The 144,179-nt window shown below is 33.3% G+C and overlaps 6 protein-coding genes across 6 annotated transcripts in view; 1 reads left to right on the top strand and 5 right to left on the bottom strand.

The window, feature by feature from the left end:
* The window catches only part of LOC132253154 (disease resistance protein RPV1-like), a 4,172-nt gene extending 4,070 nt beyond the window's left edge, over positions 1-102 (bottom strand). The window contains exon 1 of the mRNA XM_059734562.1: positions 1-102. This exon is cut by the window's left edge and continues 489 nt beyond it. The gene's annotated coding sequence lies outside the window, so the exon portion shown is untranslated.
* An 11,589-nt stretch (positions 103-11,691) lies between these two features.
* On the bottom strand, positions 11,692-14,631 carry LOC100855386 (laccase-15). Its single transcript, XM_003634516.4, has 6 exons — positions 14,481-14,631; positions 14,093-14,244; positions 13,589-13,833; positions 13,368-13,496; positions 12,103-13,053; positions 11,692-11,963 (listed from the first exon to the last, which is right to left on the bottom strand). The coding sequence occupies exons 1-6, from the start codon at positions 14,580-14,582 to the stop codon at positions 11,833-11,835; spliced, it is 1,710 nt and encodes a 569-aa protein (XP_003634564.1). The 5' UTR covers positions 14,583-14,631; the 3' UTR covers positions 11,692-11,832.
* Positions 14,632-24,149: 9,518 nt separating this feature from the next.
* Positions 24,150-116,711, top strand: LOC104882714 (uncharacterized). Its single transcript, XM_059734869.1, has 3 exons — positions 24,150-24,164; positions 114,296-114,868; positions 115,041-116,711. The coding sequence occupies exons 2-3, from the start codon at positions 114,359-114,361 to the stop codon at positions 116,313-116,315; spliced, it is 1,785 nt and encodes a 594-aa protein (XP_059590852.1). The 5' UTR covers positions 24,150-24,164; positions 114,296-114,358; the 3' UTR covers positions 116,316-116,711.
* Positions 44,324-48,501, bottom strand: LOC132253275 (disease resistance protein RPV1-like). Its single transcript, XM_059735044.1, has 3 exons — positions 47,911-48,501; positions 46,141-46,334; positions 44,324-44,409 (listed from the first exon to the last, which is right to left on the bottom strand). Exons 1-3 carry the CDS (start codon positions 48,396-48,398, stop codon positions 44,324-44,326), a joined length of 768 nt encoding a protein of 255 aa, XP_059591027.1. The 5' UTR covers positions 48,399-48,501.
* LOC100249312 (disease resistance protein RPV1-like) lies at positions 63,106-70,618 on the bottom strand. The gene is made up of 5 exons (XM_059735045.1): positions 69,651-70,618; positions 68,867-69,428; positions 65,943-67,073; positions 65,499-65,810; positions 63,106-65,407 (listed from the first exon to the last, which is right to left on the bottom strand). The coding sequence occupies exons 1-5, from the start codon at positions 70,160-70,162 to the stop codon at positions 63,398-63,400; spliced, it is 4,527 nt and encodes a 1,508-aa protein (XP_059591028.1). The 5' UTR covers positions 70,163-70,618; the 3' UTR covers positions 63,106-63,397.
* LOC100251044 (disease resistance protein RUN1) lies at positions 91,655-98,566 on the bottom strand. The gene is made up of 6 exons (XM_019216360.2): positions 98,064-98,566; positions 97,484-97,697; positions 97,129-97,403; positions 94,267-95,371; positions 93,805-94,116; positions 91,655-93,711 (listed from the first exon to the last, which is right to left on the bottom strand). The coding sequence occupies exons 1-6, from the start codon at positions 98,564-98,566 to the stop codon at positions 91,732-91,734; spliced, it is 4,389 nt and encodes a 1,462-aa protein (XP_019071905.1). The 3' UTR covers positions 91,655-91,731.
* Positions 116,712-144,179: the final 27,468 nt, after the last annotated feature.

The following is a 144,179-nucleotide window of genomic DNA, read 5'->3' on the forward strand; positions in this document are numbered from 1 at the left end:
CCCACGAGGTTCTTTTCAACATGTAAGAGCTCCCGGTTTAAACTCTTGCAAATAGTGGAAGTAATCTCCTCGATAACAAGCTACAGAGAGAAATGTGATAACAAGCTGCAAATAGTTGTAAGGCCTGAGACCTTTGGTGAGTCAACAGATACAAACACGAAACTTATCGTCTTGAAAGAGTATTGCCCTGCCATCATTGCTCGCTTCCAGAGAACCAATTTGGAGAAATGGTTCAGAAAATGTATGTTTTTTTCTATTTTAAATAAAAAAAGATGAATTTACATTCAGTTTGTAACACTTTTTGCACGTAGGATATGGAGATCCTGAATTTGGAAGTCTCTTAATTAATTTTCGCAATCAAGAGGACATATAAGATGTTTATTACAACTTTAAAAAAGATTTCCGATTCATCATCAGGTGTAAAAAATAACGAATACTTGGAAATAAATAAAAAATGATATTTACCCATCCTGTAAATACCATCCATTAATCCTAAATTCTCCTAAAAAATAAATGAAATAAATTTGCAAAAGTGCTAAGGAACAAAATTTGAAACTACCATTGATCAAATGTGGTGATTAAATGTATTTACATCAAATATCAAGGATTCGATCGAGTAAAATTAGCCCTAAAATAAGTGTTTAAGTTAGATGCTTAAAAAGAAAACAAAAAGAATGACTCAGAACCTCACCAAAAACTTGTTGCCATTTCATGAAAATTGAATTTTATTCTCTTCAAAATACATTATCCACCCATGATCTAGTTTTCTTATAGTTTATTTGCAAATTATAATTTAAAACCAATTTTTAAACAAATTCAGTTCTCTTGGGTTTTATTTTCTCGAACTTGTTTTAAAAAACACTTTTTCGGGCATTTCTTTTTAAAAAATAAGAGTATTCTATAAATTATTTTTTAAAGAAAAAATAAAACAAAATTGACAATTTTAATTGTTTGTAAAAACAAATTTTTATTTTAAATTTATAAAAATTGTAAATTCAATTCATATGAGATTAATTTAATTTACATTATTATAGATTTAATCTTGGTAGGTTAGAATGGAAGACGAAATTTCGTGCCATTGACCTAAGAAGCATTCAAGTGTTTTCTGCTAATATTTAAAGACTCATATATTGACTGGTTTCCTTATTATAATTTAATATCATTTTAGGTGATCAATGACAGGTCAATCACTCATTTGTCTTTTTTATATTTTTATAAGAATGTATTGTTATCCACTTCAAATATTTACCTATATTTCAATCAACATGGCCCATTATATTTTGTACCTTTTGCTTCATGAGCAAGCATGAAAACCTTGGAAAATCTTATTTATAGTGTTGATATTAAATTAAACTCCATGTGGCATCCTTTGCTTGTCAATCTGTTCTACTATAAAAATGACAAAAATTACAAGTATTTAGCTTCCATTTAATGAAATTAGAAAGCACTTGATTGTGGGTCATTTTGGTTTCTAAGCTTTCAATTGAAACTTCAAATTGAAGCAAAAGGCAGTTGAGTTTATTTCCAGAAGTAGAACTACAGTTGAGAAATTATGGAAATGAATCCACAATTTTTTTTTAAAAAATAATTCAGTTCTATTGGGTTTTATTTTTTCAAACTTATTTTTAAGTTAAAAAAAAATAAGTTTTTGGCATTTTTTTTAAATAAGAGTATTTGATAAATTATTTTGTAAAGAAAAAAACAAAACAAAAATCTCATTTTGATAATTTTAATTGTTTGTAAAAACAATTTTTTATTTTAATTTTTGTGAAATTTATAAATTCAATTTATATGACATTAATTTAATTTACATTATTATTGATTCAATCTTGGTAGGTGAATGGAGGACGAAATTTCATTCCATTGACCTAAAGAACACAAGTCTTTTCTCCCAATATTTAAAGATTCGTCGAACATGTAGATAACAATGAGGGCTGCACTAGAATGATGTCAAGCAATTTCTTAAATGGAAATTGACTGATTTTCTGAAAGGAGACACCCTAAAGTCCAAAAGCTAAAATAAAGTTGCCTTTATGCTGCCCTAAAAATTCAATACGTATGACTAGCTCTTTCCACCACAACGACTATATGTGTTTACCATAAATTAATTTGTGGTTAAAAAAGTATTCCCTGGTAAAAGAATTTTTCTCATTAAAAATTATTATGGTTAAAAAAATATTTTATGGTAAAAGAGTCTTTTTCATGAAAATTAATTGTGGGTATCCATGTTGTAAGTTGATGAACAATTATCGTTAGTGGTTTGCTTTAGTATCGAAAAGTTTTCTAACTATACCTTCTTTTTACAATCAATAAAATGAGGATATATGTAAAGGTATCACAATTAAAAAAAATATATATTAAACAAGTCACCAATTAGTTAAAGTAAATTTTAAAGAGTTATAATCTTATACATCATGTATTTAAGAATTTATTTTCCAAATGGGATAAATAAAATTTAATTTACTTAATAACCAAGTTAAAATTATAAATTGTAATATTGAAAAGTTAAATAGAGAAGGCTTGAGAATCAAAAGGGGAATGACAAAGTTAGAAGATTTTTTTGGTGATAAAGACATTAGCAAATTGAAGATCTAATTGTAAAGATAAAAAAAAAAAAAAAAAAGTTGATTGATTTTTTTATGATACTAAAATATATGTAAGGAATATTTGAAAAAAAAAAAACCAAAATTAAATTATATTATATTTAAAAATATTTGGAAAAAAAATGTTCTAACTCATAGATTATGATTTAAAATATTTTTTTTTTACAACATATTTGGTAAAGATTTATATTGTTTGTAATATATTATATATATAGAAAAAAAAATTTTGAAAAAAAAAATCATTTATAAGATGATTATCAAGGAATTATATTAAGTAATTATTTAAATTTTCCCTTTTTAAAGCATTAATAAAAATTTAGTAAAAAAATAATTGTAATTTATAACTCTATTGTTATTATATTGTTAGTTTTAAATTTATAGTTAATAGAGAATGATATTTCAATTTTTGTATGCAAATGATTTGGTTAAATATTGATAGCATTTTTTTTAACTAGTAGATTGATATAATATTAAATAAATTTCAAAATAAACAAAAAAACATAAATTTGAGGAGGGTACAAAAGCTATGATGAGAATACGACAAATATGAGAAGGATACGAAAAAAAAGTGAAAATGATATATAAAATAATTAGTTTCTTCCTATTTATTGCTCACTAGCCTATTGGCATTTTGCATCACTCATGATGTAAATTTTGGCATAAATACAGAAGAAATGAGATGATATGAAAAAAGGACATTGGAGGTGGGCTCAGTGGAACCCTATTGAAATTCAATATGAAACTTGTTTGACTCCTATCTAACCCAACAAAATTAAGCATAATTTAAGCCCAATTTAGGTTTGAAAAACTAAAGAGCAAGTTGAGCTCAGCTTGAGCACCTCTAATTAATTAGTTAATATGGCTTGCAACACAGATTCATATCCGGTTAGCTATCAATCAAAAATGAATCCTAGGAATAAAATTTTTTCTGCAAGAGATTTATATTTTTCTTGATCTCTCCATCCCTCGATCATTTCCCTTTTCTTTTTTCTTTTGAAAGCAGTATAGGGATAGAGATAGCAGTTCCATGTTTGATTAATTCCTGTCAAGAGACGATGATGCAGATGAGGTTGAATCACCTGTTCATTTATGTGAGGAAGAGCCTGAACTTGATTATGAGATACCACTGAAAGGAATGGTGTTTATGTCAGAGATGGAGGCTAAAAAATTTTGCCACCACTATGCTGAGAATATCGGTTTTAAAATGAGAAAAGGTAAGATACAAAGGCTATCAAATGCAAAACATTGAAAGACGATTTTTTAATTTCTTTGTTCATGCTAAGGTTTTCGGGCCAAGAACCAATCCAATCAGACAAAAAGCAAGTATCAGAGAAAAGAAACAAGAACAGGTTGCAATGCCCATGTCCAAGTTACACTTGAAAATGGACAATGGATGATCACAGAACTTCATCTTGAGCATAATCATGACCTTGAAAGCCGTAATCAAAGGTCAAATAAGAACTTCCTCGGCGCTTGGGTGTTTTTTCTTGGAATATTCGCTCTAGACATCTATTTGAACCAGTCGAAGCTTAAGTAATCGACTTCAAAAGGGCAAAAGAAGAGGTAAAACTACCCATCAATTCCCATGCACATCTAATACAAGATATTTAGTTTTTTGACTACTTGGAATTAATGAACGTATCATTTTCCCTTCAGCCCACCTTTCGGTTTTTGTTGTTGAATTCAAAAGACACTTATAAATTCTTTCTTTTTTACTCTCTTTTTTCTAGTGCCTTAGGGTCCATCCAGGGTCATACTTCCTCCATTCCTGATGAAGCTGAATACGTAGATCAAACCATCCGGGATCCTAACAACACTGCAAGAGTGGTTCATGTAGGAAGAGTGTAAATAATTTTTATTTTTATTTTAATTTTGGGAAGAGTCCTATTGGGAATTATTATATTTTATTTTAATCTATTAGTCTTATATTTTTGGGAAGAGCCCTATTGGGATTGTGCCAGACTCCCCTTCCACTTATAAGTAGAATCCCCTTGTACTTTGAGTCATGTTCTGATTACAAGTAGAGTCCCATTAGGATTGTGTTAGTGACCTATAAAAGCAGGTCACCCCTCATTCTCTATATACAAATAACAATTTTTCAGAGAGTTTTTAAAAGAGTTTTTCTTCACACATCTATCTGGAGGAATTTTTTCAAAACTCGAGTAGTACACATCTCGCTTACAAAGTGCACCCAAGGCGAGATCTGGCTATTGAATCCTGGAGGTAGACCACTGGTACCCTAGTGCACCGAGTTCTTCTTCGAGGAGGGTAGAACTATTTCAAGGATAGTGTTTGTCATGCCTCGACCGATAAGTTTTTCTTCTCATTAATTATGGTCTTTGTTTGTGTCTTTTGGACTAGTCATTTGTTTCATACCCTTAAAATCCAACAATTTTGAAGTACATCCAAATGGAAGCTTCTTTAGTTCACACCCGTCCTAACACCTCTAAAATTGATCCCTTTAATGAGATGTTCTTTAAGAGATGGTAGGAAAGGGTTTTCTTTGCAATTGATGTAGTGAACTTGAGACACATTTTGATTGACCTAAAACCAAAAGATGGTTCTCATTTGTTACCAACTTGGGAAACTGGAAATAAACAAGTTAGACATGTTATTTTGAGTACCCTTTCTAATGAAATTTTTTATATTTATTGTCAATTTAAAGTTGCAAAAGAAATTTGGGATACAATGAATAAAAATATATTTTTTTGGAAGATGCAGGAACTAAAAAATATGGCATAGGGAATTTTAGAAATTTCCAAATGACCGAGGATAGAGATGTATCATCTCAAATCCATGACTACCACTTGTTGATTAATGACTTAGCTATTGAAGACATTAGATTACCTGAACCTTTTATGGTTGGTTATTTAGTAGAGACTTTTCAAAAGTCTTGGAAAGACTACAAAAATGATATGATACATAAAAGGAAATAAATGTCCCTAGAGGACGTCATAATCCATATTAGGATTGAGGAACAAAACAGAAATAGGGACAATGTTGAGAAAGCTAAGGAATTGTCTTCTAAGGCTAATGTAGTAGAAGAAAAATCCAAACCCAAAAACAATAGGTCCAGAAAGCAAAGCTCTAGGAACAAGCCCAATGCATCAAACAAAGTCCAAAACCCAACTATTAAAAAAAAGAAAAAAAAAAACAGAAGTAAGGATCTTGTTTGACTCTGATAAAATAGTTTTAACAAAAAATGATGCATTTGTGGGAAATGACTATTACAATCAGGGTTTATTTATGTTGAATGTTTATGATATTATCAATAATAATGCATCTTCTTCTTCTACTTACATAGTTGATTCTTGTGATATTTGGCATGGTAGACTAGGACATGTGAACTTTTCATATATGAAGAAAATGGTTGAATTGAGTTTAATCCCTAAATTGTCCCTAGAAAACCATGGAAAATGTGAATCTTGTGTAGAATCTAAAACAACAAAGAAATCTTGCAAATCAGTTGAAAGAGAATCAAATCTACTAAGTTTAATACACAATGACTTAGGAAACCTAAAAAAATACAATGACTAGAGGTGGTAAACGATTTTACATAACTTTCATAGATGACTACTCAAGGTATACAAGGGTATATCTTTTGAGAAACAAAGATGAAGCAAGAGATGTTTTCATCAAGTACATAAATGAAGTGGAAAATCAACTAAGTAAGAAAATTAAAAGGCTTAGAACTGATAGGGGAGGAGAGTATGAGTCCAACCCCTTTAATTCTTTTTATGAAGATCATAGGATCATTCACGAAACTACTCCTCCTTATTCCCCTAAGTCTAATGGAGTAGCAGAAAGGAAAAATAGGACCTTAAAAGAAATGATGAATACATTGTTGGTAAGTTCAGGAGTACCCTTGAACTTGTGGAGGGAAGCTATCCTATCCGCATGTCATATTCAAAATAGAAAACCTTACAAGAAAATTGGTAAAACTACTTATGAGTTGTGGAAGGATTATGCACTTAATATAACATACCTAAAAGTGTGGGGGTGTTTAGCTAAAGTTCTTCTCCCTCAACCTAAAAAAAACGAAAACTAGGTCTTAAAACCTTTGATGCAATGTTAATTCAAAATTTGGTGATACACCAAATGGATGTCAAGACTGCATTCTTGAGTGAAGATTTGGAAAAGGAAATTTATATAGAACAACTTGAGGGTTGTGTAATTCCAAGGAAGAAGAAAAAGGTATGTAAGTTGGTTAAATCACTATATGGGTTACAACAAGCTCCCAAACAGTGGCACAACAAATTTGATCATGTGTTAATAAATAATGGATATTCCATTAATGATGTCGATAAGTGTATCTACAACAAGTATGAGGATAACACATGTGTAGTCATTTGTCTTTATGTTGATGACATGTTGATCTTTAGAACTAGCCTAGAGGTTGTGTAGGAGACCAAGAAATTCCTAGGTTCTAAGTTTGATATGAAAGACCTAGGAAAGGCAAAGGCGATTCTAGGAATTAAAATAACTAGAACACCTAATGGGCTTAAACTTTCTTAAGAGTAGTATGTGGAAAAGATCCTATGGAAGTGTGAACATTTTGATTGTAAACCAATGTCAACTCCTTATGATCCCAACTCACAGCTGAAGAAAAATAGAGAACATAGTGTTGCCCAAATAGAGTATGCTCAAATCATAGGTAACCTAATGTACTTAATGAACTATACCAAACCTGATATTGCTTATGCAGTAGGTAGATTGAGTTGGTACACCCAAAGTCCTAATCAGGACCATTGGACTATTGTTCGTAGAGTCCTTAAGTATTTGAGAGGCACCATTAACTATGGTTTGTGCTTTAGTGGATTTCCAAGTGTCCTTGAAGGATTCAGTGATGCAAATTGGATCTCAAATTCAGATGAGATGAAATCCACTAAGGAATATGTTTTCATCCTTAGTGGAAGTGCAGTTTCTTGGAAGTATGCCAAGCAAACTTGCATTACTCGGTCTACTATGGAGGTTGATTTATTACCTTAGAAAAACCAAGTTCTGAGCTTGAGTGTCTTAGAAACCTCTTAGCAGATATCCATTTTATGGATGAGACCAACCCCATCTGTGTCTATGCATTGTGATAGCCAAATTGCAATTGTTAAGGCTAAGAGTAAAATATTTAATGGGATGAACAGGCATATACGCCTAAGGCACAATATTGTGCGATAGCTGCTTGAAACAGGGGTTATATCCCTAGAATTTGTGTGGTCAGAGCTGAATTTGGTTGATCATTTGACCAAACCACTAAATAAAATACTAGTGGAAGAAACATCGAGGGGGATGGGGCTTATGCCTATTACATAAGTTAAGAGTGGTGGTAACCCAACCTATTAGACAAATCCTAATAAGGTAAGATAAAAGGCTCACAGAAGGACATCTTGCTCCTTGTTGAAAATCCCATTCAATTGCAAACTTACCACATCAAGAATGCTCCCTCTACTATAATTTTCTCATACCCAATCCACAACACTATTATTATAGTTGTTTTGCATGCCCTTTTTTTTTTTTGGCTTTCTAAGTTAATTTTTATTTGGTTATAGCAATAGATTCATTGGTGTGTTAAATTCTCTTATGGGCCGGGTAATTCCTCAAACATGTTGTCCTTATTGTTGCTATTAAGTATTGCAATATGAAATGATAAATTAAAATTCTTATATTTAAAATCACATGGAAGCACAAGAATTAAAAAATGCAAACATAAGAGAAACACTCAAATCCAATTCCAAAGAGTAGCATCAAAATTTCCATATCTACAAAATTCAAGTGTTTAGATTTCCAAAAATGAAAAAATAAATAAATAAATAAATAAAATAGGGTTCATTGAGAGAAGACCTACATCTATAAAACATCAAGGTGTGAGGTTAAGAGAGAGAAATTCAATCCATACTTGATACGGAGACATGGATTCAAACACATTGACTAGATTTGAAAAATGCAATTCATACATGGGAACTTGTATACCAAAAAAATGTTGGTTTTTAGAGGCACTGGAAGGTGGTTGAAGTAATGGTGGTGACTGTTGAAAGGGTCGATGGTGGTGGGAAGCCATTGTACACCACTGGTGAAGAGGAAGTTAGCTGAATTGGAGACTCGGTGAAGAAGATAATGTGAGCTTGGTAAAATTTCCTCCAACTTTTCCTTCTCTCTCTCCTATTTTCCTAACTAATTTTTAAGGAAAGTAGTAGGGAAAATATTACAAAATTTTCTTTAGTATTTTCCTCTTTTTTTTCCATCATATTTTTCATGTCACTCAAACTAAGGAAAATAATATTCCACAACATTTTTTTTCCTTTCCCTTACATTTTTTGAAAACTAAAAACAACCTTTATAAATAAAAATTAAGAATTACAGCAAGACTGTATATTCTTCCTCTTTATTCCTACATTTCTATTTCACATCATATTTTTACTCCCTTCTTCAATCAGCATTCCTCCCTTTATATAGAGTTATCTTCACACCAATTCATAAGATAAGAAAGATGAATGAACCTTGGGCTAAGGTTGGACAACTGGTGGCAGCTAGTCAAGGCTAGAAGTCAACTTTTGATTGATTTTTTGGGCATGTGCAGCAATGTGTCGACCCCTCTTTAGCATGAAAATGGCTAGAACATGTTAAGCTCTCTTATTAGATGATGTGTCAACCATGGGGCAATCATAGGGTGGGGAATATATGGTAATTATGCAAAAATAAAAAAATAAAATAAAATGGTATCCAATTATATAGAAAGACATCTTCCAACATTTGATATAAATATGTAAAAATTAAGAGAAAATATTTATAAAAAAACATATTAAATCTAAAAATAGGGACTTAATAATAAAATAAAGTAAAAATGTAAAACTAAAACCAAATATTAAATATGAATATAGTTTAAGCATTAAAAATATCATTATTTATGTTTAATCATTGGGTTTGCTAGAAGAGTTTATATATATATATATATATATATATATATATATATATATATATATATATTAGTTTTTTTCTTTTTTTAATCCTATCTCTACGGTTGATATTAACTGAAGTGAACTTGTTATCAATAGATTCAATTTAGTCATGTTGGTTGATATCAATAGGTTATTTTTAACTAAATAGAAAAAAATAAAATATTTTTTTCTTTTTCTATTGAACCAAAAAAACAAACATCATCTAGAATTTTAGGTAATAAAAATGCTTTGACTAGAAACAAATTTCATATGGACCACTGTCAAATACCATACACGGGAGAAATCTGGATCCTCACTCTTTGATTCTAATGATGTTACCTAAAACAAAATTATATTTCATGTCCTCTATTATGAGTGGACAACCATTCCTTCTATTAGATTTTAGATAAAGAACGAATATTGAAGATTGGAGATATAAGAAATTAGGAGAGAAATTAGGAGATCCTAATTTTAAATATGTAACAAAGTTCTATAATCACTTCAATCCACATTTTAAAAATTATATTTCTTTCTAATATAGGAGCAAACTTTTTCTTTCTTTCTTATAAATTTCATTTGAGAATGATTTAAAAATAAATAAATAAAGGCCCTTCTAAATATAAAAAAAAACACTTTCTTAAAAAAATTAATTAGGTGGATGGTAAGGTCAAATTCGGGATAGCTTCATATTTTTTGCTTTAACGGAAAATAAAAATAAAAATTAAAGTAATAATTTTTAAGGGGTAATATTGATGTTGTAAAAGTTTTATTAAACATGAAAGAACTCCTTATGTAAACAAAAATAGAATTATAAAATTCTTATAAGAAATAACATTTTTATGACTTCAACATGAAACATTTTTTAAAAGTTATAAGTTGAAAAAAAATAAAATTAAATAGGTGTAAAAAATTTTATTCAATTTTATTTTATTTATTTTTAACTCTTAAAAGTCAGTCCAAATAAAATTTAAATTTATTTGAAAATCACTTTTAAAAATCCAAAAAGACACTTAAAAATTTCTTAATTTTTTTTAAAATTTACGTTTAAATACTATGTGATTCTTTTTAAAATCATTTATAAATGGATAAAAACATTACAAATAAAAAACATTTCAATCACAATTAATTTATTTTTTAATTCATGAAATTTTATTTATTGTTATTTATTTTTTGGGATTTAATTCTTTACAATTATTTTTGAGTGTTTATAAAGTATAATTAGGCCATGCCCAAATTTATTCCTTTAACTCTATCTATTAGGTATAGGTAGCGTAAAATTTTGGCCTCTCTCCACCTATCTTCGCTTCTGACATTGTCATGCACTGCTTCATCAACTTTAGGTCATGCCCAAATTTATTCCTTTAACTCTATCTATTAGGTATAGGTAGTGTGAAATTTTGGCCTCTCTCCACCTTTCTTCGCTTCTAACATTGTCATGGACTGCTTCGTCAACTCTAGCCACAGCTACTAATGATGGAAGAAAATGAGACAAGGTCAATGAATAATTTATTAATTTATTTCTTAATTCAATAGCATTGAAATGTCAACTGGACTTTACAACTTTCCTGCCTGCCAACTTAATTTATTGACTTATTGGAGAGTTAGGTCAGTTGCAACAACTTAGTTAATTGGTAAGTGGCTTTTCTCTATACCATAAATTCAAATGATCAAGTCCTATGTTTTAATTTACAAAAATCAGTGATTTGTTTTATTATTTTAAATTTAAAGAAGCAGGAAAGGGTTTACTTTAATGTAAAATAAAAAAAAGTAAAAAATAAAAATGGGAGTTGAAAAGTAATCAAATCACTAAAAAACAGATTTGGAGTTCTTTTGGTGTGGGGTTAAACTCAATTTGTGGTCGGTGATTTTTTTTTTTCCTTTTCCTTTATCTTGGTGTAGATTTTGTGATATTGTTACTAAAATAGAAGGTAAAAATATAAATTATATACAAATTATTTTAACTATTGTGGACATGGCATTGGGAGGCTTCTTGGCATTGTACTCAGCTATTTAATGAGCTGTTCATATTGAAATTAATTAAGGTTGAAACAGGAACACAACATCAAATTCTATTTTCCATAATCAAAGACTTCCGTGGAAAATTCCACCATATCATATCTCAAAGATTATTCAAATTCCATTATCTTTATAGACTTTTAACAATCCAAGAAATTGACGTTAATAATACTAGACAATATCTACGACTTTACATTATTCTTCTTATGAGCAGAAAATAAATCATGAAAGCTGAATAACACGAATATTCAATGAAATCTTTGACATGTTATTTCTTTGCAGCTTCAACATGGCGGCATGTCAGATGGAGGAGGTAGCATTTGAGCTTCTGGGTGTTTACCATTTTTCACTATGAACGCTGTTTCCATGCCCCAACTCAGATGGCGTTCTATATGGCAGTGCATGAACCACACTCCTGCAATAGAGAAAATACACAACATTACACCTAACTTAATTTTAATATTAAGAAAAATTATTTCCTTGATCTGCAAGTTGGCAGTTTCAAGGGTTTTTTTTTCTTTTTCTAATAAAGGACATGAGTGCTTGCAACATACCAGGGTTGGATGCCTCGAATCTGATTGTAGCCCAACCATTCCTAGGAACATAGATGGTATTCTGATGGGGAGGATCCACCAGATTGTAGCGCAAAGGATCCCTATTTTCATCGAAATTCCCAAATCCCCATCCAACAACATAGAAACTCTGTCCATGGAGATGCATGGGGTGGGTTGTCCCTCCAACCAAGTTTGTCCCTTGAAAAACAATCTCCACTGTGGAGTTATACTCGAGCACCCTTACTTCTGTTCCGGTGCTTGGCAATTGATAGACTAATGGAAGATAATCATATGTAAAATTGAACACTAGTGGTGGAAAGCTAGGAAATTTATCTCCATATACACCAGTGATGTTATAATAGTAAGCTTCTAGTATGTCAATTGTAGGGGTATGGAAGCTTATGTTGTTTATACTTGAGACGGTTCGCGTCCCATTGGCCCCTAAACATGAATCATTGACGCATGGGTACGAGTTTAAAGAAACGGTGTAAAACAGGTTAGTGCTCGTGCTCAATGGGACATTGCAAGGATGTTCCGCATCTACTAAGCTTCGGAGGTTGGCCATGACCTGAAGCGTTGCATTTGTGTCATTGTATGCAGGTAAATGAGGCAAGAAGGGAGGTGAAGATGGAGTGTAGTTTCCCTTGTATTGTACAATAGCTGTGGTGGTTGTGTTATCATAAATATTAAGACCTGTTGGGGCTTCGGAATAAGTTATAGCCGCCATGTAATAGTGATCCGAACGTTGGTTAGCTTCTAGTAAGACATCGAAGGTTTGGCCAGGAAATATTGTGATATAATCTTGTGTCAATGGTTTCGTGTAGCTACCATCTGTTCCAACCACTATCATTTTATGCTTGGCAATGGAGAAGAAGAGAGGCTCGTGCAAGGCAGCATTGATTATGCGAAGTAGATAGGTCTTTCCATGATCCACCGTTAGCTTGAATGTGTCTGCAATTAGAAAGGGAAAGTTGTATACTTATGACTAGCCAAAAGAAAAAGGAAAAGTTTCCATGAGGATCCACCAATTATGAAGTGATTGATTGATCAGGGGTGTAAATTTGGCTCCATAGTTCAAAATTATATTATAAATAGCCTTTTCTCATGTGTTAAATCATGGCTCTACCATCCTCATAGCTATAGTCCTCTTTCTTAGCATTAAGCTTTAAATATGTTAATGTTAATAAGAAAAAGTAATATGGTCAACATACAAGAAAATGAAATAGTGTACAATTTTAAAATGGGAAGTTAAACTTAATTTGTACTTGATTTTGAGCATGGAAGTAGATCACCAGGTTGTCCATTTATCAATAAAGAATTAGAGGCATTGCCATCAGCTCCGACTGCAAGCACTTCATCTCGAACCGCATTCACATCACTCTTCCACCATTGTCCTGCATTTCAACAACTCCAATAATTTTAGATTTTGTTTTACGGGTTAATTCATAATATGTAAATTAACATTTAAAAGTAACAACACTTATACCTAATATGATGAGAGATTCCGCGTTAGGTTTGTGAAAAGGATACTTGGTTCCATTCTTGGGATAGATGATTATAGCTCCATGAACGGTGGCTCGGGTCCAATCACTGTGAGCATGCCACCATAAAGTGCCTTCCTCAGAGGAAAGGATGATCTTCTGACTAAACTTTGACCCTGGCTGAATTGGGCATTGTGTGATATACTCAGGACCATCTGTCCATGGATATCTAGGCATGTTCACCCCATGCCTACAAAACAATAACTATACGTTAAAACTAGTACTTATTTTCGAACTAACAAAAGATGGAATGCAACAACATATTATCATAGTAACAAGCAACATCAACTGTATTTCAATGGAACTGAACCAAATAACCCTAAAGTATTGTTTTAAATTTGACTTTGTTTGCAAAGCAATATATTGCAACCCCATCTTAAAAATAAAAGAATGTATGCCATGTAGGCATGTTGCCACCGCTCTTTCTCTAAGACATGTTCAAGACCTACCAGTGAATGGTGATGTTTTCTTTTCCCCTGTTATAAACGTCGACAATGATTGTCTCTCCTTTCATAGCATGTATAGTTGGTCCCGGAAATTGTCCATTTACTGTTAAGATGTCCTTGGTGCTACAAAGTCTTGTATATGAAGCTTCCCTCACCTGCAACCAATTAAAAGTTAACCATGCAACCTCATCCCAAAAGAAATATTACATGCATGAATAGTTGCATGGATCCATTTATGCAAGTGTATAACCAATTAGAAATTGATACCATGCATGAACGACTCAACGACACCAGGGTAAGGGATCCTACCATAGAAAATGAGAGTCATATTGCTCCCTAAATATTATGATCAAAAGGTGTCATTAAGGCCAAAATCATATAAAATATTTACCACAAAAGTATGCCGACGGGTTGAAGCTTGGCAATGGATGTCACCACCAAAAAGTTGAAACACTAAAATTTGCAAGAGGAAAACCTTCATGATCAGCCACATCTTCTTTGGAATAGAAGCGTCTTCTCTTGTCCTAAACAGAACTCCTTCAATTTTCTTACTCCTTTTGATGTGTTTCTTTCATATATATGATTCATTATATAGTATGATAATTCTCTCGGGATTCAATACTTCCTCTCCACGTTTCAATATAATAGGAAGTGATTTGAATGTGTGCTGGCTTTTAATGTTCTTTGACCACTTCAATGAGCAGTTTACGTACACGTTATTTTATAATAAATTTCTTACAGGTTAGGTACAGATTATTTCAAGAAATGTTAATTAAGACATGAAAACTTTGACTTCGCATATAGTTATATAGTACCCTTATCAAGATTGGTCATGAAAGTCAACTACTTTTAAGAGTTATTTTAAAATTATTTTTTAAGAATTATTTTCGTAAACATTATTTAGAAAATCCTTATTATTAGTCTCACTTGTTTTCATGTTACTTAATACAATTAATAGTGCAGAACCGATGTTATTGTTTTCGTATGAATGGGACAAAGTTTTTTCCCAATTTTTTTGAAACTTGAGAATTGAGATTATAAAAGACATGATGATAAACTAATTTGGTATTTCATAATTTTCCATAAAAAACACAAAAATATAATTTTTAAAAAGTTGAAAATAGAATACGAGCAACTCCTTGTATGTTGTGAATCACTTTAAACATCTATTGGGACTCATACTATCTTTTCTCTCAACAAAAAATAATTTAATAATAATAAAAATAAAATAATTATAGATTTTAAAAAATATTTTTCAAAATAAATTCAATCTATAATTTATTTGTTCGTATGATATGTATATCTTGATTATAATTTTTACAAGTCTATCTTCTAGAATATTTATAAAAATATTTTCAACAACTTTCATTATTTTATAAGAAAATCTAATGTTATAATAATATATAAAAAGACAAACGAAATTGAATAATTAATATTTAATTTAGAAAATTGATCGAAATCTAATAACAAGTCAAAAACAAATTAACTGATTTTTAAGGTTCCCACCAAACCAACCAATTGTGAGTCATCATGGATGGAGAGTCTCACTCTTATAACAATACTTAAATAGCATGTTACTATGAGGCCCTTTCTGTGATTCATAGTTAGGCAGGCCACCTCAGTTTTTACAAAGGAAGTTTGGAATTTAATATTTGTTCAATATAGTAAAATAATTTAATAAATAAAGTATTTAACAATTATTTTATTCTGCTTAATGGCTTTAAATTCTGAACTCTGCATTATTACAAAGTGTTTTGTGTAATTAATTTGATAAATTGACATATTATATAATAAGTCTACGTGGCACTCATTTGTGATTATTATAAACCAATTTTAGAGGAATAAGCCAATTTAGGAGGAATTTGAGGTCCAAATCATATTATTAAATTGATATGATTTTTTATGGTTCATTTAAAAGTATTTGAATTTTGCAGTAGTCTTTTTGTCTTCTTTTAATAACACAAAAAGGGGAAAACATTAATGGTCAATTATCCAACTACTCCAAATAGATTGCTTGAGAGGAAAAAGGATTCCGTAAAGGATAAGGGAGAATTGTGATTTGAGGTGAGGTGAACCTCAACATTCATCAAAGATGCGTAGATCACTTTTTATTGATTTTAAAGATATAAAATAGTGATGGACTAAAATATCTATTAATCTTTTACATAAACTTTTTTAGGCTTTATTGCACTATTGTTCACACAATCGGAATAATTCTATTTTAACAATTTGGATTTTTTATTATTTTTCAAAACTATTTTTTTTATAAATAATTGAAAATCAATATTATTTTCTATTTTAAATTATAAATAGAGAAAAATTATGTTAAAAAAATATTTTAAAAAATACTTTCTAAAAAAAATATGATAATACGATTTTTATTTTTTATATTTTATTTTTGAAAAAATGTTTAAGTAAAAATTGAAAACTATTTTTAAAAATAAAAATTGAAAACCTTGTTTAGTGCTTTTTTTTTATATGAAAATAATAAAAAGAATTGAATTTCATCATTGATTATCCATTTTATTTTTTCCATTATATATATATATATATAGATTAATTGTGCATATTTTAATCTTTTAATATAAATTACTTTCTAATTTAAATAAATAAAATGAAATAAGTAAATAAATTTGGGGTTATTTATATTTTCTAACATATTTTATATTAATATTTTTTAAGATTAAATAAAAAAATTTATTCTTTTTTCTTTATTTCCAAAAATAAAAGGAAATAAATAAATAAATTTGGTTTAAATAATAGTTTTTAAGTAATTTCTTTGTCTTATTTTTAATTACATTTTGCAATGAAAATAAAATAAAATAAAATAATATGTTATTTATTTTAATTATTTTAAATGTCAAACCATTGGGAACATAGTTTACATACTCATGTGGACATAATTAATGCATATGTATGGAATTTATACCATTGTACAAGGCTATTACACTAATTGTACAAGGAAAATACACTAATTGTACTAGAGGTGTACAAGACTGTACATTTTGAACAACTTTCTTTTTTCTTGTCATCTAAGGATTGTACACTCTCCTACCACAAATTCTTTCATTTCATGTACTTTATTGAATTCGCATATGACAATTCAAGTCTATGAAGGATCACCTCCATTTCAATCTTGTGTCATTTATTTCTATTAAATGGGGTGAGACAGGACAAAATCATATTCGAACCTGTCTTGAAGTTGGTATGAGGGCAAGATGGGTTTCTAAAAAAATCAGCCTCATTGTCATTCTTAGGTATGCATCTATACCAATGAAAACTTTTACATCTATTAAAAAATTTCAAAAATTCAATGTCCTCGATGTTAATTGACTTCACCAAACTACCCATACTTGTAAATCCATTTGCTTATGTTAGCAATGAGTTGTAAATTATCCTATGAGCTTGCATGGTGTTTTGTGTTCTTCTTAGTTGCTTCTTGCCTTACTTCTCATCATATTGGCTCCTTTGTAGGACAAACTTGCAATAATTCGATTCCTTCCATATAAACATTGTTTATTTTGGCCTAGATGAAACAAATACCCTTTATATATAAATATTGTGTGTTTTGGTCTAATGAACTTGTGAGATTGTTCAATGTAGATATTGTTTATAATAGTCCAATGAGTCAGGCTTGCAAGGTCAAATACCTCTTGAGAGGTCGAATAGACAAAGGCAATTCATTCTAGTAGATATTGTCTACAATGATCTAATGAATATGAGGGATGGACTTGCAACATCAAATACCTCTTGTGGGACTGAATAAACAAAAGCTCGGGTCAGAATCAAATACCACACTAGTCCAATAAATCTTTATATCTTTAAAATGGGTAGTTCTTTGATACCCGACCATTATTTATTTTGGGGTACCTACCCACATTTGACCCCACTAATAAAATGACATGTATAAAGTGTATGAGATTAAAAAAAAAAAAAAAATACTTGTCAAATAGGTAAACATGACCCATTGATAAAAAAAATAGTTATCAAATAGGTAAACATAACCCATTGATGAGAAATAATCACATGCATCTCATATGTATGTAAATATTACAATTTTCTTTTTATAATTTAAGATTAAATATCAAATACAATTTGTTATTTGATGAAATACGTAACCGTTATCTAAAATAACAAAATCTTATCAACTACCCTTGTATTCTCATTATTTAAATATACAAAAAGAGATAATAATTTAATATGAAAATTAAATTGATTCAACTACTATATTGGAAAATATGTGAAAATATGCAGGATGTGTTTTGGTAAATCACATTTGAAGATAAATTTTGAAATTTCTTGAGGAAGGAAAACAAAAAATTTGAATTTCTTGAAGAAGATATTGTAGGAAGGATTTCAAATGATTAAAAGTGTTAAAGGTAATATTTGATACTTTTTTATTTAAATATAAATTTTGTAAGTAGAAATGTCATGTTAAATAGCATTTGAATATGTAATGATTTATAAGATTTGGATTTTATAATTTTTTTATGAGTTTATTATTAACAAGATTGAGATGATTTAGCCATCATTTGTTATCAAATTGTTTTCAATATTTTTATATCATTTTTTTTTTTGTGTTCATAGATTAAAATTTATATGTTTTGAAGAAGGTAAACAAAAATTTTTATTTCTTGAAGAAGATATTATATAAAGGATTTTAAGCAATTACAAGTGTTAACAGTTAATATTTGATATATTTTTTTTAAATTTAAATATCAATTTTGTAGGTAGAAATGTCATGTTAAAATAGCGTTTGAATATGTAATAATTCATAAGATATAGATTTTTGGAATTTTTTTTGTATGTTATTGATCAAATTGTGATAATTTAGTCATTTGTTATCAATTTGTTTTTTTATTTTTAAATTCAATATTTTTCAATTATCTTGTTTTATTTTTTGTATATAGGGATTATAAAGTATTATTCATGACTTTTTAAAATTTTAAATCATATATTTACTATAAACAAAAATGTGAGAAAATACGTGAAAGAATGCAAAAAAAAAAAAAAAAAAAAGCAAAAAAAAAAAGACATGAAATATGTGAAAAATGGTATAAATAATGTGAGATAAGGTACAAAGAATGTGGAAAAAAAATGTAAGAATAATATGAGAAAATGGTATGAACAATGTGAAAAATGATACAAATAATATGAGACATGGTACGAATATTGTGAGAGGGGATACAAATAATGTGAGGGAGGGTACAGATGATATGAGAAAGAGTACAAACAATAAGAGAAAATGTATGAACAATGTGAGAAATGGTACAAAAAATGTAAGACATGGTACGAACAATGTGAGATATAGTATGAAGAATGTGAGTACGGGTACTAAGAATGTGAGAAATGGTATGAAAAATGTGGAAAAAAAATGTACAAGCAATGCGAGAAATGGTATGAACAATGTAAGACATATGGTACAAACAATGTAAGAGAGAGGGTACGAAAAATGTGAAACAGGATACGAACAACATAAAGAATTGTACGAACAATATGAGAAATGATACAAAGAATATGAGGAATGATACAAACAATATGAGACATAGTAAGAAAAATGTGAGAAAATGTACGAAAAATGTGACACATGGAACAAAGAATATGAGATAGGGTACAAATTGTAAGGAAACCCAGATCGTTTTATTCCCTATCTTGGAATCAAGTCAGGTGCATGCAAATTAAAAGGAAATCAATTGATTGATTTTCTTAAAGGAGGCACCATAAAAGTCCAAAAGTTAAAATAGTGTTTACGCTTCTCAAACAATTCAATATGTATGACTAGCTCTTTCCACTACTATGACCATATGTTTTTACTATAAATTAATTTATGTTTAAAAAGTGTTTTGTGGTTAAAAAAAAAAATTGTAGTAAAAGAGTCTTCTTCATTAAAAATTATTTATGAGGCATCATTGCTATAAGTTATTCAGTAATTATTATTAGGGTTTTGCTTTGAAAAATATCATTTATAAGATGATTGCCGAGGAATTATATTAAGTGGGTGTTTGGCTTTAAAGTAACTTAATAACTTAATTTAAGTTATTAAGTAAATTAAGCATGTTTGACAAAATAACTTAATGACATGACTTAAAATAAAAAACAACTTTAAGTAATAAGTAAAAACAATTAACTTATTCTTAAGTCCACATCTTCATTTTGTCTTTTTACTCTTATTTGTCCTACTTACTTCCATGATCTCTTTTGCTACTCCATGATCTTCATTGTTATTCAACCTCCTTTACTCTTGTTATAATTTATGAGAATAAATATGTCAATTTGATCATTTGGAATAAATTTTTAGCTAATTTTATTAAACAACCTTAATATTTAAAGTAAGAATTACGTAATAAGTTTTAATCAATAATTTAACTTAAAGTCAACTTAAATAATTAAATAACATGTGTTAAGTTTTACCAAACACCCCACTCTCTAAGTAATAAGTATCACTTAAGTGGTGTTTGGTAAACTTAATACTTATTACTTAATAACTTAAATTGACTTTAAGTTAAATTATACTTAAGTTGTTGACTTAAAACTTATTACTTAAGTAATAAGATTGTTTAATGAAATTAACTTAAAATTTATTCTAAATCATCAAATTAACATATTTATCTTCATAAATTATAATTAGGGCAAAGAAGGTCGAGTGACAATAGAGGTCGTGGAGTAACAAAAAAGAGCGTAAAGGTAATTAAGACAAATGAGGGTAAAAAGGTAAAATGAATATGTAAACTTGAATTTAAATGTTTTTACTTATTACTTAAAGTTGGTTTTTACTTTAAGTCATATCATTAAGGTGTTTTACCAAACATCCTTAATTTATATAATGACTTAATTAAGTTATTAAATTACTTTTAAGTTATTAAGTTGGTTTACCAAACACCTACTAAAAGTATGTAAAAGAATATTTTTGAAATACATTCGTTAAAGTGTTCATTGATAAATTAGAATATAGAATATACTATTAATTTAAAATAGGGTAATTAATTTCTTTAATTGTAATTATATTCTTAGTTTTTAATTTATAGTTTAATTTTTATATGCAAAGGGCTGGGTTAAACACTGATAGTATTTTTTTTATTTGCAAATTATTATAATGTTAAAATAAATTTAAAATAAAATATAAAATATAAAATTTGATGATGGTATAAAAAATTGTGATGAAAGTACAAAGAATGTGAAAATAGTATGAGAAATGTGAAGACAATATGAAGAATGTGAGGAACGGATGAAAAATATAAGGAGTGCAAAAATAATATGAAAAATGTATAAAAAAATGTGATAAGAGAATGAAATATGTGAGGAATGTATGAAAAATGTAGGAGTTGTATAAAATAATGTGAGGAGGGTATGAAGAATGTGTGAAATATACAAAAAAAAATGTATGGATGGTACAAAAAATGTGAAAGGGGTATGAAAGAATATGATAAAAGTACGAAAAATGTAAGAAATATGACAAAAACATGAGAATGGTACAAAAAATATGAGAAGGTACAAAAAAAAATGAAAATAACATGGAAAATGTGAGGAGGGTATGAAAAAGCAAAGAGATTTATGTTTTTTTTTTCTTAAATGCGAATTTGGAGTTATATTTTTATTTAATTCAAAATTTTAAAAATTCTTATATTTGTTCTTATCTTTTAAAAAACATTTTAATATGAAGGAGGAATTGGTCAAAGGTAAGCTTGAAAATGGCATGTACAAATTCCATGTCTGTAAATCAACCAATTCTCATTCAAATTGTCACTCTCATGAGCCTTTTAATCATCTTTGTTTTTTTTAAAGTAAGATTATTTTTAAAGTAATAATCCACCCACACATGTGATGCGTTCGGTTTGTTTTTTTTAAAGTAAGATTATTTTTAAAGGTTATATTTAAAAAATATTCTTTAAATAAAAAATAAAACAAAAAAACTCATTTAAATATTTTTATTTTTAAAAATAATTTTTTTATTTTGATTTTATATAAAAATTATAAATTAATTTAATTTACATTATTGTTACGTGGGAATGGAGATGAGGAACGAAATTTTTTGTCATTGACTAAGAAACATTCAAGTCCTTCCTAACATAGGAAGACTTATGGTATTTAAATAACAGTGAGGGCAGCACCACCATGATGCCAAGAAATTTCTTGACTGATTTTTTAAAGGATGTCATCGAAGAAGTCCAAAATTTAAAATAAAGCAGTCTTTAAACTACCCAAACAATTCTATTCGTGGGACTTGCTCTTTCCACTACAACAAATACATGTTTTTATCATAAATTATTAATTTAGGTGGTTAAAAGAAAGTATTTTATGACATGTTATTGCTATCACTACACTTACTATCAAGAACGTCGAACCAAATTTCATCACTAGTAATTTGTACACAAATCTTGATATGAAGGGTTAAGAGGCTTGAACAAGCAAATCTTCAGTCATCTTTTACTGCAATTCAAACGAAGGTTATCTTTCAACAAAATTATAAAGAAGGATCAATGCAATTTGATAATTATTTTAACACATACTTCAAATATGTCTTTATCCTAATGGTTAGAAAATCATTTCCTTGAATTTATTTGAATATAAAATAAAGTCATAAAAATTTCTTTGACACGAAAGCGGTTTATGATTGAAAAAAGATTCATGATGTCTTAATCGTTATTAAGACGTAAATGTAAATTATTTAAATTACGACCAAGTCTAAAACCCACCCACTTTCACTTATTGTCTTTTTATTTGTTCTTGACCTATGAAGTCTACTTGTGTGAATGCTTCCATGTTCAAAAATGCATGCCATGCATGCCACTTACTATGGGGCATGCAATGGTGGGCAAGATTGTTAATAAGTAACGATGAGACCATAAAGGCACCACGGAGCATGGAGATTGAGCGACAAGACTACTATTCTCAATGTTTTCATTATCGGATAGAAAATTGAACTAGAAAAATTTATGATTCATAGTTCACTCGTCGAATCGTGGTTGAACCGATGATGTTATAAATATATAATTTATATTTTATTAAAATAAAAATGATTAAAATATTTATAATTAAAAATGAATAATATTTGCAATATTAGTTATTCATTTTTATATAAATGTATTAATATTTTAAATTTATTAAACAAAATATATACAATATTTAAATATGAAAATGGAAAAAAATCGTATTTAAATATGAAAACATATTGAAATCGAAAAAAAAATTCGAATTATGTAATTATATATATATATATATATATATATATATATATTGAAATAGCCTATGTAGTTGTTCCTATTAGGTTTTTACACAAGCAAAGCCATAGCATAGTGGAGAGATTATCAGCTCCCTTGTTGCAACAACAAAGCTAATTTGTTCTTTAAAGCCCTTCACATTGATCCCACATCGGAAATGAGAGGAAAAATGAAGAGTTTTATAAACTTCTTTCCATCTAACGCAAAGTAAATGGTTGTTGGGCCAAGGGGTCAGTGTAAGCCATAATGGTCCATTTTGCAATAATAGGAGTGGGCATGGACTATTGGGTTGTGAGGGGGAAATTTGGCCCATTTTGCCAATAAATAAATAAATAAAAAACGTGTAAAAGGTGGTGATCTTGATTCGGTTCTTGAAGAATGAACTGAAAGTAATTTCTATAATATTTTTTTCTCTTTTTTTGAACCAAACATAACTTAATACTCTCTTTGAGAAAGGCAGCTTGATCAAACTGCTCCTGGTCACTTTCATATATATATATATATATACACATATATATGAACTGTTGAATGCCAAAAAGACCCTCTAGCCTCTAATCATGGCGAGAAGTAATCCTCCAAAGCCTTGTAAGTCAACTGGATCAAAACTTTTGGTATTTCTTTCTGAAAACTCTTACTACTCTTTGACCAAGGGCGGTTGGAAAGCTAGCGGCTATGCTCATCCCATCGAGTACAATGGAACCCATGAAAGGGATTCAAGGCCTCGCGCTAAGTTTGATCAGGATATCACATTCAACTCTACTAGCATATATAGTTCCAGCAGTAGTAGGCTGGATGTTTCAGGAGTTGTGTATTCCTGTTGGCATGGCTCCCAAGCCGGTGGTGGGTTCGTGGACCAAGTAAGCTGAATGCATTTTACGAATTTCGTTCAGTTTGTTTGCAAGATAGCTTCAATCAAGGAGATGGCTCGTGAAGAAGAAATTCCAAGGCTCTCATCCACATAGCTTTTAAAAACTTCACTAACACCATCGCACTAAACAATGTTTTTGTAATACACAGTTTTTGTAACTTCAATTACCAAACTAATTAAAAAAAAAATTAACGAATTGAAGGGTGCAAGGTGTAGAAATGTTTCATGAAAAGTATAAGAGAGGCAATAAAGTAAATACTCGGCAACTAAAATCTTTTCGCCATTGTGTTTTCATATCTAATATCTTGGAAATTGATAACCATTTTGTCTTCTCACTATTAATTAACTTCTTCTCTATTCGCAAAATTGTGATTCATAGAAAAAAGCAATCACATGGCACAAATCCTGTCTTCCCTCTATTAATTAACTTTTCACTAGTGCTCTAACTCAACTACTCACTTGTGGTTTGACTCAACTACTTAGCATAACCCATAGTACCATGTAAGATATGACACTATCAAAAAGCAAAAAGTAACTATTATTTGGATACTACATTTAAAAGTATGACATGATGTAACAATAAATAGTTGTCATTATTATTTGTAATATGATTCTAGATACCTTTTGCCTATCCTATTCATATATTATAGTAACATCATTTGCATTATGCATGACTTGGATTCATTAAGAGTTGCACCAAAGATCCCAAGTTATAGGTTCTTTGCAAGTTGGTAATTAGTTCACAATTGATTTATGTATTTATATAATCCATTTAAATTGTAGTGCACTATCTATTAATTAGAGGGGTGCCTTATTTTTATCATTAGGATGAGGGTTTTATGGTGAGTGCACTAGTATGTATGATTACATATTAGATAAGACCTATGGTGTGTTATGACATTGGCTATCAAATAGTCGTAACCTCACTAAGTTGCTTTGTTATATAAGCTCTCAGCCATAAGAGATATTGAGTTAGTGCTAAGATTTTTAGTGGCTTTGACCTATAGATGAAATTCTAAGATAGTCATATATTCCCTATATATTGGGTCATTGTTCATTAAGGCAAGTGACAACAAGTATTCTCAAGATAGGTACCATGATATCTCATGGGTTTGAGATAACATGTCCCCTTGTGTGGTCATAAGGAGATGTGATCAAGGAAATCTATAGTCATAATAATTCTTTACACATACTCTTGGAGAGCTATAGTATGTCAATTGATCATATAGTAGGAAGATCTAAAACTCAAGGATGGTAGAGGTAATCTTGAGAAGTTGATAGCATTTATCTTGTTAGATTATTGACACCAATTCATGGGGAGCTTGCATATAGTGGATAATAGGTGATGTGCCTAAGTTTAATATCTCGTTTTAATATTATAGGATACTATATTTCAGTTCTCTCTATAGTGGGATGTTGAATTAACTTTTAAATTAATTAGTCCTAATGGGCTTCAATTAATTAATTAGCTCAATCCACAAATTCAAAAAGATTATTCATAAAATCTAGTGCAACCTTGCCTTTTTATCAAAACACCTTTATGCATACTTATGAACTACAAAATAAAATCCCTCAAATAAAATGTGCCACATGAGCCAAGACCTCTAGCAGGGACCGACCATTGGGACACAAAAAAATTATTAGCTCCTTTTAAATCTAATTCTAAAGTTGACTTAATACTCCACTAAAGAGAGTCAACTAAACTCTAGTATCTTATGAAATGACAACGAAACAAAGCTCAAGTTCATAACCTACCATTCATTATATGCAAATTCTCTAAGAACTAGTGTCTATAATCTAAATAGGTAGTGTAATCACCCCATAAAGATTACCTCTTTAATTATTGAGTTACAAATCCTCCTCTTATGTGATCAATTGGTATACTCTAGCTCATAAAGAGCATGTGTCAAATTCCACTTCAATAATTACTATAATCATAGATTTTATGATCACATGTCATTTGGATCACCCAAGGGACACACTGTCTCAATCTTATGAGATATTACCATGCGTCTATTAGAATACTTGTTGCCACCAACTTCCATCAACAATAACCTAATCCATAGGGAATATATGACCACTTTAGGATCTCACCCATAGGTCAAAGCTTCTTATTGATTTTAGCATCGATTTAATATTCCATGCAACATAGTAGTTTGGTGAATCATGACAACCCAATAGCTTTACATCATGATTAACCATAAGCCTTGTATAATGTGTAACTATACACATTAATGTACTCACCATAGGAACCTCATCCTGATGACTAAGACAAGCCACCCTTAAATTAAGAGGTAGTCCACCACAATCTTTATTGAATTGCTCAAATCCAATAACCAATTGTGAACAACTTATCATCTTGTAAGGTACCACAGTCTTGTGTTTTATTTTATTAATAATAAATTATATTACTTGTTTTTTATTGTTCACCATTATTTTTTTCCTTTTTTATCATAATTTTTTTCCTTAATTGATTGATTATTAAGTTCAATCAAGGTACATATGTGACCTTCACTACTACAAAAGATTTAAACCAACTCAACAATTAGTTGGTATCAAAGTTTAAGAAGATATAAAACTTGAGGAATCACATCAGTGACTTTACAACTTAGATGAGGAATCACATTGGTGACTTTACAACTCAAATTTGGTGAAAATTTCCGTCTATTAGATCGAGCTTTGACCATTATTGCCTTTTATGGAATTCAATATCACACCTTGTAGGTTTATTCTAAGAGCCATCGTTTGGGTGACCCATCCTTGGGCTTAAGAGCGGCATTGTTGCACCCTAACATGATGCTCCCTTGACTCAAACACATAACCCTTGGCTTTGATACTAATGAGGGTAGGTTGAATCTTTTATGACATTCAACATCACGCCTTATAAGTTTGTTCTAAGAGCCATAATTTGGAAGACCATTCCTAGGCTTAAGAGTGCATTGTTGCACCTCATCATTATTAAAGGATTATCACTAAAGTTTAGCATGAGGAAAGCTAGATTTTTTTGCCACTCGACCTACTTGCACTTAGTATTTATACTCGCATATATATATATTATATTTGAGTATACATATATATTTATGAATAAAATTAAATATTAAAATATCTATGCACAAAATTAAATATTAAAATAAAATAGTAACCTTTAATAGATCAATGTACAAAATTAAATATTAATATAAAACTTCACTAAATATATTAATTGTAAATTATTTTTCATTAGTATAATAGTCTATTTAGATTGAGTTGAAAATTTTGTTCCATTTATCCCGATATGAGATTTTATAAGACAATAAATCATTGTTAAGTGTGCACTTATATTGTGTATAAGATCTTAAGAAAGAAATAAAAGGTTTAGAAAAAAGGAATGATTTTACTAAAAATCAACTTATTGCCATTCATAAAGTTGATTAGAATGAAATTCTACTTCTAGCAATTATCAAAGATGACCAAAAACAATAAAAGTAAGGTGATGTTTGATTTTTTTACTTAATTCTAAATAGAACCTTAATGCTTAATAGTATAAATATTAGGTTGTTTGTTTTTATAGTATTTTATTTCTATTAAGTATTAAAAAGTAAAGAAAAACCAATATGTTATTTTTTTTCTATTAAGAAAAAGCTACATATTTTGGCTTTTTTAATTTAGTAAAAGTTTATAATAAGTCATGAAAAATTAGAAAAATAAACAATCTAAATTCTGAAAACAAATTGCTTTAAGAAAAAAGCCAAAAAAAACAAACACCACCTAAGTGTCTTACTTAATCACACATACAATTCCAAATATAAAATCATCATTTTCATATATAACCACAAAAATCTCCATTTCCCGACAACTAAATGGAAATCTATAGGGTTTTTTTTTCTTTTTGGAACAAATCAAACAAGGGGTTTCTTTTTCATGTTTCAAGGATAAATATAAAGTTTGAAATACTTTATTTTAAATCAAACAGAAGGATAGATGACATTTTAAAAGTATCAAATTTTAAATCTCATAAAGAAACTTTTGTCTTCCATCGTGAGTCCTATCTACAAGACTTCAATTCTTAATACCTTTTATATGCAACTCATATTTTGAAAAAGTAATGCTATATGATTTATACAAAAAGCTCCTTGAAATCGGATCTCTGATGAGAGAAAACATCATATTGGTCTCTTACATTTCAATTAGTCACATACCCAACATTCATTTTTCCAAGAGAACATATTTGGAGGAATGGTTAAGAAAATCTATTATTTTCTCTATTTTAATTGATGAAAATGCATTGGATCATTTCAATACTTGATATAATTATCTAACAATGCTAGGTTGCTTTACCAATAGGATGTAAAGGTCTTAAATTTGTAAATTAAATGGTCACTTAATTGGAAAGAACCAATTCAAATTCGTAATTGCCACATGACGTGATTGATCAAAATGAGACATAAGATTTTGACTCTTTACGATAAGATGCATCTACCGATTATAACTTTTAATATATTTCTATTTTATCAATATGTATAATAAAAAAATCGAGGATACTTGTAGGAGATTATATGCAATAAGCTATATTTACCCTTTATGTACATGCCATCCAGAAAGATAGCCCACTTCCGTCAAAGTTGCCCTTCACCTCTGTTTCTTGTTGTCAAAACCTTTTCGTTCATGATTGGCTATCCATTCTCCGCAACTTCCCATTTGATTTCGCACATGGGAAGGATTGACATGATGGAAAACTAGGAAAACAATATTTTCCATTTCTTTCCTACACTTCATGATCTTTCTCCAGTTCATCCAAAAACCAGTTGGAATGAACGTAGTTGTCTCAGAGAATTACAAGAACCAACCTTGACTTCTCGATAGCATGCAAAAGACCTGGTAGCTTCTCCCCTTAGATCATCGATTTTAAAAGTACGAATCCTTTTTCGATGCAAAACTGCATAAAGGTGATCTATGAAATTGTGTTTGACATCTTCATCGTAAAAGCTCAAGAAAACTTCATATTCCCATGGACCAATAGAAGAAGAAGAAGAAGAAGAATAAGATGTCTTTCGACCATCCATCCAAACGAGGTTCTTCTCAACATGTAGGAGTTCCCGATTTAAACTCTTCCAAATAGTGGAAGTAATCTCCTCAATAGGATGTGCCTCAGGCCTCTAAGTGGTAAAACATGAGACATGTTCGAGTCAATGGTTTCAAACTGTAGCAAACATGAAGAACACTAGATTATGCTTTTGGCTTTATTTAGAAAACCAAAATTATGGGTAAATAGAATGTGTTGAAGGGAAATGGTCAATGTGATATTGTAGACCCTCTATTTTGTCCTCTTAGCATATGTGGCACTAGGTGTCTTCCCATATTTCTCTCTTGACTTGTTATCATCCCTTGGTGGCCCGTTGACACTTATATAGTTTCATTTTCTGAGCCACCTTCAGGGACCCTCTGTTGAGTGACTCCTTTGAACCCACATTGTGACCTTGGTCATCCTTTGTCCTTAGGTTAGATCCCACTTAGGTTCACTTAGACCCACTCTGGTTCACATAGGCCCGTTTAGGTTCACCTAGGCACCTTCTAGCTTACACAAACTCACCATAGGTCACTTAGGCACTTTTCGGCTTGCCTAGGACTATTTAGGTACACCTTAACTCATTTTAGGCACACCATGCCCGCCTAGGCCTATTTGGACACATTTAGGCTCACTTAGACACGCTTGACCCACTTGGGCCTACTTAGTTTTACTTGGCCCACCTAGGTCACCTTTTAGGCATGTTTTGCATGGCTTGAATGGCTTCCATGACTCGCATGACTTGTTTTGCATGGATTGCATGACTTGTTTTTGGTATGGTTGCCTCACTAATTTTTTTTAATTATTATTATCATTATTATTAATTTCTATAATACTTTTTTTTCTTACTCATGTAGTCAATTTAATAATTTGATGAAATTCTCCCATTTGATCTAATAATGTGGTAAATATTTTTTTTTAAATTTAAAAATTTCATAAAATATTTTTATTTAATCCAATAGTTTTGTAAAATTCTTTGATTTAATGTAATAATTTTTTAAATTGCTCCTTTTTAGTCTAAATAATTTCATAAAATTCTTTTCTTTAATTAGAATAATTTTAGAAAAAAATACTTTTTTTAATTTAATAATGTTATATATATATATATATATATATATGTGTGTATTTATTTATTTATTTATTCAAATTAATACTTTTGAAAAATGATTTTATTTATTTAATAGTTTTGTAACACATTTTGATTTAATTCAATGATTTTGTAAAATGTTTTTATTTAATTTAACAATTTCATATATTGCTTTTCTTTAATTTAATATTCTTAAAGAATGATGTTATTTAGTATGATAATTTTGTGTACTATACATGGATGTGAAATTTTTTTTTTTACCAACTGTGTTTAATTATCTTGAGGGGAAGGAAGATTCAGGAGTTTTAGGTGAAGTGGGAGCAGCAACCCACATTGGGAAAGAAACAGGATTTTTTTTTAAGAATTAAAGAGTTTTGGTGGGGAAGTGGAGAAGGACCATCGGGAAGAAGAAACTGGTAGATTACGAGAGCAGAGAGAGGGGGGATATAAGAGGAGACATTGAGAAGCTTGAGAGGAGGGTTTTAATTTTAAGAAGAGTAGGGGAAAAACCAGGAAAAAAAAAGAGAATTCTAAAAAAGAGAAATTCCGATTTTTGGTAGAAAGAAAAGAAACATAAGAAGATTTTGGCTGAATATGGAGATGTAGTAGAAGAGCTAGAAGCCCGACAAAACCTGCTAAAGAAGAGTGTCTACAGAGGAAGAAAATGGAAAGGAAAAAGAAGGGAGAGGACGTTTGAAGGAGAAAGGAGGGCTGGTCATTTTACCAGCTATAAGAGGGGAGCACACTCAGGTATGACTGTGACGGATTCACTATTATTCTTCATCATCATTTAATTCTTCCTTTTCTCTTACCATCTATGGGCATTTTTGCTATGGTCTGAATGTGGATATCTTGCATGTTTGATTTTTGTTGATCTTTAGGACGACATGGTTTTCTTGTCCTATCTACTATTCTTTTTGATTTTGTTAGAAAACAACCTTTGTTTCATTTTTGCTGTGAAACATCTGAGAAATGGTTTAGAAAATATATGATTTTTCTATTTTAACTTTTATGGGCCATGAACCTAGGTGATCTGTTAATAACTAGAATGAGGCCTTGAATTTAATAATGAATAAGACTTTGATTTTTCAGGACAAGACAAATGCGAATATAGCTTTCCATAGATTTTTATTTTATCATCATGTATAAAAAACAAAGAAAACTTGCAAAAGATTGTATGAAACAAGCTATATTTACCCATTCTGTACATGCCATTCAGAAAGATTGGCCACTTCCGTCAATGCTGCCCCCCACCTCTCTACCTTCCTCCTTCCCTCCTCATGGTCTTTATGACTGGAAAATGCTTCTCCATAACTTTCCATCTGTTTTCGCACATATGATGGTTCCACGTGGTAGAAAATTAGAAAAACTAATTTTCCATTTTGGTTCTTGCACTCAATGATCTTCGCCAATCCATCCAAACACCACCTGAACTGGGCATAGTGTTCCGAGAGAATTACAAGGTTGCACCTTGACTCCTCAATAGGTGTCAATGTGCAAGTTGTGAGCTCAATCACTCCTACTACTCAAACCTCATTATATAGCAACCATGCATTGCAATGACCAAAATAGATTGCTCACTTTCTTTTACAATTGTAAATTTTTTTCTTAAATTTGAAAGGAAGTGGTAAACCATAAACTCCAATGCCTTCCTAATGCTATGCACTTAATAAGGTTTACTAAAACCATTGCTCATTCCATCACAAGATGTATTAATATCTCCATGGATTTTGTTGAAGGTCTACCACCTTTCAAAGGGAAACAAACTATAATGGTTGTTATATATTATCTCATAGACTAAGATGACTTTTGTCCCTTATCACATCCTTATACAACCTCTACAATAGCTTAACTTTCATGGAAAACATTTTCAAGTTGCACTTATTATTTATACTTGTATATGTTATATTTAAGTAAATATCCATGCACAAAATTAAATATTAAAATAAAAATTTGGTAAATAAATTAATTTTAATTATAATTTTTTTATTACTACATTAGTCTATTTAGACTAAATTGGCTACTTTGTTTTATTTATCCTAGTTTAATACTATACATACTTTCCTACAACTTACATTGCTTGTGAAGACTCAAAGTTGTAAAAAAATGAACTAGGAAAAATACAGGTAAGTATTGTGAGCTATGAAAAGGTTAATGAGCTTTAGGAAGGCATAAAGTTGGGATTAGGAAATTGAAAATTGAGTGTTTAATTTAATTGAAAAATAGGATTCTAAAGTTGAGCGCTTAAGCACCCTAATCAATCACTCAAGTAGTCCTTAATAGTGCACAAGCGTCAACAAGGGTCGCTTAAAAGGCGCTCGAGCATTCAAGCCCTAAATTGCCTAGTTTGGACAATTTGTGAAGTTTACAATTTTTATCATTTTACAAATTTGTTTTTGGGAAAATCATGATTTCGAAATCTTGTCCTAAGTTCACTAGGTTTAGGTTTCACCTAATATATATATATATATATATATATATATAATCATTACTCTTTGCATTTAACTCAAAACTCTCAAACTGATTTGCCAATGTTCAAGGCTTTGTGATAAAGTATTGCTTCCTTCTTAAGGCGTTGAGGAGTCCACTAAGATGCATAAAAGTTTTACATCATCAACATGGGTTAGGTGTAGTAATGGAGCGTAAGTTTGAAGGAGTAGCAACTACTAGATAAATTTATGTACTTAATTGTTCATAACTAATGAATATTTTACCATTGGAATCTCCTACCCCATGATATTTTACTTAGATAAAGTGTCTGGGAGACTTTGTGGGAGGTTTTTCATATATATTGCATATTTCCTTATGTGATTGGAATTATTGAAATAACCAATAATTATTAATCTAATTAAAAAATTCATTAAAAAAATTGGTAATTTGTGGGCTAAATTCTAAGAACTACCTATGCAACCCTCCACCACCGTACATTAGGTAGTTTCATGGTATGAGATATTAAACTTTCATTTTCAAATTTGATTTAATTGATTTTTAAAATTATAAAACCATCATGATATTTTTTCTAATAAGACTTTTTATATCTTTTGTTGTAAATAAAATAAGGAAAACATGATCATCACTTATAATTTTTTTAATAAAATTTGTAATTAAATACAAAAAAATATATGGTTGTAAATAAAATTTTAAATATTTTTAAACAAAAATTAATTATACATATATTCATTGATGAAAATATTGATAATTACAGATATATCGGTATTTCAATTTTGCGGATATATCGGATATATCAAAGATATATCGACAGATATTTTGAAAAAAAATTTAGGTAGTCTAAAGTTGATCAAAACTTATGAAAATATTGAGAAAAACTCTTATATAATAAACAATAATAGACATTTTAAAGTTGTTTTATAAAAAAAAAAAATCTATGTATATGATATAATTAATCATATTTGACAATAATGTCGTATGCGTCCATAAAAAAATTTGAACTTTATAAATTTATTAAATTACATCAAATGTTATTTGACAATAATATTATGATATTTGATTATAATATATCTCACTTTAAAATTATAATTCATTTAATTTCAATTGTATTAAATGATATAAAATAAATGATGATATATGTATAAATTTTTTTATTATTTATATTTTTATATTTAATTAATATATAAATGATATAAAAAATAGTTAAGAAAATTATAATGATAGGTTTTATATTTTTAGTGATTAATTAAATGAAATTTTAAAATAAAATAATTAGAATTAATTTGTTTATGAAAATAATTTTTTATAGTTTTCCTATATATTTGTCTGGTGCATAGTATTTAAGAAATGAGTGGTCAGCCTAGTGGTCATCCAAGGAAAGGTGAGACCTAGTGCTTGCTTGCATAGTTGCACATTTTTGAAGCTTTGACCCCATGTTGACCAGATCGAAAAATCGGCAAAATTATCGATAAATCAGTCAAAATATGATTTTTTTTTTGGCAAAAAATCATCGAAACACATCGAAAATTGCTGAAAAATCGCTTCACCGAATTTTCGTTTGCTTGTTTCATGTCATCGATTGCCGATACACGAAATTTTGGCAAAATCTTCCAAAATTTTCATCTATGCATATATTACGGTTTTTATATCGTCGAATAGATCCAAATTAGATGAATGATCCTTTTAATACTAAAGGCATCTTCAAGTTCTGCAAGTTATTGTTATGTATTACAAATGTTATCATAAATAAATTATTTTTCTTCAATAAAATAATTTCAACAATTACATTATTGATTATTTTATTATTCCTTAAGGTTTTTCCTAATATTTTTTAAAGTTTTGATCATTTTTTATCTCACCAATATTTTTTTACTGAATTTTTGTTTAATAATTTTGATATTTATGAAAATTCAAAGATTAATATTTTTTACAATTATGATATTTTAATCTCTACAAGGCAAAATTCAAATAAGGAAATCAATGCAACATTGGAGTCAATGAATTAATATTTTTCCCTTAGCTTGAACAATCTTACATAATTATTAGAGCACTGGGTATCCCCTTAAAGCGATTATGTCTTTCTTCCTCCAATTTCTATTTTTGAGGTCTTAACATGTGAATCAACTTCCAAGTAAGAAGCTTAAGCTCAAAGTGATTCCAAAGCAATCCAATGTGACATCAAGCTATGGAAGATCAAGTTTGGGTCAAGTAGAGATCACAAGAAAGGAGGAACTGAGAGATTGATATTAGAACTCGCTTTTGGTTAGACAGTTCACTTGTATATTGATAATTGATTTAGTAGAGTTTGGTAGCTGGGAATGCTCCAATGGCTTTTCACCTTGAGATCGACAAGGTTTTCCACATAAATGATTTGTGTCTAATTGTGTGATTGCTTTTTAGCTTATCATCTATAACATAATCATAACATATAATGTGAAATTGAATTCGATTTTTAACTTTAAGTTAGAATTGGATTAATTGGTTTAGTTCAATCTCTTATTGATTGATTGAAGTGCTTCTTTACCTTAATAGAAGGATTTTTTGGAAAGTTTTTGGTAATAGCAAGGATAGGGCATTACCCAAGAAAAATGTCGATGCATTGAAAAAGTGAAAATTTTAAAGGTGAAATGATAATGTCTATGCTCAATGTAAAATTTCTAGGTCATAAAATTTGATAATTAAATCCTAAAGCTAAAATTAATGAGTAGAGAGTACATGATTCAAAATCCAATACGAAAATTCATGGTTTGCCAACTTAACCATCTTTATTGGAGTTGGAAAGACTAATATTAGCTAATCAAGATGTTCAACTAAGTATATCAGCCGAAGTTCATCCAAAATTGAAGACGAAATTAGAAAAAGAAAAAGAAATGAAGATAGCAAAATGCTTTGAGACAAAAGAAAGAAAAGAAAACAAACCAAAGAGGTAGTAAGGAAGAAGTTGACATATAGAGTTTGAGAAGAGAAATATGAAATGCACTACAAAGAATTCAAAGAGAACAATTCTGAATGCTTCCACTATGGTAAGAAAATGTTGACTACCAAAGGAAAAAATATACTAAAATTAACTTGGTTATATGTATATGCTAATCACTAAGACTATGTTTGGTTCCTGGAAAGTACAAAGGAAAGAAAAAGAAGTGTCAAGGAAAACAAGTGAACAAACCTACAAAAAAGTAATCAAACTTGGAGAATTAGAATGCTATGTAGCATTTAGTTATCGAAACAATCAACAATGACAAAGAAAAATAAAGACCAAAAAAGGACAAAATTCAAACCTCTACAAATCATTGAAGAGTAAAATGTGCATGGCTACAACCAATAAAGTAGAATTAGTTCCTCAAATTAAATAAGTAGACAATAAGTTTAATAAATTCCAATGCTCTAGAAGCCAAAAGAACTACAAAGCTTCATAAACATTGTACAAACAACTCATCCAGCCACATGTTTTTGCAGCTGGAAAAATTAGTGGTTCTAGAAACATTGCTATTTTTAAAATCTCTGTATCTTCACTCTTAAAGCTGAACATCTTACTGATGTTAAGACCATCCAAGCAGATAACATTTCACCCAATTCTATAAACAATGAATTGAGTAAACCATTCCAGCACTTGTCACAGCAGTGAAACTAACTGGGTGCATAAAGAACAACTGACAATTATATACAATAATTCATAAGAATGCAAAATTCCAAGCTGGTGGCACCGCTACATTAATTTAGAAAGGAATTGCTCCGCAGGAACCAACTAGGTTCATCACCCAACACCAACTTTGCTTCATTTTCTTACTCAAACAACTCATATCCGCCACAAAATGCTAGATAGAACTCAAACTGTTAGAAACTTACATAAGTTTAACAACATATTCCAGTATAATCAAAGGTCAGATTCAAACAAAAATGTTTGCCAAAAATATTGAAGAAAAGAAGAAAGACTCCTTCAAGAATTTCAGTTGCTTCAATCAAAATAAATCAATAAGAGAAAAGATGAAGACTAACCAGAGGTTGATAAAGATATAATATAGAGACATGATTCGAGGAGTTCGCCAAGAATCATTGACAACAAAAATCATCATTGATTTCTAGCATGCATGACCAAATCAACAGAGGAGAGATTTTTATTGGAAGAAAGCGCCTGGATGATGGTAGCCATTCTTGAGGGTGTTTGCGCTTGAGCTTGAGCGTGGGACTGTTAGAGGGCCCCTGACAGCTACCACTAGAACTAGAGTCCATTCCACTTCCATGGAGTCCATCTCTGTCACTGCTTCTCTCGACTACATTACATCCCCTACTCTTAAGTTGTTTTCTATTTTGTGGATGGATTCCTTCAAGATCTCCTGCATATATAACACATACCCCACACTTCTTCACCACATTGGATGCACTTGAGTTGAATCTGTGGGCTGCTTCAAAAGAAATCTCAATGTAATTCCAGTAATTGGGGTCATTGAATTGAAACAACCTCAACTGGGAACATGGTTGATAACCCAGCCAGACGTGTTCTGACCGAATAATGTCTCCTTTCCAATGGAAATCATGACCAAAGTCCTTCAAGTCTCCATACTAAAAAACATCAGAATTCAATCGACATATTATTCTCTCAGGGAGATGTTCAAGAATAGAGCAGAGAGCAAATCCTAAGAAGTCATCATTGTACCAATCTGTAGGCAGCTCTATTTTTATAAGCGATCCCACATTCTAATGCTAGATCTGTAGGGACCCCTCCCCCTGATGACACATGGTGCACCTCGCTGTCCGGAGCGACTCCATCCGAACTCCCCAAAGAGGGACACGTGGCGCGCTCTCCTATCCGGACTTCCTCAGGGAGAAGCACACGGCACTCGCAAACATCACATCCGGACGATAGCATATTCTATCCGAATATGTTGTCCGGATCGTTGACTAAAGTAAGCAAGTCTTACTACGTCATTCCGACAGCCTGCCACAGCCCACGTTCCGCCACCTATAGAGCGAAAGGACAGAAATGATGGTAAGTCACCTCCCACGATCTCTGACAACTGCGTTGCCTCCCACGATCTCTGACAGCTGCCAATAGGGTGATGATGGCCCTGGCACCACTTAGAGGCATCATGACGAGCCAAAAAGTCTCCCTACCATTAAAGAGGGAGGCAGAGCTTCTGATACTATATATAAGGACCTTCACACAAGGAGGAAGGTAGGCTTGCTATACCTAAAAAAAGGCCAACTGCTTAATCTCTTGAACCATGGCTGACAAAACCATCGGAGGGTGTGTCCGGACACCCTGTTCGGACATCTTTTGTCACAACTGAACCAGAACTCAATCTTGGTTGAAAGCGTGCGTCCACTTGGCAACTACGTGGATCATCGGGACACAAGGCCTTAACAAGATCCACTCGGGAATTCCACTGCCAGGAAAAACAATACTAAATGCAATATTTTCCAGTAATTTCTGCATCACAACAGGTGTGGTAGTTACAGAGGAAACAAAAGCAGAGAAAGACGCATCATTATGTGGAAATCTTTGTAATGCATTTCTCTTTTGATCACTGGATTGGTCCTCAACTGGTTTGGAACAATTATAAAATAGGAACTGTAACCCCTGCAATGTGCATACACTAGATGAGCTTGGAAAAAGGGCAGTGCATCTACGTCTCGGATACTTGGTGGATGCTCTGGAATTATTATGAGACTCTGGCAATGCCCCAGTCTGAGGTCTTTTAGATTTGTAAGTTCACTGATGCCAGCAGGTATACTTAGAAAATTGTTTCTGCTTAGATCTAATTTCTTCAATGAGATTAAGGTGCAAATATCATTGGGGATTGCTCCTTCTATTAGTTTGAGGTCGTTTAGATCTAAATTTGTAAAGGACCTGAAACTAAAAAAACTAGAAGGCAAGCGCAAGTTGACCCCATTTGAACTGTTTCTATGCAATAACCAGAATGAAAAGAGTGACCCCAAAGAGGTAGGTTGTTAAGCCACGACGATCTGAGAGGGGGCGTAAACCGAATCCCAAATATTTGGGGACGTGAGTTGCATGCAGGACTGGGTCATAGCTCAACGTGCAGAAGTGGAATGAAGTGTTGCGAGTTTTACGTCATTTATCTTCCGTTAATTATGCTCTGTGATTTGCATTCTGTCTTACATTTGTTAAGTTCTATTTGTTAGTTACAGTTTCCCTTGTATTTCGGTTTGTAGTGCTTGGATTTGCTTATTTAAGCAGTCAACGTTTTCATTAATGAATCATCAAGTATTTGCATTCAAAAGTGTGGTACGTTCTCACCCAAAGAGGACAAATGTCTTAGTGTTTATATTCTCTATGTTGGGACCTATCATTCGTATTAGAGCCAGGTTACTAATGGGTACTAACAAAGAACGTATTGAGCACTTGGAATCTGGACTCAGTATAGTTCATGAAGGACTTCAGCAAATGGAGGAAGCTAGCAATTGATTTTCGAGTATATTGATCGCAAACCAGGAGAATCCTAACCACGACAACCATCACCAAGCAGGCAACAATGGGGGTCGGCAGATCATTTATTCCAAAATGGCAAGGATGGAATTCCCATGATTTTCAGGAGATGATCCAACCGAATGGTTCAACCATGTGGAACAATTCTTTGAATACTAGGGCACAACAGAACACCAAAAGGTTCCCATGGCTGCTTATCACCTTGAAAGGGAGGCCAACCAGTGGTGGCAGTGGCTTCGTAAGACGTTACCGGAAGAATGACATGTGATTTTATGGGAAAAATTCCAAGTTGAATTATGGGCTCGCTTCGGACCATCAGGCTGTGAAGACTTTGATGAAGCTCTCTCAAGAATCAAGCAACTGGGGACGTTGAGAGACTATCAACGTGAATTCGAGAAGCTCGGCAACAGAGTACGTGGATGGACGCAGAAGGCGTAGGTGAGAACGTTCATGGGCGGCTTAAAGGCTGAGATTTCTGATGGGATTCAGATGTTTAAACCGAACTCCCTCAAGGAGACAATCAATTTAACACGAATGAGAAACGAGCAGCTTGCACGACAGTGGCAGTTCATACGACCACCACCTATGAGAGCTCCTCTAGCTCTTCCACAACCCACCTGTGTAGCTCCTGCTACTCCGGTTGCTCTAGTCAAACATTTATCCTGGGAGGAGATGCAGAGGAAACGGGCGTAAGGCCTTTTCTTTAACTACAATGAACGATTTACGGTTGGGCATCGATGCCAAAAACCGCAGCTATTACTTTTGGAGGGCTGCGCAGGCACCGGTAATATGGTATGTGAGGATGTCACTGATCAACAAACAGGAGAAATTGATCAAGGAGACGTTACGGGAGAGGTGCAAGAACCAAAACTAGAGCCTGAAATCACCTTACACGCGTTGACTGGATGGACTGGCCTAAGAACGATGCATATGACAGCAACTATGGGCTCTCACGACGTGATGGTGTTGATCGACAGTGGATCCACACACAACTTCATTAGTGCTCGTTTGGCAAACACGTTGCATCTACCAGTAGTACCAATGAAACTGTTCATTGTTCGAGTTGCTAACGATGGACGGCTAAAATGTCAAGGGCGGTTTGATAAGGTATCAGTGAATTTACAAGGCACTAAGTTTGAACTCACCTTTTTCTCTTTGCCCCTATCAGGTCTTGATTTAGTACTGGGCATCCAATGGTTGGAAATGTTGGGTTCCGTGGTTTGTAATTGGAAGCAACTAACTATGGACTTCATCTGGAATAACCAAGCCCAACGGTTGCAAGGACTGGACGAGCTGTCCATTTAGGAGGCTACGTTAAAGGAACTTTCAAAAGATTACCAACAAGGCCAGACGTTATTTGCAGTATGTTTCCCTTCGACTACAGATGATGGCTTATAGGGTGCAGTTCATGGTATTAATCATCCAAGCATGCAACAGGTAATACAGGAGTACACAGACTTGTTTCAAGACCCCTCATCCGTACCACCTGCGCGCGATAGACCACTGCATTACACTAAAAGAGGGCATTGAACCCATTAATGTACGCCCTTACAGATATGCTCACTTCTAAAAAGAAGAAATTGAGAAGTAGGTGCAGAAGATGCTGGATTTCGGACATATTCGTCCTAGCACTGGTCCGTTTTCATCACCGATACTACTTATAAAAAAAAGGATGGTAGCTGGCGATTTTGCACAAACTACCGTGCACTTAATAACGTCACCATCAAAGATCGTTTCCCCATCCCAACAATGGATGACATCCTGGATGAATTACACGGCGTTGCATATTTTACTATGTTCGATTTAAGAGTCGGATACCACCAAGTAAGGGTAAATCCTCCTGATATTCCTAATATTGCTTTTTCGTACTCATAATGGTCATTATGAATACCTCATAATGCCTTTTGGCCTCTGTAATGCACCCTCCACATTTCAAGCCATCATGAATTCAATATTTCGAACTCATCTTCGAAAGTTCATTTTGGTCTTTTTTGATGATATTCTCATATATAGTTCCACTTGGGAGAAGCATGTGACACATGTTGCACAAACTCTAGAAATTTTGAGATAGCATAATTTTTTTGCTAAGGCGAGAAAGTGTGTTTTCGACCAGCAAGAATTAGAGTATTTGGGGCATATCATCACTCCGCAAGGAGTGAAAGTTGATGATAAAAAAATTGCAACAATGCTCGCATGGCCCCGACCTGCTAATATTTCTGAATTACGTGGGTTTTTAGGCTTGATAGGTTACTACCGAAAGTTCGTTCAAAATTACGGCATTATCGCTCGACCCCTCACCAACCTACTCAAGAAGGGGAAGTTCGATTGGCATGAAGAGGCCGAAACAACTTTCTCTGCTCTTAAGCGAGCAATGACCACCACTCCCATTTTGGCTATGCATAACTTCAATGACTCTTTCACCATTGAGACCGATGCCTCTGGAGATGGGATTGGCGTAGTTCTAACTCAACAAGGCAAGCCCATTGCCTATATGAGTCCTGCACTTGGAATTACAAAAAAATCATGGTCAACCTACGCCAAGGAGATGCTTGCAATTGTAGAAGCCATACCCATGTGGCGACCTTATTTATTTAGGAGGAAATTCTTCGTTCAAACCGACCAGCGCAGCTTAAAGTATTTTCTGGATCAATGTGTAGCGACGCCGGAGCAGCAAAAGTGGCTAGCCAAATTAATGGGCTACGACTACGAAATTATTTATCGTCCAAACAGCGAGAACTCAGTAGCAGATGCCCTTTCACACCAGCCAAATAGTCCAGTACTACATCATCTGCACACAACTGCTGTTACCTTGTGGGACGAGATTAAAGTTATTTATGAAGGGGATTCTTATATTCAGTCCGTAGAACAGGTGGCAAAGGCTTAAACCGAAAGTCTATATTCTCAGTGCTAAGGACTTTGGTTATTTAAGGGAAGGGTGGTTATTCCTTCATGCGTGACGCTGTGGACTAAGCTATTGCATGAGGCACACAACACCAAAATTGGTGGACTCTCAAGCGTCTTACGGACCTTCAAACAGCTAGCTCAGAAATTTTATTGGCCTAAAATGCACCAATTCGTCCAGGCGTACATCAAACACTGTGAGGCATGCCAAAAAATGAAATCTGAGACACTTTACCCTGCTGGATTACTACACCCGTTACCCATACCCTCCCAAGTTTGGGATGATATTACTCTCGACTTCGTTGAAGGATTGCCAACCTCCCACGACAAGGATACAATCTTAGTAGTTGTTGACAGGTTAAGTAAATTTGTACATTTCTTAACTTTGTCCCATCCATTTACTACTAAGAGTGTGGCTGAAAAATTTATGGAAGGGGTTATCAAGTTGCATGGCCTTCCGAAATCAATCATTAGTGACCGGGATCCAATTTTTATTAGTCGATTTTGGCAGGAATTCTTTCAAATGTCAGGTTCTCAATTGAAACTCAGCTTCACCTATCATCCACAAACCGATGGTCAAACGGAAGTGGTCAATCAATGTGTCGAAAAATATCTTCACTGCTTTGTTCATCAATGGTCGCACAAGTGGAGCACTTATATTCCATGGGCTGAGCTATGGTATAATAAGACATTCCATGCGTCTACGGGCATGACTCCATTTCAGGCATTGTATGGTTGTTTACCTCATCTCTTTCACAATTACCGTAGTGGTGATTCTTCGCTACATGAAGTAGACCAAAGTCTCGTAGCCAGAGATGAGTTGTTGCGTTAACTTAAAGCAAATTTGGAATCTTCCATTAATCGTATGAAGCAGACAATGGATAAAAGCAGGAAGGATGTGACTTTCGACGTGGGTGAAATGGTGTTTCTCAAGTTGCACCCTTATCGACAGCAATTGATTTTCAAACGTGCCCACCAAAAGCTTGTTGGTCACTTTTACGAGCCCTACCCAATCATACAAAAAATCAGCATGGTTGCTTACAAGCTTCAGCTGTCGGAAGGAGCGCGAATTCATCCTATCTTCCATGTCTCACTACTCAAAAAAATTGTGGGCGATCTGGTGGGTATTCTACGGAACTGCCACCAGTGAACGATGAAGGCATAATCTTACTAGAACCTGAATAGATTTTGGATACTCATTGGGTCAAACGAGGAAACAAGTTTGAAGAAGAGAGTTTGGTTCAGTGGAAGCGTCTACCAGTGGAAGAGGCTACGTGGGAAACAACTCAGTCGTTGATTGAGCAATTTCCGCATATGGACCTTGGGGACAAGGTTTCGCTTGATGGGGGAGGGATTGTTAAGCCACGACAATCTGAGAGGGGGCATAAACCAAATCCTAAATATTTGGGGACGTGAGTTGCATGCAAGACTGGGTCATAGCTCAACGTGCAGAAATGAAATGAAGTGTTGCGAGTTTTATGTCATTTATCTTCCATTAATTATGCTATGTTATTTGAATTCTATTTTACATTTGTTAAGTTCTATTTGTTAGTTACAGTTTCCCTTGTATTTTGGTTTGTAGTGCTTGTTTTTGCTTATTTAAGTAGTCAACGTTTTCATTAATGAATCATCAAGTATTTGCATCCAAAAGTGTGGTACGTTCTCACCCGAAGAGGACAAATGTCTTAGTGTTTATATTCTCTGTGTTGGGACCTATCATAGGTGCTAATATTTTACATCCAGGATAGATCAATACTTGGAGGTCTCTCAAGAGAACAATTGAGTCAGGTGGTTGTGTTATAGTAGTTCCATCTGCATGGAGTTGTGATAGACGTTGCAGGCTCCCAAGGGTCCTCGGTAAATTGTTCAATTGTGAACAACCAGAGACAATGAGTGTTTCAAGAGATGTCAATTTACACATGCCTTTTGGAAGACTCACAAGGTTTTGGCATTTCCTCAGATTCAATAAAATGAGGCCTTTTAGACGGTCAATTGATGAGGGTAGCCCTTCTATAGATATTCCATCTAAAAGAAGCTCTTTCAAGTTTTCCATACCCACCATTACTTTTGGAAAATTCTCTAGTTTTGAACAGCCAAAAAGAAACAGATATTCAAGGGATTTCAACCTACATATACTCGTGGGAAGACTTAAGATTTTTGCACCTTTTCAGATCCAATAAAACAAGTCTAGTGAGATGCCCAATTGAGGAAGGAAGTTCCTCAATAACAGTTGAAGACAGTTGAAGCCAAATGAAGCTGCAATAAATGGTCCATGTTACCTCGAATATCTGGAAACTTCTTAAGCCCTGAGCAGCCAGAGAAATTAAGAATTTCAAGCGCTTTCATGTCCATGATGCTAGGAAAACTACTAAGCTTTTTGCAGTTTTTCAAATTCAATAAAATAAGCTTGCTCAGCTTTCCAATAGACGGGTGAAGCATAAGCAAACTTGAACAACCATCAAGAATTAGTTTCTCTAGATTGGGTGCATGAATTGAGATGTCTAGAATTTCAATGAGGTGTTGAGAGCAACTCAGTCTAATAGTATTTAACTTTTCAAGAAGCTGTAATAGAAAAATAATAATAATAATAACAATTACTTCAATGTATAAGCTTTCATGGACTTTGGAGATTAACTAAAGAAGAAACATGAAAAAATAATCATACTGTGTCATTTTCCCAAAGTTGTGTTAAGTTGCTATAACGCATATCAAGTTCTACAAGGTCCTCCATAAAAAAAATTGATGGCAAAGATTCCAAAGGATATCCTTGCCAATAGAGATATCTTAGCTCTGAAGAAGGGAATTCAAAGTCTTTGGACAACTTTACTTTATTATCCTCCCTCATAGAAGAAGATTCATGATCCAAATAGATTTTGAGCAACCTAAGATTCTTTATCATCTCCAAGGATTCAGTAGTAATGTGTATCGGCTTTGGTATAGACAAGTTGAAGAGTATCCCTTTAATTGCCTTTGTTCCCTAACAAACAAGAGTAGATAACAAGTGAAGAGCAAAATACATAGAAGTAAATTAAGATTTGTAACTTCAACAAAAATGATATTATTGAAGCTTTTGTATTCTAAATATCATTCAAGTTTGAAAGTAGGTTCATTTGCATTTTGTTCTTACCATTTTTCTTGTTAACACATGACTTACAACCTCAAGATAGCACAATCTCCTCCATTTTCTAGGGTCTTCAGGAAATTTTTGTCCAACAATGCCACGTCCCATAAGTCATAACAAATCATACATCCATATGTTGTTGTCTACAATACTTATGAGGCACTTATCACTGAGGACTCGTAGTCCACTCTCCACAAAGAAGTTGCAAGCATCTAGGATTCTTGTAACAAAATCTTTATCCTCTCCATTAAAGAAGCAAGCAATATCTAGGAAAATTTGCTTTTGTGTGCAATCTAATTCATCATAACTTCTCAAAAGCACACATTGAATTTCTCGGTTAGGTTCCTGTTCTAGTTTATGCAATTCACTTTTCCATTGATGTACTGTCTTGCCATATAGGAAAGAACCCAAAACTTTAAGACCAAAAGGAAGACCATTAACATAATGTACCACAGAGTTTGTAACTATTTCATAATCTTCTTTGGGATGGTTCTATTTAAATGCATTCCAACTAAAGAGTTCAACAGTTTCCTTGTGATCTAATTTCTTAGCTTCATATAATGCATCCATTTCATGCACCTCTAACAAATTATTATCTCTAGTTGTAACAATAATTCTACTTCCTAAACCAAACCAATTATGATCACCAGCTAAGGCTTCTAGTTCATTCAAATCATCAACATCATCAAGCATAAGAAGGACCTTTTTAAAGCATAGTCTATCTTTTATCATATGGATCCCTTCGTCAAGTTGCTTATAAAGTTCTTCCTTCTTGGCAAAATATCTTGAAGGAGTTGCTTTTGTAAATGACGTAGACCTCAACTTTTGGAATCCTCTCTAACATTAGTAATAAAGCTAGCAATCATGAATTGAGCAGCAATTCGATTATATAAAACTTTGGCAATGGTTGTCTTACCAATTCCTCCAAATCCATAAATCCCAACCATGCGAACATCATTTGATAATGGGTTTATAATCAGAGGAAAATTTTCTTCCAATTGTTCCAAACGATAATCCATCCCAATGAGCTTCTTATCAACATGTAAGATTTTTTTACTAAATCTCATCAAAATAACGTGAGTGATATCCTCAATATAATCTGCTTCAAACCTGCCACCAGCAAGGCACATAAATGGGTGAGGCAATAGAGTAACAAGCAATAGAAAACATGAAGTAAACTTGACTATGTTTGGTTTCATATAAACACTTGAATTATGGGCAAATAGAATGTGTTAAAGGGGATAAAGATGAATTAATTAGATCTTTTAGGCACCATTAGAACGCCATAAAAAAGAGGCATTCTAATTAATGTTGTCCTTCATTCATCTTTCCCACCTCCATAGATACTAGAAGATTACTTGCTCCTTTCTTAGCTGATGTTCAACCTTTATTTGAATCTTTTCACACTTACTTTCATAAGGTTTTTTTTATTCATTAGATCTATTCTAAGATGGCATTTGTTTGTACAAAAAAAAATAAAAAAATACTAAGGCTATATTTGGTTCTCAGAAAATTCGAGGGAAAAATGCAAGGTAAATAAAATATAAAGGAAAAGTAGAAGGAAAAAAAGAGTGAAGAAAAATAAAAACAATAGATATAAAATCAATAAATTATTTTTATTTGCTACTTCAAAGTTATTTCATTTATTTTAACTCATCGATATAAAGATTAAATCATTTAAAAATGTGTAAGTTTCTATGTAATTTTAATTACATTTTATTTTCTTTGGTATTTTTTATAGGATAACAAAATATGATAAAATCATTTTGCTTAACCTTATTTTTCTTAATACTTTTCGAGAACTAAACATAACCTAAAAAATGAAGTATAGTTGTTTGCATATACCAACAGATTAAACCTATAAAAGAATGGAAAGCAATAGGAAATGAATTAAATTTTCACAAAAGGAAAAGCATACATAATGTTGTTTTGGATTTTGAATTGAATAAGTTTAATCAAAGAAAGGTAAAACTTATTACCATTCATAACAATGCAATCCTTCTTATAACAATTATCAATATTGATTACCAAAATAGTAAAAGCAATGTGTCTTACTTAATCACACATGCAGTTCAAAATAAAACATCTTACTAAAATGTCCATTTCCCCATAACAAAATGAAAAAGGGGAAGGGAAAGCCCACCCAAAAAATCTATAGCATTTTTTTGTGTGAACAAATTAAACAAAGAGTTCCTTTATGGCGTTTCAAGCATAAAGATAGAGTTTGAAAGACTTTATTTTGAATAATGCAAAATGTTAGATGGCATTTTAAAAGTACCAAATTTCAAAGTCTCGGGAAGAAACTTTTGTCTTTCCTCTTGAGTCCCCATCTGCATGACTTAAAGTCTTAAAAGACCTTTATATGCAACTTATATTTTGAAAGGTAATGTTGTATCATACAAAAAAAAAAATAAATAAATAAAAGAACTCCAAATTGGTTCTCTGATGAGAAAATCATCATGTAATAACTCTAGATTGCTTTACTGATAGGATGTAAAAGGTCCTAGATTTGTAAATTAAATGGTCTCTTAATTGGGAAGAACTAACTGCCACATGACATAAGATTTTGATTTTTTAGGATAAGAGGCATACGCCTATTATCCTAAAAAATGGTCCTAGATTTCTGTTTTATAGAGATACTCGCAGAAGATATATGTATAAAAAAATATGCATATGCTGTACTGACCAATCATGTACATGCCATCCAGAAAGACTGCCCACTTCCCTCAAAGCTGCCCTCCACCTCTGTGTCTGGTGGCCAAACCCATTTCTTTCATGATAAGCGAATGCTTCTCCATAGCTGCCCTTCTGATTTCGCACATGGGAAGGATCCACATGATAGAAAATTGGAAAAACTATTTTTCCCATTTCTTCCCTGCACTCCATTATCCTCACCAGTTCGTCCAAACACCAGTTGGAACGAGCATAGTTGTGCGAGAGAATTACAAGAACCAACCTTGACTTCTCAATAGCGTACAAAAGACCTGGTGCAATATCTTCTCCCCGTAGATCATCGATTCTAAAGGTATGAATCCCTTTCCGATATAAAGCTGCATAGAGATTATCCGTGAAGTTGTGGCTGGTATCTTTACCCTTAAAGCTCAAGAAAACTTCATAATCCCATGGACCAATAGAAGTACAAGAAGAAGAAGAGGACGCCCTAGGACAATCCATGCCCACGAGGTTCTTTTCAACATGTAAGAGCTCCCGGTTTAAACTCTTGCAAATAGTGGAAGTAATCTCCTCGATAACAAGCTACAGAGAGAAATGTGATAACAAGCTGCAAATAGTTGTAAGGCCTGAGACCTTTGGTGAGTCAACAGATACAAACACGAAACTTATCGTCTTGAAAGAGTATTGCCCTGCCATCATTGCTCGCTTCCAGAGAACCAATTTGGAGAAATGGTTCAGAAAATGTATGTTTTTTTCTATTTTAAATAAAAAAAGATGAATTTACATTCAGTTTGTAACACTTTTTGCACGTAGGATATGGAGATCCTGAATTTGGAAGTCTCTTAATTAATTTTCGCAATCAAGAGGACATATAAGATGTTTATTACAACTTTAAAAAAGATTTCCGATTCATCATCAGGTGTAAAAAATAACGAATACTTGGAAATAAATAAAAAATGATATTTACCCATCCTGTAAATACCATCCATTAATCCTAAATTCTCCTAAAAAATAAATGAAATAAATTTGCAAAAGTGCTAACGAACAAAATTTGAAACTACCATTGATCAAATGTGGTGATTAAATGTATTTACATCAAATATCAAGGATTCGATCGAGTAAAATTAGCCCTAAAATAAGTGTTTAAGTTAGATGCTTAAAAAGAAAACAAAAAGAATGACTCAGAACCTCACCAAAAACTTGTTGCCATTTCATGAAAATTGAATTTTATTCTCTTCAAAATACATTATCCACCCATGATCTAGTTTTCTTATAGTTTATTTGCAAATTATAATTTAAAACCAATTTTTAAACAAATTCAGTTCTCTTGGGTTTTATTTTCTCGAACTTGTTTTAAAAAACACTTTTTCGGGCATTTCTTTTTAAAAAATAAGAGTATTCTATAAATTATTTTTTAAAGAAAAAATAAAACAAAATTGACAATTTTAATTGTTTGTAAAAACAAATTTTTATTTTAAATTTATAAAAATTGTAAATTCAATTCATATGAGATTAATTTAATTTACATTATTATAGATTTAATCTTGGTAGGTTAGAATGGAAGACGAAATTTCGTGCCATTGACCTAAGAAGCATTCAAGTGTTTTCTGCTAATATTTAAAGACTCATATATTGACTGGTTTCCTTATTATAATTTAATATCATTTTAGGTGATCAATGACAGGTCAATCACTCATTTGTCTTTTTTATATTTTTATAAGAATGTATTGTTATCCACTTCAAATATTTACCTATATTTCAATCAACATGGCCCATTATATTTTGTACCTTTTGCTTCATGAGCAAGCATGAAAACCTTGGAAAATCTTATTTATAGTGTTGATATTAAATTAAACTCCATGTGGCATCCTTTGCTTGTCAATCTGTTCTACTATAAAAATGACAAAAATTACAAGTATTTAGCTTCCATTTAATGAAATTAGAAAGCACTTGATTGTGGGTCATTTTGGTTTCTAAGCTTTCAATTGAAACTTCAAATTGAAGCAAAAGGCAGTTGAGTTTATTTCCAGAAGTAGAACTACAGTTGAGAAATTATGGAAATGAATCCACAATTTTTTTTTAAAAAATAATTCAGTTCTATTGGGTTTTATTTTTTCAAACTTATTTTTAAGTTAAAAAAAAATAAGTTTTTGGCATTTTTTTTAAATAAGAGTATTTGATAAATTATTTTGTAAAGAAAAAAACAAAACAAAAATCTCATTTTGATAATTTTAATTGTTTGTAAAAACAATTTTTTATTTTAATTTTTGTGAAATTTATAAATTCAATTTATATGACATTAATTTAATTTACATTATTATTGATTCAATCTTGGTAGGTGAATGGAGGACGAAATTTCATTCCATTGACCTAAAGAACACAAGTCTTTTCTCCCAATATTTAAAGATTCGTCGAACATGTAGATAACAATGAGGGCTGCACTAGAATGATGTCAAGCAATTTCTTAAATGGAAATTGACTGATTTTCTGAAAGGAGACACCCTAAAGTCCAAAAGCTAAAATAAAGTTGCCTTTATGCTGCCCTAACAATTCAATACGTATGACTAGCTCTTTCCACCACAACGACTATATGTGTTTACCATAAATTAATTTGTGGTTAAAAAAGTATTCCCTGGTAAAAGAATTTTTCTCATTAAAAATTATTATGGTTAAAAAAATATTTTATGGTAAAAGAGTCTTTTTCATGAAAATTAATTGTGGGTATCCATGTTGTAAGTTGATGAACAATTATCGTTAGTGGTTTGCTTTAGTATCGAAAAGTTTTCTAACTATACCTTCTTTTTACAATCAATAAAATGAGGATATATGTAAAGGTATCACAATTAAAAAAAATATATATTAAACAAGTCACCAATTAGTTAAAGTAAATTTTAAAGAGTAATAATCTTATACATCATGTATTTAAGAATTTATTTTCCAAATGGGATAAATAAAATTTAATTTACTTAATAACCAAATTAAAATTATAAATTGTAATATTGAAAAGTTAAATAGAGAAGGCTTGAGAATCAAAAGGGGAATGACAAAGTTAGAAGATTTTTTTGGTGATAAAGACATTAACAAATTGAAGATCTGATTGTAAAGATAAAAAAAAAAAAAAAAAAGTTGATTGATTTTTTTATGATACTAAAATATATGTAAGGAATATTTGAAAAAAAAAAAAACCAAAATTAAATTATATTATATTTAAAAATATTTGGAAAAAAAATGTTCTAACTCATAGATTATGATTTAAAATATTTTTTTTTACAACATATTTGGTAAAGATTTATATTGTTTGTAATATATTATATATATAGAAAAAAAAAATTTGAAAAAAAAAATCATTTATAAGATGATTATCAAGGAATTATATTAAGTAATTATTTAAATTTTCCCTTTTTTAAGCATTAATAAAAATTTAGTAAAAAAATAATTGTAATTTATTTTATACTGCTAATTTATAACTCTATTGTTATTATATTGTTAGTTTTAAATTTATAGTTAATAGAGAATGATATTTCAATTTTTGTATGCAAATGATTTGGTTAAATATTGATAGCATTTTTTTTAACTAGTAGATTGATATAATATTAAATAAATTTCAAAATAAACAAAAAAACATAAATTTGAGGAGGGTACAAAAGCTATGATGAGAATACGACAAATATGAGAAGGATACGAAAAAAAAAGTGAAAATGATATATAAAATAATTAGTTTCTTCCTATTTATTGCTCACTAGCCTATTGGCATTTTGCATCACTCATGATGTAAATTTTGGCATAAATACAGAAGAAATGAGATGATATGAAAAAAGGACATTGGAGGTGGGCTCAGTGGAACCCTATTGAAATTCAATATGAAACTTGTTTGACTCCTATCTAACCCAACAAAATTAAGCATAATTTAAGCCCAATTTAGGTTTGAAAAACTAAAGAGCAAGTTGAGCTCAGCTTGAGTACCTCTAATTAATTAGTTAATATGGCTTGCAACAAAGATTCATATCCGGTTAGCTATCAAGCAAAAATGAATCCTAGGAATAAATTTTTTTCTGCAAGAGATTTATATTTTTCTTGATCTCTCCATCCCTCGATCATTTCCCTTTTCTTTTTTCTTTCGAAAGCAGTATAGGGATAGGGATGGCAGTTCCTTGTTTGATTCATTCCTGTCAAGAGACGATGATGCGGATGAGGTTGAATCACCTGTTCATTTAGATGGGGAAGAGCCTGAACTTGATTATCAGATACCACTGAAAGGAATGGTGTTTATGTCAGAGATGGAGGCTGAAAAAATTTTCCACCACTATGCTGAGAATATCGGTTTTAAAATGAGAAAAGGTAAGGTACAAAGGCTATCAAATGCAAAACATTGAAAGACGATTTTTTAATTTCTTTGTTCATGCTAAGGTTTTCGGGCCACGAACCAATCCAATCAGACGATCTTACTATCAGGGCTCAGCTGAGCTTAGGCAATTTCTTCGTAGAAAGGAAAGGAAAACACTGGTAGGTGGAAAAGAAGCAATGAATTTCAATGGAAGGCGGGTGCAATGCCAGAAGGTCATCATGAGTGTTTGTTTTTTTGTCATTGGAATTATTATTGATTCCGTGTGGGGTGGCTAAAACTAAAAGTTCTTTTTATACATATATATTAATTAATTTTATATATTAATTTATATATATAAATTCTTAGTAAATTGACATTAATAAAATCCGAATAATACTTTGTCAATTGATTTTGTAAGAAATCATATTTCTTTTTCGTTTATATATTAATTAGAAAATCGTTTTATTAATTATTTTTGCAAAATCACGCAAGTTAAAACATATTTTTTATAGTTTATATATTAATTGTATATCAATGTTACTAAAAATCAGAAAATTTATTTTTCTTTTTTTTTTTTTTACAATTAATTGATTCAATTTTTTAAAATTCTTTGTACATTAAAGTTATAAAATAAAAAAAATTATTTTATAAATCAATTTTGTAAGATTATATGCAAAATCACATCTTTTAAACATCTTTGTATATCAAGGTTAATAAAAAAAAGAAAACCATCTTTATCAATTAATTTTGTAAGGTTGTAAATCAAATAAAAAAACTTATTTATTTATTTATTTCCTTTTGTTATTTTTGTTTACTAATTTTTGTATAATTAATGTTTATAAACTAGGAATTTATTTCATTAATTAATTTAATTTGCAAAGTTGTGTAACTTAAAACAAATTTTATCTTTTGTAAATTGATATTAATAAAATCAAATTTGAGTTGTGTAAAATTAGGCTCCAAATCATAATTTTGCCCTATAAATTGGCTTGTATAAAATTAATATTAAAGAAACTTGACTCTTGTATTGTAAATTGATTTATTTATAAAGTGTTAAATATTGTTGTTTAACTAGATCTCATTTATAAAAAATATTGTTGTTTAATTAGATCTCATTTATAAAAATATGATCATGAAATTCACCATGGTTCTTCGAGACATATGTGCTATCATATATCATTACCCACTTTTGATATTGTGTCCATAGATTAGTTAATTGAATGTTGAGTTTCCTTAGCTCATTCATAGGGACCTAATTAGACTTGAGCTTAAAGGAGTGTTATGGCTTATCATCTCACCTTCTCGATTAGTAACCTGACTCTCAAACCAATTTTTGATTCATAGATTCACTTTTTCCATTCATAGAGTAACACATGGTTCTCTTTCTTATTTTACTTTCCCTTTAAAAAAATAAATAAAATAAGTGATTACTGGGATAAAGTCTTGGAAAGCATAACATGGTGTGATAGACGATTGATTCATTAATAAATTTATTTGTTTATCTAGCTCCCTTTTATATCCCTTTTACATTAATTGGTTATTTAAGCATGCACGTCCATATCACTTGCATTGTATATGACCTAAAGTGTATTAGGAGTTGCATAGAGAATGCAAATCATGGGTTTCTTGCAAGATGATTAGTTGTTCATAGTTGGTTCATGGATATGGGAAATCTAGTAGAGATTGTAGTGCACTTCTAATTGGAATGATGACTTGTCTTGACCATCGAGATTAGTTTCTCATGGTGAGTGCACTAGTGTGTACAACTACACATTAGATAAGACTTATAGTGAATCATGATTTAATGTTATTAGGTTGTTATGATTCACTAAGTTACTGTATTGCATGGACTCTCAACCTTGAGAGGATATTGAGCATATGCCAAAATCAATAAGGGGTTTTAACCTATGGTTGAGACCTTAATGTGGTCATATATCCCTATAAATTGGATCACTATTGATGGAGGCACAACAACTTTTCTCAGTAAAGGAACCATGATATCTCATGAGATTAAGACAATGTATCTCCTTGGGTGATCCAAAGAACATGTGATTAGGAAGACTGTGACCATAACAATTCCTTCAGTGAAATTTTGACATGCTTCTTGGAGCTAGAATATGTCAATTGATCACATAATAGATGAATTTGTAACTCAAGGATTGGAGAGGTAATCCTGATAAGTTGATAACACTACCTTATTAGATTACGAATATCGATTCTCAGGGAGTCTGCATTCGATAGTAGGCCATAGACTCAAATTTCACCTTGTTTATGATACTAGAGTGCAGTTGATTCTTTTTAGTGGAATGTTGAATAAACTTATGAAGAAGACATTATTTTCCTATGAGTCCCATTAGTCCCTGCTCAAGCTCCTGGTTCATGATAGCATGTTTGTTTTTAAGGTTTTGGGTTTCTAATTTATAAGTTTGTATAAGGGCATTTTGCTAAAAGCATGAGGTTACACTAGATCTTATGAATTTTTTTTTTAGATTAGACTAATTAATTAATTGGAGCTCAATAGGGCTAATTAATTAATTAGGACCCAAATAAGCTGGATTAGGCAACCCACGCCCAATTTGGACTGAAGTCACTTAAGCCCATAGGGAGTCATCCTATATAAACCCCCTTAGGGGTTTGGGTTTAGACTTTTGTTTGTTTTCTTTCAAAGAAACTCTATAGAGAAACCTTAGCAATCCTTCAGAGATAAAATCACATATTTTTCTCATTCCTAAATCTATTTGAGGGGTGATCAAATGAAAGAACACTAGGTAGACAAGCTCCATAGTGTTTTCTACGGTTTCAAAATCTTCCTCGATGACTTCATTAGCTTGGAATAGATTTGGGAACATCCAAATTAAAGTTATATTTTCTTTGCTCGTTTTTGATAACATATATTCCACTATATTAGATCTAGAGAAACCTAGGGTAGATAACATGCATGTGCCTTATATGATCCAAACACAAGGAACAAAGTAATTTGGAGTTCCCAACAACTATTATTGGCCTAGGATAGATTTTAGCATGTTAGATTTGCTTTAGGATGTGCTAACTCTATTTTGCAGGATTGTTTAGTTCATCCCATGGCCCTAGGGATGAATGTATATGCCTGAATTTTAATATGATGGTTTTATTTGTGTTTGTTTGTTGTTTTCTTTTAGAATGTGTTGTAAGCTTCGTGTTTAGGAGCATAAATTTTTTTTTTCTCCATTGTAAAAATCCATTTTTTATTTTTCTATATTGATTGTAAACTTTGTTTTGAGGAGTATAGGACTTTATGTAAAAAGTTCGATTTTTTTAATTAGTTTTGTAACCCAAAGAGAAGGAGTAAGCATTCTAGAGATTCCATCATGATCCACATGGAGGTTCCAACTGGAAAAGGTAAATTTTTTGATGGAAAAATGGTTGGATTCAATGGAGGAAGTGCTCTCAGATTCACAGTCTAGGTGGCACTACTTGAATGTTTAGATTAGTGCTCGAGCGATCACCTCGAGCAATCGAGTGGCCACTTCTGGAACTCAGTGCTGTAGCCAAGGTAGTGAAGGCAACAAGCAAGGGTAAAATTGGCTTTTTGGGAGTTTTTAGTTTAGGGTTTTATTTCCACTAACCCTAATATTTAGGTTATTTTAGTAATTTTAATGATTTGGATTTTATCCAAATTTTAATTATCAAATATGCAATATGATTCCTAAGGCCATGGAAATCTTTTATTTTGTTTACTTATATTTTTTTTATGCTATATATGCTTTGGGCATGTGGTTAGCATAAATTGAATATTTTGGTTTTCTTAAAGAAAAATTTTCATGTGAATTTTCCAAAATTAGACAACTTATTAAATCAAAATGTGTTTGATTTAGGATATATTTTATTTTAGAAAAAGGTAAGTTGGAAAAGGGGTAAGAGCTTTCTTTCTCTTTCAAAATTAATTCTTTGAGATTGTAATTTTATTTAAAATCTTCTTCAAAATTTTTATATCTCTAAGAATAAGATTTTTCTTTTTAAGGAAGATCTTTTAATTTTCTAACTTTTTATAAAATAAGTTTTTTTTTTCTATTTTGCACAAGATTATGATTTAAAGAAATTAGTTACTTTGGAAAACCCATGATAGACAATTTATGATTAAGAAGGTCACAAAATAAAAGTCAAATAAAATAATGAAAAGTGATTTTGGATTTTCTTAATAAAATAATTTTTCATGAGAAGACTTTTTCCACTAGTATTTATATAAATTGATTGTTGCTAATAAATTGCTATTTCTTTTGGGACTATCCATTTGGTTTTGGATAGGTAGTTGTGAAGGCTCTCCTCCCCCCACTCGAGAGAGAAATGACCATGATGGATATGGATAGTGCAAGGATAAGGAATATGAGAACAACTCTTTTAACACAAGAGTCCCAAATTTAAGAAAAAACAATGAATTTGGAAAATCTCATGATAAAGAGTTTATTTTAAGAAAGGTTTCCAAAATTAATCCAAGTCCTTTCTTCAAAGGATTAAGTGGGAGAGAGTATTAGCAAAGCCCACAATCTTCATTTTCAAACCCATTTTGATTTAGATTTATCACCACCTCATCGTGGCTTAAGCCTTAGGAATAAAGTGATATGGACTCTCCATGGGGTTTTTTTAACTTCTACACCAACTTTAAAAAATAATTCTTAAAAAATGGTAGTTGAAAAAATATTGATAGATTTACGATACTTTTTGCCATATCGAAGGTATCTTTTGAATAGACACCTTCCACAATTTTCAAATCCATTATATACGTTTAAAAAAATTGAGTTTAAACTAAAGGTGTCTCTTGAAGAGACACCTTCTACAATTTCAAAAAATTGGATTTATACTAAAGTTGTTTCTTGAAAAAACACTTTCTACAATTCCACAAAATCCAATATATACTAAAAGTGTCTTTTCAAGAAACACCTTCCACAATTTCACAAATTTTAATTTATACTACAAGTCTCTTGAATTTGAATATATATTGAAGGTGTCTCTTCAAGAGACACCTTTTGTGATTCCAAAAAAAATTGATTTGTACTAAAGATGTTTTTGAAGGGAGATTTTCCACAATTCCACAAATTCTAATATATACTAAAGGTGTCTTGACTTTGATTTTGAATTTGAATTTGAATTTGCATCTTCCACAATCTCACAAAATTTAATTTATACTACAATTGCCTCTTGAATTTGATTTTATATAAAAAGATATCCCTTGAAAAGACACCTTTAGTATATATTGAATTTTGTGGAATTGTGGAAGGTACCACTTTAAGAGACACCTTCAATATATAATCAAATTTAAGAGACACTTATAGTATAAATTAAAATTTGTGAAATTGTGGAAGGTGTCTCTTGAAAAGACACCTTTAGTATTTATTGGATTTTGTGGAATTATAGAAAGTGTCTTTTCAAGAAACAACTTTAGTATAAATCCAATTTTCTAAAATTGTAGAAGGTGTAAGAGACACATTTAGTATAAATCCAATTTTTTTGGAATTGTAGAAGGTGTTCTTTCAAGAGACACCCTCAATATAAAATTGATAGGATCTTTGTATTAGTATTCTTTTGTAAGAAATTGATCCTCTTCATCTTCAAGCTTATTCAGATGCACTCTCAGCCTCTTGTCCTGATGATAGGAAAAGCACCAATTGCTAGTGTCTTTGTTAGGTTGAATTTGGTTTCTTAGTCATCTACTAAGCAATGGTTTATTTCAAGGAGTAGTGTTGAATTAGAATATATAGTCTAGTTATTGCAATTGCTAAGCTCACTTGGGTCCAATCTATGCTTTAGGAATTGTGTATAGCATAGGTCACCCCTTCATTTTTGTGGTGTGATAATCAGAGTGTTGCTCATTTTGCTACAAATCTTGTCTCTCATGCTTGCTTGAAACATATTGAAGTAGATCTGCATTTCATTCATGACAAAATGTTACATAATGATCTTGTTATTCAATATTTTCCCTCTACTGATCAACTTGCCGATGTACTTATAAAGCATCTTCCAAGTTTATTGTTGTTAACTGTCTGTAGTAAACTATGTGTTGTTCCCAAATCGATTAGCTTGCCAGGGGATGATAAATAGTAGATTACTACCTCAACCTAACTTCTAAAATAATCTATTACTTACAACAACTATTTGTTGTGGATGCATATTATGCACCCACGTTTTGCTCTTATTAGATATGGTGAATTACACACTAAAAGCTTATATAAATATTTAACATGACAAGCTCATGAGTTACATAGTTTTTTAGTTCATTTTCTAGAATTTTCAATTCACTTCCAAAGCTTATAAATAACAAATTGTTGAAACATTGTACTAATATATATTTTTTTTCCCTCAAAGCCTAAAAATCACAAATTGTTGAAATATTGGACTGACTCTTTTTTCCTCCACACTTTGGTATTTGAATTCATAATTCTAGCAATTAAATGGAGCCCGTTGCTTACATTATTGATTTTGAAATTTCTATATTTTGTTTTTATTGATTAAATTATAATTATATTGCCTTGGTGTATGAAACAATTCCAATAAATTCTAAATTCATCTCAACATAAGAAAAAAAGGAAATATTTTTCTAGAGTTAATTCTACTAATTTGAGATTGGGGATGATTTTATATGAATTTATTGCATTTTCAACATGTTTCAATCAAGAATTAATATACAACAATGAGTATGATTTCCAAATTTGGTGGAAGAAAGAAAAGACCGATGCCATTGAAGGACCAATTATTCTCTTCCTTGTAACAAAGGTTATGCTTTTTGTATTATATTATTTCTTGGTGCAATTTTTTTGTTTTTGATATTTCTTGGATAACCCATGAGTTTATTATTATTTATGGAATATAAAATTTAGTTTAGAATGTTAAAAAATGCAATGAAATTGAAAATTTACCATTGAAAACTTGAATTTTAATTAAAATTTGGGGCCAAAATAATTTGCCTTAACATTAATTTCACCTAGTGCTAACCCTAGTAACTTTCTCTCCTATAGATTCTAACAATTCCAATATCATTTGGCCAATTACATGACCACGTTCATACTTCAATCTCTTGAAAATGTTTTCCACAATTTTTCGATGCATTTAGACTCACACCTGCAAATTATAAATCATAGCAAAACATATGGTGAGTCAAATGAGCTACAAATTAATCATAAAAGCAACATGAGGAATTGATGTTAATCATATTCTAGGTTGAAGTTTTCAACAAAACCCATTTTGACACCCATATATTAATATCTTATTTTTCATATGTATATTCAACTGATATTCTCATTAATAAATTAAATTAATTTTATAATTTTTTTCGTAAATTATTTTAAAAAATAATTTAATTTATAATTCATATATATATATATATATATATTTAGAGCCTTGAATGAGTTAAAGGAGTTATAACTATGTTCAATAGGTTATTATGCTCATCCTATAAAATAAAATATTTGTATCAATGTTGTATTAATTCAATATTCCTGAACCCAATCTAATTCAAATTATTCATTGAATAAACCATATGGGTGGTGCCATATTTTGAATAATAAACGAGTCACCTTTATTTCCAAGAAACTTGAAATAATTCATAAACAAATCATATTCAAATTGTTCAAATTTCATAAATTTGTACCTTGATGGGATAAAATTGTCAACCCTAAATTCATAAGATTAAAAGTTTATATCTCTTGATTGATTTGGGATTTGGACCATAAGTTGGTATCACAATCTTTAAACGGTGATTATTACATTTACAAAAGTTTCAACAACAAAAATGCATGGATCATGATAAACAATAAAATTGTGTGATTAGTAGCACAAGGTTTTGTAGTAGAGACCTGATATTGACTATGAGAAAACATATTCTCCCGTCATGGATGTAATCACATTTCTATTTTTAATTAGTTTGACAGTCTCAAAAGGATTGCATATGCGTCTCATAGATGTTGTCATAACATATTTATATGAATCCATAGATAATGATATATACATGAAAGTACTTGAAGGATTTAAATTACCTAAAGCAAATACTACAAATCCTCGTAACATATACTCAATCAAGCTACAATGATCCTTATATGGATTGAAATAGTCTAGACGTATGTGATACAATTGCCTTAATGAATACCTCATAAAATAGGGGTATGTGAATAATGTTACATGTCTATGCGTTTTCATTAAGAAATCAAAAATTGGATTTGCAAATATTGCAATATATGTTGACAACTTAAATCTTTGTTGGGACTCATGAAGAGCTTATAAGAACGACAAATTATTTGAAAAAAAACAAAAAGATTTGAAATGAAATTTCTTAGAAAAACAAAGTTTTGTCTCGACCGATAGATCAAACACATTCTAAATGAAATGTCAGTTTATTAGTTAACATATATAGAGAAAGTGTTAAAGTGCTTCCATATGGGTAAATCGCATCCATTAAGTTTTTCAATGATAGTTCATTCACTTGAAGCAACAAAAAAAGGACCTCTTCCATCTTAAAAAAGATAATGAAGAACCACGTGGTCCAAAAGTATCATATCTCATTGTTATTAGTGCATTGATATATCTTGTAAATTATACATGATTAGATATTTCATTTCTTGTTAACTTACTTGGAAGATATAATTCTGCACCAACTTAGAGACATTGGAATAGAGTCAAACATGTACTACAATGACATGGACCTATTTTATTCAAAAGGATCAAAATCTTAATTGTCTGGATTGTATATGTTAATTATCTTTTAGACCCCCACAAAGCTTGATTTCAAAGGAGGAATGTATTTACCTATGGTTGTACAACAATATCATGGAAATCAATCAAACAAATAATGGAAACATGTGGACTACCCTTCATAAGAGGTACTGCTACCAAGTTATATGAAGATAATGTTGCATGCATTGCACAAATTAAAGAATGATACATTAAGGGTGATAAAATTAAGCATATATCACTTATGTTCTTTCACATTCATCAGCTCCAAAAAAGTGATGAAATTGTTGTTCAACGAGTAAGATCAAGTAACAATCTAACTGATCTATTTATAAAGGCATTGTCAACTACAAGACTCTAGAAGCTCATTGCAATATGTTAACTCAAAGATCTCCATGTTGCACTACTAGAGAAAATATAATCATGTCAACATGAAGGAGAGTTAATTGATAAGAATATCATTACTCTGTACTCTTTTTCCCATTGTCCAGATTTTGTTCCACTGTGTTTTGTTGGCAAGGTTTTTAACAAGGCAGTTGTAGTTGTTCAAAAGAATATTATGCTTCTTTTATTTCACTAGTTCCCATAGGGTTTTTCTTAGTAAGATTTTAATGAGACATATTCTTATGATTATCAAAGGGGGTGTTATAAAATATGATAATTTGTAGCATTGTGGGAACTTGTGGATGATCATATATGATTATGTATATCTCTTTATAACTCTCTATAAAAGGGGGAGACCTGTAATGAGAATTTATTTAGTTTTCTTTCTACATTCTTTTCTTTCTTTCTTGTTTTTTTTTTTTTTTCACATCATTATTCTACAACATTACTTTATTATTTTACAACATTATGTTTGTAGGATATTAACTCCCTTCATTGATTGTAGTAGAAGCATATTTGCTCATTATTTTAGGCTATATTTGGTTTTTGAAAAAATTAAGGGAAAATATAAGGAAAAGAAAATCGAAAGGAAAAGTAGAAGAAAAGAAAAAGTTAAAAAAAATAAAAAATAATCTTGAAAGTTAGGCTACTTTTCTAAAGTTTTAATCTTGGAAGATGTCAAGAAAACACGAAATTTATGTGAAGACAATGCAATACTCAAAAGTCAACATATTCTTAATCCTTTCTTTGTCTTTTACATGTGTGGCCGACTTTGTTGTATTTTCTCTCTCTCCCTTCACTGAATTCCTTTTACATTCAATAACAGTTTTCAAGTAAATTTCTGGAGGAATTGAAGAGTGTCTTCTTTCAATATCATTTTGAAAGAGTTTGTTAGCACAAAATTATCCACAATTAGTCGTAAACTTTCATCCATGCATAAACTTCAATTTTGGACTAAAATGGTCAGTAAAAGAAGCTCTTTTGATGTTCATAGAAACCACTCTTAAATTGTATGCGCTAAAGTTACAAGAAAGTCCATGACAAAGTCCTCTAGAGCAATAATTAAGGTTAAACCCTGGGCTAGAAAGTGGGGAGCTGGTAGGCTTCATGTCATCTTCCTAAGGGATTTTTATTTCCATACTTTTTTAATACTGATGGAAGGACGGACCACTAGGAACGAAAGTGCCCTCTTTCTTTGCTTTTTCCAAATTAAGTAAGCAAAGTTGGAAACACCTTTGCCATTATACATTGGTTTTGCATTTGTGTGGCCGGCATACTGGTAGCCCTTTCCTGGCTCTTACTGCTGTCACATTTTTGTTTGGCCGACAGGCACTTGGCAAGAATATTGTATTCAACTACCATTATATGTGAGGTTGTTCTCTAATATATATATATATATATATATATTATGTCTTTGAATTATAGTTTACTAGCATTTCCTAGTTGAGGTAATGATGCTAATCTTCACTAAAGATACAATAAATGCCAAACTTCAATGGTTCAGAAACCACTCAAGAATACTTATTCAAGCACTTCCAAAATCTGTAACAATTATTCAGTCTAATGATATATGGATTCTGAACTCAGAATTGCAAACAGGATCCAGTAAACCATTCCAGCACCTTTGTCAAAACAGTGAATTTATCACTAAAAAAAACTAACTAGGTTCATAAATAACAGCTGACATCTTCCATTTCATCACCCAACACCAACTTTGCTTGATTTTCTTAATCAAGCTCCTTATATGTGCCACCCACTGCTAAATAAAATACAAACTGTCAGAAACTTACATAGGTTTAATAATAAATTCTAGAAAAATCGAAGCTCAGATTCAAACAAAAATGTCTGCCTAAAATATCGAAGAAAACCAGAAAGAAGAACTCCTTTAAGAATTTCACCTTGCTTCAATTAATATAACTCCAGAAGAGAAAAGATGAAGACTCACCATAAAGTCGACAGAGAGATCATATACAGACATGATTGGAGGAGTTAGTAAGAATCATTGACAAACAAAATCATTACTGACTTTGAGCATGCATGACCAAATCAACAGAAGAGAGAATTTTATTGAGATAAAGAGCTTGGATGATGGTAGTCATTCTTGAGGACGTTTGGGCTTGCGCCTGAGTTTGGGATTGTTGGCGGGTCTGAGACCACTGCCACTAGAACTAGGGCCCATTCCACTTCCATTGAGTCCTGCACTGTCACTGCTTCTCTCGACTACATTATATCCCCTGCTTTTCAGCTGTATTTTATTTTGTGGATGGATTCCTTCAAGATCTTCTGCATATATTAGACATACCCCACACTTCTTCACCACATTGGATGCACTTGAGCTGAATCTGTGGGCTGCCTCAAAAGAAATCTCAATGAGATTCCAGTCATTGGGGTCATTGAATTCAAACAACCTCAACTGGGAACATGGTTGATAACCCAGCCAGACATGTTCTGGGCCAACATTGTTGCCTTTCCCATGGAAATCATGACCGAAGTCTTTCAAGTCTCCATAATCAAAAACATCAGAATTCAATCGACATATAATTCTCTCAGGGAGGTGTTCAAGAACAGAGCAGAGAGAAAATCCCAACAAATCATTGTACCAATCTGTAGGCAGCTCTATTTTGATAGAAGATCCCACATGCTGATGCCAGATCCACTCAGGAATTTCACTTCCAGGAAAAACTATACTAAATGCAATATTTTCAAGCAATTTCTGCATTACAACAGGTGAAGTAGTCAAAGAGGAAACAGAAGCAGAGGAAGACGCATCATTATGTGGAAATCTCTGTAGTACATTCCTCTTATCATCACTGGATTGGTCCTCAAATAATTTGGAGCAATTATAGAATAGGAACTGTAGCCCTTGCAATGTGCTTACACTTGATGAGCCTGGTAAAAGGGCCGTGCAATTGTGTGCATCTATGTCTCGGATACTTGGTGGAAGCTCTGGAATTTCTATGAGACTCTGGCACTGCCCTATCAGAAGGTCTTTTAGGTTTGTAAGCTCACTGATGCCAGCAGGTATGCTTAGAAAATTGTTTTTGCTTAAAGCTAATTTCTTCAATGAGATTAAGGAGCAGATATCATTGGGGATTGCTCCTTCTATTAGTTTGCAGTCACTTAGGTCTAAATTTGTGAAAGACCTGAAAATGGGAAAACCAGAAGGCAAGTGTAAACCAATCCCATTTGAACTGTTTCTATGCAATAACCAGAAGGAAAAGAGTGACCCCAATGAGGTCGGTGTTAATATTTTACGTCCAGGATAGACCAACACTTCGAGATTTCTCAAAAGAACAATTGAGTCAGGCGGTTGTGTTATAGCGGTTCCTTCTGCATGGAGCTGCACTAGACGTTGCAGGCTCCCAAGGTTCCTTGGCAAATTGTTTAATAGTGAACAACCAGAGACAATGAGTGTTTCAAGAGATGTCAATTTACACATACCTTTTGGAAGACTCACAAGGTTTTTGCAATTCCTCAGATTCAATAAAACAAGGCCTTTTAGACGGTCAATTGACAAGGGTAGCCCTTCTATAGATGTTCCATCTAACAGAAGCTCTTTCAAATTTTCCATATCCTCCATCATTTCTGGAAAATTCTCTAGTTTTGAACAGCCAGAGAGAAAGAGATATTCAAGGGATTCCAACTTACAAATACTTGCTGGAAGACTCTTAAGATTTTTGCACCTTTTCAGATCCAATATAACAAGTCCAGTGAGATGCCCAAATGATAAGGGAAGTTCCTCGATAGCAGTTGAAGCCAAATAAAGCTCCAATAAATGTTCCATGTTACCTTGAATATCTGGAAACTTCTTGAGCCCTGAGCAGCCAGACAAATTAAGAATTTTGAGTGCTTCCATGTTGATGATGCTCGGAAAACTGCTAAGCTTTTTGCAGTTTTTCAGACTCAATAAAATAAGCTTGCTTAGCTTTCCAATAGATGTGTGGACCTCAAGCAAACTTGAACAACCATCAAGAATTAGTGTCTCCAGATTGGGTGCACTAATTGAGATGTCTGGAATTTCAATGAGGTGTTGAGAGCAACTAAGTCTGATAGTATTTAACTTTTCAAGGAGCTGTAACAGAAAAAGTAATAATAATAATAATAATTACTTCAGTATATAAGCTTTCATGGACTTGAGAGATTAACTAAAGAAGAAACATGAAAATAAAAATAAAAATAAAAATCACTCATCATACCATGTCATTTTCCCAAAGTTGTTTTAAGTTGCTATAACGCATGTCAAGTTCTACAAGGTCTTCCGCATCAAAACTTGATGGCAAAGATTCCAAAGGATATCCTTGCCAGTAGAGGTATCTTAGCTCACAAGAAGGGAATTCAAAGTCTTTGGACAGCTTTACACTATTATCCTCCCTTGCAGAAGTAGATTTAAGGTGAGAATAGATTTTGAGCAACCTAAGATTCTTCATCATCGCAAAGGATTTAGTAGTAATGTGTATCTGCTTAGGTATAGACACGTTGAAGAGCATGCCTTTAATTGCCTCTGTTCCCTAACAAAGAAGAGTAGACTACAGGTGAAGAGCAAAATACAGAAAAGTAAAGTAAGATTTGTAACTTAAACAAAAATGATATTATCAAAGCTTATGTATTCCAAATATCATTCAAGTGTGAAAGAAGGTTCATTTGAATTTTTCTCTTACCATTTTTCTTGTCAATACACGACTTATAACCCCAGGGTAGCATAATCTACTCCATTTTCCAGGATCTTCTGGAGATTCTTGTCGAACAATGTCTCGCCCCATTTGTTGTAACAAATCATGCATCCATATCTTGTTGTCTAAAATTGTTACGAGGCACTTATCAGTGAGGACTCTTATTCCACCCTTCGCATAGAAGTTGCAAGCATCTAGGATTCTTGTGACAAAATCCTTATCCTCTCCATTAAAGAAGCAAGCAACATCTAAGAATAACTGCTTTTGTGTGTGATCTAATTCATCATAACTTCTTTTGAGCACACTTTGAATTTCTTGGTTAGGTTCTTGTTTTAGTTTATGCAATTCACTTTCCCATTCACCTACGGTCTTGCCACATAGGAAACGACCTAGAACTTTAAGACCTAATGGAAGACCATCAACATATCGTACCACAGAGTTTGAAAGTGTTTCATAATATTCTTTGGGATGGTTCTGATTAAATGCATGCCAACTAAAGAGTTCAACAGCTTCCTTGTGACCCAATTTCTTAGCTTCATATAATGCATCCATTTCATGCCCCAACAAATGCTTCTCTCTAGTTGTTATAATAATTATACTTCCTGGACCGAACCAATTATGATCACCAGCTAAAGCTTCCAGTTGGCTCAAATTGTCAACATCATCAAGAACAAGGAGAACCTTTTTAAAGCATAGCCTAGCTTTTATCATAGTGATTCCTTCATCAACATTGCTTAGTGATTCAACCCTTCTCATTGAGCAATCACGAAGGAGTTGTTTTTGTAAATGAAGTAGACCCTTACTTTTGGAACACTCTCTAACATTAGCAATAAAGCTAGTAATCATGAAATCAGAGGCAATATGGTTGAATGAAACTTTCGCAATGGTTGTCTTACCAATTCCTCCAAGTCCATAAATTCCAACCATGCGAACATCATTTGATAATGGGTTTATCAATTGCAAAATCATTTCAACAAAATAAGAATCCATCCCAATGAGGTCCTTCTCAACATATAAGAGTTTTTGACTCAATCTCTGTAAAATAGCGCAAGTAATATCCTCAATAGCATCTGCCTCAGACCTACCACCAGCAAGGGCACATACATGGATGAGTCAATAGAGTAACAAACAACAAAAAACATGAACTAAACTTGATTATACTTAGTTTCATTTATAAACTTGAATTATGGACAAATTGAATGTATTAGGGAGTAAGGATGAATTAATTATCTCAAATTTAAGTGTTTTCATTATGTTGAGTATATATTACAACAAAGATCAATAAGGTAAAAGCATGAAACCTATTTAGCTGACATGCAAGATCGGCAATCCTTAGACAATTAGAGATATTACACTTGGATAATATTTTGCCATTTTTTAAAGCACCATTAGAACAACCTAAGAAAAGAGGCCTTCTAAATGTAGTCCTTTAGTCATCTTTGCTAACCTCCATCCATACTAGAAGAGCACTCACCTCCCTTCTTAGATTATGTCACCCTTTATTGGAAACTTTACTCACTTAATTTCATAAGCTTCTTTTTTCACCAGTTCTGTCCTAAGATGGTATTTGTATGTATCAGAAAACATTAAAAATAACCAAGAATAGTTGTTTGGGTGTACCAACATATTAACACTATAAAAAAAAATGCAAACAAATATGAAATCAATTGAATTTTAATAGAAGATATAACATTGTTATATCTTTAAAATGAGATAATTTTGAAGACTAAATATATGTCATTGTTAAATATTTACTTATATTGTGTATAAGATCTTAAGAATGAAATAAATGCTGAAGAAGAAAGAGATGATTTTTCTCTTTACCAAAAATCAAATGATTCCCACTCATAAAATTGATTACAATGAAATCCTGCTTATGATAAAAGCAACACATCTTACTTAATCAAACATGCAATCCAAAATAAAACATCATCATTTTCAGATGCAACCAAAATAATTTCTCTGTCTTCATAAAAAAATAAAAAAGAGGAACCACCAAAAAAGTCATATGTAAACGAGATACCTTATCAAAATCTACATGCTTATGATAAAAGCAATAGATCTTACTTAATCACACATGCAATTCAAAATAAAAAATCATCATTTTCATACGCAACCAAAATAATTTCTCTGTCGTCATAAAAAAATGAAAATGAGGAACGACCAAAAAAGTCATATGTAAACGAGATACCTTATCAAAATCTACATGCTTATGATAAAAGCAACATATCTTACTTAATCACACATGCAATTCAAAATAAAACATCATCATTTTCATACGCAACCGAAATAATTTCTCTGTCTTCATAAAAAAATGAAAAAGAGGAACCACCAAAAAAGTCATATGTAAACGAGATACCTTATCAAAATCTACATATTTTCCCTTTCTGCGTGAATAAATTAAAACAGGGGTTCCTTTTTGGCATTTCAAAGATAGAGATATAAAGTATGAAAGACTTTGTTTTGAAGAAAACAAAAGGATAGATGACACTTTAAATTATCAAATTTTAAAGTCTAACGAAGCAACTTTTGCCTTCCATCTTGAGTCCCATCTGCATGACTTCAAGTCTTAAGACCTTTTATATGCAACATATATTTTGAAACACAGGAGAAAAAAAAAAGGAAAAGCTCCAAATTGGTTCTCTGATGAGAAAAACATCATATTTGTCCCTTACATTTCCAATAGTCACATGCCCGACCATAATTTGGATTGAATAATGAATAATAAAGCGGATATGAACTTAGCTTGAACATTAGCATTCCCATTCAAGAGGGGGCACAAGTCACGTGCAAATATAGCTTTAATAGATTTTTGTTTTATCATCATGAATAAAAAAAATAAAGGATACTTGCAAAAGATCGTATGAAACAAGCTATATTTACCAATTCTGTACATGCCACCCAGAAAGATTGGCCACTTCCGTCAAAGCTGCTCTCCACCTCTGTGTCTCGTGGGCAAAACCTTTTACTTCATGATCTTGGAATGCTTTTCCATAAGTCCCCTTCTGTTTCCGCACATCGGATGGTTCCACGTGGTAGAAAATCGGAATAACTAATTTTCCATTTTGGTTCTTGCACTCAATGAACTTCACCAATTCCCTCAAACACCCACGGGAATGGGCATAGTGTTCCGAGAGAATTACGAGGATGCATCTTGCCTTCTCAATAGCTTTAAAAGTACATGATTCAATCTCTTCTCCCTTGTGATCATCCAGTCTAAAGGTACGAATTCCGTTCTGATACAAAGCTGCATAGAGATGATCCGTGAAACTGTGGCTAGTATCTTGACCCCTAAAGCTCAAGAAAACTTCATAATCCCATGGGCCAATAGAAGTAGAAGAAGAAGACGCCCTTCCACGATCCATCCCAACAAGGTTCTTCTCAACATGTAAGAGTTCCCGATTTAAACACTTCCAAATAGTGGAAGTAATCTCCTCAATAACACGTGTCTCTGACCTGTAAGAGGTAAAGCGTGACACATGTGGTGAGTCAACAGTTTCAAACGCCACCAAACATGAAGTACACTGGATTATGCTTTTAGCTTGATTTAGAAAACATATTCAAGTGTTTTCATTATGCCACATCGAGCATACAGCTTTTGCAATCCCTAAATTTGGAAAATAGCATCAGGCACAGAAAATCATGGATACTTGCAAAGAAAAAAAAAGGTATATTTACCCATCACGTAAATACCATCCCATAACATTCGCCACCGTCTTCAACGCTTCCCTCCATCTCTCTATCTTCCTCCTTCCCTCCTCATCTCCATTCCTGTCATCATAGAAAAATGCACCTTTATGATTACCCGTATCTAGTTCCTCAGAGTATGGGTCCACGTGGTAGAAAATAGGAAAAACTAATTTTCCCATTTGCTTCCTGCAATCCATGATCTTCGCCAGTTCTTCCAAACACCACCTAGAACGGGCATAGTTTTCCGACAGAATTATGAGACAAATCCTTGACTCTTCAATAGCTTTTAGAAGTTCTGGTGCAATCTCTTCTCCTCTTCGTAGCTCTTCGGTATCCCTAAAGGTACGAATCCCTTTCCGATTCAAAGCTCTGTAGAGATGATCTGTAAAAGTATGGCGGGTGTCTTCACCCCTAAAGCTTAAGAAAACATCGCAATTCCATCCACGAGTTGAAGTAGAAGAAGAAGACGCTCTTTGACTTCGAGGGTTTGCAAAAGCCATCCACTCTTTTACTATGAGACCTCACTCAACTTAGCTTAAATCGCAGGCCATCTCTTCATAAAAGCGGAAAGAAATTGCAGGAAAACACAGGTGGGTAGATAGACAGCGATGAGGTCTGCCTTGGAAGGTGGGGATGCAGTGTGCTAAAATTCTTGTGAAGGTCTCCACTGGATCCCAAATCTTCTCTATTGTTTACAAATTATTGTCCATGTACGTATCAAATATAAAAATGGATTTCAATATTTTTAATTATTATTTTATTTTAAGTGCAAGAAGGAAGTTTGATTCCAGCTACCATCCATCCACCTACATGTGATGCTGGCTTTAGCATACATGACACCTGGCTCTGACCAAACTGGCTTTAGCATACAGGTTTTCATACCACATATCCATCGTCTCCGGGGAAGAAAGAAATCCATGAAATCCCACGTAATTAATTTAATTTGTCTTGTTTTTTTTTTTCATATAATGAAATAAAGGTTTAATTTTTTATTTTTGAAAACGTTGAGTGTAATTTTTTTTTTTTAGAAAATAATTAAATATATTTATTTAAGATCTTTTTGCCTAAATTTGTTTGAAAAAACAAATGAAATAATGTATTTGAAACCAATATTGATCAAATCCATTTACATCAGACCTCAAGGATCTAAGTGAAATTAAATTTGAAATAAGTGTTCAATTTAGGTGGTTATTAAAAAGATTAATTTAAAACATTGATTGGTGATATGACTTGTTGCGATTTTATGAAATTTAAATTTTATTTTCTCTTCAAAGTACATTTTCTTGTCTTGGGTTTTGTTTTATAATTTCAATTTATATGGCATTAATTTAATTTACATTATTATTGATTTAATCTGGATAGGCGAGAATGGAGGACGAAATTTCGTTAATCCATTGACCTAAGAAACATTCAAGTCTTTTCTCCGAATATTTAAAGACTCATGGGATCTATAGAAAACAATGATGGCCGCACTAGAATGATGGCAAGCAATTTCTTAAAAGGAAATTAATTGATTGATTTCTAAAAGGAGGCACCATAAAAGTCCAAAAGTTAAAATAAAGTAGTGTTTATGCTCAAATAACTCAATACTTATGACTAGCTCTTTCCATTACCACGACTATATGTTTTTACCATAAATATTTAATTTGTGGTAAAAGAATTTTTTTCATTGAAAATTATTGTGGTTAAAAAACAATATTTTGTGGCAAAAGAGTCTTTTTCATTAAATATTATTTGTGGGGATCATTGCTATAAGTCGGTTAGTAATTATTCTACTACTTTTAAACATTAATAAAATTTTAGCAAGAGAATAAATGTAATTTATTTAATGTTATTAAATTATAACTCTAAGTGGGTGTTTGATAAAACTTAATATTTATTACTTAATGACTTAAAATTGATTTTTTAAATTAAATTATACTTAAGTTGTTGACTTAAAACTTGTTACTGAATTCTTACTTTAAGTACTAAGGTTGTTTGATAAAATTATATATATATATATATATATATATTTCTTTCTAAATCATCAAATTGACATAATTATCTTTATAAATTATAAGTAGGGTAAAGGAGGTCTAGTAACAATGAAAGACATGGAGTAACAAAAAAAAAGCGTAGAGGTAACTAAAACAAATTAGGGTAAAAAGGTAAAATGAAGATGTCTTTTAAGTCATATCATTAAGGTATTCTACCAAACATACTTAATTTTACTTAATGATTTAAATTAAGTTATTAAGTTGGTTTATCAAATTCCCACAAAAATTATGTAAAAAAATATTTTTGAAATACATTCGTTAAAGTATTCATTGATAAATTAGAATATAGATGTAGACCCTCAATTTTGTCCCTTTAGCACATGTCTTTAAATTTTGTTTTCAGTGTTCCATAGTAGTTCTTTGGTGGCCCATTACTACTCGTACAATTTACCTTTTTCTAAGTCACCTCGGAGACTTTGGTTGAGAAATTTATCCGACCCCTTATTGTGACCCTTGGCAGCCCTAACTTAGACTTAGGCTTTTTTTTTTTTTTTTTTTTTTTTAGGATAGCTTTTAGATATACTTGGCCCATTAGGCACTACCCTAGGCCCACTTAGTCTCATCTTAGGCCCGTTTAGACACACTTGGCCCATTCGGACGTTTTTAGCGTGACTTATATGACTTGTGTGGTTGCATGGCTTGTGGGGCCCATTTTTGTATTTATTTGTTTAGTTTTAGTTTTATGATTATCATTCACTTTTATTAGTTATCTTCCTCTTTATATTATTATTTTCCTTAACTTATTTATTTATTTATTATTTATTTTTATTTATTTATTTACTTATCTATTCGTTCAATTATTTAACTTCAAAAATTTCATGTTTTGCAAGGAAACTTACCATTGGAGTTTAAGGAAGGTGAGACTCTCCTCGGAAGGTTTTTGGAGGGGAATTCAAAATGGGGAAGATTGCTTTTGAATTGGAAGATTTGAAAAAGGAAAAGGAGAAAAGAAGAGAGGAAATAGGAGAATTTTCCTTTTTTGAGACAAATTTAGGATTTTTGGGGGGTGATATATATATGTGAGAACAGATGAAAGAGGAAGAGATTCTTTTTGGAGCAGCACGCATTGGAGGATTTTCTGGAGGAAAAGCACAGAGAAACCGAAAAGGAGTGATTGCAGCCAAGGTTCTTCCAGGTGCGTTCCTGGTTATACTCGGGATTCTTTCTCATGTTCGATTTCTCCATGTGTTCGTTTCTGAATATTTAGCATACTGTTGATTGGTGTGGACGCAAAAAGGCCACAAATTGTTTTGTTGATATTGATTGCTTATTTGTTTGTCTCAAACCTGTTTATGATCTGCCCCACAAGCCTGAGCCCATTAAAAAAATCATGAAACGTGGCTCTATCTGATTTTCCTTTTATTATTCCTGTTTATTCTCTCCCTGTTTCCTCGATTTTCCACTATACATGTTTTGAATCATTCCTCCTAGTTCCCTGGTGGTTGTCTATAAACGTTTTATATGAGTGGAAATTTGGAGAGGAAAAAGATAGAGAGGACCCTGTGTTTCATCCAACGGAAATCAATTCAGAAATTGTCCTTTATACCAGCTAGAAATTGATTCTGAAATTGAAGCATCATAGTGGAGTAAAGTGAGAGAATCAGAACCAAAGACGACTCCTTCATTCCCTCTCATGTTCTTGTAATATTGGTTTTCCGGCGTCGGAGTTTGTCAGATCGTCTTCATTGAGATTATCTTCTTTCAAGGTTCAGTGGATTCTAGTCACTCGAGTCCAGCTTTCTCCAAAACACCATTCGCTCTCTAATTCCAACAGGAACGGCACTGCTGAGTATCTGGTTGAGGGAAAAGAGGAGGGTTTCAACACGAAGAGTCAGTCTTGCTCGTACAACGAAAGAGAGATTTGCTTTTCTTAATTGGAGATTTACTGCTTTCCGTAACATGCTTGTTGTTCCCCTTGTTTCTGGGATTGTTTATCGAGTTTATCTGGAATATCTTGGACGAGTTGTTTTCATTGCAGAAGACTATAAGAGAAGCATTCAGCATGCAGATTAGTTTCCTCCTTGAAGATTCTGTTTTGAATGGGTTATTTCTAGAAGGTGAGGCATCAGAATATAAAATTTATGGCTCTTCTCATGCATGCGATTGATAAAGAATCACTTCAATCTGAAGGTCTCTCTGTTTTGCACTTTTTCATTGGGCAGTTGGCAAAAGTATCGTCACCTAGCACTAAACATGTAATTTCTCAAGTTTTTGCTGCTCTTGTCCCTTCTGAGAGAGAGAGAAAGAAAATCTCTCCATTCATTTGAATAAAATAGTGGAAATTCTAGAAAAACTCGTGTTTGAAAATAAGGTTGTCCTAAAGCAGCATTTCCGTGAGTTTCATCCATTGCCCTGCATTCCTGCTTTTAATGAATGTGAATGAAGTTTATACAAGATGCTCGTGAGTCAATGAATTTGAAAGATCAATTGCTTGATATTGTGGATGGTTTAGATCATGAGAACTTAAATGTGAGGTATATGGTGGCATGAGAGCTAAGTAAGCTTCTAAAACTTAAGAAGGGATGACATCACAGTTTTGATTACTAGGGAAGCAGGTTCACATATGGATGTCCTGAGCTCTTTGATTCCATCCATACTTAGAGGATGTGCAGAAGAATCAAGGACCATAGTGGGTCAGTGGCTTAAGTTGATATGTGTTGATCGCCTTGGAGCACTAGGAGTAATTGACCCTGATGGATATTCTTTTGGATCAGAAAACTGACTGTGCTTGCAACTAGTTCTCGTGATGGTATTTTCAATTCCTGTCGAGGTATAATGCGCCATGATATACAAAAAGCAATATATCTGCTGCCCTATTTAGTCCTGAATGTTGTCTGTCATGGCAGCAAAGAAGCAACACCAGTTGATACTGATTCGTCAATCAGTAATTGCTGCAATTTGTCAGGTGAATGTGGTGGGCGTTTTGCTGATGGCAAGGAGGTTGAAGTAATTGATTTGGAAAATGACTCTGGACCAGAATACGATGCCTCATCTAATTCAGAGAGAGACGGAAAGCGTATCCATGGAGCTGGAGACCTTTCCCAACCATGCACAGAATACCAGTGATGTGCCTGATGCGCAGGATGATTATGGTCCTATGATCTCAGAGTTGCTTGGAAATGATATCTCAAATTGTTCTTCAGTATCTACAGATATTAATTCTATGGACCATGAGATGAACCTTCATGATGGAGAGGGAATGCTTAGTGGTAATGATGATTCAATATATATGTCACTGGGAGAAATACCAATAAGTATGCCAGATATTTAGTTTAATGGCCTTTTGCGGGTTTGTGAGCAGCCAACACAAGAATATAAGCCCTTCTGATATGTGGTTTGGTATGCATAGTATCCGTCACTAGGGTTCTTTTGCTACAATCACCAGCTCTGTCCAAATGCAAGTCTCTTTCGGTTTCTTACTCTGATTTTGCTTAAAACAAATGTTAACTATTTGAAGTAATATACATTGAGGTATTTTTGGCACTTCTGTCCTGTTAGGGTGATTAAGCTTTCTGGCTGGCATATGAGGAGGTAAAAGAGTGAAGCTCTGAAGACTACTATAGTTATTCCAGATTCAGAACCTAAAAAGATGGAAAAAGTTTCTTCAGGGTTCATCTGGAACTCAGCTAGTTTAGATGGAAATCTGGTGATGACACAAAGGAATCATTTCCCCTCTGGCATACAGTATTTCTATCATTAGAGATGCTCTGGCTAAAATTGTTTATTCCAGATTATTTGATTGGACTGTGGATAAGATCAATAATTTTATTGGGCAAGATCCTGATTCAAAAGTTCTACGTTGTGTTCTCCTCAGAAATCGGTCTCTAGAAGTGGCATATGTTAATCCAGAGTTCGACCCGAAGGATTTCCATATCCCTGATTATATTCTTGTTCCAGGATCAGAGGCTAAGGCTGTTTCTCATGTATCCGAATGTCCAGTGATAGTGTTCATCAACTCCAAAAGCGATGGTCAACTGGGCTTGGTTGCGCACAAGGACGGTTTGCTGCTTCACTCTTTCATCCTGCTTCCCAGAATATAGCTCAGGTTATAAAGATAAGCGTCATGAAGAAGGCTGGTGGTCAGTGGGAAGGAGCTCCCTCTATCATCTCTTCTATCTGAGCTGAACGAAATTGGTGGAAGACATGGAATTAGGTGTATTGACATAATCGAAAATAGGCTTGTTGGAATGAAGAGCCGTCGAGACTATGAAACTCCTGGTGGAACCATCTTTTCACTGCTGCCCGTGAACTGGAATCTCTAACACTTTGCTCATGAATCAATTCAATGGAAAGACCCACTCGCTCTCAAATACTGAGAATTGGTGTGTGTGAGCAGGTGGTTTGACCCACTTCGCGAGCCCATAAGTGTTCTCATTAAGAAAATCATAGAAACTACAACGGGGTCTGCGAAACCACTGCCCTTTCTCTGTGGGTGCTGGCTTGATTTTTTCTATTCTCCAAATCTCGCCAATGCTCCTGCAAAACTCCATGGCATGTCGAAGCATTGATTTTTTTGGTGTAGAATATTCTTTAGCTAGTGGGAGATTACTTATTCCTCTATATCCAGTGGCTGAATCTATCCCACATTCAAGTGGGATCTAAGCAAGTGGAATAATGGCTTGATAGTAGCAACAAGTTCGCAATCAGTTTCGAGTCCTACGGATGCTCAAGCTGTCTTTGGAACCCTGACAAGAAGGAGTAGCTATTCAGACTGTCTCCAACAATACACCCAGCGCTGATAGTTTCTGATGGATAACAGAGATCATTGCAAGGAAATGGGAGGGTGCTGCTGCTGTTCTTCTAAGGGAACTGAACTGAATGGCACACCAGCATACTATTATTGCCCAAGAGCATCAGAAGAACATGAACTCTTATCATCTCATCATGGAGCTGTCACGCCCCAAGACCCACTCCAAGGGCGTGACGGTCATTTCACACCTCAAACCCGAAGGCTTAAAGTATAATCTGACCCAAACAATCATATTGTAACTGGATGTTACCAATTACCAAATACCTGTTCAGAGTAGCGGAACAAAATCTAAAATCCTCAAAATTCAATTTCCAAATAACTTCCAAATATCAAAAGATCCAAATGAACATAACTAATAGTTAAACAAAATCCAACATAAAATCCTAAGTCAAATCCTAATGATGACCATTCCTCAACCTAGCCATCACTCCTCACCCGAACTAAGAGTACCTGAAAAATTTTCAACAATTGGGAATGAGCTCACAGCCCAATAAGGAATATTAATGCAATTCATGGATCAAATATTTTCATTTCAAATAGGAGATATCATTTTTTTTTTTTCATCAAATATCAGAGTTCCAAAAATACCAATATATTCAAAATTCAACCAACCAATTTCATATCAAATTCAAACACTTTCACATCAGACTCAATCAAATCCATTCAATTTTTCATTACTCTGGTTATCAAATATCAAATGCCCAGTTAGGTGGGACTTTTCAAATGGGTGGCTAGCCTCAGATTGTTCCTGGTGGACGGAACCAAACACTACTAGTACTAGTAACCTCTAACCAAACCCCTAGAGGCTGGGGTCCAAATCAATTACATTCCCACCATGAAATGTAAAGGTTAACTATTATATCCCGTTGACAGGGCCGAATAGTCAACTATTATATCCCGTTGATAAGGGCCAAATAGACCAGAGTGATGTTTTTGTTCAAGTATTCAAACTTACACAACATAATATCTCCACATTTTGTGTCATAAGTAAAACAAAATATTCAAACATATTATTTAGTGCAAAACAATTTGATCCATGCATGGTAACAAAATATCATTTTTCTTTTCCACAATTCAAAATAACATATAAAATAATTTAATTTTATAAATATTGCATTAACTTCCCTTACCTCAAAAGAAGTCCTTGAAAGCTTGGGAGAAGAATAATTCTGAAAAAAATATAATCTACTCTTCACCTAATATAACATAAGAGAAACAATTATTACTATTTATTTATAATTTAACTAATCTATTCCTTATTTAAATAAAACTAATAAATTCCCAATTTATTTCTAATAACACACTACTAATTTAATTAAATTACAATTTTATTTTATTATAAAACTCTATATATATATATATATATATTTTGCTAAATCTATTATTACTATTATCTTAATTATAAATCTAAAACTAAATATTGTTATTTTAATTAATCAATTCAAAAGCCACCCAACCATTCCTCATCTCGGGTACACACCAAAAAGCAAGTTTTTGTTTGTTTTTTTTTTTTTTTTTTTTTTGTTGCCTAATGGTTCATTATATCTATATATATATATATATATATATATATATATATATACACATACAAAAGCCTCCATAGCACTGCCACGCCCCACCTGGAGTTTTTTTATTTTTTTATTTTTTATGCTTCCAGTAGCCCAGTACGCGTACGCCCCCATTATTATTATTATTTTTTTTCCTTCCTTCCTTCAGTGCTCACGCCTTCTTCTTCTTTTTTTTTTTTTTTTTTTTAATAACCCTAACCTAAAATCGAAATATTCCAAGGAAATTTTTTTTTTTTTTTTAATAAAACTTAAGATCTCCCAAATTCCAATACTAAAATCAAAATATTAAATTTTCACTATTTGATATTAAAACGAATTAAAAAAAAATAATCTAACCCTAATCTAGATTTGGGGTTTTCCAAAAAATATATCTAATGTATTTGAAATAGATCAATGAATCTAAAATATTAAACTAGAGGTTAGAATCTTACCTATAGAGATCTGTTCTTCAACCCTGAAATCTGACTCCAACCTTACGTTCTCTGGAATTCTGCGAACAGGAACTCTATTCAGAAAAGAAGGGAAAGAATAAAATTTCTAATTTATACCTAGGGTATTTATTCGTAAAATTACACTTTTACCCCTCTTCCACTTTATTAAATTAATTAATTAATTAATTTAATTAGTAATAACAATTTCCTAAATTACCCTTAAAAGAAAAAGCCCGGGTGTTACATTCTCCCCTCCTTAACAAAAGTTTAGTCCTCTAAACTTGACATACCTGAGTCTTGGAATAATTGAGGATGTTTTTCTCTCATCTCTTCTTCTAACTCCCAAGTGGCCTCTCGGATACTATGATTGTTCCACTGGACCTTTACCAACTTGACAACAGCATGTCGTAGTACCTTATCCATCACATCCACAATTTGAATGGGTACCTCTTCATAGGTCAAGTCCTCAAAAATTTGAATAGGCTCCAACTCCACAACATGAGAAGGATCATAAATATACTTCCTCAAGGTTGAAACATGGAAAACATTATGAACCTTAGACAGGCTTGGGGGCAAGGCTACTTTATATGCCACAGTGCCTACTCTTTCTAATATTTCAAACGGACCCACAAAACGAGGACTAAGTTTTCCTTTTCTCCCAAATCTCATCACAGACTTCATAGGTGAAACTTTCAAGAACACATGATCACCCACCTTAAACTCCAAATCTCGCCTACGCTGATCAGCATAACTCTTATGTCTACTTTGAGCTGCTTTTAATCTTTCTTTAATCAAAGCAACTTTTTCAACAGTCAACTGCACAAGTTCAGGTCCCAAAAGTTTCCTTTCTCCAACATCATTCCAACAGATAGGAGATCGACATTTCCTACCATACAATGCCTCAAAAGGTGCCATCCCAATGCTAGCTTGAAAACTATTGTTATATGCAAACTCTACTAAAGGTAAATGATCATCCCAATTACCTTGCAGGTCCAAAATACAAGCTCTCAACAAGTCTTCCAAAACCTGAATTACCCTTTCTGATTGGCCATCAGTTTGAGGATGGAAGGCAGTACTAAAACTCAACTTAGTGCCCAAAGCTTTTTGTAGACTATGCCAGAATCTAGAAGTGAAACGAGGATCTCTGTCAGACACTATAGAAACTGGTACTCCATTCATTCTCACAATCTCCTTCACATAAAGAGAAGCTAAACGATCTAAAGAAAAGTTCACTTTCATAGGCAAAAAGTGAGCAGACTTTGTCAACCGATCAACAATCACCCAAATAGCATTATTACCCCCTAAGGTTCTTGGCAATCCTATCACAAAATCCATGGTAATATGCTCCCACTTCCACTCAGGAATAGCAAGTGGCTGTAAAGACCCTGCTGGTCGCTGATGTTCAGCCTTCACCTGTTGACACACTAAACACTGAGCCACAAATTGTGCAATATCACGCTTCATACCTGACCACCAATAGTTTTGCCTCAAATCTTTGTACATCTTTGTCCCTCCTGGGTGGATTGCAAACTTGGAACAATGAGCTTCCTCTAAAAGCTCCCTCCTTAAGTCTTCATCATTTGGGACACAAAGTCTAGTCCCAAATCTCAAGATCTCATCATCTGACAAAACAAAATCAGGTTTACTGCCCCTCTTAACTTCCTCCATAACTTGCACTAATTGGGAATCATTCTTTTGTAGGGTCTTAATTCTCCCAACTAAGTCTGGTTGTACTCTGAAATTTGCTACAAGTGCTCCTAAGCCCATAACTCGAAAGTGGACTTGTAAACTCCTCAACTCTTCAAGTAACTGCCTTTGACAACCTCTAATAGCTGCTAGAGAACCAACTGACTTCCTACTCAAGGCATCAGCTACAACATTCGCCTTCCCAGGATGATACTGAATAATACAATCATAGTCCTTAAGTAGTTCAATCCACCTCCTCTGTCTCATGTTCAATTCCTTTTGGGAAAATAAATACTTCAAACTCTTATGATCTGTGAATATCTCACAAGTTTCACCAAACAGAAAATGTCTCCAGATCTTAAGTGCAAAAACCACAGCAGCTAACTCCAAATCATGAGTAGGGTAGTTCCTTTCATAAGGCTTCAACTGTCTAGAAGCATAAGCTACAACTCTCCCATGCTGCATAAGAACACAACCCAAACCCTGATGAGAGGCATCACTATACACCACAAATCCTCCTGAACCTGAAGGGATAGTCAAAATAGGAGCTGACACTAATCTATTCTTCAACTCTTGAAAGCTACATTCACAATCATCAGACCACTCAAACTTAACTCCCTTCTGTGTCAACTTAGTTAAAGGTAGGGCAATCTTAGAGAACCCTTCTATAAACCGCCTATAGTAACTAGCAAGTCCCAAGAAACTTCGAATCTCAATCACAGTACTAGGTTTTCTCCAATTAGCTACAGCATCTACCTTGCCAGGGTCAACTGAGATGCCATCATTGCTTACCACATGCCCAAGGAAAGAAATTCGGTCTAACCAAAACTCACACTTCTTCAATTTAGCATACAACTGCTTATCTCTGAGGGTCTGTAATACAATACTCAAATGGCTCTCATGCTCCTCTCTACTTCTTGAGTATACCAAGATGTCATCTATAAAAACCACCACAAACTGATCTAAATAGGGTTTGAATACCCTATTCATCAAGTCCATAAAAGCAGCAGGTGCATTAGTCAAACCAAAAGGCATAACAAGAAACTCATAGTGCCCATACCTAGTTCGAAAAGCAGTCTTGGGTACATCTTCCCCTCTAACCCTCAACTGGTGATAACCCGATCGAAGATCTATCTTAGAGAACACACAAGCACCTTGTAACTGATCAAACAAATCATCAATCCGAGGAAGGGGATACTTGTTCCTCACTGTCACCTTATTCAACTCCCTATAGTCAATGCAAAGTCTCATTGAGCCATCCTTCTTTTTCACAAATAGAACAGGAGCTCCCCAAGGTGAAACACTAGGCCTGATAAAACCCTTGTCTAATAACTCTTGAAGCTGAACTTTCAACTCCTTAAGCTCCACAGGTGCCATCCTGTATGGGGCCTTAGACATAGGACCTGTTCCTGGTACCAGATCAATGGTGAACTCCACCTCTCTCTCTGGTGGCAAGCCAGACAAATCCTCTGGAAAGACATCAGGATACTCTCTTACTATGGGTATGTCTTCCAACTTCAAATCACTTTCATTACTCATCACACTCGCCAAAAATCCTTGGCAACCCTTCTTGAGCAAGCTACTAGCTCGCAAGGCTGAGATCATACGCAGTGGTCTGTCCACATGCTTCCCTTCAAAGCTAAACTTAGGCTGACCAGGAATACTAAACGTCACCCTTTTCTCAAAACAATCAACAGAGGCATGGTAGGAAGCTAACCAATCCATCCCCAAAATCACATCAAAATCCTGAAGGTCAAGGAGTACTAAATCAACTGGCATTTCCCTATAACCAATCATCACAATACAATTTCTAAGCATTCTACTAGCCACAACAGAATCTCCCATAGGAGTAGCAACAATCAAATCAAAGTCCATGCTAGCAACAGGCAAACCCAACAAACCAGCAAAAGATACTGAAACAAAAGAGTGTGTTGATCCAGGATCAATCAAGACTCTAGCAAATAAGGTGTGGATTCGGAGAGTACCTGTCACCACATCAGAAGTGGCCTGAGCATCTCGATGAGTCATAGCAAACACCCGTCCTTGGGCTTTGGGTTTCTGTTTATCCTCCTTATTTTCCTCCTTAGGCTTCCCAGTGATGAACTTCCTATTCTCTAGACAATCTCTGATCAAATGTCCTTGCTTCCCACAACCAAAGCAAGCTCCAGTCTCTCTATAGCATGGCCTACCCCCATGCTTCTTACCACAAGTAGGACAAGCCCCATCTAAATTCTGCGCTGCCTTCCCTTTATTCTGATTTCTTCCTGATGTAGACCTTCGCTGTGCTTGATTACCATGAGCACCATCACTCCTATTTCGCTTCCTTTGCTGTTCTCTATACTGATGAAGCTCCTCATTATCTTTCTCTGCTATAAGGGCTCTGTCAACAACCTCTGAATAGACACCAAGCTTCAGAATAGATATCTTGTTCTTCAAATAAGGTTTCAATCCATCCTGAAACTTTAATGCCTTTTCCTCCTCTGTAGCAATCAATTGTGGGGAAAAACGTGATAACTCTGTAAATTTGGCCTCATACTGAGCCACAGTCATATCCCCCTGTTCCAAACGAATAAACTCTCCCACTTTCTGCCGCCTAACACTGTCAGGGAAATACTTCTTGTAGAAAGCCTCCCTAAATTGTCTCCATGTTATGGGTCCTTGATCCTCCAAAAGTCTCCTAGTCATACGCCACCAATGATTTGCCTCTTTATCTAACATAAAAGCTGCATAAGAGGCTTTTTGCTCCTCAGAGCAATCTATGACACCAAAGAATTTCTCCATCTTAAGGATCCAAGCCTCTGCCTCTGTGGGATCTGTAGCACCAGAAAAGTAAGGAGGACCCAATTTCTTGAAGTCATCAAAAGAGCTACCCCTAGAAGATGAAGACTGTCCCTGAACATTAGTCTCAACAGCTCGAGCTTGGCGTTCAACTAAACCAGCTAGTGTCCCAAGATACCTATAGATCCCTTCTGCACTCACGGGAGGCAAACCCTCAACTGGAGGTACATCATCATTAGCCTGACTGTTTTGGGAAGATGCAGGTCTCCTTGGTGGCATGGTGTCCTATAAAGCAATAGGTGTAACTAAATTAGTCACTAAGAAGTCAAATAAACAAATCAGAATTGTAAGGAATAAAAGGAATCAGACTAGATGAAGTTGAAACTTAAACTAATACGTCACTCATCTATTCCCAAAGGTACACTAAACAAGTTCCCATCAAGATCACAACCTGGTTCTGATACCACTCTGTCACGCCCCAAGACCCACTCCAAGGGCGTGACGGTCATTTCACACCTCAAACCCGAAGGCTTAAAGTATAATCTGACCCAAACAATCATATTGTAACTGGATGTTACCAATTACCAAATACCTGTTCAGAGTAGCGGAACAAAATCTAAAATCCTCAAAATTCAATTTCCAAATAACTTCCAAATATCAAAAGATCCAAATGAACATAACTAATAGTTAAACAAAATCCAACATAAAATCCTAAGTCAAATCCTAATGATGACCATTCCTCAGCCTAGCCATCACTCCTCACCCGAACTAAGAGTACCTGAAAAATTTTCAACAATTGGGAATGAGCTCACAGCCCAATAAGGAATATTAATGCAATTCATGGATCAAATATTTTCATTTCCAATAGGAGATATCATTTTTTTTTTTTCATCAAATATCAGAGTTCCAAAAATACCAATATATTCAAAATTCAACCAACCAATTTCATATCAAATTCAAACACTTTCACATCAGACTCAATCAAATCCATTCAATTTTTCATTACTCTGGTTATCAAATATCAAATGCCCAGTTAGGTGGGACTTTTCAAATGGGTGGCTAGCCTCAGATTGTTCCTGGTGGACAGAACCAAACACTACTAGTACTAGTAACCTCTAACCAAACCCCTAGAGGCTGGGGTCCAAATCAATTACATTCCCACCATGAAATGTAAAGGTCAACTATTATATCCCGTTGACAGGGCCGAATAGTCAACTATTATATCCCGTTGGTAAGGGCCAAATAGACCAGAGTGATGTTTTTGTTCAAGTATTCAAACTTACACAACATAATATCTCCACATTTTGTGTCATAAGTAAAACAAAATATTCAAACATATTATTTAGTGCAAAACAATTTGATCCATGCATGGTAACAAAATATCATTTTTCTTTTCCACAATTCAAAATAACATATAAAATAATTTAATTTTATAAATATTGCATTAACTTCCCTTACCTCAAAAGAAGTCCTTGAAAGCTTGGGAGAAGAATAATTTTGAAAAAAATATAATCTACTCTTCACCTAATATAACATAAGAGAAACAATTATTACTATTTATTTATAATTTAACTAATCTATTCCTTATTTAAATAAAACTAATAAATTCCCAATTTATTTCTAATAACACACTACTAATTTAATTAAATTACAATTTTATTTTATTATAAAACTCTATATATATATATATATATATATATTTTGCTAAATCTATTATTACTATTATCTTAATTATAAATCTAAAACTAAATATTGTTATTTTAATTAATCAATTCAAAAGCCACCCAACCATTCCTCATCTCGGGTACACACCAAAAAGCAAGTTTTTGTTTGTTTGTTTTTTTTTTTTTTTTTGTTGCCTAATGGTTCATTATATCTATATATATATACATACAAAAGCCTCCATAGCACTGCCACGCCCCACCTGGAGTTTTTTTATTTTTTTATTTTTTATGCTTCCAGTAGCCCAGTACGCGTACGCCCCCATTATTATTATTATTATTTTTCCTTCCTTCCTTCAGTGCTCACGCCTTCTTCTTCTTTTTTTTTTTTTTTTTTTTTTTTTTAATAACCCTAACCTAAAATCGAAATATTCCAAGGAAATTTTTTTTTTTTTTTTAATAAAACTTAAGATCTCCCAAATTCCAATACTAAAATCAAAATATTAAATTTTCACTATTTGATATTAAAACGAATTAAAAAAAAATAATCTAACCCTAATCTAGATTTGGGGTTTTCCAAAAAATATATCTAATGTATTTGAAATAGATCAATGAATCTAAAATATTAAACTAGAGGTTAGAATCTTACCTATAGAGATCTGTTCTTCAACCCTGAAATCTGACTCCAACCTTACGTTCTCTGGAATTCTGCGAACAGGAACTCTATTCAGAAAAGAAGGGAAAGAATAAAATTTCTAATTTATACCTAGGGTATTTATTCGTAAAATTACACTTTTACCCCTCTTCCACTTTATTAAATTAATTAATTAATTAATTTAATTAGTAATAACAATTTCCTAAATTACCCTTAAAAGAAAAAGCCCGGGTGTTACAGGAGCAGCCTCCACGCTCTCTACAGGACTCTTAGTTGATACAGATCTGGGAACATCGCCTTCTGACACTTGTAGACCACCTTCTGCACCAATTCCATACGATGTGGATTTAAGACATCCTCAAACTTCACCAGCTGCTGAAGAAAGCTGTGTTAACAAGAATGTTACTGCTGAACTTGTGGCATCTTCTATTTATGTGGGGCAATTTGCTTGATTACTTGAGCAAGGAAAACTGACTGTTAAGGCTGATCTGATTTTTGAAGAATACAGTAAAACTTCTGCTGAGATTGGTGAATTTGAACAAAAATCAAATTCCAAAGTCATGAAGATTCATTTTGTTGTGGTGTTCATACAGTTGGCATTAATCTGCACCAAAAACTTCTAGTGGTGAAGGAAACTAATTCAAATACGATCCATACACGTGGAAGTAAGCAGCTGAAAGGAAAGGACAAATTCGGACATGAAATGGAAGTAGGGGTCTTCGCCAAGGTTCATACTGAGAGAATGGTTTCGTCTTCAAGATTTGGAATCCCATCAAGACCTCTTGCCAAATGTTCTCCTCATGTTTGTTTTCGTTTGCTATTATAGTTGCCTACGGTGTCGGATTTCATTCGAATTTTTCAGACAAGTCTCTGCATTCAGCCCATGGAAATGACAACCAGAATTCCAAAACAACAGCGATCAGACCAGTTCCCAGATTCCAATTGTTGGATATGTTGGTCAGCCATATGGAGCCCCGTCACTACCAATCTCCTCCCTCTAATATCTGTAGCTGAATTAGCATCACCAGCTTCATACGATTGGCATCTGGTCTACCTCTTTCATTATACTTTCCTCAGAATTTGTTTTCCAGACAGCAATGGCAGGTTCCAATTTGGAACCCAATAGCTAAATAGAACCCACCTGGTAGTAAAGGTCAGCAAGCAAGGCTTCAAAACAGAGAAAATCGGAAGTGAGAAGACCAAAATCTTGTGCAATAAGTAAAAAACACTTCAAATGCCATATCCTTTTTCATTAGATACAGAAGGAGGACTCTCTCTGGGTAGGAATTGTAATGAAATGGAAAGGATGGGATGTCATGATACAAAGCTGTTTTATCGATTTAGCTTGGGAATTGACAACTTCGTCTTCAAACGGTGGAATTCCATGAATAAGGAGCTTTAAGACATGCCAACAAATTGCCAAGGAATAGTCAGCTTCTTCACCCAACAGTGAAACTAAAAGTGGAAAGAGCAGAGTAGCATTGTTTTTAGGACCTTTTATGATTGCCATGCATAAAAACAACTCAATAGCTGAAGTTGAGTATATTGACAAATCTGAGAATGAACCTCCAACTTATGGAGCTGAGCAGCAACGCAGGAAATCTGATCTGGAATTAAGACCTACTGCCACACTACAAGCTCTAGTTGATGATTCAAATTGTGATCTCGAGAAACTAAAGTTGAATCCAGACGACATTGCTGATGAAATCATGTATCAAACCCTATGAGCTTTGACTCTGAAATGAATATGGACAGTTCGTTTCCAGTCATGCCAGCAGTATACGGAGATCTCTTCACACAACCACCAGCAACGCAGTCACATCCAAACCCCCAAACCCCATTCGCCATGACCGGTCTGGTGCACACTACTCTCTTCCTTTCACACCCCTCTTGCTTTCCTCGTGATTTTACATGTCTTGAATTGTGTTTTCAAAAATCGTTTTCATCCAAATAAACCTGATTTTAGAGAATCATCTTTAGACCTTCTCTAGGCATTGAAATCTAAATTTCAACACCCTTTTGCTGCCATTTTCCTTCCAGCATGCGTCTTCACTATTTTATTTGATTTTCAACTAATTTTCTTGATTTTCAACAAGCATGAACAAACTTCATGATTCCAAACAATGGAATTCATAGAATCGGCTCATGCAAAATCAACTTGGACCTTGGTGGGGGGTCCTACATTCCTAATATCTTCACTAATATTGATTTTAAAGACGATTTTTTGGTATTCAATTGATTTTGATTCTTCTTGGAGATATGCTTGAATTTTTTATTGGGCTAACCTTGTTTCCCATAAAGGCGCTCTAGCTTGCTATCCAGGTACGCTCATTTTCATCCTTTTTTCAAGAATTCTATGGACTTGTATGCCATTGATGACCATATCCATATTTGACGTGATTCTTGGATGTCTTGATATATGCCTGATTTGCTTGAATAAAACAAATATTGTGTGTTACATTTCTACACTAACTTTTATGTTTTATGATAGCGCTTGAAGAGCGGTTCAGGTACGCACCCTAACTCTCCTTTATTGCAATTTGATTGTGTTTGGCATGCCACTCTTTAAAATCACCTAGCCTATTTAGGTATCTATAATTAACTGATTAATTGTCACACTTCCCTTAACTTTGTCAGTAGAGACCTTTAGAGGGCTTAGAGGGGTGCTACCTTTTAAAGGTACCTTCCTAATAGGTAACCTGATCCCCGGACTTAGACTCGGGTTTTTCAAAGACATGCTTTTTCCAAAAATTATGGAGTCACATTTTAAGGTTTTTCTTTCTTGTTTTATTTTCCCTTTAAAATAAAAATAAAATAAGTGGCGGCTCCAACTTTTTCCAAAGATTAATTTTTCACAAATAAAAAGCGAGTATCGCCGATCGAGTGGGGATGCACGTGAAAAATGCGGGTCCACAATAGAATATACTATTAATTTAAAATAGTATCATTAATTTCTTTGATTGCAATTATATTGTTAGTTTTTAATTTATAGTTCAATTTTTATGTACAGAGGGTTGAGTTAAACATTGATAATATTTTTTAAATTGTAAATTATCATACTATTAAAATAAATTTATAAATAAATAAAAAAATGTAAAATTTGATGAGGGTACAAAAAATTGTGATGAAAGTACAAAGAATGTAAAAATAGTTGGGGAAATGTGAAGAGAGTATGAAGCATGTAAGAAGTGTAAGAAGAATATGAAGAATATCCAAAAAAAAAAAAAAATAGTGTGAGGAGGTATGAAAAATACGAGGAATATACGAAAAATGTAAGGTTGGTATACAAAATGTGAAAGAGGTACGAAAGAATATGAGAAGAGTAAGAAAAATATGAGAAATATATTAGAAATGTGATAAATATACCAAAAACGCGAGAAGCATACAAAAAATATGAGAAGGTACAAAGAAAATGAAAATAACATGGAAAAATTGAGGAGAATACTAAAAATGTGAGGAGGGTATAAAAAAGTAAAGAGATCTATGTTTTTTCTTAAATATGATGTTGGAGTTATATTTTTAGTTAATTCAAATTTTAAAAAATCTTATATTTGTTCTCATCTTTTAAAAGACATTTTAATATGAAGGAGGAACCACTCTAAGGTAAGCTTGAAAATGGCATGTACAAATTCGAACTCTCTGAATCAACCAATTCTCATTCAAATTGTCACTCTCAAGAGTCTTTTAATCATCTTGTTGTGGTAGTTAATAATGCTATCTAAGACTTTTGATATTTGGCATTCTTGTTTAGGTCGCTCTTCTATTGAGATTGTAAAGAAGGTGCCCCCACTCTCTATTTTCTTAATTGTTTATTTTGCATACAAAGGGTCAAGCTTTGTCTATATTTGTTCACTTCAAAAATCTTATAGAAAACCAATTTAATATTAAGATAAAAATGAATCTGATGGTAAGGGTGAGTTCAAGCCTTCTCATTCTTTACCAATCATGGCATTAAACATTGATCGTCTTGTCCCAAAATTCCACAACAAAAGGGTTGGATAGTACGTAAGAATCATTATGTTGTAGGTTAACCTTGTTCGCTCAAGAATCTATGCCATTCAAATTTTGGGTGTATGCATTTTGCGTTGTTATTTTTCTTATAAGCAAAATGGTTTCTTATATGTTGAACTTTTAATCTCCTTATGAGGTTCTTATTAGATCAATTCTTGATTACTCTTCCTTTAAATCCTTTGGGTGTCTTTGCTACCTTTATTCGTCCTTTCAATAAACAAAAACTACAATATTGGTCTACTAAATATCTTTTTCTTGATTATCTCATTCCTCACAATGTGTATCTTTGTCTTGATTGGACCTTTGATAGAGTTTACATCACTCATCATTTTGTCTTTGATGAATCTTGTTTTCTTGTGGCTATGAGCACTCTCCCTAATGTTTCTATTGACTCATTTGCTTCTCTTACTTTTCCACTTGCTTTTATTCCTATGTGTTTTTTCTCCTTCTCATGCTTCCTCTAATACTTTACATTCTACTCATCATTCTTCTTTTGTTTCCCTTTTTTGGTCCCTTATTCAACATGTGGTATTGGACTTTAGGATGCATCCATTACCTCCAACTATTAATAGTCATCCTATGCTCACTTGTGCCCAGGATGGTGTTTTTGGACCTAAGACTTATCAAGCTATGCTTCCATTGAGTTGTTTACTTTTCAACAATCTATCAAGGATCTTCATTGGTAAAAAGCTATGGGAATTGATTATGATGCCTCGAAGAAGAATGATACATGGACACTAGTTCCTCTACCTTCAAAAGCTATGGGAATTGATTATGATGCCTTCAAAACGATTTTTAACTTTAAGTTTGAATTGGATTAATTGGTTTAGTTGAATCTCTTATTGATTGATTGAAGTGCTTCTTTACCTTGATAGAAGGAATTTTTGGAAAGTTTTTGGTAATAACAAGGACACGACATTACCCAAGGAAAATGTTGATGCATTGAAAAAGTGGAAATTTTAAAGGTGAAATGATAATGTTTATGCTCAAAGTAAAATTTCTAGCTCATAAAATTTGATAATTAAATCCTAAAGCTAAAATTAAGGAGTAGAGAATACATGATTAAAAATCCAACACGAAAATTCATGGTTTGCCCACTTAACCATCTTTATTGGAGTTGGAAACACTAATATTAGCTAATCAAGATGTTCAACTAAGTATATCAGCCAAAGTTCATCCACAATTGAAGAGGAAGTCAGAAAAACAAAAACAAATGAAGATAGCAAAATGCTCTGAGACGAAAGAAAAGAAAACAAACCAGAGAGGTAGTAAGGAAGAAGTTGACAAATAGAGTTTGAGAAGAGAAATATGAAATGCACTACAAAGAATTCAAATAGAACAATGCTGAATGCTTCCACTATGGCAAGAAAATGTTGACCAAAGGAAAAAATCAACTAAAAGTAACTTGGTTATATGTATATGCTAATCACTAAAGTTATGTTCGGTTCCTGAAAAGTACTAAGAAAAGAAAAGGAAGTGCCAAGGAAAACAAGCAAACAAACCTACAAAAAAGTAATCAAACTTGGAGAATTGGAATGTTATGTAGCATTTAGTTATCAAAACAGTCAACAATGACAAAGAAAAATAAAGACCAAAGAAGGACAAAATTCAAACCTCTACAAATCAATTAAGAGTAAAATGTGCATGGCTACAACCAATAAAGTAGAATTAATTCCTCAAATTAAATAAGTAGACACAAGTTTAATAAATTCCAATGCTCTAGAAGCCAAAAGAAGTACAAAGCTTCATAAACATTGTACAAACAACTCATCCAGCCACATGGTTTTGCAGCTGGAAAAATTAGTGGTTCTAGAAACATTGCCATTTTTAAAATCTCTGTATCTTCACTCTTAAAGCTGAACATCTTACTGATGTTAAGATAATACAACCAGATAACATTTCACCAAATTCTATAAACAAGGAATCGAGTAAACCATTCCAGCACCTTAGTCACAGCAGTGAAACTAACTGGGTGCATAAAGAACAGCTGACAATTATATACAATAATTCATAAGAATGCAAAAATTCCAAGCTGGTGGCACCGCTGCATTAATTTAGAAAGGAATCGCTCCGCAGGAACTAACTAGGTTCATAAATAATAGCCGACAACTTGCATTCATCACCCAACACCAACTTTGCTTCATTTTCTTACTCAAACAACTCATATGCGCCACCCAGTGCTAGATAGAACTCAAAACTGTTAGAAACTTACATAGGTTTAACAACATATTCCAGCATAATCAAAGGTTAGATTCAAATAAAAATGTTTGCCAAAAATATTGAAGAAAAGAAGAAAGACTCCTTCAAGAATTTCAGTTGCTTCAATCAAAATAAATTAATAAGAGAAAAGATGAAGACTAACCAGAGGTTGACAGAGATATAATATACAGACATGATTCGAGGAGTTCGCCAAGAATCATCATTGATTTCAAGCATGCATGACCAAATCAACAGAGAGGTTTTTATTGGAAGAAAGCGCCTGGATGATGGTAGTCATTCTTGAGGGCGTTTGCGCTTGAGCTTGAGCGTGGGACTGTTAGAGGCCCCCTGACTGCTACCACTAGAACTAGAGTCCATTCCACTTCCGTGGAGTCCATCTCTGTCACTGCTTCTCTCGACTACATTACATCCCCTACTCTTAAGTTGTTTTCTATTTTGTAGATGGATTCCTTCAAGATCTTCTGCATATATAAGACATACCCCACACTTCTTCACCACATTGGATGCACTTGAGTTGAATCTGTGGGCTGCTTCAAAAGAAATCTCAATGTAATTCCAGTCATTGGGGTCATTGAATTGAAACAACCTCAACTGGGAACATGGTTGATAACCCAACCAGACGTGTTCTGACCCAAGAATGTCTCCTTTCCAATGGAAATCATGACCAATGTCTTTGAAGTCTCCATAATAAAAAACATCAGAATTCAATCGACATATAATTCTCTCAGGGAGATGTTCAAGAATAGAGCAGAGAACAAATCCTAAGAAGTCATCATTGTACCAATCTGTAGGCAGCTCTATTTTTATAAACGATCCCACATTCTGATGCCAGATCCACTCGGGAATTCCACTGCCAGGAAAAACAATACTAAATGCAATATTTTCAAGCAATTTCTGCCTCACAACAGGTGAGGTAGTTACAGAGGAAACAGAAGCAGAGGAAGACGCGTCATTATGTGGAAATCTTTGTAATGCATTTCTCTTTTGATCACTGGATTGGTCCTCAACTGGTTTGGAACAATTATAGAATAGGAACTGTAACCCCTGCAATGTGCATACACTGGATGAGGTTGGAAAAAGGGCAGTGCAATTGTGTGCATCTACGTCTCGGATACTTGGTGGAAGCTCTGGAATTATTATGAGACTCTGGCAATGCCCCAATCTGAGGTCTTTTAGATTTGTAAGTTGACTGATGCCAGCAGGTATACTTAGAAAATTATTTCTGCTTAGATCTAATTTCTTCAATGAGATTAAGGAGCAAATATCATTGGGGATTGCTCCTTCTATTAGTTTGAGGTCACTTAGATCTAAATTTGTGAAGGACCTGAAACTAAAAAAACTAGAAGGCAAGCGCAAACCGACCCCATTTGAACTGTTTCTATGCATTAACCAGAATGAAAAGAGTGACCCCAAAGAGGTAGGTGCTAATATTTTACATCCAGGATAGATCAATACTTGGAGGTTTCTCAAGAGAACAATTGACTCAGGTGGTTGAGTTATAGCAGTTCCATCTGCATGGAGCTGTGCTAGACGTTGCAGGCTCCCGAGGTTCCTCGGCAAATTGTTCAATTGTGAACAACCAGAGACAATGAGTGTTTCAAGAGATGTCAATTTACACATGCCTTTTGGAAGACTCACAAGGTTTTGGCATTTCCTCATATTCAATAAAACGAGGCCTTTTAGACGGTCAATTGATGAGGGTAGCCCTTCTATAGATGTTCCATCTAAAAGAAGCTCTTTCAAGTTTTCCATATCCACCATTACTTCTGGAAAATTCTCTAGTTTTGAACAGCCAGAAAGAAACAGATATTCAAGGGATTTCAACCTACAAATACTCGTGGGAAGACTCTTAAGATTTTTGCACCTTTTCAGATCCAATAAAACAAGTCTAGTGATATGCCCAATTGAGGAGGGAAGTTCCTCGATAGCAGTTGAAGCCAAATGAAGCTCCAATAAATGGTCCATGTTACCTCGAATATCTGGAAACTTCTTAAGCCCTGAGCAGCCAGAGAAATTAAGAATTTCAAGCGCTTTCATGTCGATGATGCTAGGAAAACTGCTAAGCTTTTTGCAGTTTTTCAAATTCAATAAAATAAGCTTGCTCAACTTTCCAATAGACGGGTGAAGTATAAGCAAACTTGAACAACCATCAAGAATTAGTTTCTCTAGATTGGGTGCACAAATTGAGATGTCTGGAATTTCAATGAGGTGTTGAGAGCAACTCAGTCTGATAGTATTTAACTTTTCAAGAAGCTGTAATAGAAAAAAAAAATTATTTCTTCAATGTATAAGCTTTCATGGACTTTGGAGATTAACTAAAGAAGAAACATGAAAAAATAATCATACCATGTCATTTTCCCAAAGTTGTGTTAAGCTGCTATAACGCATATCAAGTTCTACAAGGTCCTCCACAAAAAAACTTGATGGCAAAGATTCCAAAGGATATCCTTGCCAATAGAGATATCTTAGCTCTAAAGAAGGAAATTCAAAGTCTTTGGACAACTTTACTTTATTATCCTCCCTTGTAGAAAAAGATTCATGATCCAAATAGATTTTGAGCAACCTAAGATTCTTCATCATCTCCAAGGATTCAGTAGTAATGTGTATCGGCTTTGGTATAGACAAGTTGAAGAGTATCCCTTTAATTGCCTTTGTTCCCTAACAAACAAGAGTAGATAACAAGTGAAGAGCAAAATACATAAAAGTAAATTAAGATTTATAACTTCAGCAAAAATGATATTATTGAAGCTTTTGTATTCTAAATATCATTCAAGTTTGAAAGTAGGTTCATTTGCATTTTGTTCTTACCATTTTTCTTGTCAACACACGACTTACAACCTCAGGATAACACAATCTGCTCCATTTTCCAGGGTCTTCAGGAAATTTTTGTCCAACAATGCCACGTCCCATATGTCGTAACAAATCATGCATCCATATGTTGTTGTCTATAATACTTATGAGGCACTTATCACCAAGGACTCGTAGTCCACTCTCTGCAAAGAAGTTGCAAGCATCTAGGATTCTTGTAACAAAATCTTTATCCTCTCCATTAAAGAAGCAAGCAACATCTAGGAATATTTGCTTTTGTGTGCGATCTAATTCATCATAACTTCTCATAAGCACACATTGAATTTCTCGGTTAGGTTCCCGTTCTAGTTTATGCAATTCACTTTTCCATTGTTGTATTGTCTTGCCATATAGGAAAGAACCCAAAACTTTAAGACCTAACGGAAGACCATTAACATAATGTACCACAGAGTTTGTAACTATTTCATAATCTTCTTTGGGATGGTTCTGTTTAAACGCATTCCAACTAAAGAGTTCAACAGCTTCCTTGTGATCTAATTTCTTAGCCTCATATAATGCATCCATTTCATGCACCTCCAACAAATGCTTATCTCTGGTTGTTACAATAATTCTACTTCCTAAACCAAACCAATTATGATCACCAGCTAAGGCTTCCAGTTGATTCAAATCATCAACATCATCAAGCACAAGGAGGACCTTTTTAAAGCATAATCTATCTTTTATCATATGGATCCCTTCATCAACGTTGCTTATAAAGTTCTTCCTTCTTGGAAAAATATCTTGAAGGAGTTGCTTTTGTAAATGAAGTAGACCTCGACTTTTGGAGTCCTCTCTGACATTAGCAATAAAGCTAGCAATCATGAATTGAGCGGAAATTTGGTTATATAAGACTTTGGCAATGGTTGTCTTACCAATTCCTCCGAATCCATAAATCCCAACCATGCGAACATCATTTGATAATAGGTCTATAATCTGAGGAAAATTTTCTTCCAATTGGTCTAAACGATAATCCATCCCGATGAGCTTCTTATCAACATGTAAGATTTTTTGACTAAATCTCATCAAAATAACATGAGTAATATCCTCAATATAATCTGCCTCAGACCTGCCACCAGTAAGGCACATAAATGGGTGAGGCAATAGAGTAACAAACAATAGAAAACATGAAGTAAACTTTACTATGTTTGGTTTCATATAAACACTTGAATTATGGGCAAGTACAATGTGTTAAAGGGGATAAAGATGAATTGATTAGATCTTTCAAGCACCATTAGAACACCATAAAAAAAGGGTGTTCTAATTAATGTTGTCTTTTATTCATCTTTCCCACCTCCATACATACTAGAAGATTACTCCCTCCTTAGCTGATGTTCAACCTTTATTTGAAACTTTATACACTTACTTTCATAAGGTTCTTTTTCATTAGATCTATTCTAAGATGACATTTGTTTGTATATAAAAAAAATACTAAAGCTATATTTGGTTTTTAGAAAATTCGAGGGAAAAATGCAAGATAAAGAAAATAGAAAGAAAAGTAGAAGGAACAAAAGAGTAAAGAAAAATAAAAACAATAGATATAAAATCAATAAATTATTTTTATTTGCTACTTCAAAGTGATTTCATTTATTTTAACTCATCGATATAAAGATTAAATCATTTAAAAATATATAAGTTTCTATGTAATTTTAATTGCATTTGATTTTCTTTGGTATTTGCTATAGGATAACGAAATATGAGAAAATCATTTTGCTTAACTTTTTTTTTTTTAGTACTTTTCGAGAACTAAACATAACCTAAAAAATGAAGCATAGTTGTTTGCATATACCAACAGATTAAACCTATAAAAGAATGGAAAACAATAAGAAATCAATCAAACTTTCATAAAAGGAAAAGCATACATAATGTTGTTTTCGATTTTGAATTGAATAAGTTTAATCAAAGAAAGGTAAAACTTATTACCATTCATAACAATGCAATCCTTCTTATAACAATTATCAATATTGATTACCAAAACAGTAAAAGCAGTGTGTCTCACTTAATCACACATACAGTTCAAAATAAAACATCTTACTAAAATGTCCATTTCCCCTTAACAAAATGAAAAAGGGAAGGGAAAGCCCACCCAAAAAATCTAGAGCATTTTTTTGTGCAAACAAATTAAACAAAGAGTTCTTTCTGGCGTTTCAAGCATAGAGATAGAGTTTGAAAGACTTTATTTTGAATAAGGCAAAAGGTTAGATGACATTTAAAAAGTACCAAATTTCAAAGTTTCAGGAAGAAACTTTTGTCTTTCCTCTTGAGTCCCCCCATCTGCATGACTTAAATTCTTAAAAGACCTTTATATTCAACTTATATTTTGAAAGGTAATGTTGTATCATACAAAAATAAAATAAAATAAAATAAAAGAACTCCAAATTGGTTCTCTGATGAGAAAATCATCATATTTGTCCCTTACATTTCACATATTCACATGCCCCACCATCATTTTTCTTGGAGAACCAATTTGGAGAAATGGTTTAGAAAATCTATGATTTTTTTTTTCTATTTTATTTGGTGAAAATTAATGGACTGGATCAGTGGGATCACTTACTATTTTAGTTTTCAATACTTGATATAATCATGTAATAACTGTAGATTGCTTTACTGATAGGATGTAAAAGGTCCTAAATTTGTAAATTAAATGGTCTCTTAATTGGGAAGAACTAACTGCCACATGTTGTAACTGATCAAGAGGAGACATAAGATTTTGATTTTTTAGGATAAGAGGCATACGCCTATTAGACCCTCTAATAGATTTCTGTTTTATAGAGAGACTCGCAGAAGATTGTATGTATAAAAAAATATGCATTATGCTGTACTTACCAATCATGTACATGCCATCCAGAAAGACTGCCCACTTCCCTCAAAGCTGCCCTCCACCTCTGTGTCTGGTGGCCAAACCCATTTCTTTCATGATAAGCGAATGCTTCTCCATAGCTGCCCTTCTGATTTCGCACATGGGAAGGATCCACATGATAGAAAACTGGAAAAACTATCTTTCCCATTTCTTCCCTGCACTCCATTATCCTCACCAGTTCTTCCAAACACCAGTTGGAACGAGCATAGTTGTGCGAGAGAATTACAAGAACCAACCTTGACTTCTCAATAGCGTACAAAAGACCTGGTGCAATATCTTCTCCCCGTAGATCATCGATTCTAAAGGTATGAATCCCTTTACGATATAGAGATTATCCGTGAAGTTGTGGCTGGTATCTTTACCCTTAAAGCTCAAGAAAACTTCATAATCCCATGGACCAATAGAAGTACAAGAAGAAGAAGAGGACGCCCTAGGACAATCCATGCCCACGAGGTTCTTTTCAACATGTAACAGCTCCCGGTTTAAACTCCTGCAAATAGTGGAAGTAATCTCCTCGATAACAAGTGCCTCAGACCTGCCAGTTGTAAAGCATGAGACCTTTGGTGAGTCAACAGATACAAACACGAAACTTATCGTCTTGAAAGAGTATTGCCCTGTCATCATTGCTCGCTTCCAGAGAACCAATTCGGAGAAATGGTTCAGAAAATGTATGATTTTTCTATTTTAAATAACAAAAGATGTATTTACATTCAGTTTATAACACTTTTTGCACGTAGGATATGGAGATCCTGAATTTGGAAGAGTCTCTTAATTAATTTTCCCAATCAGGAGGAGATATAAGATGTTGATTACAACTTTAAAAAGGATTTCCATTCATCATCAGGTGTAAAAAAATAACGAATACTTGGAAATAAAAAAAAAATAAAAAATTGATATTTACCCATCCTGTAAATACCATCCATTAATATTGGCCACCACCGTCAACGCTCCCCTCCACCTCTGTATCTGGTCTGGGTTTCTTTCATGCCTTTCAAATGCTTGTTCATAACTCCCAGTCTGTCTTCGCACATCGGATGGGTCCACGTGGTAGAAAATCGGAAAAACTAATTGTCCCATAGACTGTCGCCGCTCCATGATCTTTACCAGTTCTTCCAGGCACCACCTAGAACGGGCATAGTTTTTCGAGAGAATTATGAGACAAATCCTTGACTTTTCAATAGCTTTTAAAAGTTCTGGTGCAATCTCTTCTCCTTTTCGTAGCTCTTCAGCATCTCTAAAGGTACGAATCCCTTTCCGATTCAAAGCTCTGTAGAGATGATCTGTAAAATTATGGCGGGTATCTTCACCCATAAAGCTCAAGAAAACATCGTAATTCCATCCACCAGTAGAAATAGAAGATGAAGAAGAAGACGCTCTTTGACTTTGAGGGTTTGCAAAAGCCATCCACTTTTGCTACGAGGCCTCACTCAGCTTAAATTGCAGGTAAACACTGGTAGGTGGAAGGACACCGATGAACTCTCCCTTGGAAGGTGGGGACGCCGTGTGCTGAAATTCTTGAGAAGTTCTCTCCTGGATCTCGAGTCTTTTCGATTGTTTACAAATGATTCTCCATGTATCAAATATAAAAACTGATTTTAATATTTTTAATTATTATTTTATTTTAGATGCCCATGACACATGAATCTGACCAAACTGGCTTTAGCATACAGGTTCTCATGCCCATGTATCCATCTTCTCCGAGGAAGAAAGAAAGACGATGAAATCCAACGGAATTCATTTACTGTGTGGGTTTTTTTTATTTTTTATTTTAAATGAAATAAAGGGTTAATTTCTTGATATTGAGCGTAAATAGATTAATTAATTCTTAATTTAAAATTTAGTTACTTTAGCACCATGTATTTCCCTTATAAAATTTTACATTTAGAAATAAGGATTATAGTTAAACACAATTATCTAAAATATTTTTACCTAAATTCTCCTCAAAAAATAAATGAAATAAATTTGTAAAAGTGCTAACGAACAAAATTTGAAACTACTATTGATCAGATGTGGTGATTAATTGTATTTACATCAAATATCAAGGATTCGATCGAGTAAAATTAGCCCTACAATAAGTGTTTAAGTTAGATACTTATTTAAAAAAAAACAAAAAACTCAAAACCTCACCAAAAACTTCTTGCCATCTCATGAAAATTGAATTTTATTCTCTTCAAAATACATTATCCACCTATGATCTAGTTTTCTTATAATTTATTTGCAAATTATGATTTAAAACCAATTTTTAAACAAATTCAGTTCTCTTGGATTTTATTTTCTCAAACTTGTTTTAAAAAAATACTTTTTCGGGCATTTTTTTTTTTTAAATAAGAGCATTCTATAAATTATTTTTTAAAGAAAAAATAAAACAAAAACTCATTTTGACAATTTTAATTGTTTGTAAAAACAAATTTTTATTTTAAATCTTATAAAAATTGTAAATTCATTTCAATGGAGATTAATTTAATTTACATTATTATAGATTTACTCTTGGTAGGTTGGAATGGAGGACGAAATTTCGTGCCATCGACCTAAGAAGCATTCAAGTGTTTTCTCCTAATATTTAAAGACTCGTATATTCTTGAAAGGAAAGACTCATATATTGACTGGTTTCCTTATGATAATTTAATATCATTTTAGGTGATCAATGACAGGGCAATCACTCATCTGTCTTTTTTATATTTTATAAGAATGTATTGTACCTTTTGCTTCATGAGCAAGCATGAAAACCTTGGAAAATCTTATTTATAGTATTGATATTAAATTAAACTCCACATGGCATCCTTTGCTTGTCAATCTATTCTACTATTAAAATGACAAAAATTACAAGTATTTAGCTTCCATTTAATGAAATTAGAAAGCACTTGATTGTGAGTCATTTTAGTTTCTAAGCTTTCCATTGAAGCAAAAGGTAGTTGAGTTTATTTCCAGAAGTAGAACTGCAGTTGAGAAATTATGGAAATGAATCCACAATTTTTTTTTTTAAATATTTTAGTTCTATTGAGTTTTATTTTCTCAAACTTATTTTTAAAAAATATTTTTAAGTTAAAAAATAATTTTTTGGCATTTTTTTTAAATAAGAGTATTTGATAAATTATTTTGTAAAGAAAAAAACAAAACTAAAAACTCATTTTGATAATTTTAATTGTTTGTAAAAACAATTTTTTATTTTAATTTTATAAAATTTATAAATTCAATTTATATGACATTAATTTAATTTACATTATTATTGATTCAATCTTGGTAGGTGAATGGAGAACGGAATTTCATTCCATTGACCTAAGAAACACAAGTCTTTTCTCCCAATAGTTAAAGGTTCATCGGATATGTAGATAACAATGATGTCAAGCAATTTCTTGAATGGAAATTGACTGATTTTCTGAAAGGAGACACCCTAAAGTCCAAAAGCTAAAATAAAGTTGCCTTTATGCTGCCCTAACAATTCAATACGTATGACTAGCTCTTTCCACCACAACGACTATGTGTTTACCATAAATTAATTTGTGGTTAAAAAAGTATTCCCTGGTAAAAGAATTTTTCTCATTAAAAATTATTATGGTTAAAAAAATATTTTATGGTAAAAGAGTCTTTTTCATGAAAATTAATTGTATGGGTATCGATGTTGTAAGTTATGAACAATTATTATTAGTGGTTTGCTTTAGTATCGAAAAGTTTTCTACCTATACCTTCTTTTTACAATCAATAAAATGAGGATATATATAAAGGTATCACAATTAAAAGAAATATATATTAAACAAGTCACCAATTAGTTAAAGTAAATTTTAAAGAGTTATAATCTTATACATCATGTATTTAAGAATTTATTTTCCAAATGGGATAAATAAAATTTAATTTACTTAATAACCAAATCAAAATTATAAATTGTAATATTGAAAAGTTGAATAGAGAAGGTTTGAGAATCAAAAGGGGAATGACAAAGTTAGAAGATTTTTTTGGTGATAAAGACATTAGAAAATTGAAGATCTGATTGTAAAGATAAAAATAAAAAAGTTGATTGATTTTTTTATGATACTAAAATATATGTAAGGAATATTTGAAAAAAAAAACCAAAATTAAATTATATTATATTTAAAAATATTTGGTAAAAAAATGTTCTAACTCATAGATTATGATTTAAAATATTTTTTTTTACAACATATTTGGTAAAGATTTATATTGTTTGTAATATATTATTTATATAGAAAAGAAAAGATTTTTGAAAAAAAAAATCATTTATAAGATGATTATCAAGGAATTATATTAAGTAATTATTTAAATTTTCCCTTTTTTAAGCATTAAAAAAATTTAGTAAAAAAATAATTGTAATTTATTTTATATTGCTAATTTATAACTCAAGGACTATGTAAAAAAACACTTTTGAAACATATTCATTAAAGCATTTATTGGTCAAAATTAAAATATAGAATCTATTATTAAATTAAAATAGTATTATTAATTTCTTTTATTGTTATTATATTGTTAGTTTTAAATTTATAGTTAATAGAGAATGATATTTCAATTTTTGTATGCATATGATTTGGTTAAATATTGATAGCATTTTTTTTAACTAGTGGATTGAAATAATATTAAATAAAATTTAAAATAAACAAAAAGCATAAATTTGAGGAGGGTACAAAAGCTATTATGAGAGTACGACAAATATGAGAAGGATACGGAAAAAAGTGAAAATAGTGAAAATGATATATAAAATAATTAGTTTCTTCCTATTTATTGTTCACTAGCTTATTAAACATTTCCCATCATTCATGATGTAAATTTTGGCATAAATACAGAAGAAATTAAATGAGATGATATGAAAAAAGAACATTGGAGGTGGGCTCAGTGGAACCCTATTGAAATTCAATATGAAACTTGTTTGACTCCTATCTAACCCAACAAAATTAAGCATAATTTAAGAAAAGAACTATCAGAGAAAAGAAACAAGAACAGGTTGCAATGCCCATGTCACAGAACTTCATCTTGAGCATAATCATGACCTTGAAAGCCGTAATCAAAGGTCAAATAAGAACTTTCTCCGCGCTTGGGTGTTTTTTCTCGGAATATTCGCTCTAGACATCTATTTGAACCAGTCGAAGCTCAAGTAATCGACTTCAAAAAGGCAAAAGAAGAGGTAAAACTACCCATCACTTCCCATGCACAACTAATACAAGATATTTAGTTTTTTGACTACTTGGAATTAATGAACGTATCATTTTCCTTTCAGTCCACCTTTCGGTTTTTGTTGGTGAATTCAAAAGACACTTATAAATTCTTTCTTTTTTACTCTCTTTTTTCTGGTGCCTTAGGGTCCATCCAGGGTCATACTTCCTCCATTCCTGATGAAGCTGAATATGTAGATCAAACCATCCGGGATCCTAACAACACTGCAGGAGTGGTTCATGTAGGAAGAGTGTAAATAATTTTTATTTTTATTTTTATTTTTATTTTGGGAAGAGTCCTATTGGGAATTATTTTATTTTATTTCTATTAGTCTTATATTTTTTGGGAAGAGTCCTATTGGGATTGTGCTAGTGAAGTCCCATTCCACTTATAAGTAGAATCTCCTTCCACTTTGAGTCATGTTCTGATTACAAGTAGAGTCCCATTGGGATTGTGTTAGTAACCTATAAAAGCATATCACCCCTCACTCTCTATATATGAATAACAATTTTTCAGAGAGTTTTTTAAAGAGTTTTTCTTCACATATCTATCTGGAGGAATTTTTTCAAAACTCGAGTTGTACACATCTCGCTTACAAAGTGCACCCAAGGCGAGATCTGACTATTGAATCCTAAAGGTAGACCACTGGTACCCTAGTGCATCGAGTTCTTCTTCGAGGAGGGTAGAACTATTTCAAGGATAGTGTTTGTCACGCCTCAACCGATAAGTTTTTCTTCTCATTAATTATGTTATTTGTTTATGTCTTTTGGGCTAGTCATTTGTTTCATACCCTTAAAATCCAACAATCTTGAAATATATCCAAATGGAAGCTTCTCTAGTTCACACCCGTCCTGACACCTCTAAAATTGATCCCTTCAATGGGACATTCTTTAAGAGTTGGTAGGAAATGGTTTTCTCTGCAATTGATGTAGTGAACTTGAGACACATTTTGACTGACCTAAAACCAGAAGATGGTTCTCATTTGTTACCAACTTGGGAAACTGGAAATAAACAAGTTAGACATGCTATTTTGAGTGCCCTTTCTAATGAACTTTTTTATATTTATTATCAATTTAAAGTTGCAAAAGAAATTTGGGATATAATGAATAAAAAAATATATTTTGGAAGATGCAGGAACTTAAAAATATGCCATAGGGAATTTTAGAAATTTCCAAATGACCGAGGATAGAGATGTATCATCTCAATTCCATGACTACCACTTGTTGATTAATGACTTAGCTATTAAAGACATTAGATTACTCGAACCTTTTATGGTTGGTTATTTAGTAGAGACTTTTCCAGATTCTTGGAAAGACTACAAAAATGACATGAAACATAAAAGGAAACAAATGTTCCTAGAGGACATCATAATCCATATTAGGATTGAGGAACAAAACAAAAATAGGGACAATGTTGAGAAAGCTAAGGAATTGTCTTCTAAGGCTAGTGTAGTAGAAGAAAAATCCAAACCCAAAAACAATAGGTCCAGAAAGCAAAAATCTAGGACCAAGCCCAATGCATCAAACAAGGTCCAAAACCCAACTATTTAAAAAAAAAAAAAAAAAAAAAGAACAGGAGTAAGGATCTTGTTTGACTTTGATAAAAGAGTTTTAACCAAAAATGATGCATTTGTGGGAAATGGCTATTATAATCAGGGTTTATTTATGTTGAATGTTTATGATATTATCAATAATAATGCATCTTCTTCTTCTACTTACATAGTTGATTCTTGTGATATTTGGCATGGTAGACTAGGGCATGTGAACTTTTCATATATGAAGAAAATGGTTGAATTGAGTTTAATCCCTAAACTGTCCTTAGAAAACCATGGAAAATGTGAATCTTGTGTAGAATCTAAACCAACAAAGAAATCTTGCAAATAAGTTGAAAGAAAATCAAATCTACTAAGTTTAATACACAGTGACTTAGGAGACCTAAAAAATACAATGACTAGAGGTGGTAAACGATTCTACATAACTTTCATAGATGACTACTCAAGGTATACAAGGGTATATCTTTTGAGAAACAAAGATGAAGCAAGAGATGTTTTCATCAAGTACAAAAATGAAGTGGAAAATCAACTAAGTAAGAAAATTAAAAGGCTTAGAACTGATAGGGGAGGAGAGTATGAGTCCAATCCCTTTCATTCTTTTTATGAAGATCATAGGATCATTCATGAAACTACTCCTCCTTATTCCCCTGAGTCTAATGGAGTAGCAAAAAGGAAAAATAGGACCTTAAAGAAATGATGAATACAATGTTGATAAGTTCAGAAGTACCCTTAAACTTGTGGGGAGGGGGGGAGCTATCCTATTCTCATGTTATATTCAAAATAGAAAACCTTACAAGAAAACTGGTAAAACTACTTATGAGTTGTGAGAGGGTTATGCACTTAATATAACATACCTAAAAGTGTGGGGGTGTTTAGCTAAAGTTCTTCTCCCTTAACCTAAAAAAAAATGAAAACTAGGTCCTAAAACCTTTGATGCAATGTTAATTCATAATTTGGTGATACACCAAATGGATGTCAAGACTGCATTCTTGAATGAAGATTTGGAAGAGGAAATTTATATAGAACAACTTGAGGGTTGTGTAATTTCAGGGAAGGAGAAAAAGGCGTGTAAGTTGGTTAAAACAAGCTCCCAAACAGTGGCACAACAAATTTGATCATGTGTTAATAAATAATGGATATTCCATTAATGATGCCGATAAGTGTATCTACAACAAGTATGAGGATAACACATGTGTAGTCATTTGTCTTTATGTTGATGACATGTTGATCTTTAGAACTAGCCTAGAGGTTGTGTGTGAGACCAAGAAATTCCTAGGTTCTAAGTTTGATATGAAAGACCTAGGAAAGGCAAAGATGATTTTAGGAATTAAAATAACTAGAACACCTAATGGGTTTAAACTTTCTTAAGAGCACTATGTGGAAAAGATCCTAAGGAAGTTTGAACACTCTGATTGTAAACTAGTGTCAACTCCTTATGATCCCAGCTCACAGTTGAAGAAAAATAGAGAACATAGTGCTACCCAAATAGAGTATGCTCAAATCATAGGGAGCCTAATGTACTTAATGAACTATACCAAACCTGATATTGCTTATGCAGTAGGTAGATTGAGTTGGAACAACCAAAGTCCTAATCAGGACCATTGGACTGTTGTTTATAGAGTCCTTAAGTATTTGAGGGGCACCATTAACTATGGTTTGTGCTTTAGTGGATTTCCAAGTGTCCTTGAAGGATTTAGTGATGCAAATTGGATCTCAGATTCAGATAAGATGAAATCCAGTATGTCAAGCAAACTTGCATTACTTGGTCTACTATGAAGGTTGAGTTTATTGCCTTAGAAAAGACAAGTTCTAAGGTTGAGTGTCTTAGAAACCTCTTAGCAGATATCCCTTTATGGACGAGACCAACCCCATCTGTGTCTATGCATTGTGATAGCCAAACTGTAATTGCTAAGGCTAAGAGTAAACTATTTAATGGGATGAACAGGCATATACGCCTAAGGCGCAATATTGTGTGATAGTTGCTTGAAACAGGGGTTATATCCCTAGAATTTGTGAGGTCAGAGTTGAATTTGGCTGATCTTTTAACCAAACCACTAAATAAAAAACTAGTGGAAGAAACATCGAGGGGGATGGGGCTTATGCCTATTACATAAGTTAAGAGTGGTGGTAACCCAACCTATTAGAATGGAAATTCCATGAAGTAGGTTCATATGGGTAATAACAAATCACTTGTTGACTTGAGGTGCTCTATCAACTTTAATTGTATGAGAGTCTATCTCTAAGGTGTAGATAGCGCGTATTCTGCATTGATTAAGGTTGAGTGTTTACTCTTAATGAATACCATATTCTTTATGGATGGTATGTTTAAATGCAGAACATACTTGATGGATTCACCTATATGAGAGTGGAGGTGGGGCCGCTTCCTATGAGAACTTAGGCAGGTTCTTTAGAGCTCTCATGAATATCCAGGGGGTGCATGGCCTATTTGTGCCAACCCGTTTTATACAACTCGTAGTGTAGTTGAGAAAACCAATGTGGATAAAAGTCCCTTAAGTTACATTAAGAAACACTAGCTCATAGAAATTTATTTTCACCGTGTTTTGTGATTCAATACTTATTTGTCCTAATACTAGTTCATAGCCTTTAGGCACCAGTACTGATGCATTGGATTTTTTTTTCCTCCAAAAAAATAAAAAAATTATGTTTACACTCTATGGGGGATTGTAGAAGAGTGTATATAATTTTTATTTTGGGAAGAGTCCTATTAAGAATTATTTTATTTTATTAGTCTTATATTTTTGGGAAGAGTCCTATTGGGATTGTGCTAGTGGAGTCCCATTCCACTTATAAGTAGATTCCCCTTCCACTTTGAGTCATGTTCTGATTACAAGTAGAGTCCCATTAGGATTGTGTTAGTGGCCTATAAAAGCAAGTCACCCCTCACTCTCTATATATGAATACCAATTTTTTAGAGAATTTTTCAAAGAGATTTTTAAAGAGTTTTTTTTTCATACATCTATCTGGAGGAATTATTTCAAAACTTGAGTTGTACACATCTCGCTTATAAAGTGCACCCAATGCGAGATCTGACAATTGAATCCTGGAGGTAGACCACTAGTACCCTAGTGCATCAAGTTCGTCTTCGAGAAGGGTGGATCAATTTCAAGGACAGTGTTTGTCACGCCTCAGCCGATAAGTTTTTCTTCTTATTAATTGTGCTCTTTGTTTGTGTTTTTTGGGCTAGTCATTTGTTTCCATATCCTTAAAAATCCAACAATTCATATTATGGTAGCTGAGTCATTTGACGGCCTCAAAACACAACAGGCTGAGCCCCAAAAACCCACGAGCACTACCCATGGTCTTGAGAAGGGAAAGAAATTACCCCCACTTCACCCTACAAAAGTGTTTATTCCTCTTCAACCTTAAGAGGAAAAAGAGGATACAATGAGCAATAATCTGCCATATTGGGTATTCAATTATGGCAACAAAGAGGTTGAGGTAAAGGGCACTAAGGAAGCACTACAACACACTGCCAATGATGTGGGGAACATTTCTAATGATGAGATACTAGTGAAAGAGAGGGTCTCTGAGTTGCCACCTACTTCAGCTGTTCATGTCTCAATTCCTTTGCCTTAGAGCTTGATTGGACTTTCGACTCCCTTCCTTTCAAGTGAGGCCTCGGTGCCACTTACCACCACCCTAACCAATGTTCACGAGAAGCTCATCCTATCTTCTTTTACAACAATTAGCTTAGACTTGTCACCTCTCATTATTTTGAGTTCTAAAATTCAGGGTAGCATAGCACCAACGACAGTTCAAACTCCTACTATCCGCATCCCAACCATGACTAATGTTAGCACATTGGTGCCTGGAATCTCAAACCTACAACCTCCCTAAGGCAAGCACCAGGGGATTTTAAGGAATGAAAGGCCTATTCCTCAAACTAAGTTTGGCGTGGATTAGGGAAACAAGTATTCAAGTCTAAGGACATGGGTTCTCTCCTGCAGGTGATTCCATTTTGGAGTAAATATTTACTAAGTATGGGGACATAACTGTTGACTACTGCTTTACAATGAGACATCAAGTGTTCTGGTCTATGACCTACTATCCACTACATGCAGACTCCCCATTAACTGTGTCCGTAATCCAATAAGGTAGTGTTATCATCTATCAAGATTACCTCTCAAGTCCTTAAGTTACATATCTCACTTATTATGTGATCAAATGACACACTCTAGCTCCAAGGAGCATATGTCAAATTCCATTAAAGGAATTACTATGACCACATATTTCATGATTACATGTCCTTTGGATCACCCAAGGGGACACGCTATCTCAATGCCATGAGATATCATAATGTCTTTATTGAGAATACCTATTACCATAAGCCTCCATCAACAGTGATCCAATCCATAGAGATATATGACCACTTTAAGGTCTCACCCATAAGTCAAAACCTCTTATTGATTTTGGCATAAGCTCAATATCCTCTCAAGGTTAAGAGTCCATGCAGTATAGTATCTTGGTGAATAATAACAATTGATAGCTTGGCATCATGATTCATCATAAGTCCTGTCCAATGTGCATCACATATACTAGTATACTCACCATAGGAAACCCATCCTGATGACATAAACAAGCCATCCCTTCAATTAGGAGGTAGTGCACTATATTCTCTACTAGATTGCCCAAATCCATGAACTAACTATGGACAACTTATCTACTTATAAGGAACCTATGACTTATATCTTCTATACAACTCCTAATGCACCCAAGTCATGTACAAAGTAAGAGATATGGGCTAAATGCTCGAATCAATGTCAATACACCCAAGGGATAGCAAATGGATAATTAAGTCTAACTTTGTTACATTATGTCTTGCTTTTAGGGGTTCAATCCCAACAGCTTATGCTTCAAGGCAATTAAAGTCATTTGTTAGAAACTATTTAACACATGATTTAGAGTTTACAACAGTGGTTTTTGTCCTCAAGACTTGGAGACACTACTTGTATGGAAAGAAATTTAAGGTGTGCTCTAATCATAAAAGTTTAAAATACATCTTCAGTGAAGATGGGTGGAGACATTGGAAGATTATGATTTTGCCTTTCATGACTATCCTAGAAAGACAAATATTATAACAGATGTCATGAGTAGAAAGAACTATGGACAATTTTCTAGCTTATGGTTGAGAGGGTTCAAGATGTATGTAGTTATTGAGGATTTTGAGTTGTGTCTTGGTTGGGAAGGACAAGGTCAATGCTTCTATAGTATGTCGGCTAGACAAAAGATCATCCAAAAAATAATAGAAACCCATGTACATGGTGAGATTTTAGAGAAGGTTAAAGCCTAGTTGGTAGAAGGTGGAGTAGACAATAATTGGTCTATGCATGCAGATGGGAGTGTGAGATTTAACAGAAGATCGTGTGTTCAAGGGATGTAGGGTTGAGAAATAAACTTTTAGCAGATGCTCATAGCACAAAGTATACCATTCACCCTAAGAGTACCAAAACGTATTAAGACCTAAAGAGACAATTTTGGTGGAGTGGAATGAAAAGAGACATTGCTCAATATGTAGCTAATTGTAAAATTTGTCAACAAGTGAAAGTCGAACATCAAAAGCTTGCAAGGTTGTTGCAACCATTGCTTGTACTTGAGTGGAAATGAAATCACATCACTATGGACTTTGTGATAAGGTTTTCAACAACTAGAAAGAAGAAAAATAGAGTTTGGGTTATTGTGGACTACCTCTCTAAATTAGCTCATTTCCTAGCCATGAAGACTATTGACTTTATGAACTCTTTGGTTAAGTTATATATATAGGAAATTGTGAGATTTTATAGGATACCATTGTCTATAGTGTCTGACAAGGACCTAAATTTACTTCTTAGTTTTGGCAGAGTTTGCAAAAGGCTTTGGCCACCCAATTGAATTTTAACATTGCATTTCATCCCCAATAGATGATCAGCCAAAGAAAGTAATCCAGATTCTAAAAGACTTGTTGAGGGCATACATCCTGGACTTTGGAGAGAATTGGGCAAACTATTTATCTTTAACAAAGTTTGCATATAACAATAACTATCAATCTAGTATCGACATGGTGACTTATGAAGCACTCTATGGGAGAACATGTAAAACGCTCTTGTGTTGGACATAGTTAGAAGAGAATAGTTTGTTTGGACCTAAGATTGTCTAAGAGACTATAGAAAAAATACAACTCATCAAAAAAAAAAAAAAAAAAAAACTCAAGAATGCTCAAGGTAGGTAGAAAAGTTATGCATACCAAAGAAGAAGGTCCTTGGAATTTGAAGAAGGGGATTGGGTCTTTATGTCATTTCGAATGGCCATATTCTAGCTAGTTTAGGAAGAAGGGTAAGTTAGCCCTTAGATTTGGTGGACCATTTCAAGTTGATAACAAAATTGGCTTGGTAGCATATAAGTTAACATTGCCTTAATAGCTATCCCATGTGCATGATGTCTTCCACATATCAATGCTAAGGAAAAGTACTCCATATCCGACTTGTCTAATTAACTTGCAAGATATTCATGTTAACAAAGATACGTCATATTCAAAGGAACCTTTGCATATTTTGGAAGTTGAGGAACACAAGTTTAAGAACAAGGTGATTTCTGTAGTGAAAGTATAGTGGCAACATCATGGGATGAAATAAGCAGCTTAAGAAGTCAATGAGGAAATGAGGTGATACCATCCACAACTTTTCAACAATTTTTTAAGTTAATCTAAATATTGGGACTAATTTTATTTTATTTATTTTATTTATTTTATTTTAGGGGTAAGGATATAATAACCAAGTATTTTAGGCCTGAGAGTTTGAAAATTTCTAAGTAAAATAGTGGTTGAAAAATCAAAAAGGCAAAATTAAGAACATGTGCTAGATTTGGATTGGTAAAATTTGAAGAACTTTAGTGGTCAAATAAGTGATTTGAATTTGGTCCATGTCACCCTCACTATAGAAAATTTCTTAGAAAGTTAAATAAGCCTTACCTATTATTAGAATTAATAATTTTAATTTTGAAGGATTAATTATAAAAAAATAAAATAAAATAAAATATGAGTATGAAATTTTTTATTTTTAGAAATTAAGTTTTATTAAGAAATGAGAAATATAGTTTACAAAAAAAAAAAAAACAATAGTTGCAAGATAATAAAAAATTATTCAATTCTGAAAAAATTAAAATTTATTTAAGGGTTTTGAAAAAAATAAATAAATAAGCAATGTTTTCATAATCGGATCGGTTATCGAACTGAAAAAGTTACCAATTCACGGTTTACTGGTTGGACCAGTGGTTAAACCGCGATCGAACTGATGATATCATAAATATGTAATTTATATATTATTAAAATTAAAAATAATTATAAAAAAATTAAAAATATATATGAATAAATTAAAAATCAATAATATTTGTTTATATCTTTGATATTATCAAATTAAATCATATTAGTATTTGAAATTTTATTAAATGAAATATATATAATATATTAAAAATGAAAGTTTAAACTAATTTTATAATTTTTAAAAATATTATATTATTTTTATTTAATATTATAAAAAATTTAAAATCCAATATATATTGTTTTATTCAGCATATTAAATAATAAAAGGAGTGTATCTGAGTGGCGTCTTAGGTTTGCAAGGTTCAAACCCTTTTGGTCATTGAGGGCAAAGACATCACTGGTGTGGGCTTTGTCATAATAAAACAAGGCCCAACTATGTGCTTTTGCCAAAAAAAATTTATACAAGGGAGTCTTCCATACTTATAGAAAAAAGGGGGCAACTTGAACAGTTGGATTCGTTTAGAACCCAGTGGAATAGACCGGAAATGTGACCGACGGTTGAACCGGTTGGACCTACTGATCCGGTCCGGTTTTCAAAATAGTGTAAATAAATATAATGAAATAAAATAAAAGGAAGAAGAAATAATTAAAAAAAAGATTAATTATAGTTGAAAGTTAATTATAAGTAAGAATTGACATAAATCAATATAATTAAGAAAAAATATATGATAAAGTTTGACCCTATATGTATATGAAAAAAATCAGATCATTAAATTAGGGGTAAAAAAAACAAAACCTTTCCTAGATAGGTGAGAGAGTTATAAAAAGACAAAGTCTAAACACCGCCCCCTCCCCACCTTCAATTATTATCTCCATATTCGTTGTTGACCTATGAAGTCTTCTCACTTGTGTGAATGCTTTCATGGAAACTCTACCCCACTCCACAAATTCAATTATTATCTCCATCCTCTTTCTTGACCTATGAAGTCCTCTCACTTGTGTGAATGCTTGCATGGAAATTCTACTGCTCCGAAATTAAATGCCATTAACTACTAAGCACGCAATGAAGGAAACTGAGTGAATACCACTATTCAACTGATAATATGAACAAGGGATAATTGAAAGGGATGAAATCATCCAAACTAACCTTTCACCTTTTTTGAATCTAAAAAATACTTATTTTGAACAAAACTATTCTCATCTTTTTCTTGCGAAAATGACTCTTTCTTTTAAAACACATATGTAAATAATAAAAATATTGAAAGATATTTATATCAAAAAACTCTTCAAGTTAAAAAATGAGAGCGGTTAATTTTACAAATTTAAAATCTTTTCATCTCTTTTAAGTTTTAATCAATTAATCTTATTAATAATGGGCCAAGACTATAAACATTTTGGTTATGTTGGTTAAGAAAACTTTAGTGAGAAAATATAAGAAAAAGGAAATTAAGAGACATAATAAAAATAAAAAAATAAATTGAAAATTAATAAAGTATTTTTATGTTATTTTAATTTTTTTATATAAAGATTAAATAATTTAAATATATATAAAATTGTAATTAATTAATTTTAATTATAGTTGATTTTTATATATATATATATATATTTTATAATAAAATCAAGCATGAGATTTTTTATTTATTTTTAATATATTTTTAGGTTACTTGACGGATTACACAACCTTAGAATTGTTGGGCCACCGACAGGGAAATGGTTGCTCTCTCCATTAATTTTAAGTGAAATATCAAAGGAGTAACAATCAAAGAAGAAAAAAAGGCAGCATAATGAGACTGCTAGTGGTTACTTTCATATAAATATATACTTTTGAGACCCAGCCCCAATATAAACCGCTGAATGCCAAAAAGACACTCTAGCCTCCACTCATGGAGAGAAGCGATCCTCCAGATCCCTGTAAGTCAACTGGATCGGAACCTCTAGTATTGCTTTCTGAAAACTCTTACAACTCTTTAACCGAGGGCGGTTGGAAAGCTAGCGGCTATGCTCATCCCATCGAAGAAAGGGGTTCAATGCCTCCTGCTGAGTTTGATCGGGATATCACATTCAACTCTACTGGCATATACAGTTCCTGCGGTTCCAGGCCCGACGTTTCAGGAGCTGTGTATATTTATATGAAAGTAACCAAGTAAGTTGAATGCATTTCACGAATTTCGTTCAGTTCATGTAGAAATTCTATGGCTCTCATCTTCATAGCTTATAAAATCTTGACTAATACACAGAGTCCTTGTAATTTTAATTACCAAACTAATGGAAGAAAAAATATCAACGAAGAGTAAAAGGTGTAGAAATGTTTCATGAAAAGTCCTCTAACTCACCCTGATGAATTAATCAGTTATTCTCCTCCTAAACCCACTTTGTTCTTAAAGGGTAGGTTCCACTTAAGCCCATTCAAACCATTCTTAGGATGAATTGCCAATGAATTAATTCTAAAAATTGGGTTGGATTTGTGCTTACCTTTTCTTTTTCACCTCAAGTCAATTTTTATTGAGTTTGGATCTACCTTTTCAACCAAAGCCGAACCTAGCTCCATGTGGTATTTATATGGTTTTGTAATCTTCATTTTGTATATATATTTTTTTTAATATTTTCAAGGAAAAACTATTAACTTGCGCTTTTGTTATGCATTCTTACACTACATATTTTTTGATGATTTGCTAAAATGATATATAAAATAATGAGTTTTTTCCTATTTATTGTTGACTAGACTATTTATTTTTTGATAATTTGCTAAAATGATATATAAAATAATAAGTTTTTTCCTATTTATTGTTGACTAGCCTATTGGCATGTTGCACTTGTTTGACTCCTATCTAACCTAACAAAATTAATCATAGTTTAAGCCCAATTCAATTTTGAAAAACTAAGAGCAAGTTGAGCTCAGCTTGAGTACCTCTAATTAGTTAGATGTCAAGTTGAATTCCGCTTGAGATGATTGTTTTTAATTAAGTACTACTACAAGGTGAGCATTTGGTGACGGTTCTGTTGTATTATTCCTAGTTAATATGGATTAATTGCAACAAGGATTCATATCCGGTTAGCTATCAAGCAAAAAAGAATACTGGAAATAAATTTTTTTCTGCAAGAGATTCATATTTTTCTTGATCTCTCCATCCCTCAATCATTTCCCTTTTCTTTTTTCTTCTGAAAGCAGTACTACTATAGGGATAGGGATGGCAGTTTCTTGTTTGATTCATTCCTGTCAAGAGACGATGATATGGATGAGGTTGAATCACCTGTTCGTTTAGATGGGGAAGAGCCTGAAGTTGATTGTCAGATACCACTGAAAGGAATGGTGTTCATGTCAGAGATGGATGCTGAAAAATTTTACTACCACTATGCTGAGAAGATCGGTTTTAAAGTGAGAAAAGGTAAGGTACAAAGGCTATCAAATGGGGACATTAAAAGACGATTTTTTCTTTGTTCATGCGAAGGTTTTCGGGCCAAGAACCAATCCAATCAGACCAAAAACAAGTATCAGAGAAAAGAAACAAGAACAGGTTGCAATGCCCATGTCCAAGTTACACTTGAAAATGGACAATGGGTGATTACAGAACTTCATCTTGAGCATAACCATGACCTTGAAAGCCGTAATCAAAGGTCAAATAAGAACATCCTCGATAGGGATAAATTGCGCTTGGGTGTTTTTTCTCGGAATATTCGCTCTAAACATGTATTTGAACCAGTCGAATCTCAAGTAACCGACTCCAAAAGGGCAGAAGAAGAGGTAAAACTACCCATCGCTTCTCATGCACAGCTAATACCAGGTTTTAATTTTTTTGACTAGGAATTAATGAACGTATCATTTTCTCTTCTGCCCACCTTTCGGTTTTTGTTGGCGAATTGAAAAGACACTTATGAATACTTTCTTTTTTACTCTTCTTTTTCTGGTGCCTTAGGGTCTATCCAAGGTCCATACTCCCTCCATCCTTGATGAAGCTGAAGACGTAGATCAAACCATTCGGGATGCTAACAACGCTGCAGGAGTGGTTCATATTATGGCAGCTGAATCATTTGAGGGCCAGAAAACACGACAGGCTGAGGCCTGGAAACCCACAAGCACTACCCAAGCTCTTGAGAAGGGAAAGAAATTACCCCCACTACACCCTAAAAAAGTGTTTATTCCTCCTCAGCCACAAGAGGAAAAGGAGGATACAATGAGCAGTAATCTGCCAGATTGGGTATTCACTCATGGCAACGAAGAGGTTGAGGTAAAGGGCACTGAGGATGTACTACAACACACTGCTAATGATGTGGAGAACATTTCTAATGATGGGATACTAGTGAAAGATAGGGTCTCCGAATTGCCGCCTACTTCAGCTGTTCATGTCTCAATTCCTTTGCCTCAAAGCTTTGTTGAACTTCTTACTCCCTTCTCTCCAAGTCGGGCCCCAGTGCCACTAACCACCCTTACCAGTGCTCCTGAGAAGCCCATCCTATCCTCTTTTTCAACAGTTGGCTCAGACTCATCACCTACCATTATTTCGAGTCATGAACTTCAGGGTAGGAGAGCACCACCCGCAGTCCAAAATCCTACTCTCCCCATCTCAACCATGACCAATGCTAGCACATTGGTGCCGGGAAGCTCAAACCTACAACCTCCTCCCCAAGCCGAGCACCAGGGGATTATAAGGGATGAAGGGTCTATTCCCCAAATAGGCCCACATGCTCTGGCAGTAAGTTTGGCATGGATCAGGGAAACCAGTATTCAAGTTCAAGGACCTGGGTTCTCTCCTGCAGGCTATTCAATTTTGGAGCAAATATTTACCAAGTATGGGGACATAACTGCTGACTGCTGCTTTACAGCGCCCCAGTTTCGAGCCCAGTTTCTAGCCTCCATAGTGAAGATTGTGCAACTGATGCAGCAGCACACTGCCCGAGAACTATCAGATGCAGATATCTCCTTTATTTGTAGTACATTGAGCGATTTGGAGAGGGCACAGGTTAAGGTTGATTGGTTAAGAACTCAATTTGTTACTGTGGGGCCTCTGATTCACTATGCACAGGCTGAGGCCAAGAGGGCCATGATGCTCACTCGCTTGAGTGCAATGAAAGTTGAAATGGCACAGCTAGAGCATGAGCTGGATCAATCTGAGGCCATCTTGCGAGGCTTGAAAGATCAAATGCCTGACTGGCTTGGAATTGAGGATAAGCTTGGCAAGGGATTATTGTAGACCATTTGCTCATTGTTTTCTGTTTGTTTTTTTAAGCTTGGATGACTTGAGGAATATTGGCATGTTGGAGTTCACATTTATCAGATAATGATCCATGGAAGCTAAAACATTAGCTGACTAATTCATCATCCCAAAACATGAGAACAACCAAATCCATGTTATGAGCTGAAGTCCTTGTAGAATCCTTGTTCTGATTGCTGAAACTCAAAAGGAGACTATAGTCCATAAGATAGGGAAGAATTCCTTATTCTGATTGATTTGAATTTCTGAATTTCGAAGTGATCAGCCCCTTAGGTATGACTTGCTTAGTTTTCTAAGTTTTGCATTTCAGAAAGCTCTGTAAGATATATATTTACATGTTTTCTTATATATGAAATCTGATCTGTGTTCATCTTATGCTTCCATTCTTAATCATTAAACCAATCTTGAGAAGAAGCTTGGGATTTTAAACTACAAGTACTCAATTCAAAATCTTCATCAATTTTGATCGCCTAATTGAGAATTGTTTTAAAACCTATGCCTTGAAGAATGATGCTTAGAGTACCAATTGTTTGCTCAATTTTTAGCTGAAGGACTGGCATTTAAAGGGCATGTTTTTTGGGAAAAAGCTAGACATCTACGGTAGAATTTTGGAAAAAGCTCAATTTGGTTTTGAAATGATGAATTTTGAATTGCGAAGAAAGAAAGAAAAATCTTTTATAGTGTCTTCAACACGGGAAAATGTTTAAAAGAAAATAAGAGGATGGTGATATGAGCAGGCAACAAATTTCATTTATACTAAAGGATATATATTAGGAGAGAATATGAAATACTCTTCTTTGTATGTTTTTATCACAACTGCATCAATATCTTGGTGACAAATTTATGATTCTTAGCCCTGACTCTATAGCAAAGCTTAATACTTGTTCTCTTGAAAGATTTGTTGCATATCTTAATTCTCATAGTTTGTCATGCTTTGCACAACGAAGATAGACAATTTAATACCTTGGTCGATTTGCTCATCAACTTGAGTGAAAACAATACAGCTTGTCAGGAAAGGACGTATAGGGTTTTGGAAAAAAATTTAAACCATCATAGAAAATTTGACCAATTCCTATCATCCCTGAACTTTGATTATATCAAAGATCAGTTGAATCAGATAGAATTTAGAATCAAGACACCCCAAATTAATTCGAGCTTAGAAAAATTTCTTTCAAAATGGGAAATCCAGACTTTGATCAATCAGATCGATGTTCTCCAACCAAAAGCTGTTGAAGTAGAGATCAAAGAAACTTTAGAAAAAGTTCAAAGGAACATACATACACTTGAAGATTTTCAGAAAATTCTTCAAAAACAGCTTGAAGACCTAAAAAGATTAGTCAACAGTGTCTAATCTAAGACCTTTTCCCCTTTATGGAAAATGATCCTATCTATAAAAGAACTTTAGATGAGGCAAAGAGAGTCCGCAATGACCCAGTAGGATTAAGCAGAACTGATCCTCAAGGCCAGATAGATAATTCGGAACAGAAGAATAAAGGCTATTAAGGGGAAGATCTTGTGAGTTAACATGTAGTGTGCAACTGGGTCCACCATGCTTACTTGTCAACTCTTATGTCATTTGGTGGCTAAGAAGAAAGTCAGTAGGTGTGGTTGACACCCGATTAAAGAAGGAAAGAAAATATCCAATCCAGAGGAGTCCTCGAGAGCGAATGAAATTAAGACCAAGACAAAATTTAAATTGATGATTAACGGGAGAAAGATAGGTTTGAGGAAGTCGATGCCATTCTTCATTGTTATAAGGGGTAAGGAAAGAGATTTGAGAATCTCTCAAGCATTCAGTGCAAACCATTTTTTCATTGGTCATGGCTAAAGCTGATTGTGGAATTGTGAGCCGAGAACGGCACTCTGGTGGTACCAAGGAGATGTCTAGATGAGACTTAGAACTCCCGGTGTCAATCATGGCTTTGAGAACTTGAATGTTTCCGTTGGGGAACTTTAGTTTGTAGATTACTTGCAAAAGATAGGTGGATGCTATGGGTATAGGTAAGATATCATTAGGATCTTGTTGAGATATCCTAATTTGATGATAGTCATCATCTTCAGAATCAACAGTGTTAGATTCTTCGATAATGATCCCTTTACCTTCAGAGGTAAATTTCTTAGATAATTCTTTTTGAAGAATAACTAATTACTTCTCATGTTCCCTGCATTTATCCTTTCATTATTGCTATGCTTATGTTTATTTGGGCAAGCATTAGCAAAATGTTTAGGATCAACACATATGAAACAAGACCATTTTGCCTTGGATGGTCTCTTAACCTGATGAGGTGAAGTTTTTACTCCTTTTTTGAAGGCAGTGCTTCTAATAAACTTCCTTTTTGGCTTTTGAGCCCACTGTTTTCTACTTCTTTTATTTTCTTTGGCGGCTTTTTGAGACTTTTTAAGATTTTTATATTTTTTTCTTAAGCTACCCAGATTCTCTACACTCTTGTGGAGCAAAGTCTTGCTTTTTGAGCGTGCTTTGAATTGCAGCCTATGAACATTTTTCACAAACTATCATATATGTATATCTAATTCTAGGTCCTACTCCCAATCTAGTTGATTAGCAGTAGATTTCTCATCCTAGCTAACTCTATTTCTCTTCCTAATTGTCCAGGTAATTTTCTAAGATATTTATTCCCAATTTCTTCATCAAAGAAACGACCAGTTTTACTGGCCAAGGAAATATAATTTGTAGAAAATTCAGTTAGGAAAGCCCAATCTTGAAGTTGTAATTGCTCAAGATCTGCTAGAGCAATATTCTGTTGTGTGGTATTTCCTCTTCTTGGATCTATTCTATACATAATTCTTTGATGAGAGAAGTGAAGTAAGGGTTTTCTCCTAACCTTCGTTTAATCTAGCTGGATAGTCCCTTTTGAAACAGTCAAAGATATTCATCATTGTTTCTCCTAACAATGTGGCCATGAATTCCTACATATTGGTAGCACCATGGTATGCAAACTATGTTCTTACTGCATCTGCTTCCCATGTGTCTATTAGCTTAGACCAAGACTATGGGTCATAAGAAGCAAGATGTAACATGCTTCTGTTTGTGTTGGCAACGGGTAGGTTTCCAATGGCTTCTAATGGATATTTTTTTCTTTTGTAAGAATGTCCTTTGTCAAACAAAAGATGAGTTGCTGGTGGTCTTGGAACTCTTCTTGGTAACTCTTGATCTATATTTCTCGATGGGGGAACGACCCAAATTGGTCTAGATTTACAGAGGATTCTACCTCTATAAACACGGTTTCATTTTGGTTTTTCAGGATATCAGAAGGTTTTCTTTTTCCTTTCACAATATCATCAAGGTAATCGAGATTATACATTTCATGATAGATCTTCATGACTGTCATAATCGCGATTGTGCTTTGTCATGAGTTTTTTGAAATCATTATCTAACATTTCCCTCAGTTCTTCTAGACTTATTGATGAATTGTCACCAACGAGAGCCATTGTAATGTTTTCTTCAAATTCTTCATCCAATAAATTTTGATCACTAGATAAATGCCCCTTGCTTTATGTAATTAGTGAAACAGACACTAATATTACTTTGAGAGTCTTTGTACATTAATGACTTTTGAAAGACAAGAATTTGGTTTCCTAGGAAAGATTGAGAGTCAATCTTCCAATCTAATCCTGCATTCAATTCTAATGAGTATTGTTTTGTTGGTATTGGCTTAATACCTTTTGAGGTAGGTGTGGTAATAAGGTCCTTTTCACTCATTTGGGAATTAGTTGTACTATTATTGCTTAATCTTCTAATAAATTCCACATGATAACCTTAGGTCATAACTTGTTGTAGGTCATGTCCAATGTGTAACCATACACACTAGTGCACTCACCAAGAGAACACATCTTGATAGCTAAGACCAACCATCCCTCCAATTAGAAGGTAATGTACTATAGCCTCTAATAGATTGTCTAAGTCCAATGAATTGACTATGAACAAATCATCTACTTGCAAGAAACTCATTACTTAGATCTTCTGTACAACTCTTAATGCACCAAATCATGTACAATTTAAGAGATGTTAGGCGAGAATGCTCATTAAGTATAATACATGGAATAAGGATAGATAAAAGTGAAACTAAAATATCATTAAATAAGTAACAAATTCTTAATTTGTTACATCATGTCATGAATTTAAGGGCTCTATCCTAGCAATTGGTAGCCCTCTACCTCATTATCATCCTCTTCAACGTCCTCTAAATTACTTTCTTTCTCTTTAAAATCAGGTTGTGAAGTAGGAACCACTAAATCCCCCTTTACACTTGTCTTTGCTCTTGCTTGAAGTTTAGTGGATGTATTTTCATTTCCAACATCTACTGCACTTGCCACTACACTCTATGTCAAGTCATCATCCTCAAAAACTAAGAGTCCATTTGGTAGTACTTCTTAAAAATGTTTTTAGCCCTAAAAACACTTAAAAGTGTTTCTAAGGTCAAAAACAGGTGTTTGACAATACTTTGAAAATTACTTTTGAAATTTTAAAGAAACACTTCAAGTGATTTTTAGAGAAGCACTTGAGAGGTCTTTCTTAAAGGAAAAAAAAAACACTAAAAATTCTCAAATATTTCATAAATGCCCCCAAGTGTTTCCTTGATACTTTCATTTTCCTTTTCACTCTTCTTTTCCTCATTCGCTCTCCTATTCCTCTTTCCCTCCCCCATCTGGGTGGAGACTCCGAAGTCTGAAGGCTCTCATAACTCTCATTCAATATCATTGAACTCTACTCCAAGGTACTCTCCGATCTATATGGACATGTTTTGTAAAGTGAATCATGTGCAAGATGCAAAATATATATATATATATATTGAAAATTAATGCATACATGCATTCCTATCTCAAAAGAAAGAAATTTACATATGTTTATAGTGGACATATGTGGATGCCTAGACCTACATATTAAACACATATCATGAACATAGTACAACAACAATTTTGACCATATTTCATAACCTAGGCCCCCACTTTGGGTGGGAATATAGCATGGGTAAGAATTAACATTTAGTTCTTTCAATTTTAAAGTTTTGCATTTTGAGTAGCTACTACCTATCATTTTGTGAGAAAAAAAATTATTTTTAATCTAAAAAATAATTTGTTTTGTTTTTAAAAATTGTTATTTTATGATTAATGTTTGTTTATTAATTCTTTTTTAAAAAAAAATTAAAATTTTCTTATAATCATAAAAATAATTATTTTTAGTTTTTTTAAGGATATAAATGTTTATAAATTCTTTTAATATAAATGTTTATATGTTCTTTTGCATTGAAAAGTTCCTAATTTATTATAATATATATTTTTTGTAATTAAATTGTGTGTTCTTTTTGGTAGTATATTAATATTAAAAGTGTTTTTATACTTATACAATATATTATCAAATACACTATTAGAATCACTTTTTTAGATTCTCATAAAAGTGTTTTTCACAAAAGTGATACAAAAGAAAATACTTCCAATAAAAACACTTCGACTAAAAGGACTACTAAATAGGCTCTAAGTCATCCTTTGCATGAATGGTGATGTCTTCTTCACCTATTTTTACTACCAACCACTCATTACTTTCATCAATATCTTCCAATGAGATGAGGTCAATGACATTGTATCTATCATAATGTGATTTAAGAGCTTGGTTACATTTAACAAACACCAAGTCATTTAGCCGTTTTTCTCTAGTATGTTCATTTTCTTGGTGTGAATCTATAACATTTATCAATAAATGTTACTGCATGCTATATGACAACTTAACTAATAAACTTTCTAATTTTATAAATTTATATATTATATACTTATGTGCTCAAATACACTCCAATTACATGCACAACCCAATGCACTAAAGTCAAGCTAAGAATCTTTATGGCTAGTTGTTGCAAATTTAGGGTTGTGTTGTCATATAGTTTCCACTATTTAGTTATAATGCTTCAAATGTAAACAAAAAATTAGTAGATTAGCAAATAATATTTGATCTAGTTAGCAAACAAAATAAGTAATTTAATATCTTATTTAGAAATAAAAACTTCCTTAAAGTACTTTATACCTAAAGCTAGTGACTTCCTTGATCTAATGGCTATTGGAATACTAAAGAGACCCTCTACATTCTTGTAAGTTAACAAATCACGATTAATCTTATCTTATACATCAATATCATAAACTAATCTATCTATGCAAGAATATAATCTTGATGTCACTTCTTTAGCAAACTCCACAAAGGGCTCTCATAGAAAAATTCGGATTTAAGAAGTGACTTGCTGCATACAAAGGATGGTGGAGTTGACATTCCTATCTCTTATCAATGATAGAAAATATCTCCTTGTATTTGGCTTCATTCTTGTTGAATGACTTTTTTATGGTCTTGTTACATCTATTCTTAGCTTCGTATATGTATCCCATAGCTAGTTTTCTTTCATTGTTAACAAGTAAAAAAAAAACTTTAACAAGAGAATGCATCACCTTAAGAATATAGACAACGTGATTCCAAAATGAAGGCATGAAAACAATTTCTAAGACTTGTTTTCCCTTTGCTTCCTTCGCCCGTTTACTAGCTAACCACTTGTTAGAAGTGAATATCAATCTCAAGTTACGCATTTGCATATGGATACTTTGTAGGGTAAGAAAACATCTTGCAAATTGAGTTATGTTTGACCTAATTGATTCTCTTTACTTGGTGAACTCTCTTTTCATATTAGCACCCTCACATAATTGTAGGTGAACTCATTCAATGAAAGGACTCTAATCAAAGTCCTCTTAATTATAGGAAGTTTTCCAATATCTTCTAAAATAAGGATTATGCAATGAGCTACACAAGGTGTTCAATACAAATGTGATCACTTTTTTTTTCTAAAAACTTTCCTATATAAAATTTTAACATAAAAAACATAATAAATAAAAATGATAAATGATGTTGGAATATAATGTTTCAATGTAAATAGTATAAACAAAACCTTAAGAAATTTATCAAATAAAATCTTACCTACTAATGCATGGTTATATCCATTGTTAGTTATTACTTGGACAACATTCTTCTCCCCGATGCACTTCACAAGCTTGTCCAATGATTTAAGGGCCTATTTGGTGATGTTTTTTTAAAATTTGTTTTTAAAAAATTGTTTTCAAAATAAAGAACAAAAAACAGTTTTTTAAAACAAAAACTACGAAGTTTGTTTGGATGAAAGAATTTGTATTGTTTTTAAAAATAATGTATTACTGTTATTTTATAAAAAAATTTAAAATTAATTTATAATAATATGAAATCAAATTCAAGTTAAGTCTTTGTAAAAAAATAAAAATTAAATCCACAATTATATATGAGTTAAAGATAAATAATTTTTTTAATTATGAAACAATTTTTTTTTTTTTTTTTTTTTGTTGTAGTGAAACAAAAATTTCTATAAGATAAAAATAATTTTAATATAATTATTTTAATTAATTTTTTGAAACTCTTTTATAGTTAAAAGAATCAAAAAAGTTTTTTAATGTTTTATAAAATTAAGGATATTTGGTAAGCTATTATTATAAAAGGATTTTAAAATAAAAAACAAAAAGACTTGTTCTCAGTAAATTATTTTTTTTTAAAAAAAAAATTGATTTTGTAAAATCATTTTAAATTTAATTGAAGTCTTATTGAAAATGAAAATAATTTTGTAATTACAAATAAATTAAAAAATATATAGTTTTTAGTCAAACATAAATAATTTATATTATAATAAAATCATAAATTATATTTTTAGTAGAAAATATACTATTTTATTATATTAATAATTTTTTTTGTATTAATGAGTTTATTATTTAAGTTTTAAATTATTTTAAAAAAATAATATACTTGTTAACAAATCCAACCCATTTAGTCTTGTTTAATTTGGAATTAATTTGTCTAGTGGAAAAAAAATTTGAAAAATAATAATTCAATGTAGAAGATAAATAATAGAGTATATGCATTTTTATATTGTTTTTAAAAACTGTTGAAAACAACTTTTACTTGTTCCCTAAAAGTTGTTCTTTATTTCACTTTGTTTTTAAAATAGAGAACAATAACCAAACAGTTGATTCGTCCCCAATTGGTGTACTATTTGATTCAGTCCTCAGACGGGAGTTATCAACAAAATTTATAAACCTAATTCACCATACACTAAGGTAGCATAGATAGCATAGTATAGTGGTTCTAAGATCGTCCACAGGGATGGGTTTTCATATTACAAATGATATTAGTTAAAGTACTGAACTGGTGTTTTTTATTTTATGAGTTAGCTTTAAAAGAAAACATAATTTTGGTTGAAAAGGGATTGGTTTTAAGTTAGCCAAAAATAGTAACTGAGATTAATTACAAAGAAAAGGTTTCTTGGAGTTTTAGGTCACTAGGTTCAGGTTCCTTAGACAAAAGGGGGAGATTTCGGATCTTTTCCTCGCATTAGGGATAATAACATAAAGAATGATTATCTCTCGAACCAGTGTGTATTTAACAATCAAGATTTGATTCCACTGGTCCATGAAAAACTGCAGTTGCTTCCCATTAATGGTTTCAAACACTAAAGACCTCTCACTGTGAATCATCTTTCAATGGCTGATACATGATAACTAATAGACATCCATGGATTCCATGGAGCCCGAAAAGCTTACCAAGTATTGGCCATTCAAGGCGATCCTAACCTTGGATTACCCTTCAAAGGCTTGTAAGAGATAACTAATGGATCTCCAGGGAGTCCGAAAAGCTTACCAAGTATTAGCCCAGGTGATTTTAAGGGATTTTAAGTTAAACCTTAAAATAAAAACCATTAACAGGTAACAACTTTCCTTATTTAAAGCAAGGAAAACTCCCACTTTTGTATCCGGATCCCTTACCTAGCTTCCTTAAGTCCAAGAAACAAAAAACCTAGCGACTCATCATCTGAGAAAACATCCTCAGAGGTTGTTTGGCTAGAAAGAAAATAAAAACAAAATGAATAGGTAAGGCAGAGCAAAGCTCTGTGTATTTCTCACTAAAAGAATTTACAAGTGTTCTCTGGAATTTCTTTCGAGATATTACAAAAGAGATATTTTAAGACATATATAGAGAGATATTTTTAAATCCTCATTTAGATATCCTAAATATCTAAAAATATCTTTAGCTGATTACAAGGAAAAAATAGGTAATTACACAAAATGTCTTGAGATAAAAATCTAACGAAGTCGGTGCAAAAATATCTTAAAATTACACATGAGGATTTTTGCAAGGCTTGCGAAATTTCGCATAGGGTGCGAAATTCATTTTCCTCAGTCTTTGGTTTCGCAAGGCTTGTGAGATTTCGCACAGGGTGCGAAATTCATTTTTCACAATCTTGCTCTCAGTCTTGCAACTTGTACTCCTTTTGGCATTTCGCATGCTATGAGAAAATTTCACATAGTCATGCGAAATTGCTAGATGTTAGATTTCTTCTCTAATTCTCTTCCTTGCATACTTGATTGATTTGGAAAAGGCTACGAAGCTTTCCAAAACTTGGATTCTCCATGTGTTTGAGCTTCAACTTGCTTTGACATGGAATATACAAAATTATCCCTCATTCTTGGCTCGTTTTAATGATAAAAAACTATCAAAAACACCAAAACTTGCCAAAAGCTGATTAGAAACATTTGCAAGGGTCTTTAATGTGCTAATTGAGTTAAAAGGTAATAAATACTACTCAAAAGTGTTTAAAAGAGTTTATAACAAGCTATAAAAGAGCACTTTTTGAGTAGTAATCACTCTCCCCAACCAACATATTGCTAGTCCCTTAGCAATGAAGGAGAGAAAAAAGAAAAATAGACATTAAAATAATTTGCAAAATCATGTTGATCACTCAAAAAAAATTTCAAGTGCCATGATCTAGAGCATACTCTCTCATGGGACATTAAAGAAGCAAAACTCAACCTTCAACAAGAGAGTATCAAATATCTTGCCTGATCACAATTCATAAAGAGTAGGCATTATACATATTTGAGCATCAAAAGAATTTCCACTCCCAAAGGTCCAATCCTTATTTTTCCACAACAATCTAAGTGTTAAGTGATTTCGCTGCTCAAATGTGATTTCGCAGCCGTATCGTAGCTTCGAAATGAGGGGAACTGTGCTGCAAAATGGCACTCGTGTGCCAAAAAGTGGTTTCGCAGCTGCGAAACACCCTTCCAAATGGCGTCTCGGCTGCGAAATTCCCGCTCAGCTTTGCGCGCTCGTCTTTAAACGGCTATAATTTCTTCATTTCACCTCCAAATCGCGTACCGTTTGAAGCACTGGACTCCTGACTTCTCAAGATTTGGTTAGCTTAAAACCAATCCTTTTTCATTCAAACATCTTTATGTTTTCTTTTAAAGCTAACCTTGAAATGAAAAGGCACCAATTCAACTTTGAATTAACATCATTAAGCTTATTAGTTTCTGATTATAGTATGCTGAACTAGTCTCTCCCCCCAACCTAGTTCTTTCTCAAATCTTAACAAACTGACCAATCTCCAATAGGCTAAGAACGCACCTCTTTTATTTCATAATTTTTTTCTCATTCTAGGTGTTCAATGCTAAAGGTATTATTTTCTAAAATGTCTATGTAACAGGGATCCATCGATGACTCCCAACCAATCAAGGTTTAGGGCATCAAGCTTTAAGGATCTTTCGACCACTAACTCCTCAAATTTCACCCCAGAATTTTGAAATTGGAATTTAATACCCAAGCACCTACAATATGTTAAACTCCACCTATTCACCCTTGTAACGAGCATTGAGGTTGGTGACTCCCAACCAATAAAGGTTTAGGGCATCGGATTTTAAAGACTTTCATCATATACCTCTCTCGGACCTTGCTCGGGTTTCAAGGCAAGCATAACACTTTGTTCTTTCTTATTTATTTTTTTCAAAGGCTCATTGGCCTTTTATAAGGTGTCCCAACACTATTAAAATGAGGTCAAAGGTACCAAGTTGAAATTTTCCTAAGTTTAGGGGGTGAGATAGTTTTTCATCTTATAAACTGAACCTAATGTGCATAGTGTGTGGTAAGATTAAAGTGGAAGAAGTACGGTTGAATTCAATAGGAGTTTCAATAATTCATCAACCTCAATACGCATAATACAAACTCTAAGATTCAAATAAAAATGTAAGAATTCAATTTCTCCCATTTCATTTTGAGAATTTTTCCTTAATAATCATGGAGAGTACAGTAAAAACTTTTTAAATTTAAGCAAAATTTTTAAAATTAAGCTAAAAGTACTAAATTAACAAAATAACCTAGCATTATCAACAAAACTTCCTTCCTTAACTCTCCCCCTAACCAAGATCAACATTGCCATCAATGTGACAAGAGCGATTGAAAATAAAGGGAGGAAGTGGTACCTCCTGAGTGAAATGGAGTTTGAGACGTATAGGAGAAACCACATGATTCAAAAAAACAAAAGAGTAATGAGTAAAGGAAATAGAAGAATGGAAAATATAATAAAAAAAATGATGTCTATATATTACTCTGAGAAAGTACAATGTGAGATATGATCATGTAATACATCTAATCCCAGTTATGAAACATCAAAACAAGTAATTATGTCTACTAATATAATATGGAAATACAATAAGATAAAGAGATGTCCTATGATCAAGTAGTGGGGGCCTCTGGTGGAGATGATGCCTCTGTGGTGGCCTCTTAAGTGGGCTGGATTGGGACATCGACTCTGGTGGTCTCCTCAACTGGAGCTATGGGCTTTGATGGTCCAGGAATATCAGGCTGAGGTGGTGGTAGAAGTCCCAGATGCTATTAAATCTGACGAAGGATAGCAGTATGCTGGTCCTGCTGAGCACGCATGATGGCCATCTGCCAGAATAAAGCATTGTGTGTAGTGGTCAATGTTTGGAATGTATGTACCATGGTGCGAAACTCTGTGGTAGAAATGGTGATGGAGGCCTCAGATGTAGAAGGTGCATCCGGTGGAACAGTAAGAGTGGTAAAAGGAGCAGTATAAGTGGCCTCAGGCATAGGTGCTGCAGGGGCAGGTGGTACAGACTCCGTGGGAAGCTCATTCTACTGTGCCTGCTCAGCCTATGGTGGTATTCGAGGTGCTGGCCTGGGTAGGGCTCCTAGAGGTGCCGAATAGCCCACCAACTGTGTCCATTTGTCGAGAATGAATCGCTCTCGACAATGGTGGCGACACTCGAGGTGGGGCTCAGTAGGATAGCCCATATACTCCAATATGTGACAGAGCAACCTCGAAAATAGTAGTGGAATAGTGTCGGCCCTTTGAAGCTTCTTCCTATGAACCTTCTCCTCAAAGTGGAGGAGAGATGCCATAATCAAGTGATATGGCCCGAAATAGAAACCCTCTGATATCCGGAATAAAGCGTCCAGGATAGCTCCTCGTCTCTACACTAATTGCTGAAGAGGAAAAAGGTTGGACCGCAGTAACACATCTACTAGGACCATCCCAGGTGGAAGCTCATTACGTAGAAGGACTGAATCTACAAAGGTCTCCCTGGATAAGATGTGGACCATGTCCCGCTGAGATACAGGGGACCACTCCCATAAATATGTTGGATCCACTGGTTCGTATGGAATATGTAGAGCCTCTACAACGTGTCTAGCCTCAAGGATACCCTGGCGCCCATCAATGCTGAAGTGAATGGTGGTAGGACTCCAGGCGCCATGAGTAGTCATAGACTGATAGAAGTCTAGTGCCATTCTGGAGTAAAAGAACTCCTTGGGAGTCATAAAGTGCTCGAGATGGTACCTCTGGAGCAGTCTAAATGAATCCCGAAGTTCCTGCTGCTGTCGCATGACCTCGAGGTCAAAATATAGCTCGAAATGGAATGGTCTGGCTCTACAATCTGAATTTTCCTCAATGGGCGGCGCAGTGACCATAGGCCATTTGATGATGGCTTCCTATGACATGCTGAAAGGACATTGAGAATCGGCAGTGGCCCGAGGATCAGACTGTGAAGATCTAGACGACTCTCCAGGGCCTGAAGTCCTGGCCCTCTTAGCTAGAGTGCAACGTACTGAGCTCTCACGACATGAAGAAATCGCCCCGGGTGTAGTTGGTGGTCTCCACGTCTCGTATCTACACTTAGGAGGATTAGAGGGCACTCCACTCTCAGAAGATGGAATGGTCGGGGCCTCGGGGGCCTGAGATGTCGAATCCTGCGGAGATGAGGCTCTTGGCCTCGGATTGCGAGACGGTGAAGAGTCGGTATGGCCTCCTCTAATCCGTGCCAAGTCAGAAATGGAGTGAGAGGCTCGGGTATGTGTTCTACAGGTTCGATGTGGGTCACCTCTTCAAATGGGTGGGCGTGGGGCGTCTAATGAAGAAAAAACTATTGAAGTTAGGGTGTCGCAAGGTGATGGAGGCTTTCGCAATGGGTAGATGGAGTGTGCGAAATGAAAACAAGGCCTGGAGGGGTTTAAATAGACTTTTTAGTGATCGCTGGTTTTCGCACAGGCCATTGGAATTCGCATAGGGTGCAAAATTCCTCTAGGGTTACGAAATGGGTTCGCACACCCTCTCTAATTTAGTACAACTTTTCACAAAGCATTTTCGCAAAGCAAGGTGTGCGAAATTTTCGCATGCCCTGCGAAATTTTAGTAGGGTGTGCGAATTGACTTTCGCAGGGTGTGCAAAATTTTTGCACCCCTTGCGAAATGATATTTGGGATTTTTGCAAGCCCTGCAAAATTTTCGCAAGGTGTGCGAAATGCTCTGTTTTTTTTTATTTTTCCTGAAATCCACCTGCAATTGATCATCAAAAATTAAATTAAATCACAAAAAAATAAAATTAAAGCAAGAAATTACAATTAAAAAAGTACTGAATCAATAAAACTTTAAATAAACATTAAAACAAAAAAATATGGACTTAATGTCTTCCGATAGACTAAGTCCATCTAACCACTTGTCTTGTTAAGCTTGATGTGGTTCAAGGAGGATGATTTCCTCCTTGTCTGGAGAAAAAGGCTCCACAAATGGCTTGAGACGATGGTCATTGACTTTGAAACTCCCGATGCTGTTGGAATTGAGTATTCCACTACTCCATTTGAATGCACTTGTTGAATAGTAAAATGACCTATCCACCTTGACTTCAGCTTTCCCGGGAAGATGTGGAGCTTAGAGTCATACACCAAGACTCTTTGTCCCTTCTGGAATTCTTTACGGGAGACTGACTGATCATGCCACCTTTTCAATCTTTGTTTTGCAATGTTTGAATTATTGTAGGCGTCATTTTTCAATTCCTCCATCTCATTAAGGTCTAAGAACCTCTTCATGCCGGCTCTGCTCAAATCCATGTTGAGCTTCTTAATTGCCCACCAAGCTTTGTATTCCACTTCCATAAAGAGATGGCACGCTTTGCCGTAGACTAGGCTATAAGGAGACATTCCAAAAATGGTCTTGTAAGCTGTTCTGTACACCCACAATGAATCATGAAGCTTAATAGACCAATCTCTTATGCTTGTATTCACCACCTTCATCAGTATGTTTTTTATCTCCCGATTTACTAACTCAACTTGCCCAAAAGTCTGAGGGTGGTAAGGTGTAGCTACCTTATGCTTCACCCCGTACTTGGCTAAGAGAGTTTCGAACGGCTTGTTACAAAAATGAGTACCTCCATCACTGATTATGACCTTGGGTACTCTAAATCTAGAGAAGATGTTCTCTTTGAGAAATTTGAGAACAACTTTGTGATCATTGTGTTTGCACGGGATCGCTTCAACCCATTTAGAAACATAATCTACTCCTACCAAGATGTAGGAGTAGCCAAAGGACATAAGGAAAGGTCCCATGAAGTCAATGCCCCAGACATCAAAAAGATCAACTATTAAAATGAGGTTCAAAGGCATCATGTTCCTGCGTGTTAACTTCCCAAGCCTTTGGCATCTATCACAGCTCTTGCACATGGTGTGAGCATCTTTGAAAAGTGATGGCCAGCAGAAACCCGATTGCAATACCTTCATAGATGTCTTATGAGAAGCAAAATGGCTTCCACATGCACTTTCGTGGCAATGACTAAGGATCCCCTATTGCTCTTGTTTGGGGACGCACTTCTATATTATTTGATCCTCACAATATTTGAATAGAAATGGCTCTTCCTAACAGTAGCCATTAATTTTTGCAAAGAAGTGTTTCTTATCTTGTGTTTTCCACTCACTTAGAACTTCTCCGGTAACTAGATAGTTAGCAATATGAGCATACCAATGAGCGACTTCTATCAACATGAGTGACTCCTCTGGAAAATCATCATTAATGGGCAAACTATGGGAATTATGTGCGATGGCTAGCCTTGATAGATGGTCGGCTACCACATTCTCCACTCCTTTCTTGTCTTTGATCTGAAGATTGAACTCTTGAAGTAAGAGAATCCATCTAATCAGCCTCGCTTTTGCATCCTACTTAGTTAGCAGATATTTCAAGGTCGAGTGACAAATGAAAACCACAATGGAAGACCCCACCAAGTAAGCACGAAATTTGTCTAAGGCAAAACCTACAACCAACAATTCTTTCTCTGTGGTTATGTAGTTTCTTTGCGCTTCATTCAACGTTTTGCTCGTGTAGTAGATCACATAAGGCTTTCCATCTTCTCTTTGCCCAAGAACAACTCTTATAGCAAAGTCACTAGCATCGCACATCACTTCAAAGGGCAATTGCCAGTTGGGAGCTCTCACTATTGGAGGGGTCGTCAGAAATAGCTTCAATTTTTCAAAACTCCGTTGACATCGATCATCCCATACGAATTTAGCATCCTTTACCAATAGTTCACAAAGAGGTCTTGCAAGTTTAGAGAGATCTTTGATATACCTCCTATAGACCCAACATGGCCAAGGAATTGCTTTACTCCTTTGACAGTTGTTGGCGATGGCAACTTGACAATAAGTTCAACCTTTGCTTTGTCCACTTCAATGTCTTGCTTTGAGATAATATGCCCAAGGACAATCCCTTGGTGTACCATGAAATGACATTTTTCCTAGTTAAGCACCAAATCTTTCTCAATGCATCGGTTCAAAACAACTTCCAAGTTGACTAAGCATTCATCAAATGCACTTCCATATATGGTGATATCATCCATAAAGATTTCCATAATACGCTCCACCATATCATTGAAAATGCTTAACATGCATCTTTGGAATGTTGTGGGTGCATTGCATAAGCCGAAAGACATTCTTTTGTATGCGTAGGTTTTGAATGGACATGTGAAAGTGGTCTTCTCTTGGTCTTCAACATCAATTTCTATTTGAAAATACCCGGAGTAGCCATCCAAGAAACAGTAGAATGGATGGTCAGAGACCCTCTCAAGCACTTGATCAATAAATGGCAATGGGAAGTGGTCCTTCCTTGTTACAACATTCAACTTTCTATAATCAATACACACCCTCCAACTTGGAGTGAGGAATGTAGAAACTTCTTCTCCCTTATCATTTTGCACCACCGTGATCCCTCATTTCTTTGGCATGACTTGCGTAGGACTCACCCATGGGCTATCTGATATGGGGTAGATAATACTGATTCATCCCTAGCAGTGGTAGTGGCAATGACACCATTTGATTCGAGGTTCGATTCCCGGCAACGGCGCCATTTGATTCGTGCCCAAGTGGTGTCTCAGCTAATTCATGTCCAGCTGGTGCTCCTTGATTGAGGTATTAATCAACAAAATTTATAACCTATTACACCATATACTAGGGTAGCAAAGACAAAGCTACTATAGCATAGTGGCTCCAGGATCGTTCACTGGGATGGGTTTTCACTTTGCAAATGATATTAATTCAAAGCTGAATTGGTGCCTTTTCATTTCAAGGTTAGCTTTAAAAGAAAACATAAAGATGTTTGAATGAAAAAGGTTTGGTTTTAAACTAACCAAAAATAGTAACTGATTTTACTTACAAAGAAAAGTGTTTCTTGGAGTTCTGATCACTAGGCTCAGGTTCCTCATACAAAAAGGAGAGTTCCGGTCACTTGTTTCTTTTCCTCGTATTAGAGAATTAACATATAGTTCCTTCTCCAACCGGTGTTGTACAGATGCTTCCCATTAATGGGTTCAAACACTAAATCCCTCTCACTGATGCACCTTGCAATGGCTCATGCCTCTCACCTAGCACTTACCATTCAAGATGATCTTTAACCTTGGATTACCCGTCAAAAGCTCGCAAGAGATAACTAATGGATGTCTCCTTGGAGTCCAAAAGCTTACCAAGTGTTGGCTATTCTAGAAAATCCTACCTTCAAGTCACCTCCTAAAGGCTCGCAAGGGGTAAACTAGTGCATCTCCATGGACGGAAATCACTTGCCTTACCAAGTGTTGGCCCAGGTGAATTAAAGGCGTTTTAAGTTAACTAAAAAGATAAAAACCATTAACGGGTCACACTTCCTCTTCATTAAAAACTAAAACAACAAAACTTCTAATTTATGCATGTGGAAACTTACCCGGCTTTCCTCACTCCAAGAGACAAAAAGCTTAGCCTCTCATCCTCTGAGGAAAAATCCTCAAAGTTTGATTGGCTAGAAAGAAAAAGAAATGAAAAATGAAAGAGAAGGAAAAACAAAGCAAGGCTCTGTATATTCTATATATTGATCGATCTTCCCTCCTTTTCTTACAGTGGATGCAAGGGAATATATATAGAGACGTTTTTCCAACCTTCCTAACTAAGAAATCTTATAGTTGGTGGATTACAAGGAGAAGAATGGAAATTCATATAAAAATATCTGAAGAAAAATATCCCAAAGTGTCGGTAGCAAATATCGGGAGGCTTCAGGAACCATTTCGTAAGAGAAAATGGTGTCTGCGAGATTTCGCAGACACTCAAGAGGGCTGCGAAATCATTTCGCAACAACATGCTATCTTCGCAGGGCTGCGAAGTTGGCTTCCACCTTGAGGTTCTCAGCTTCCAGCACGTCGCATATATCGGGTAACTTCAGGAGGAATTTCAAAACACTGTACAAAAAGGCTGCGAAATCATCTCGCAACAAAAGGGTGATTTCGCAACACTTTGCCGAATCCTTCCTTCAGCTTGGAGCAGTCATCTTCCAAAGGCTTTAACTTCCTCATTTCAGCTCCAAATTGTACATGGTTTGAAGCGTTGGATTCTTGACTTCCTGAGCTTTGAAATGGTATATAGCATGTAGAAAATGGACTTCGGTAAGTGTTCCAAAAGTGTGAAAGAAGACTACAGCTGCTGTCCTCTGTTTTCTTCACTCTGTTTTTCCTCTCTCCATTGTTCTTTCCTTGCATACTTTGAACGACTTTGGCAAAGGGCTATGGAGATCCAAAGCTTGGTTCTTCATGAATTTGAGCTTGCAAAAGCTTTGCCATAACTTGTCCAAGTAGCTCCTCCATCATTTGGCATGCTTGAATTGATTCATAAGCTGATAAAAACATGTAAACTTGCCACAAAATGGTTAAAACCAATTACTAAGGACCTTAATGAATTAATTGGGTTAAATGAATATGATTACTACTCAAAGGTGCTTAAAACCATTATAATTAGGTCTACATAATAGCACTTTTTGGTAGTAATCAAATACCAGCCTGAAGTAGCTTAAGCACTTCAGCTCACACTACCTTTTGCATGTGAGGGTTCAACCTTCTCTGAGGTTGACGAACCGGCTTAGATTCTTTTTCCATGTATATATGACAGGTACAGACTAAAGGGTTAATCTCTTTCAGAACATAAACTGGCCATCCTATCGCCTTTCTTACATCTCCTGAGGACTTCAAGTAGACAATCCTCTTGAGGAGTGGTAAGAGATGAAGAAATAACAACAAGGTTCTGCTTGTTTTCTTCCAGGTATGCATACTTCAACTCCATGGGTAATGGCTTCAGAATAAGCTTTGGGGGCTCCTCCTTAACAGTTTCTTGTGTCTCCTCCCCATTGAATAAAGGTAGAATTTCTTTCATCCTCTTCCAAAGGGGCAGAGTAGCAAGCAAATCTGAGGGTTCAGGTAACCCTTCATCAAGATCCCCAAGACTCTCGTTCAAATCTTCGAGCATTTTTTTATCACAATTCTCCTCTACTAAGTTGTCAATCATGCACACCTCTTCTGGTCCTTCTTTTTCTTCTAGATGGAATTGTTTCTTGCACAAATAGAAGATGTTGAGTTCTAACATCATGTTGCCAAACGTAAGTTGCATGGCTCCATTCCTACAATTGATGATAGCATTTGATGTGGCTAGGAATGGTCTTCCAAGTATGATAAGAACATAGTTAGTTCCTTTGGCAACCAGGTCTGTATCAAGAACAAAAAAATCCACTGGGTAGTAGAATTTGTCAACTTGAACTAGGACATCTTCAATCATGCCTCTTGAAATCTTCACAGATCTATCTGCTAGAGATAGAGTGATTGATGTTGGCTTCAACTCTCCAAGTCACAATTGCTTATAGACAAAGTAGGGTAGCAAATTCACACTTGCCCCCAAGTCCAACAAAGCTTTCTCCACACACGTCTCTCCAATCATCACTGAGATGGTAGGACAGCCCGAATCTTTGTATTTCACTAGAGACTTGCACTGTATAATGGCACTTACTTGCTCAGTCAAGAAGGCTTTCTTATTCACATTCAACCCCCTTTTTATAGTGCATAAGTCCTTTAGGAATTTTGTATAAGTCGAAACTTGTTTAATCATGTCTAGCAAAGGGATGTTAACTTTCACTTGCCTCAACACTTCAAGAATTTCTTATGCATTATTGATTCCCTTTTTTCCATGCAAAGCTTGGAGAAAATGTGGAGGCGTGTGTTTCTTCATCATATCTTCCTGGTTGATGGTCCTATCCGGTTCTTCATTCACAGTAGATTCAAGGTTCTCCTTCTTTCCACTGTTCCATTTTCTCTTTCCTTTGATTTCCTCTCTCTTCTCTTTCTCTACTTCACTCTCTAGTTCATGCTCTGGCTTGGATGTAGGCAGATCAACCTCTTTATCACTCCATAGAGTGATCACTGCTTTGACTTCCCTCACCTGTGAAGATTCTCCCTCTTGAGCCTCCACTTCATGGATACCCTTGGGATTTTAATGAGGTTGAAAAGGAAACTTTCCTTTCTCTTGCACTATGTTGAGGTTGATGAGCCTTGAGATTGAGTACGGGAGATTATCTATCTTCTGAGATAAATCATTTTGCATTTCATCCATCATTTTGTTTAATGTACTCTCTACACTGTCAATTCTTTAACTGAGCTGAGCATTGATGGATTTCTGGTCTCCAACAAAGTCTCCCACGACCTTGCTAAGATTCACAATGGCTTGTTCAAGATTCGAGGCTTGCGGAGGTGCTTAGCCAGGTTGCGTGTACTGAGGTGCCCTTGGCTTCCAAGAGAAATTCAGATGGTTCCTCCAATTTGAATTGTAGGTGTTGCCATATGAAGCATTGTTATTGGGCTTAAATTGTCCAATAACATTTGCTTGATCTCTAAACATTTCTCTCATAGTTGGAATTGTAGGACAGTCCTCCACCAAGTGCTCAAAAGATTGACAAATGGAACACGACATAGCTTGCATTGGTGTTTCAGAAATGGCCTACACTTCTCGTATCTTCTTCATTTCTAGCTCCTCCAATCTTCTTGCCATAGCTGCAACTTTTGCTTTCCTATCGATGTCTTTGTTCAAAGTATACATCCCAGCCTTAACATTAGGAGCATTAGGTTGAGAATTCATTCTTCCCACTTCTCTGGCATTCGGCTCATCCCATCCTCTTGAAACTTCAGCCACATAACTCAAGAAATCCATGGCTTCCTTCTGATTCTTACTCATGAAGTCTCCTCTGCACATCATTTCTAAGAGTTGCTTCATTGAGGAAGACATACCGTCGTAAAAATAACTTACCAATAGCCATGTATCAAAGCCATGGTGAAGACAAGCATTGAAAGCTTCCATGTACCTCTCCCAACACTCATAGAATTTCTCATTCTCTTTAGCTGAAAATTTTGAAATTTGCCTTTTCAAGCCATTAGTCCTACGAGTCAGGAAAAATTTCTTGAGAAATTCAGCTTGCAAATTAGTCTAAGTTCGGATACTCCTTGGCCTTAAAGAATTAAGCCAAATCTTGGCCTTATCCTTGAAGGTGAAAGGAAATAGCTTGAGCCTCATCAAGTCGATTGAAGCTCCTCCTTCTTGGAAAGTATTACAAACCTCCTCAAATTCCTTGATATGCGCGTAGGGATTCTCAGTTTCCATCTCATGGAATGTAGGTAGAAGTGGCACAATATGTGGTTGGATCACTAGCTGCTCTATAGGTGGCACTCTACATGACGGTGCACTCATACGAGGTGGATGCATGCGGTCCCTCATGGATCGGTATGCATTGAAATTCTCCTCCTGAGCATGTTGATTATGCTGATCTTCAGGTGTAGCTTCCATGACATTCACGCACAATTCCAACTTTGTTTCGTGAGGAGTTTCGATTTTCACAAGTCTTCCCTCACTGTCTCATATCCAATAGGGCATGCACAACTAGCAATAACTGAAACAAAAACGAAGAAAAAAAAAACAAAAGAAAAACAATTCTAGAAAAAAAAAAGGTTAATTAAAAACTAAATAAAAGATAAACTAAAATAAAAACAAATAAAAAGAGTTAGTAAAAGAAAAGAAAAATCATCAAACTTGTGATAAAGATCACAAGTGTTCTGTAAAGGTTATATCACTATGAAGTGGCACCATCCTCGGCAACGGTGCCATTTGATTCATCCCCAATTGGTGTACTATTTGATTCAATCCTCAGATGGGAGTTATCAACAAAATTTATAAACCTAATTCACCATACATTAGGGTATCATAGCTAGCATAGTATAGTGGTTTTAGGATCATCCACAGGGATGGGTTTTCATATTACAAGTAATATTAGTTAAAGTACTGAAATGGTGTCTTTTCTTTTATGAGTTAGCTTTAAAAGAAAACATAATTTTGGTTGAAAAGGGGTTGGTTTTAAGTTAGCCAAAAATAGTAATTGAGATTAATTACAAAGAAAAGGTTTCTTGGAGTTTTAGGTCACTAGGTTCAGGTTCCTTAGACAAAAGGGGGAGATTTCAGATCTTTTTCTCACGTTGGGGATAATAACATAAAGAATGGTTATCTCTCGAACCAATGTGTATTTAGCAATCAAGATTTTATCCCACTAGTCCATGAAAAACTGCAGTTGCTTCCCATTAATGGTTTCAAACACTAAAGACCTCTCACTGTGAATCATCTTTCAATGGCTGGTACATGATAACTAATAGACATCCATGGATTCCATGGAGCCCGAAAAGCTTACCAAGTATTGGCCATTCAAGGTGATCCTAACCTTGGATTACCCTTCAAAGGCTCATAAGAGATAACTAATGGATCTTCAAGTTGTCCAAAAAGCTTACCAAGTATTGGCCATTCTAGGTAATTCTACCTCTAAACCACCTCCCAGAGGCTCGTAAGAGATAACTAATGGATCTCCAGGGAGTCCGAAAAGCTTACCAAGTATTGGCCCAGGTGATTTTAAGGGATTTTAAGTTAAACCTTAAAATAAAAACCATTAATGGGTAACAACTTTCCTCATTTAAAGCAAGGAAAACTCCCACTTTTGTATCCGGATCCCTTACCTAGCTTCCTTCAGTCCAAGAAACGAAAAACCTAGCCACTCATCCTCTGAGAAAACATCCTCAGAGGTTGTTTGGCTAGAAAGAAAATAAAAACAAAATGAATAGGTAAGGCAGAGCAAAACTCTATGTATTTCTCACTAAAAGAATTTACAAGTGTTCACTAGAATTTCTTTTGAGATATTACAAAAGAGATATTTTAAGACATATATAGAGAGATATTTTTAACCCCTCATTTAGATATCCTAAATATCTAAAAATATCTTTAGCTGATTACAAGGAGAAAATAGGTAATTACATAAAATATCTCGAGATAAAAATCTAACGGAATCGGTGCAAAAAAATCATAAAATTACATAGGAGGATTTTCGCAAGGCTTGCGAAATTTCACACAGGGTGTGAAATTCATTTTCCTCGATCTTTGGTTTCGCAAGGCTTGCGAGATTTCGCACAAGGTGCGAAATTCATTTTTCACAGTCTTGCTCTTTGTCCTGCAGCTTGTACTCCTTTTGGCATTTCGCATGTTATGCGAAATTGCTGGATGTTAGATTTCTTCTCTGATTCTCTTCCTTGCATACTTGATTGATTTGGTAAAGGCTACAAAGCTTTCCAAAACTTGGATTCTTCATGTGTTTGAGCTTCAACTTGCTTTGCCATGGAATATACAAAAATCTCCCTCATTCTTGGCTCGTTTTAATGATAAAAAAACTATCAAAAACACTAAAACTTGCCAAAAACTAATTAGAAACATTTGCAAGGGTCTTTAATGTGCCAATTGAGTTAAAAGGTAATAAATACTACTCAAAAGTGTTTAAAAGAGTTTATAACAAGCTATAAAAGAACACTTTTTGAGTAGTAATCAACAGTGTTATGATTTTTTTTTAAAAATTTATGTTTTTAAAAACTCCCCTAAACAGGCTCTAAATGTTTTCTCCCTAGTTTTCAAGAATGAACTAGCATCAATGGACTCCATAAACATTTTTCCAAATGGACAATTTACCAAAAAATTGTCATGGTTGATTTTTTCTATTTGTCCACCCATCAAACATAATAGAAACTTCGTACTTCATTCATAAAAAATTATAATCTTTCAATTTTTTATTATTTTTTTGTACTCTACTTCTTTATGAAAGGTTGGAACTCTTAGTTCTAACTTGGAGATTTCATATATGGACCATATTACTCGATAACTTCAACCATCCATTTAAAACTATCTAAATTTGCACAAATAAATGATGCCTTTGCTTGATGGAAGAATCGACCAATGTATTAGCATACACATTCCTTTTTCTTTTTTTTTTAACAAACAAACACATCATTTATAGAGCATTGCTTCATCCTCATCCTTCCCTCTTTCAAAGTTGAGCTACTTTTTCTGGTTTTTGAAATACAAAAGTATCGATGGGACCTTTGTTTGTTAGTTCATCTTTTTTGTACTTTTCATACTACTATATTAATCACTTTTTTCCATTCAAATTGACTTTTTCAAGTTTCTCTTTCTTATCAATATCAAAATGTTTTCTAAGCCACCAAACTTAAGACAAGAACTATTGTTGTGTTTTTTTATTCATTTTATTAGTCATATACTTCTTAAGTTCTTTTCTTACTTCATCCAAACATTTTAAATATCTTACAACATTTTCTTTTCTTTTTTTTTTCTTTCCTATTTGATGTTGTTTTGATAAAAAAAATTCCACCTTTTATCTCATTCTCACAAAATGAACATGTAACTCAATTTATATCCTTTGGATCTATCAAATAATTATATTTCCAAGCTAGATATTTTTTGATCGAACCTTTAAATGAGGTGCCATCTGTTGATGTCATTTCCAAAATCTATTTTTTTTTTTTTTGAAATAAAAGAATTAAAATTTAAAATATGAGGAAAATAGGGCAACAATTTAAGAAAGTTATGAAATAAAAATACTTTTATTTTTTATAAAAAATTACAAAATGCTCATGCAAGATAGCATAGGCATGGTATGTTAAATGAAGTGTATTTTCAATAATAAAAACTATTAAGTGGTAAGACGTAGTGGGACCCATTGAACAGATAAGTCTCAGAAAAGTGAAGGAAAACTCTCTATAATGTACAACAAAAATAGAGAGAAAAAAAAGGATCAGCTCTCTATAGTGTGTTGTGACATAGGCATAAATTAAACAATGGGTTAGCTCTCTATAGCGTGCAATGACAGGCATAAAAAATGGATCAACTCTTTGTAGTGTGTAGTGACAGTACAAACAAGAAAAAAAAATAGATCAGTTGTGAGTCTTCACCACTAAGCAAAGACAATTTTTTTTTTTTTTTTTTTTTTTGCAAATAGTAGAATAAAAAAAAAAAAGGGTGAGCTATGAGGTGAGTTTGTGACAGCAATCACAACATACCTTTTTTTTTTCTTTTCAAGAGGCATTTTTTATTTTTCTCGTCTCACCTAGTGGTCTATGCTAACCAGACAGTCACCTTTGACAACATTGGGTGGCCAAGGGTTACACTCAAACATATTGTTTGAGTTTTATTATCATTGGCTACTAATCTTGATCAGTTCTTGCAAAAGTTTGATGTCAATAGTGCTTTCTTACATAGTGATTTGTAGAATGAGGTTTATATTGAAGCTCCACTAGGATTTGATGAAAATCTTAGCAACAACCATGTGTGTCGATTTAATAAATCACTATATGAACTTAAGAAATCTTCTAGGGAGACACACACACACACACACACACACACACACACACACACACACACACACACACACACATATATATATATATATATATATATATATATATATATATCTTCAGGACAAATTTTAAGGACATATACATACTCATCTTTGAAACCAATTCAGAATTGCAAAAGGCATCTAAAAAAACAAGAGTGAATTTATCACATAAAAGAAAACCTTTAATAAGGTTCAACTGAATTTATCACATAAAAGAAAATAACTAGTTTCATAAATAACATCTACAAAAATATATTAATAATTCAAAAAAAAAGAAAGAAAAAAAAACATAAGGCATATACATACTCATTTTTATTCAATACATGCCACAATAATGGATTGAATAAAAAAACCTTTAATAAGGTTCAGCTGAATTTATCACATAAAAGAAAATAACTAGTTTCATAAATAACATCTAAAAAATATATTAATAATTCAAAAAAAAAAAAGGAAAATTCCAATCTGGTGGGACAACTACATATGCAAAGGAGTTGCTCTACAAGAAGCGAGAACATCAAAACCTTTCATGGAAATTCTGATTCTGGCCTATGCAATAGAGAGAACAGCTTGTCATTGAACATAATATAAGGTTCTTACAATTTTCATCTAAAGAAATTTTTAAAACTTATCAATTTGAACTTATTATCAAACTCATCTTGAACAAAATGTAAAAGGCTATATCTTATGACAATACTATAAGGCGATGTGTGGTTTTTGGAAAATTTGAGGGAAAATGTGAAAGAAAGAAAATAGAGAGTAAAAGTAGAAAGAAAGAAAAAATGAAAGAAAATAAAAAGTAAATTCAAATTTAATAAATTATTTTTATATCCTTTGTCAAATTTATTTCACTTATTTTCCTTCATTATATAAACATTAAATAATTTTAAAATGTATAAAATTTTAATAAAATTTAATTATATTTGATTTTTTTTTCGTATTTTTCATAATGAAATCAAACACAAAAAAATTATTTTTCTTTCCTTAATACTTTCCAAAAACCAAACATAGCCTAAATGTTCGTAAAAATTCTTATAGATTTCACTTGAATAGATCTACAAAACATGCTACACAAATGCGAGTTTCGAAAAATTCTCTGCTTTGCTTTCTTCTGATTTCTTTGGTCCCCCAAGTATCAAACAAAGCATAAAGACTTTTCTAAAGCTCAGCCATTTCAAAAACCAATTTAAAACAATCATGCGTATACCCAACTTGTTAGCTCAAACACAACCAAAACAACATCAAGTTTATCCAAACCAAAAATTATTCACAACATCAAATTCATTCAAACCAAAAACAATGACCAAAAAATTAACTTAGCACTGACTTTGAAATTTAAGTCATTCCTTCCTATTCAATATACAAACTATAGCTATTAAAAATTGAACGTTATAATGCATACATATCATTCATACTCAAAAAGGTAAATATCCATGTAATCATATTTGAGACACGATTTTAAGTGCTAGAAAATGGGTCATGTAACTTGATGGTTTTAATACATGATATGGAAATAAATAGAAAATTTTCCTAATATCCACTCATTTGTTGCTATTTCACCAAATATTTTGTAATATAAGGGACAACATAAGGCTTAATAGGTGTGTGTGTGGTGGTGGTGGTGGGACTAAACTTGTGTTTTGCTTCTTAAAACATCTGTTACAAATTAATCAGTCAGCCAGAAAATGAGTTCCTTAAGCCAGTATCACAAAAGCCAAACTTTAATCTTTTTGCTTGTTAGTAATAACAATATATCAAAAGCAATGCAATAGTTTTATTTAATCATTTCAACATGATTCTTGTTGAAAAATAATTGAACATTGATGGTTCATTTCCTTTTGGAACAAGAAGAAAAAGAAAAAAAAAAAAAAAAAAAAAAAAAGAGGTAAATGAGTTTGGATTATATGTGGCCTCTCTCGACAATCAAGGTCAGTGTATAGGTGATTTTGGGAGGATTGCTTACAATTTTTTCAAATTCTATTATGAGAGAAGTCTTGGATTTTTCACATGCTTGTTTCTAGCTTATCCCTATCATCCAGGATAGGGATGATAGGTAATATTTTACATCCAGAATGAAAAAAGTGAACTCAATGAGCTAGATGGTAATATTTTACATTCAGGATAGATCAACACATGGAGGTTTCTCAAAAAAACAATTGAGTCAAGTAGTGTTATAGCAATTCCATCAGCATGGAGCTGCACTAAATGTTGCAGGTGTTAGAATAACTATGGACTCACACATATTAACCATATTTTACGATCAAGCTATCTGTACATATTCAATTTGTGTTCATTGAGTATGGGCCATCTTATGTGTAGAGCCCAATGCCACATGTGTCTTACATGATGGGCCTAAGACACATGTGACCCAACATCCCAAAAGGCATGGTCCCTAAGGCATAAAGGAAATTAATATTTAAGGATTCATCAGGTTTGGTGTCGATTCAACTTTTCTGAATAGATAGAACATTCGCTCTCTGGATTCCCATTACCAGAGAGATTACAATAAGGTGGTTTTCCCTCTATTGCCTTAGAGACACCATACTTCTTCAACACCCATAATGGATTCAGGTTTGTTCGCATTCTCTAAAACGTTCGACATGATTTCTTGGTAT

This window comes from Vitis vinifera, chromosome 18 (assembly GCF_030704535.1).
Source record: "Vitis vinifera cultivar Pinot Noir 40024 chromosome 18, ASM3070453v1".
Taxonomy (NCBI): Eukaryota; Viridiplantae; Streptophyta; class Magnoliopsida; order Vitales; family Vitaceae; genus Vitis; species Vitis vinifera.

Bases quoted from the DNA above. Each gene is read 5' to 3' on its own strand.
- LOC100855386 (XM_003634516.4), bottom strand. From the start codon at position 14,582: ATGTGGCTGATCATGAAGGTTTTCCTCTTGCAAATTTTAGTGTTTCAA. The intron at 13,054-13,367 runs GTACAAATTAAG...TTCTAATTGCAG, and splicing joins ACTTCCATGCTCAAAATCAA to ACACATTCAAGCTAACGGTG. The intron at 11,964-12,102 runs GTATGTTGCAAG...TCTCTATTGCAG, and splicing joins ATTCGAGGCATCCAACCCTG to GAGTGTGGTTCATGCACTGC.
- LOC132253275 (XM_059735044.1), bottom strand. From the start codon at position 48,398: ATGGATTGTCCTAGGGCGTCCTCTTCTTCTTCTTGTACTTCTATTGGT. The intron at 46,335-47,910 runs GTCAGTACAGCA...TGCTGGTGGCAG, and splicing joins GGATGGCATGTACATGATTG to GTTTGAAGCAGATTATATTG. The intron at 44,410-46,140 runs GTAAGACAACCA...CTGGCTGCTCAG, and splicing joins TTATGGATTTGGAGGAATTG to GGCTTAAGAAGTTTCCAGAT.
- LOC100249312 (XM_059735045.1), bottom strand. From the start codon at position 70,162: ATGGCTTTTGCAAACCCTCGAAGTCAAAGAGCGTCTTCTTCTTCTACT. The intron at 69,429-69,650 runs GTAAATATACCT...TACCTCTTACAG, and splicing joins GGATGGTATTTACGTGATGG to GTCAGAGACACGTGTTATTG. The intron at 65,811-65,942 runs TGAACCTTCTTT...CTTCTTTGTTAG, and splicing joins TGGTAAGAGAAAAATTCAAA to GGAACAGAGGCAATTAAAGG.
- LOC100251044 (XM_019216360.2), bottom strand. From the start codon at position 98,566: ATGGCTTTTGCAAACCCTCAAAGTCAAAGAGCGTCTTCTTCTTCATCT. The intron at 94,117-94,266 runs GTAAGAACAAAA...CTTGTTTGTTAG, and splicing joins GTGTGTTGACAAGAAAAATG to GGAACAAAGGCAATTAAAGG. The intron at 93,712-93,804 runs GTATGATTATTT...TTTCTATTACAG, and splicing joins AACTTTGGGAAAATGACATG to CTTCTTGAAAAGTTAAATAC.
- LOC104882714 (XM_059734869.1), top strand. From the start codon at position 114,359: ATGGATGAGGTTGAATCACCTGTTCGTTTAGATGGGGAAGAGCCTGAA. The intron at 114,869-115,040 runs GTAAAACTACCC...CTGGTGCCTTAG, and splicing joins CCAAAAGGGCAGAAGAAGAG to GGTCTATCCAAGGTCCATAC.